Source organism: Marmota monax, unplaced genomic scaffold, assembly GCF_021218885.2.
Source record: "Marmota monax isolate L192 unplaced genomic scaffold, Marmota_monax_Labrador192_F-V1.1 WCK01_AAM20220418_F8-fsc00091, whole genome shotgun sequence".
Taxonomy (NCBI): domain Eukaryota; kingdom Metazoa; phylum Chordata; class Mammalia; order Rodentia; family Sciuridae; genus Marmota; species Marmota monax.
Genome location: NW_026692434.1, coordinates 361,849 through 506,027, shown reverse-complemented (window position 1 = coordinate 506,027; position 144,179 = coordinate 361,849). Strand labels below are relative to the sequence as shown.

The 144,179-nt window shown below is 34.0% G+C and overlaps 1 pseudogene; it reads right to left on the bottom strand.

The window, feature by feature from the left end:
- Window positions 1–62,575: 62,575 nt before the first annotated feature.
- LOC124091819 (dynein regulatory complex protein 8-like) lies at window positions 62,576–119,873 on the bottom strand (annotated as a pseudogene).
- Window positions 119,874–144,179: the final 24,306 nt, after the last annotated feature.

The window sequence follows — 144,179 nt, the reverse complement described above, 5'->3', positions numbered from 1 at the left end:
AGTATAAATCTAAAATACTAAATTACTCAATTTATTATTAAATTATTTAAGTGTTTTAGTATTTAAAAACTGAATTAAGATTTTTTTAGATAATAATATTTAGAGGAAAATTTAGAAAGTCAAGATGGTATACTTTGGTTAGGAAAAGAAATAAAAGTATAAATATCCAATCTGAACAAAAATAAAAATGAAATTCCAACAATAACTTTTACAAAATGTATAGGATTATGAATTTAAATTTTAACAGATTTTACTGCTTTTTTGTTATATTTGTTGCAGATATTGGCTTGAGTCAACTATTACTTCATTTAAAACCACAGCACAACATTAATATCCCCACAGGAAGAATATTATTCATAATATTGATTTCTATCTTGCAACAAACCTCAACATCAAGTGTATTTTCCATTTGTTTTCTAAGTTATATTAATTGCTCTATTTATTGTGGGGAAAGGTGGCCATTATAAAGTACTCTGGTGACCTAACAGTTCATATAGATTTTCTAATAAGGATATTTAGCTGCAAATGAAAATATAATATGCTGCAATTTTTCAGTGAATCAAGAGATTCTGTAGATTTTTGTAAGTAACCATAAGTAAGTTTATTCTATGTGAAAATGTCTAAAATTCTTCCAATGATGAAGGTTTAAAAAAATCATACAAAATTTTGGGAGTAGTGATTAAATTATTGATTTAATACAAGTATGTTTCATACTTGTAGTCATGAAAGTTATAAGTATATCTATGTACATTTTAGACAACTTAGTACATACTAAAATACTAAAAAATTATAAATCAAGACCAATAAATTAGGTCTACACTTCTATTGTATGTTCTAAATTTCTTAATATGTTCACCACATATATAGTAAGTCTTAGGCAACTAATCCTCCAAATGTGATCCAGCAACCAGCAATATCAGCACCACTGGGGAGAAGGTTACTCATTCAAATTCTCAGGCTCCACCCCAGATTTACTTATTTAGAATCTGTGAAGGTTTGAACTTAGCAAGGTGTAGTTTTACAAGCCTTCATGGTGATTTGTTGCATGCTAAATTCTGAGAACAAACACAGTTTCCACTACCTGTGTTGGCATTAGTTTAAATTAACTCTGGTAAGAAATAGAGATCAGATTTTTTTTCCCCCAATCAAGGTAGGAAGCTAGTGTGTCTTCAGTTCTTTCAGAGAATCTGAGAATTAAATAACATGATGAAATCTCATGTTCTGACTTGAGCAAAGACAACAGAATCCCAGGATGCAATAATGCCAGGTGGTATCTCAAAAGGATATGTCCCACAAAATAAGTATTCTTAGTATATATTTTCTGGTCAACATAATTATAGCTACATAATTTATTAATATGTAACCTTAGCACATCCCGGTTCTCTCAAAGTCAAGGTTCACTTTAACTTTGAGTGGTTCTGAAAATATGAACAACAAAACTCACAAAATTGGACCTACAAACAGACATACAAGCATGTCAAACATGCCAAACACACATGGCTTATCAATAGATCCTCATGGATTTGGATTTTATTTTTCCCAGCTTGTAGAAACTTTTATTGTCCCTTTACTTTCAGGTTTCTCTCCAGCTTTTACCTCTTCATGATGTCAGTCTGCTGTACTAGTTCAGTGTCCTCTACAGTCCTTGAAAACACAAATGCAATGTATAGACGAAACCATTTCCTGCACCGTAGGCACTCACAATAGGAATCTTCCTGTATCTAACACAGGCCATACAGAGACATATGTTAATATCAGGTACAGAAGTCTCCAAATGAATTTGAGACCTTATCTCATCAATTAGTTCGATTCCAAGTCTCCTTTAAATTCAAATTTATAAAGACCCAATTGTTACATTTAACACAAACTAGTCTTTAGCATTCTAATATTTCATGAGGTCTTTTCTGTTTTCCTTAAATTCAATTTCTTAACCAATTAATAATACTTTTTATCATATCTTAGCCAGCAGTTTCTAGAAATGACATGCAGACCAGTAAAATTTTGACTTTTCTGACAGTTTCTACCTTCCTCTTATTTTTGAGTTTTGTTAAAATCCATTCATATCCTCCAAAGAGTCATTTCCTATCTTCTTTTCTTTAACCAAAATCTGAAAGTGAATTAAGTCAATGTGATAAACTATGTGTAGCCTCTATGTATGGCCAGAGAAAATAAAAGACTCATTTGAGGCTTTATTCTCTCTGACACAAAGTTCATTATGCTTATTTCAAAGATGTTAATATCAGATGTTTAAAATTCCTGTCTTATGACTCCTGGGATTCTAAACAAGGTAAGGAAATAGACTGGCATGTTTACATTTTAATCTAAAAGTTATCTTGCAGTAATAGGTTTTTCTTTTAAGATATTAAAATGCACTGAGAAGCATGCCTGCAGAGACCACATCTTGCACAGAATGAGCCAAATCATCCCATTACATTCAATTATGTATAGTAAGAAAGATAAACATAATAAATGAGCCTGTGGAATATGGAAACAGTTTCAAAGGGAAAAAAATAGGAATGAGAAAACTGCTGAATGACAAGAAAGCACTTCACAAAAGATTAAAATGATATGTCTCTTAGACATTAATCAAGTTGTAATAATGTTATTATTCAAAGAGTAACATTAATAGAGAAGGAACCAACCTTCAACTTTCTCCAAGTGAGATAGCTCTTTCCTTGTTAGCATTTAAAAATCATTTTCATAACCTTAAGTGTCATATCACTTATTGACCTTTCTTCTGTGTAGTTTCTCTTAACCTAGTAATGCTTAGTTTTATTAGTTTTAGTACAAATTAAATAATATGTATTTAAAACAAAAGCAATAAAAATAAAAAAATAAAAAACTATTGTAAAGAATTTCATTTGTAGTTACCTTAAAGATACATTGTGGTCATTTTAGGGAAAGATTAGACAATGCCTCTTGATTAGTCATCAATCATTGTCCAGCCTGTTGTCTGTTATACAGTAACTGAAGCATGTCCTCGAAAGTTCTGTTTTTGTCCCTTGATCTATAGGTGTTTTAGTTTCCAAGAATTCCAAAATCCTTGGACCTTATTTAAGGTTTTGTTGACAATGATAATATGCTTAACACATCAGACAAATTCATTTGTGTTAATTTCATCCCTGAATGATCACATTATAGCACATGTATAGCTAATGGTCCTTTAGTTTTCATATTTTGTGTCTAATAAAATAGATGACATTTGAAGTGGGCCTGGTGGCACATGACTATAATTCCAGAAACTCTGGAGCCTGAAGCCACAGTACTGCAAGTTTGAGAAGAGACTCAGCAACTTATCAAGGCTCTAAGCAATTTAGTGGGACTCTTTGTCAAAAATAAAAATAAATAGGGGCTGGGGATGTGGCTCAAGTGATAGTAAGCTCGCCTGGCATGTGGGCGGTGCTGGGTTCGATCCTCAGCACCACATACAAATAAAGATGTTGTGTCTACTGAAAACTAAAAAAATAAATAAATATTTAAAAAATTCTCTCTCTCTCTCTCTCTCTCTCTCTCTCTCTCTCTCTCTCTCAGAATAAATAAATAAATAAATAAATAAATAAATAGGACTGGGGATGTCACTCACTGTTTAGTAAAGTGCCCCTGGGTTAAATCCCTGATACCAAAAAAAAAAAAAAGAAATAATTGCCTTTACAATTTCAATGGTCAGTTCTGTGAAAGAAATTCCAAAGTTCCTGTCGTCCAATTCATCTCCTATTCTTTTTTTTTCAATAAAATATCTCCAATTTCCTTCACAAATAATTGGTTTGCAAGCAAGAATGCATTAAAAACTGAGTAACTGTTGTACTTGTTATCAGTTTTTATTATTTCTTTATTTCTAGAATTTCTAGTATATTTAGAGTACCAACTTTAAAATAGTAAGACTATCATGTTCCCATTGTTTTGTTTTCTTTTTCCATCAATATGTTTTCAGTCTTTTTGCAATGTTTCTTTCTTATATAGTTCTTTCTTCATAGCTAAATTTAAAACAACAGAGCACAGCCATATGCCTAAAGTTAGGCCTGAGACTTCTTAACATATCCTCACTCTTATTTTATCTGCAGTCACCACCACCACAATGCTTAGGTAACCCCATTATTGTCTTGTTTTCATTATCTCCTGTGTTACCCTTTTACTCTTTCTATATCCATCCAAATGAATTGAGTGTATACTATGGTCCCTGATCTCTTGATGTCTTTTGTTGTTCATGCCTATGTGTTTTATTACCATTTCCACTGTAACCTTCATACTATATCCATATTCTCTTTCTCTCACAAAGACGCTTTCAGTTTTAGTCTGACTAAGCTCATTCCAGAGATAAAAGTGTTATGCTGCTTTATGTCCTTGTGTACACAATGTCCACACATTTTCCTTAATTGAAGTTTCTTTTGTGTTCATTCTCATTTCAATTTTAGAAATGATTTGTCCTATAGAAATAGAAAATGAGGCACATGTAAGAATTACATATGTGATTTATGATTTTAAATTACAGCTAAAACATAAAAATGAATAGGTAACATTTATTTTAATCACATCATTTATTTATCCAATATATCAAGGTATTACCCAACAGCTACATTAAAGTGCTCAAGTAGAGGAATGGGGCTTGCAGATCCCATGTTAGGCAAAACAGCTCTAATACTTGGTATTCTCAGTATCTTTCATCATGAAATCTATTTCACCATGATTATTCCTGCTTTTTAAATTTCTCCTAGCAATGTTTGTATAACTAAAGAAATAGTAGGCTAAACATAGCATTTGCTGGAATTCTGTTCCTCTGTTTCTAATTGACTATTTAAATATTTGAATCTCCATGTTCTCAGTTTATTTTCATCCAATATGTATGTGTACAGTTAAAAAGTTAGTGCTATTTTCAGGACATATAATAAACCCAAGAAACCCTGTCCTAAATCCATTTTGCTCCTGAGTCACACTCACTAGGCTGAGCCCCACCTACACTCCAGCAGTTGTTTTTTCTCACATCTACTTCGCTATCTTAAATAGCATAATATACTACTTTGTATAAAAGTTCCATTCCATCTATTATCTATTGATTTCTAAACAAAGTCAATGATGGTACTGCTGTTCTTTCTTCCCTCCCTCCCTCCCTCCCTCCTTTCCTCCTTCCTTCCTCCTTCCCTCCTTCCTTCCTTCCTTCCTTCCTTCATTCCTCCTTTTCTTTTCTTGGAAGGAGCCATGGGGGTGGTTCTTGCTATAGTGCATGAGCTGACCTTAAACACCAAGCCCAAAAGATTCTTCCACTTCAGGCTCCCTGCAGACTGTGACTACAGGCATATGCCCAGCTGATGTTACATTTTAAATGCCTTCCTCCTCCACTTCCACACTTCCAAATATTCTCTCTGACTTCCTGATTGCCCAAATTTCTGTTATATTTATATTTCAGTGTTTAGTTATATCAATACCTTACTTAGACCAAGGAACTATTGTTTGTAAGTGAAAGCATGCAGGTGTTTTTGTGAACACCTTACTTATTGCTTCCAGCGCTACCATTTACTCAGTTTCTCCAAACAGGGTTGATGAAAGGATTGGAAAAAAGATAAACAAACAGAAATACAGACAGCAGGAACTGCTAGTTCAGTCAAACTCTGATGGAGGATAACTGACAATGAATAGGCTCCAAACGTTTATTATATAGGTTTTTACATCAAATTCATTGTGAGAAAGTTACTTTAAAACAGAACCAAGGTCCCAAGTTTGAACAGCCCAATTACAGACCTCAACTTGCGCCCATAATTCTCCAGCCGGTGGCGACTGGTGCCAGAACCTTAGGTCATGAACTGATAAACTTCATGGCTACCATGAAATTTCTCTTTAAATAGGGTGTCATGAGTGGTTTTCTTGGTGCCTTTACACATAGAGATTCCCAAGAGAGGTGTCAGCCTCTGTCTCTGGGCAACTCAAAGCAGTGATTCATTCAAAACTCCTGACACTCACTGTTTCCTCTAGAAGAAATAATTTTTGTTTGAATTTTGTGTTTACATTTGAGAATTTTTTTAGCTTGTTAGTTGGACACTGAACCATATTACTTTTACTTTATGTGGCAAACACATCAGATAATATAATTATTCCTTTTTGTCTTTTTGGAGATATTTATTGTCCTGGAGCATTCTCTCCTTTTGCTTCAATATGAATTGGAGAGTCTCAAAATCAACTACACAGACCTTAGTTGAAGTGCTTTAAATCTCTATCATTTGTTGATTCTACTATATTAAATAGATTTATGGACACTGTGTGGACACTATATTTATTTATTATATTATTTAGAAAAGGAACATGCTCCAACCAGTGTTTCAAACTTGAGTGTTTTGGTAATACATTGCTTTTGAGAACTTGCCCACCTGGGGAGAAAAAAAAAAAAAAAAAAAAAAAATATATATATATATATATATATATATATATATATTTTTTTTTTTTTTTTTTCAAAATAAACATTGTAAAATGCATATATGTATATACCAAAGATAATTAATGTGCCGCAGTCTGGCTGCAGCAAAATAACCGGGGGGTGACGAACAACTTGTGTACATTGATACAGCAGGAGTGGGAGCCCTTTATTGTAGGACAACAGAGGTATTTATACATTCCACACAGCTTATCTTGATTAACATAAACTAGATACAGCAGTCAACCAATAAGGAATCTCCACACTTAATGGCTCACTGGCTCCACCTCACAAACCACTCCCCCTGGCAAAATGCCAGTTGCCATCCTGACTTGTTTACAGACTCTAGCATTAATGGATCCTGTCCTTTACCCAGTACCCATCTCAAAATGTCAGATTACAATTCTTATCTTCTGGATGAGAGGAGTTAAATAAAGAGGAAGATAAAGCTGGCTATGTAGGGTCAAAAGGCAACATTTTCTCTGGTGGAAGGGAGACACTTGGTGGCCTTTTATATTTTTCTTCTGTACCATTTGGGGAATAAATGAAACTGAAACTTAAAAAGAAAGAAAGAACAAAAGAAAGAGAGAAAAATAACCTGCATTTTTTGGAATCTCTCCTCAGTCTTGACAATCTAATTAGCCAGTGGCCCCAGAAACATCCTGACTAACCTTTCTAACTAGCATAATCAAATACCACTAGGTGACTCTGAATGGAAAGTGGGCTTGGAAAGATAAACACAAATCCCAGAAATTCTATGCAGAGTTAGTTTTTTTGGAGATGAATCAGCGAACACCTTTTCTAATAAATATAAATACAGTTGAAGTTGTTGTTTCAGATGAGTTGGATAAGTTGTCTTCAAATTTCACTTCATAGCATTCAAATTTTATTTTTTTTCTCCTAACTTTAATAAATCTTGCCTAATCTTATTCTTCCCTAATGTCTGTGAGTCTAAAAACCTCTTGCCTTAAGCTTTTGCAGAAAATAGAGTTCTGTCCTCCAGTTTGTGTGTGAGACAGATGGTTTCCTGCCTGCTTATTTTGGAGAGAGAGGTGAGAGTCTAAATAATCTTTGCATTTTATTTTCATAAAAATCTCCTGCTTTCATTGCTATTTTACACAATTCAACTATCAGATAATTCTGTTTCATGACACTTTCAAAATATATTTGATTTCAGTTGGCTTTCTTCAACTTGGCACATTCTCCTACTGGCATACAGACTTCAGCATCCCCTACTTTGATAGCTTTAGCATTTATTTTTCTGAATTTCATCTTCAAAATTGTGTTGACTTTTCTAGTCTTCAATACTCACTTCATATGCTTCGTGCATTTCATCTTTATCTATTTATACAATTTTATCCTATTATTATGACATCATATGAACTTTTCAAGAAAACAGAAATGAATTATTTCAATCCTTCATGTGTAACCAGGAGTCTTAGTTTTCTCAATTTTAAGATGACAGATACTTATTAAGATTGGGAAAATTCTAGATAATACTAATAAGTAATATGTGCAAATTTCTTAATTCTGTTTTGTCATCCAGCCTAAAACATCCTTTCCTTAGTTTTGTTATATATACAATGTGCTAAATTAGTTTTCTTGTCAGGGACCTTATCCCCTCTCTATTTTGTTTGTAATAATTTTACAGAGACCAATAATAGCTGAATATACATGGAAAATGTTCAACAAATTGTTATTAAAAATATTTGCACTAGAAATTCAAAATTGTTCAAGGTATTATCAAGAAAATGTATCTTCTTTTTGCAAGGATACAAAAAGGATAGTTTATCTATATAGTGAAATAAAATTCTTTTGTCTCATTTAAGTATAAAATGTAGTCCAGTAAAGATTATTTTAACCAACTGTTATTCAGTTAGTTTCCAATTTATTAATTTCACAAACTAAGCAAAAAATTAACATCAGTGCCTTGAATATTTTAACAACTTTCTTCCAAAAGAAAAATAAAAATGCATGTGTGTGTATGTATAATTTATGTCTTCGGGACTGATCTCATTTTTTTTTTTTTGCTTTTATTCTAATGCCATATGAACAAAATGTTGAGATATATATATACACACACACACACATATATACATAAATGTTTTACTATTAACTACAAAATCATATTTTTCATTTTTAAAATCTTAATTTTACAAAATAATATTTAATATTTTAGGTTATTATAAGACAAGAGAATATCAATTTTGTTTTTTATAAGTGATATTCATATAAATTATTTACATTTAACAACGAACCAGGAAAAATCCAAAAAGTGTGCACTGCTGTTTTTATACTAATGGGCATTATAGTTTTAAACTCTTTAAAGGATCAATAAGCTGTTTAATTTCCTTTTATCTAATTTCTGAGAAGTAAAAATGAAATTCATCAAAGCTAATTATCATCTTCTCCCATTTAATGGAGGGACAGGACTTTTCAAATGATAAAGCGCAGATCTTTTTTTTTTTTTTTTTTTAAATAAAAAAGCACATTGAGCAGGGCACAGTGACCCACTCCTATAATCCCAGCAACTCTGGGGGCTGTGGCAGGAGGATCAGGAGTTCAAAATAACCTAAACAGATTAGGAAGGCATTAGCAATTTAGCAAGACCCTGTCTCTAAAAGGACTGGGGATGTGGCTCAGTGGATAAGCATACCTGGGTTCAATTCCTGGTACAAAACAAAAATAGATTGAACTCATTGATACTGCTATGTGATTATACTTCCAGAAACCATTATATCTCAAAAGATCTTTTGGTGTTGTTAGGGCAATGTAAGTTTTCCAGTTTGTTTTTCATCTTATCAGCAATAAAGTATGCTACAATTTCCAAAAATTACATTGTAGTTCTTGCTGAATTTGATTTTCTATGTTTATAAATTTGGAGCAATAATTTAAGAAGAGAGACACCATTGATATTCCACATGAAGGATTAGCTTATACAATACAACACAAAGTCTTTTAAGATCTGTTTCATTATTCTGACTTGTACATCATAATTCTGGCAATCTGTCTATAAATGTAACCTATGTTTTATTTTCATAAATCAACTGTTATTTTCCCATAATATAATAAATAAAATTGAACTGAGTGTGGTGGCACAAATCTATAATCCTAGCTACTTTGAACAGTGTAGGAGGATTAAGAGATTTAAGGTGACTTGATAGACATACAAGACCAAAAGAGAATAGAAGAGAAGAGAAGAGAATTAAGAAAGAAAAAACAGAAATGGGAAAAGAGAAGAAAAGAAAGAGAAAAATTAAGGGATAGGGGTACAAGCTGGTAAAACTACTACATCAAAAGGCTGATTTAGGAGAATTGCAAATTTAAGGCCTGCCTGGGAAATTTATCAAGACCCTGTATCAAAATATAAATAAATAGAGCTGGGATATAGATGAGTACTAGAATGCTTCTCTAACATGTGTGAGACCCTGGGTTTGACTCCCAACACTGCAAAAACAAAAAGAGAAAAAAAAAGTCCAGAAAGAAGAAACTTTTCGATTCCAAGTTCTCAATTTATCTCCTATTCCTATATAATGGAATTTTATTTATTTGTATAATTTTATATTATAGCACTTTTTCTCCAGAATATTGTCCACTTTTGAAAGTCTTTTATCTGCTACTTCCCTATTCTGTTCCATTGGTCTACATTTCTCTCCTTGTACTATTGTGTTTTAATAACATAATTATACATTTATTTTATTGGATTTGTTGTTATAGTTGTAAACATGCCCATAATGTTGCAATGTAATTTGCTCAATTTCATCCCCTAGTAGTTCTTTCCTTCTCCTTCCCCTGCCACAGCTTCCTTCCTCTACAGAGGTCTCTTCTATTTTTTGTGAAAATAAATACCTTTTTTTCTCTCCTCCAGCTTTCACCTGTGAGAGAAAATATACAACTCTTGACTTTTTGAGTTTGGCTCACATTTTGAAATAAGGCAATGTAATGCACCCAGTTGTGTTCTTTCTAAACATTGCTTTGGCTATTTTGGGGTCTTTTGTAACTCAATGTGAACTTAACTATTTTTTTTTGTGTGTGTGTGTGTATTTTTGTTAAAAATGTCATTGGGATTGTGATAAATTTCACTGAATCTGTAGATTACTTTGGATAATATAGACATTTAAACAGTAGTAAATCTTCTAATCCAGGAACATGGGGTATCTTTTGACTTATTTGTATCTTCCTCAATTTATTTCTTTTTTTTTTTATTTTATTTTTTTTTATTGTTGGTTGTTCAAAACATTACATAGTTCTTGATATATCATCTTTCACACTTTGCTTCAAGTGGGTTATGAACTCCCATTTTTAGCCCATATACAGCTTGCAGAATCACATCAATTACACATCCATTGATTTACATATTGCCATACTAGTGACTGTCATGTTCTGCTACCTTTCCTATCCTCTACTATCCCCCCTCCCCTCCCCTCCCCACCCCTCTTCTCTCTCTACCCCCTCTATTGACCTTCATTTCTCCCCCTTGTATTATTTTTCCCTTTCCCCTCATTTCCTCTTGTATGTTCTTTTGTATAACCCTGAGGGTCTCCTTCCATTTCCATGCAATTTCCCTTTTCTCTCCCTTTCCCTCCCACCTCTCATCTCTGTTTAATGTTAATCTTCTTCTCATGCTCTTCGTCCCTACTCTGTTCTTAGTTACTCTCCTTATATCAAAGGAGACATTTGGCATTTGCTTTTTAGGGATTGACTAGCTTCACTTAGCATAATCTGCTCTAGTGCCATCCATTTCCCTGTAAATTCTATGATTTTGTCATTTTTTAATGCAGAGTAATACTCCATTGTGTATAAATGCCACATTTTTTTAATCCATTCGTCTATTGAAGGGCATCTGGGTTGGTTCCAAAGTCTTGCTATTGTGAATTGAGCTGCTATGAACATCGATGTAGCAGTGTCCCTGTAGCATGCTCTTTTTAGGTCTTTAGGGAATAGACCAAGAAGGGGAATAGCTGGGTCAAATGGTGGCTCCATTCCCAGCTTTCCAAGAAATCTCCATACTGCTTTCCAAATTGGCTGCACCAATTTGCAGTCCCACCAGCAATGTACAAGTGTACCCTTTTCCCCACATCCTCGCCAGCACTTGTTGTTGTTTGACTTCATAATGGCTGCCAATCTTACTGGAGTGAGACCTAGAACAGCAAAAACAATGCTAAGCAGGAAGTGTGAATCAGGCGGTATATCGATACCAGACTTCAAACTATACTACAGAGCAATAGTAACAAAAACAGCATGGTACTGGTACCAAAACAGGCGGGTGGACCAATGGTACAGAATAGAGGACACAGAAACCAATCCACAAAACTACAACTATCTTATATTTGATAAAGGGGCTAAAAGCATGCAATGGAGGAAGGATAGCATCTTCAACAAATGGTGCTGGGAAAACTGGAAATCCATATGCAACAAAATGAAACTGAATCCCTTTCTCTCGCCATGCACAAAAGTTAATTCAAAATGGATCAAGGAGCTTGATATCAAATCAGAGACACGCCGTCTGATAGAAGAAAAAGTTGGCTACGATCTACATACTGTGGGGTCGGGCTCCAAATTCCTCAATAGGACACCCATAGCACAAAAGTTAATAACTAGAATCAACAAATGGGACTTACTCAAACTAAAAAGTTTTTTCTCAGCTAAAGAAACAATAAGAGAGGTAAATAGAGAGCCTACATCCTGGGAACAAATCTTTACTCCTCACACTTCAGACAGAGCCCTAATATCCAGAGTATACAAAGAACTCCAAAAATTAGACAATAAGATAACTAACAACCCAATCAACAAATGGGCCAAGGACCTGAACAGACACTTCTCAGAGGAGGACATACAATCAATCAACAAGTACATGAAAAAATGCTCACCATCTCTAGCAGTCAGAGAAATGCAAATCAAAACCACCCTAAGATTCCTCAATTTATTTCAACAATGTTCTGTACTTTTCAGTGTGCATATTATTCTCATTCCTGCTGTGTTTATTTATAAGCATTTTATTCTTTTGATACTATTGTAAATAGGTTTATTTTCTTAATTTCTTTTCTTTTGTGTAGTTCACGGGTAGAAAAAAGAAGAGCAAATTACTTTTGTATGTTTAATTTTGGGGCTGAAATTGTGGATTAGTTCTGTCAGTTTTTTTTTTCCGTGTGTGTGTATATGTGTGTGTGTTTGGTGTCTTTAGATTTTTTTTTTAATTTTTGTATAAAATATTGTATTATCTGAATAAAAGATGATTTTATTTCCTTCTTTCCAAATTGGAGCCCTTTTACTTGCATTTCTTGTCTAATTACAATAGTTAGTATTTTCAGCACTATGTTGAATAGAGGAAGCATGAAAGATCACCCTGGTATTGTTCCTGGTTGTAGAAGAAAAGCTGTTAATTTTTCATTCTAATAATGTTAGCTGTGGAATTGACCTCTATATAATTTATAATCTTGTGGTTCATTCCTTTTAATTTTACTTTATTGAGTGTTTTAATTTTGAAAGTGTGTTGGTTCTTTCAGTTTCTTTTCCTTACACATAATGAGATAATCATATGAGTTTCCTCTGTTCTGTCAATGTACTGCATCACATTTGGTGATTTTTTTTAAATATACAATCATTGGTATAAATTTTGATTGATCATTATCTATAATATTTTGATGTTCTGTTGAATTGGAGTATCCCAAATATTTGAGGAAATTTTTTTGTGTCTATGTTCATTCGAGATATTGGCCTATGCTTTTCTTTTATTATAGTAGTCGTTTTTGCTTTAGTATCAGAGTACAGATTTCATAAAATGACTTTGAAAGTATTCCATATTTTCAATTATTTGGAAAAACTTTAGGAATGGCATGAATTCATCTTTAATTCTGATAGAATTCAATAAGATAAAAATTCTTTCCCCATTTTTTTTGTTGTTGTTGTTGAGAATGTTTGCATTACAAATTATTATCCCTACTCATTATTCATCATTTTATATGGTCAATTTGTCTTTAAGCGTATTAAAATACACAATAGAAAAGCAATTGTTTCTACAATAACTAAATACCCATATGCAAAAAAAAAAAAAAACATATGAAGCCTTATCATATAATCATATAATAGTATATTATTTAGCCTTAAAATAAAGAAAATCACATGAATGAACCTGGAACACCTTGTCACATGAATGAACCTGGAACACCTTGTCACATAAATGAACCTGGAACACCTTGTGTGAAATGAAACAAGCCAGTCACAAAAGAAGGACTACTACATAATTCTGCATATATGAACTGTTGAGAGAATAAACTTCATTGAACAGAAAGTATCATGGTACAAGCTGGGGCTATAGAGAATGAGGAAATGGGTAATTTTTGCTTAACAGATATAAAGTTTCAGTGATGCATGATGAATAAGCTCTAATAATCTGCTGCATAATAGTTTCTACAGCTAAAATATGATATTTTGCACTTCAAACTACTAAGAGAATAGATCACATCTTAATTGCTCTTATGACTCCCCCCAAATCATGTACACACACACACACACAAAGTCAAGAACATTTTTAGAGGTGACTGATGTGTTTAGTACTCTGATTATAGCTTTGGTGTTATGCTTGTACACATTTGTCCAAACTCAACAAAATATAAACATTAAGTATGTGTACTTTTATGTAAGAATTATAAACATATAAAGATTGGAATAATAAAAATAAAAATATTTGGTTTGCTGGGCATAGTGTTACATGCTTTTAATCCCAGCTACTAAAGAGATTGAAGATGAAACATTAGAAGTTCAAGGAGAGTCTAGACAACTAAGGCAGACCTGTCTCAAAATAATAATAACAACAACAAGGATGACTGTGGATGTAGCTTTCTGGTAGAATACTAGCATGTTCCAGAACTTGTGTTCCATTGTTAGTATCACTGGGAAAACAAAAAAGAAATGTAAAAAGGTGTTTTGTCTTGTTTTTAAATCTCCCTTATTTTCCCCTTAATTTTTTGGTTCCACTTAGTGTGCCCTGATGCTGTTCTATAGACAATTTTGAAAATTCATTTTAAAATAGAGCAATATTCAACTTTCTCAAAAATAAGAGAGTGGTTCCATTCACTGGAACTCTTACTTATTTGAAATACAAAAACTATGTTTAATTCATTCATTTGGGGCTTTTAAAAAAGTTTTTAATAAAACTGCTGTTTTTATATGCATACCAAGTATATAGAACTTTTGGATCTAACTACATTATTGTTTGTACTACTATCATTTTCTTAATTTTCAGTTAGTGATCCAAAGAGAGGTTGGAATTCCTATTAGGTAATTCAGATTACATTGCATTATTAATATCAAAGAAAAAAATTAAAATCTTTTTTTTTCTGGAAATCTTTGTTATGATGGGAGGATATAGTTAGTGATATCCATCATGTTCACAGCACTGAAAAATATTCCATTTTGGATGAACATAACTATAAACCATCATACTTTATAAGTGGACAACTAACCTGCTTAATATCCTTTGAGTTCCAAGGATTCAGTATTTCTTGAAACCAAAATGACATCTAGTCACTCCAGTTTAGTGAGTGGAAAGACAAACAAACAAACAAACAAAACCTCCTTTTTTTTCTTAAATTAGTTTGTTAGAATTATGTCCATTGAAACTGTGGGAGTCCAGGATGGCTATTATGATTCATGTTCTCTTTGTATTTCAGTTACTAAACATCTTTCTGTGATTGTTTCTTTATTGTAATAGCTATGTAACTCATTTGCAATCAAATTTGATTCTATCTTGAGAATGTTTCATCTCATTTAGACAAATTTAAATGTTTAGCAAAAACATTCCTGTTTCCTTTATTTTGAAATCTTTAGCTGGCTCCTCATTATTGCCACCAGGCATTCCTATGCATTGTTTCTCATGATCTGCCAATCTTATTTTTTATGTATACTTTCATAGAGAATGACACAAATCTTCTATCCATCTTTTGTGGAAATTCTCTAAACACTTTATGGAATCTATCTTATTCTTATAATATTTTTGAAGATAAAATTTCAACTTGTTCCTATGTATCAAGATATCTTAGACCCCAACTATATGCATTGCCTTTTTGGAGTTATATTTCTGATCAGCAGCTTCTCCTTTAAAATATTATATGAAATTTTACAAAGGTAAGTAATTTAAGTGGAATATGAAAAAACAGTGTTATATATAAGTAGTATCTATTAACTTTGCATGTATCTGTCAAACAAAATATCTCTTATTAAGAATAGTCTTGATGTTGGATGTATGTTCAGATATTCACATAGTTAGACTTGAAATATACTTGTAAATACTTAATATAGGTTGGATAGGTTGAATAATATAGAGGCAGTATGTTTTCATGAAAATAAAATAATGCACTTTTCAATTAATTCATAAAGTATACTATATGTAAGATATCTCTTTTTCTCTATGTATAGATACATATGTTTATATAAACATATAAGTGGATATACAAAATGTATACACATACATCACAATTTATACATGTATACATCATATGAACAATGACACTTATCTCAAAAGCTGTCAAATCAAAAATTGGTCTGATGATTCCTTCATAAACAAAATGGGTAAGCATATAATTTTTGAAGAATAAAAATATGCATGTCTGGCAATATGTAAACCATTTAGTGCTGGTATTATAAAAGTCTAGAAGCCCATGACTCTAATGTTTTGTAAAATGGCTGGTTTCCAACCCCAACCACCCACAGATTTAACATGGTCCACCTTTATCAACATAGGCACCTTTCCCAGGTAGGATCACTGTGTCTTCTTAAGCTGCTATGGCTCCAGCAATAACCTGAGGTTTTTACCTTCCAATGTATGACTTTTATTTCTGAACATTAAATTTTAAATAAGTCTTGATTGGGTTTTAAATCACATTGTAAGTGGAATTGCAATGGAGTGTATTTGAATGAAGTTTTAGAAATAATCATTTTCCTCCAAATATACATCTAATAAAAATCATGTAATAAATTCTTTCCTTGTCTTACTGACATGGTTGTCTTCCAGAAGACTGGAAGTACAACTTGAAATTTCAATTTTTACTTATTTTTAACATAAAGTAGTCCTACCTCCTACAGAATAGTGATGAGTAATCTGGGGAGAAAAGTACAAACATTCTGAGCATGATCAGAAGCACATTCTACTATGCAGAAAATAATATTTTAAAAGTTGTAAAAATATAAGGGAGTAATTCAGTGGTAATAGAATATAACATAGAAGATATTAGGAGATGGGATGCAACATGGTAGAATGATCACTAATTTTAGACATGTCAATTACCAATAATACAATTTTTATTGTATCTGAAAAATAAAGATAATAATAGTACATATTCCAAGAGCTTTCTGAAACTTTTAAGTGAAATAAAATACATAAAGGGCTTAGAACAGTACATGAAAAAGGGTCTTATCAAGGAATTCTAAGCATTCATGAATTCAATAAATGGTAAGTAAAGAAGAAGGAGCACTATAAAAACAACATAGTTGTCTAAATATTTCTTTAATGAGAATTCATGTGTATTTTATTCTATACAAAAAATATTCTTACCTATAAACAAATGAATAAATAATAGGACTAAAATAGTCTTAGTGTATCTATTATAAAATTAATTTTGAATTTACATGTGAAAACTATAAGAATATTCATGATTATTTCTATATTCAATGTTTTAGGCAAATCATAGAGAAACAAATGGAATAGTACATATAATGTGTTTGATTTTATTTTTTTTTTAGCAGTGAGAAAAATTTGCCAGCTGCAAAGCTTTAGTGATCGACAGTGAAGGAACTTTTCTCCTTTAATAAATGACAAAAAACATTAAATGAATAAATGAATTGAAATCTCTAGACACTAATGATTATAAAAATATTTTTACAGTTTAAAGTGTGATTGTGCGATCATTTTTGAGTTTTGATGAAGTATTGTAAATAATACTTTAACATAAAGTAGTCCCACCTCCTACAGAATAGCGATGAATAATCTGGGGAAAAAAGTACAAACATTCTGAGCAATTTAAAAATGTTAAAATTAAAATTTAAAAATGAGTAAGTGTCAGTATGCCTTTTATAAATGAGATAATATATATTTTGGAATCTACAGACAATTTGTACTAATATTTTTCTTTGGCAAATTTGAGTAGTGATTATAAGCCAGAAGACTTTAAAAAAAACATTGTAGTTGACAAGAGTGCAAAAATATTTCCAAGCAGTCTTTCAAACTCCTTTTCTGTAAGACTGGTCAAGATACCATATTTTCTCAACTTACAAGTTTTGTCACAAAGCAAATAAAATATTTTATTAAATGCTACTTCACTTTTCTTTTAATTGTAGTGTTTTATAAATCCATGACTTTGTGATTTTTCCCTGGTATGAGCAAAATCTCTCAAATATTTCAAATAAAATTCTGGCCTGCGGATGGCAGTGAGATGATAGAATAGAAGCTCCTGACTTTACATCCCTCTACAAATGAACCAAATAAACATGTACCCATGGATCAATTGTCTCTAAAAGAAGCTCAGAACTGGTTGAGAGATTTTGACACACAAAACAATAAGAGAATATCCATATAAAAACAGGCAAGAAAAGCCACAATTCACTCCATTACAAATCCCAACCAAGGTACACTGCCTTATAATCAGGAAGGAACCTCCAACTCCCAGCTTCTTCCTTAGATCCAAAGAGTTTGGGTCCTAAAAAATATTGCATGACAACTTTTGTTGTTCTCTCTAAGATGATATGGGCCTTACATCATGAAAACTCTGGAAGACTGAGATTTGATGGCTTCCCCTGACCCGACTTCAAGACTCAAAAGAGTCTGTACTTGCCAAGTTTCCTTGACTATAGAGAAAATATCAGTGGTTTTAAGCAGGCATGCAAACATACCCCTAAGTATGAGTGCAGAGAATCAGCCATATTTCTTCATGGACAGGAATTGATTGTGAAATTTTCTAGCTGCTCCTGAGGGTAGGGTTTCTCACCAGGCCACATCTGAGAGATTATCAAGTCAGAGAAACAGTAGACCCCAGGAAGTCTGAATGGAAGAGTGAGCAATGCCTATATTGCTTTCCCCCCCTTTAGCAAAAAGTTTAATTCTGAAGGTTCTCCCAGAAAACACATTGTGTATACATTGAATGAACCAATTTTACAGCTCCTACCCAAGGGACTGAATTCCTAATAACCTAGCTCTAGTATGTAAAAGAAGTCCTGCATTCAGGACCTTATGATGAAAGTGGCTATCTCAGGTGTGTCCCATTCAAAACCACAGAGAACAAAGAATGGTTTGTTAATGGGCATTCATCTGACAGCTATGTGGCTGTATGAGATTGTGGTTCCTGAATGTAGAATACATATCTAATATTCCAACTTTTCCAGCTACTTCTTGAGGGATTAGATTCTGTTTCACCTAACTATGAAGCACGGAGCATACATGTCACATCCTAATCTGCTTTGGTGCAATGAAGAAGAAACACAGCAATTTAGACATATTTGAGAGGCACTCACTATGTTGAGTTTGAGGCTCCAACATGAGGCCAATGTAAATGAGAAGGTTGTTTATCCTATCTAATGAAATTAAGGAAAAACATGGAAATACATTTCAGACAAAAAGTTGAGTAATATGCCTATAAAACAACCCAAGAAATAGTGATATGAGATTTATTTAAAGAAATATATTCTTTTGAATATAACTGAGGAATTAACAATGACACTGAAATTTTCAATAAAAGGGATCAATAGCAGATTAGATTAAATGGAAGAAAATATCAGCAAACTTGAAGTCGGGTCAGGGGAAGCCATCAAATCTCAGGAGAAAAAGGATAAAATTATCAGCAGATGTGTTATAGAGACAAACCTTGAAGAACCCAAGGACATAGGATGATGATATATTCAAAGTGCTAAAAAAAATTACCAACTAAAAAAAAAAAGTTTAGCAGAATTGTCCTATGAAGAAGAAGGGTAGAAACACCACACTAACATAAGAAAGTACAACAATCATTATCAAAGATAAATATATAGATAAAAAGAAATATTTTATTACTAATATACTGGTGGGTAAATTGATGGTAGGCATACTATGAAAGTTAAAAGATAAAGTATTAAGAACTACTAAAATTAAAATATATTAGTGAATATATGGCATCATCTTTGTAAATTATGATATCAATAACAAACACAGTAGAAGAGGGAAACACAAGATCAGAGTGTTCTTCCATGCAAGGGAAGCTAAGTAAGTTGTTATCAAAAAACTGACAGCAATAACCATAGCAAATCATATGTAAGCTCCCTGGTAATCACAAAATACTTATAAAAGGAAGATGATGTTTCAAAATTATCAAGGTCCACACTTTTGTGTGAATGTATTTTTATTTTTCTCTGATCAATAGCCAGAAATGGAATCACTTGAATCATAGGACATCAATAAAAAAATTGCTCTGGATACAGCTAAATGGAAAGAAGGGATTCATTCAAGAATCTTTCACTGAAGAAGAGAGTTTGAAATCAACTCAGCTAAAACCAACGTCAAGAGAATTTTCAAGTGCTGGTATATTCTAGGAATATGCTAGTAGAAAACTTTAGGCTTCAGGGAAGAGGTTGTTCATGTGATCAGAGGACAGGGCTAATGGAGACTCATAAAGACCAGATTGGGGTATGGTTTTGTTTGATGGCTACATTTCAAGGAAATGTCACATGAGTACTGGAGAAAGACATTATCTGGCTCTTAAAACTGGCTAGATACGATTTGTATCTCAAAGAAGTGAGGACATAATTTACAAGTGAAAGTTTTCTAAAGTACACACTCTTTAAAAGGGAAAATTAAAAGTCTTATCAGAGAGAAAAGAAAAACTTGCCTAATGTCTAAGCAGGCTGAGGAGACTATTAGAGTCACTTTGGTCCATATAATTTTATGTTTAACTTTACAAGACACAGTCAAATTGCTTCCAACTTAGTTTAACCACTTTTTTCATTTCCACTCTGTTAGGTCAAAAACTAGAAAAAACTCATCAGCAGGTGGAAGAGTTAACAAATTGTGGGCTACCAAATAATGTTCAAAAATTGAAATGACATCTGGTATATTAAAAAACATAGTGGATTATCACCAACATAGTGATTGAAAGAAGCAAGGAAAGAGTGTGTCTGTGTGTGTGTGTGTAATCAGACTATAAAAGCATAATTAAAAGCACTAAATCTATATATAAATTTGGGAAGTATTTCCATCTTAATAACAGTCTGATAGATGAATGTACCATGTTTCCATTTATTTATAACCTTAACTTCATTAAACAATAGTGTGTAGTTTTCAGAGCATAAATTTTGAAGTTATTGCAGTAAATTTATCCTTAAGTACTTTGTTGTTTTTTTAACTTTTTTTTTGGGGGGGGGTGTACCAGGAATAGAACCCAGGGACACTTAACCCCTGAGTCACGTCTACAGCTTTTTTTTCTGTTTTATTTGGAGACAAATTTCACTAAGTTCTGAGGGTCTTGCTAAGTTGCTGAGGCTAGTTTTGAACTTGTGATTCTCCTCCCTCAACCTCCCAAGCTACTGGGATTATAAGCATGCATCACAGTACCCAGCCTTTTGATGCGATTTTAAATAAAAATTTTGATTTAATTTCTGGAGTGCTTCTTGCTAGTTGCCAAGACCTCTCCGGTCCCTATTTAGGTGCCATCTGCCAAGGCCCCATCTCTATTCTGCTTTGGGCAGAATAGATACCATATAGATATCAAGAGATACCAGACACAAACAAATATGCATAGGGAGAAAAAGCAGGACTAGGTGAGTAGCCAAGCCTTGGTGAGGCTTGACTGACTCCAGAGCTAGCTCAGCAAGTTTATTATATAGTTTCATCATCAAAAGGTTAATTGTGGGAAACTTTCAGCAAAGCAAGCAATCTGAAGAAGACAGGACTGGAGAGACATTAGGGTCTTATGGTTTTGCTCAGAATTCTCTATCCCTGGGTGAAGGTGTTGAACTCAAAGTCTTGACATATAGAGTCAGATACCTTTACAAGTAGCTACACCTGGATGGCATTACAATAGCAAATGGGGCTTCTTGAATTGTACCTTCACAGAGGGACCTCCAAGTGCAAATGCAGCCATGAGAATCAGACAGGCCGTGATATACATCACTGCTCTCCACAGCTATGGTATAGAAATATAATCAATTTTTATATTGATTTGTATCCCTAAATTTTGCTGAGCTCATTTGTAATTTCTAATAGCTTTTTATTTTTTTATTTTATTTCTTTTTATTGGTTGTTCAAAACATTACAAAGCTCTTGACATATCATATTTCATACATTTGATTCAGGTGGGTTTTGAACTCCCAATTTTACTCCAAATACAGATTGCAGAATCACGTCGGTTACACATCTACATTTTTACATAATGTCCTATTAGTAACTGTTGTATTCTGCTACCTTTCCTATCCTCTACTATCTCCCCTCCCCTCCCCTCCCATCTTCTCTCTCTACCCCATCTACTGTAATTCATTTCTCTCCTTGTTTAATTTCCCATTCCCCTCACAACCTCTTATATGTAATTTTGTATAACAATGAGGATCTCCCTCCATTACCATGCAATTTCCCTTTTCTCTCCCTTTCCCTCCCACCTCATGTATCTGTTTAATGTTAATCTTTTCTTCCTGCTCTTCCTCCCTGCTTTGTTCTTAGTTGCTCTCATTATATCAAAGAAGACATTTGGTATTTGTTTTTTAGGGATTGGCTACCTTCACTAAGCATAATCTGCTCTAGTGCCATCCATTTCCCTGCAAATTCCATGATTTTGTCATTTTTTAGTGCTTTATAATACTCCATTGTGTATAAATGCCACATTTTTTTTATCCATTCATCTATTGAAGGGCATCTGGGTTGGTTCCACAGTCTAGCAATTGTGAATTGTGCTGCTATGAACATCGATGTAGCAGTATCCCTGTAGTACGCTCTTTTAAGGTCTTCAGGGAATAGTCCGAGAAGGGCAATAGCTGGGTCAAATGGTGGTTCCATTCCCAGCTTTCCCAGGAATCTCCATACTGCTTTCCAAATTGGCCGCACCAGTTTGCAGTCCCACCCGCAATGTACAAGAGTACCCTTTTCCCCACATCCTCTCCAGCACTTGTTGTTGTTTGACTTCATAATGGCTGCCAATCTTACTGGAGTGAGATGGTATCTTAGGGTGGTTTTGATTTGCATTTCTCTGACTGCTAGTGATGGTGAGCATTTTTTCATGTACTTGTTGATTGATTGTATGTCCTCCTCTGAGAAGTGTCTGTTCAGGTCTTTGGCCCATTTGTTGATTGGGTTATTTGTTTTCTTATTGTTTAATTTTTTGAGTTCTTTGTATACTCTGGATATTAGGGCTCTATCTGAAGTGTGAGGAGTAAAGATTTGTTCCCAGGATGTAGGCTCCCTATTTACCTCTCTTATTGTTTCTCTTGCTGAGAAAAAACTTTTCAGTTTAAGTAAGTCCCATTTGTTGATTCTTGTTATTAACTTTTGTGCTATGGGTGTCCTATTAAGGAATTTGGAGCCCGACCCCACAATATGTAGATCGGAGCCAACATTTTCTTCTATCAGACGTAGAGTCTCTGATTTGATATCTAGCTCCTTGATCCACTTTGAGTTAACTTTTGTGCATGGCGAGTGGAGGGGATTCAGTTTCATTTTGTTGCATATGGATTTCCAGTTTTCCCAACACCATTTTTGAAGATGCTATCCTTCCTCCATTGCATGCTTTTAGCTCCTTTATCAAATATAAGATAGTTGTAGCTTTGTGGATTACTCTTTGTGTCCTCCATTCTGTACCATTGGTCCACCCGCCTGTTTTGGTACCAGTACTGTTGCTGTTTTTGTTACTATTGCTCTGTAATATAGTTTTAAATCCGGTATCGCTATACCACCTGATTCACACTTCCTGCTTAGAATTGCTTTTGTTATTCTGGGTCTTTTATTTTTCCATATGAATTTCATGATTGCTTTCTCTATTTCTACAAGAAATGCCATTGGGATTTTGATTGGCATTGCATTAAACCTATAGAGAACTTTTGGTAATATCGCCATTTTGATGATGTTAGTTCTGCCTATCCATGAACAGGGTTTATTTTTCCATCTTCTAAGATCTTCTTCTACTTCTCTTTTTAGGGTTTTGTAGTTTTCATTGTATAAATCCTTCACCTCTTTTATTAGGTTGATTCCCAAGTATTTTATTTTATTTGAGGATATTGTGAATGGAGTGTTTTTCCTCATTTCCGTTTCAGAAGTTTTGTCGCTGATATACAGAAATGCCTTTGATTTATGCGTGTTGATTTTATATCCTGCCACTTTGCTGAATTCATTTATTAGTTCTAGTAGTTTTTTTGTAGACCCTTTTCGATCTTCTAGGTATAGAATCATGTCACCTGCAAATAGTGATAATTTAAGTTCTTCCTTTCCTATTTTTATGCCTTTAATTTCTTTCGTCTGTCTAATTGCTCTGGCCAGTGTTTCGAGAACTATATTGAATAGAAGTGGTGATAGAGTGCATCCCTGTCTTGTTCCAGATTTTAGGGGGAATGCCTTCAATTTTTCTCATTGAGAATGATGCTAGCCTGAGGCTTAGCATAGATAGCTTTTACTATGTCGAGGTAAGTTCCTGTTATTCCTAGTTTTTCTAATGTTTTGAACATAATGGGATGCTGTACTTTGTCCAATGCTTTTTCTGCGTCTATTGAGATGATCATATGGTTCTTATCTTTAAGTCTATTGATGTGGTGAATAACATTTATTGATTTCCGTATATTGAACCATCCTGCATCCCAGGGATGAATCCTACTTGATCATGGTGCACAATTTTTTTGATGTGCCTTTGTATCCAATTCGCCAGAATTTTATTGAGGATTTTTGCATCTAGGTTCATCAGAGATATTGGTCTGTAGTTTTCTTTCTTTGAGGTGTCTTTGTCTGGTTTCGGAATCAGGGTGATGTTGGCCTCATAGAATGAATTTGGCAGAGCTCCCTCTTTTTCTATTTCCTGAAATAGCTTGAAAAGCATTGGTATTAATTCTTCCTTAAAGGTTTTGTAAAACTCCGCTGTATACCCATCCGGTCCTGGGCTTTTCTTGGTTGGAAGTCTTTTGATTGCTTCTTCTATTTCATCTATTGATATTGGTCTCTTTAAGTTGTGAGTATCCTCCTGACTCAGTCTGGGCAAATCATATGACTTAAGGAATTTATCGATGTCTTCACTATCTTCTATTTTATTGGAATATAGGTTTTCAAAATAATTTCTAATTGTCTCCTGTATTTCTGTAGCATCTGTTGTGATATTGCCTTTTTCATCCCATATGTTAGTAATTTGAGTTCTCTCTCTTCTTCTCTTCATTAGCATGGCTAAGGGTCTGTCAATCTTATTTATTTTTTCAAAGAAACTTTTGCAATCAGATGTGTCTCCTGGAGGCAGCATATTGTTGGATTTGTTTTTTTTTTTTCATCCATGTTACCAGCCTATGTCACTTTATGGGAGAGTTTAAGCCATTAATGTTTAGAGTTACTATTGATATACGGTTTGTACTTCCAGCCATGTTTGATTATTTATCTTCTTTTTTTTTATTTAATTTAGTTTGTTTCTCCATGGTTAGCTTTCCCCCTGCCCTCTGTTTTTATAGAGGCACTTCCCACTGATGGTTTTGGTTATTGTTTTTCATTTCTTCCTCATGTAGTGTTTTGCTCAAGATGCTTTGAAATGCTGGTTTTCTGGCTGCAAATTCTTTTACCTTTTGTTTATCATGAAAGATTTTTATTTCGTTGTCGTACCTGAAGCTTAATTTTGCTGGATACAGAATTCTTGGTTGGCATCCATTGTCTTTCAGTGTTTGAAATACGTTGTTCCAGGATCTTCTCGCTTTCAGCATCTGTGATGAAAAATCCGTTGTTAACCTTATTGGTTTACCACAGAATGTAATCTGCCTCCTTTCTCTTGTAGATTTTAATATTTTCTCTTTGTTCTGTATATTGGATATCTTCATAACAATGTGTCTTGGCTTTGGTCTACTGTGATTTTGTGTGCTCGGTGTCCTGTATGCATCTAAAATTTGTATATCCGTTCCCTTTTTTATTTCTGGAAAGTTTTCTGTAATTATTTCATTCAGCAGGCTACTCATTCCCTTGGTTTGAATCTCTGTACCTTCTTCTATCCCGATGATTCGTAGGTTTGGTTTTTTTATGTTATCCCATATCTCTTGGATGTTTCTCTCGTGATTTTTAACCAGCCTTTCTGAGTTGGCTAGGCTCTTTTCAAGATGATATATTTTGTCTTCATTATCTGACGTTCTGGCTTCTACTTGCTCCACTCTGTTAGTGATACTCTCAATTGAGTTTTTAATTTGGTTTATCGTTTCCTTCATTTCTAGAATTATTGTTTGATTTTTTTTTGTACTCTCTATCTCCTGATAAAGATGCTTAACTTCTTCTTTTATCTGTTTATGTAATTGACTTTCAAAGTGTTCTTTCACTGTTTGAATTTGCCGTCTTGTACCCTCTTTAAGGTTCCATTCCATCTGTCTAAGGTGTTCCTTGAGTTCTTTATATGACCATTTTTCTGCTGACTCTAGGTCCTCCTGAATATTTAGGCTGTCCTTCATTGTTTGTACCCCTTTTCTTCCTTGCTTTTTTATGCTGCTCATGTTACTTCTTGTTCTGCTTGACTGCTGAGTTACTGTTTACTCTTATAAATTTATTTGATGCTTGGGAGGAAAGATATTAGAAGGGAAGGGAAGAAGTCACTAAAGAGAATGAGAGTAGGCAGGTAGAATTCAAGGAAGGGGGAATAAGAAAATTGAAAAGAAATGAAAAGACAAAAGAAACAAAAACAAAACACACACAAAAAAGTTAGAAAATAAAGAAAGAAAGAAAAGAAAAAAAATTTTTTTTACAAAAATAATAATGATAATAAAAATAATGAAAATTAAAATTAAAAATATTATAATAATAATAAAAAAATTAAAAAAAAATTTAGAAACATTTAAAAAAGTTAAAGAACAACAACAATAAAAAATTGAAAATGGAAGGAAAAAAATGATAATAATAATAATAATAAATGCAGTCATAGAGTTCGATTAATTTCTCTTTCAGTAGGTGAAGCTGTGCCCACTGGGTCAAGCTTCTCCTCTCACTAAGTGGGAACCAATCACTGTGTAGCAGCTCTTCCTCACAGACTGGGCGGGTCTCCAATCCTGAGTGCCTAGGGCCTTCTCTTGTGTTTCCTCAAGCCAGGCCGTGCTCACCTGTGACGCTCACCACAATATTGGCTACACGCCATGTCTGCTGCTCCTGGGAGCCCTGTTGCGCTGGTTTCAATGCAGTTATCTCCTCCGCCCGTGACGTCAGTTCTCTGCCAAGGTGGTATCACATGTAAATGGTGACCGTTCGTTCCCTTTGCCGGGTGACCAGTGCAACGGGTGGGTCCTGACTGTCTCTCCCAATGCCCGTTTCAATCCTGTGGCCAATGCCTATGAAGGCTCGGTTGGTTTTTACCTCTGAAAGTTGCTAAGGGCCAACCAGTTATTTCAGTGGGATTGTTAGTGCTGAGTCACGAGAAGCAGGCGAACCGGAGCTTGGATGCAGCCGATCCGGGCTCGGTGTGTGTGTTCTGAGGGGCCCAGACTTTCCACCCCAGATCCACGTCAGCTCAGCATTGCCTAGTGATCCTGGGAAAACAGCATTTATACAGTTTACAGCTCCCTATGCCCATGCAGTTGAAGAGGTCAGAGACTTGATCTCTCCCCGCCCGCTGCCATGTTAGATCTCCTCAATGATATTCATGTTGCCCTTACAGCTTCCTGGCATAAGCAAGTTCTTGGGATTATACAAACTGCTGCTTCTGTTTCCAGTCCAGATTTCTAGAAATTAAACCCTGCTGCTGTCGCCTCTTCCCCGGGGCCACACTCAGGGGCGCCACGCTCGTCCGCGACCGTAGCTGGGCCAAAGAACCGGTGCCCAGCCCCCAGGGCCCAAGCGTCTGCCGCCGCAGCTCTCCGGCTCCCTCCTCTGAAGCACGGGTCCCCTTGCAGGGGCATGCAGAACAACCCCAGAGCAGGCTCTGCCCGAGGGTGCAGAGGCGAACAGGCGACCCAGGCGCTCAAGGCTGCGGTCCAGCCTTTGGAGGACAGGGCTTGGCACGCAGCCCAGCTCCAACCTCTAGGTGCGGCTGCCGGACAATGTAGCCATAGCCATCAAGACAGCCGGTAGAAAGCAAATGGCGGCTCCCGCGGAGTGTATTTTCGGCACAGAAACCGCAGCCCAGTCAAGGATCCCAATCCACAAACTCTCCCTGTATAAAAAATATTCAAAAAAAAAAAAAAAGGCAGGGCGCACTGAGCTTTCTTTGCCTCGGGTACTTACAATCCACTGCTGATTACACATTCACCTTTTCTGCCAGGAGCGAAGCGAAAGAGGAAGCAGATGGGAGCAAAGCGCCCGTGGCTTTGGGCGGCAAAGCGTCCGGGAGCCAAGCATCTCTTTTTCGATCTCTTTGTTCTTCCTGCTGCTTGGCAAAGTGGTCCGCTACAGATTAATGGTGAAAGGGGTTCTTACATGCTGTGTGAAATCTCGATTAAAGCCGCTGCTCTGAGCACCACGCTCAGCACTTCAGCAAGCCCCGTGCGCAGCGGCCATCTTCCTTCTAATAGCTTTTTAGTAGATGGTTTAATATTTTTTATATATAGAATCATGTAACATGCAAGTAGAGATAATTTTTCTTTATTTTTCCAAATCTGGATATCATTATTTCATTTCATGCCTTATTTCCCTAACTAAAATTGCCAGTTAAATGTTGAATAAAAATTGTGAAATCGAGATTTAAAAGATTTAAAAGACTGTGTTTTCTCAAATGTACATTCTTAGCACCTTTGTCAATAATCAGTTCACTGTATAAGTCTGGGTTTATTTCTAGGATCCTCATCCTGTTTCTTTCATCCACGGGTCTGTTTTTATGCCAATACCATGCTGTTTTCATTACTACAGCTTTGTAGCATGTTTTAAAGACAGGTAGAATCATGGCCTTCATACTTTATCCTTTGTGCTTAAAATGGCTTTGGTGATTTAGGTATTTTGTGGTTTTATATAAATTTCATAATTGTATTTTTCTAATTCTGCTAAGAATGCAGATAGTATTTTGATAGGAGTTATGCTGGTTCACTGTGAGTATGGGCATTTTAACAGTATTAATTTTTCCAATCCAGGAACACACATTAAAAAAAAAAAAAGAAAGAAAGATCCCTTATACGCTGGGTCTAGGAAAGAAAGTAAGGGACTTTTGGGGGGGTGTGTGGGGGTGATACAATTGTTCATATATCAAGCGTGGTAGTAATTTGTTTGTTGTATGAACTTATCAGAACTCACCAAAATGTGTATTTACGTTGAGTACATTTAACTTTAATTAATAACTTCCATGAAACGCATTTAAACTTTTTAAAAATTTATTTTATATCATTTTATTTTAATTTAGTACTGGGGATTGAACCCAGTGTTGCTTGATTACTGAGCCACATCCCCAGCCCTTTTAATATTCTACTTTGAGACACTTTTTCCTTGAGCTACTTAGAGCCTTGCTAAATTGCTGAAGCTGGCTTTTAAACTGGTGATCCTTTTTGCCTCAGCCTCCCTAGCTGCTGGATTATAGGTGTGTGCCACTGCACCCAGTCTGTTTTAAAGTTTTAAGACACAATAGTTTTACTAAACTGTTAGGTAGAAGAGACATCACATGTCAATTACTTTCCATTTTTATTGTAAAGTGCTAATAATTATGACCTTGTTTTTTTAAAGAGTCTGAAAAAAAAAGAAAAGAAACTAAAATGGTAGAAATGTCTCATCAAAATTTATGTTTATTTATTTATGTTATTTTGTTATAATTATTAACAAAGATGCCTAAGATGTTCATGAGTGATAGCATAATACTTCCTGAACTAATTAGTATTTAATTATTTTCCCAGTGTTCCTGTTGCTTTAGTTAGATTTTTGGTCACTGTGACCAAAATGCCTAAGAACAACAACTGAGAGAAGGAAAGGTCAATATGGGGCTCATGGTTTCAAGAGATTTCAGTCCATAGATGCAACCTTCATTTTTCTCTGTTCACTTTGAGGCAGCACATTATGCAGGAAGGGCCCAGTAGAGGAAAACTGCTCAGCTCATGGCCAGGTCAGACAAAAAGAAACAGAGATGCAGAGAGAAACACAGAGAAATGAAGAGACAGAGGAAGGGGACTCAGGAAGAAGAGCCCTTCCAGGACACATCTTCAATGACTCACCTCCTCCAGCCTTCCTGCATGCCTACAGTTACAATCCAGCCCATTCAACCATTCAAAATTGTAGGGCTTTTTATGTTATATCTCTGACAATGCAATCATTTGGCCTTTGAATATTCCTGCATTAATTAATGGGAACTTTTTGGTGATACCTCATATCCAAACCATAACACCTATAAATAACTTTTTTTTAACTTCTATGTACATAAAACATCACAATATTCAAATATTCTAGAGAAAGTTTGTTTTAGGGCAAGATGCTTTTTCTCACTTAAGTGGGAAATTTAATTAGACTTGCTTTTACCTGTACTATGATTACATACATTTTCAAGCTTCCCTTATTATTCTGATGAAATTAAAAAAAAAATTGCCCCTACTTTTTCATCTAGTAAACTTAAAAATGTTATTTTTTTCAGATTTGTATAAAAAGACAAATGAAACCTGGTTTCTTTGAGAACAGTTACCAGTCCATTTGATCAATGAACAAACACATAGAGATAACATATTATGATTTCTGTTATGAACTTTCTGTTATGTTATTTCTGTTATTTATGTCATGAGATGCTATGGTAAGATGAAATGTTCATAAGAAGGGTTGAAATTAACTGACTAATCATGTAGTCACAAAATGATGATAGATAGGAATAGCAGTTTGCTATAGAGCTTGGTCTTTGTTACTGACTTCACTAAACATCTCAGTGGTGTTCCTATCATTAGTTTCTTTTTCCTAAGTCCTTCCAGTTTTGTCTTCTTACATCTACATTGTACATCTACATTTCCCAAAGCCCATCACAATTACATGGTAGTGATAGGAAAGTACAGGATAGAGGAGAAAAAGGAAGGAGAAAAGAAAGAAGGCAAGATATGTGACCCTAAGTGTTATCCAGCTTTTTCTCTGTTTTAATCACTTCCCCAAATTCTTTTTTGTGTTATAGATTCGATATTAAGTGCATTCCAAAAGCTCATTGTGAGGCAATGCAAGAAGGTTTAGAAGTAAAATGATTGGGTTTTGAGAGCCTTAACCCAATCAGTGAATTAATCCCCTCTTAGGGATTAACTGAGTGGTAACTGAATACTGGTAGGATATAGCTGGAGAAGGTGGGTCCCTGGGGTATGCCTTTAGAGTATTTATTTTGTATCTGGCGAGTGCCACCTCTCTGTTTCCTGACCATTGTGTCCTGAGCCACTTTCCTCCACCATAGTTTTCCACCATGATATTCTGACTTATCTCAGGTCCAGAGGAGTGGAGTCAGCCATCTATGGACTGAGACCCCTGAAACTGTAAGCCCCAAATAAACTTTCACTCCCAAAATTGCTTTAGTCAGGTTTTTTTTTTTTTTTTTTTTTTTGATCAAAGCAATGAAAAAACTAACGGAAACATCAGGTCTTGCTGGAAAGCCCCACTGCCTGCAATGGGCTCTTTTATTGACTTGCCTTTTATCTTTCTTGATACAGACGCCAAGTTCTTTACAATTGCAGGGAACACAAGGTGAAGTTCAAAAAAAAAAAAGTTGACAAATGTACTTTCTTTTTTGTGCAGCTATAAAGCAATTTGCCATGGTTTATTAAGATTTAATTATTTTACATATGCCCACAAATTTTTATATTTATAGAAAGAGGACTATAACTACATGCTGCATAAGATACATCACTGGTGGTTTATGAGCTCATGCATGTGAGAAAATGGCCTCTGCGTATTCTGGAAAAAGATGCTAAGATGAATTTTGAGACACACAAAGTGAAAGAAAAAGCAGAAAACAATTTGGGCAAAGAAAAAAATCAAACTTCAGTTCAGTCCTCAGAAAACGAGGAAGCTGGTAGAGACTGGTGACTGACCTTCAGAATGTTCCATAGGACTGAATAGCACAGTCCTTCCATTCATGCCTTACTTACCACATGCAGCTGTCCAAGCAAGGGTGAGAGTGTTTTCTTTTCTTTTCTTTTTGTATTTTTTTATTTGTTTTATTTAGTTACATATGACAGTACAATGACCTTGACATATCATACACATCAATGTTTATAGCAGCACAATTCACAATAGCTAGACTGTGGAGCCAACCTAGATGCCCGTCAATGGATGAATGGATTTTTAAAAAATGTGGCATATATATACAATGGAATATTACTCAGCACTAAAAAAATAATATCATGGAATTTGCAGGGAAATGGATGGCATTAGAGCAGATTATGCTAAGTGAAGTTAGCCAATCCCACAAAAACAAATGCCAAATATCTTCTCTGATATAAGGGGGGTGACTCAAAATGGGGTAGGGAGGAAGAGCAGGAGAAGAAGATTACCTCTATATAGAGAGTGTTTTCTATAGTCATTTTCCATCCAAAACAACCCATAAATTGCTTGTCCCATACTGTGCCACTCATCAAAGTTCTCAAATGTGCATTAAGTCTTCTCTTGAAGAGAGATCTGTGTACCGTGTATTCAGGTGTTCCACCTCTTGGCTTTGAGTCCTGGACATGTTTTATACATTTTATGATATTATAAATCTTTGAAATTTCTCTTTTCTTCAGTTCATTCCTCTTTAAAATGAAATAACAATCATGTTAACTTGTGAGGACCAGTTTTCTGTTTCAGTTTGACTATGTTATGGTGCCCAATTATTTGGCCAGATACTACTGTAGATATTGTCATGAGCCTATGTAGCCAATGTGTTTAACATCTAAATTGGTAGACTTTGACTGTGCTCCATATGAGAGCAGATCTTAACCAGTTTTGATGTGAATTTAAGAAAAAGACTGAGGTTCCCAAAGAAGAATCCATCTGTCTTTGTACTGTCTTTAGATCAACAGTGCAATTTTCAAACTCTGGGGAAATTCCCAGCCTGATGCTAAGCCATGGAGATTATAGCCTGACCCACAATCAAATGAAGCAGCTCCATAAAATAAATCTCTATATACTTCTGTCTGTATGTATATTAAAATATAGATATGTGTGCTTACATACATATATATACACACACACACACACAATACACAACACACATACACAACCATGTGTTCTTAACAATAGGGATATATTCTGTGAAATGACTCATTAGTTGACTTCATCATTTTGCAAACATCATAGAGTATACTCATACAGAAAAGATGGCTCTGAGACCACTACAATATATGATTTTATGGGCCCACCAGCACCTACACAGTCTATTATTGGTTGAAATGTTGTCCTGTAGCACATGACTGTTTCATTTCTTCTTAGAGAACACTCATTAATATATTAACTCACAGAACTGTCATGTGACTTAAATATTTTGGGCACAGTGCCTGAAAAACTGTAAGAAGAAAATAAATATTGTCTCTTACTTTTTACCACAAAGTTTCTATTCATTGCTAGCTTATGCATCAGGAATATTTTATCTTAACTACAAAAACAATGAAATATATATTTTAAGATGAAGCCAAGAATAATTTGGTTCTTACACCGCTTCTTATTTTGATTTGAACTGCACATATTCAAATTATGATTATGATTATGATGATGATGATGATGATGATGATGATTATTTGTGTGTGTGTGTGTGTGTGTGTGTTATATATCAGGATTGAACACCAGGGGTAATTTATCACTGAGCTGTAGCCTCAGCCTTTTCATCATTTTTATTTTGAGATGGGATCTCACAAAGTTGTCTCAGCTGTCCTCAAACTTGCTGAGGCTGACCCTGGACTTGCACTCCTGTTTGCATTCCTGCCTTGGCCTTCCACGTTGCTGGGATGATAATCATGTGCCATTAAATCCAGCTTTGCATATTTTAAATAATTTAGCTAGTGATTAAATATACTCTGAAATAGAATATTATTATTTTTCATTGTAGTCACCTAGACACTTTGTTTCTCCCAGCAAGTCTCTGAAAGTTTATCATGCAGATTGTAGTATAATAGTAACCACTTTTTAGTACTAGAAGACTGTAAAATCCACTGTATGGTGTTTCAATGCATGAAGGTGCTTTCTCAGTGTTTTATGTAGCATAATCCATTTACTAAAACTTGCAGTGCCCCTTGTTTTATGAGGTTCTGCAAAGATGACAGATGGTCCTTAATGTTTCACCCTGGGATTTCTCTCTCAAATAAAGTTGTCTATATAGGAAACTATGAATATAGATTCGATTGTTTAAAGGATGAAATTCATCCAATTATAACACTATTTATTATGAAGTTCACAAAATTTTTCACTAAAACAAAATATATTGGAGTACAATGACTAACTCAAACTGTCTCTTAATTGTTATGCAAAACTGTTTATGAATGCACGGGTCTTAAATGTTTGAGACTAACTGTGTAGGGATAATATGGAGAGATTATTTACATATAGATTTCTCCATTTTACCCATACTTTCTCATCACAAGCTGTAGGATTAAAACCCCCAAATCTTCATTTTAATATTGCGTTAGATTCCTCATATCTTTATAGCTTAAGATTCACTATAATATGTAGTTGTAAAAGGAGTCTCACAATTAGGAAATTATTCAGAATCAACTGCACACTTAGAAATAACTGAGTAAAACAATTGCTGAACATAAATGTCCAATTGTCAGCTGTTTTTAACATGAAACATGTTAGTTACATATTTTTGTATTTTATGTAGATCAGGTCAGAAAGAAAATAATTTATCTTAGAATAAGAATCAAGTCTATATCAACTTACTACACTTATATCAATATATTTCGACTGCACACAAATTTAAATCAGCAATAAAATGCACTTTCCCTTGGAATTCATTGAAAGATGTGATAATTTTTGAGACTCGATAAAACAAATGTTAGAAATTTGGTCAGTTTGATATGATCATATACATTCCCCAAAGCATTTTAACTTCTTGTATCGTATCAGTTACATTTAAATTACTTCCCTGGGGCTGAGGCTATGGCTCAGCAGTAGCACACTTGCCTGGAATTTGTGAGGCACTGGGTTCAATACTCAGCAACACATACAAATAAATAAAAAATAAAAGTCTATCAACAACTAAAAAAAATTTTTTTAAGTTATTTCCTGATATATACCTGAAGAACTTCAAAGCAACAGACAGATGATTCAATTTCCAATTCAAGTTATGGAAAAGGAGATTTGAACCCATTCTTAATACATATAATTAAAGAACTAAACTCCATTTCAGTTTATCAAAGGTTTATTGAATACATACTATGTACTAGCTATTTATTAATATCAGTCACTTAAATTAATGTAACCTTCCTCCACAAGAGATACAAAAATGTAATTAATTTACTTTTATTTTATAAAGTATTTCAATTTGTCCTGAATTTTATAAAAAATTGCTCACCTACAGATAGCAAGGACTCCACCTTAAGTTTGCATTGTTGATGTAACTAATTATAACAAATAGCTTAAAACAACACAGATTTATCATCCTACAGCTCTAGTATTCAAAAGCCAAAATCAATTTCCTTGGGCAGAAGGTTAGTATGTTGGTAAAGCAGCACTGCTTCTAGAAACTTTAGGAGAGAATTAGTTTCCTTCATTTCTACCCTACCCTACTCCCACCTCTGATTGTGCAGCTGTTCCTGAGCTCTTGACTCCTTTCCTTATCATCAAATCCAATGTCTTTTGCAGAGTACTGATGGTATTTTGTCTGTATAATTAAATCTATATTTACCTCCCTCTTTTTTTATTTATTATTTTTTCCCTTTCACACTGGGGATTGAACAAAGGGGCATTTTAACCCTAAAGCACATCCCTAGTCCTTATTTATTTATCTTGAGACAGAGTCCTGCTAACTTATTGAGATTGTCCTTGAACTTGTGATCCTCCTGCCTCAGCTTCTGCAGTGGTTGGGATTATAGGCATGTGCCACCATGCACAGCTTGCCTTCCTCTTTAAAGAGTAACCTCTCTTACAAATCATCCTTAATTTAATCACATCTGTAAAGTTCACTTTGTCACATATGGTAATATTCACAGACACCAAGGATTAAAACTTGTCATGTATTGGGTCCCTTTCCAGCCTAAAGATGCCCCCAATTATGTCTCAAATCAAAACAGAGGCGTATTTTTCCTTCCTGTAAGGGAAAGTCTAGAAGAGGAAGTAAGATTTAGAATGATAGCATTCCAGTTTTGCCAGAGACCCAGAGTCCTTTTAGCTCTCTTCTATACCATCCCTTGTGTGTGATCTTCTCCAAAGGAATGTAAGAGATTACATTCATCCAAAGGAATGTAATGTTCATCTTACATTCTAGTTTTTATGCCTATATTTTATAGATTAAGAAGAAGGAAGAAAAGAATATCAAAGAAATATAAATCTTCTCTCTTCTTCTCTTTGGAGGGCTTCTCCAGAAATCCCACCCCTAAATTTCAGGGCTCTTCTCAATTTCTAGAATAGAGTCATATGCTCTTATCTAGCTATGTAGGAGACTTAGACTTAAATCATTTAGCAAAATACATTGTTAAATCATTTAGCAAAATACATTGGGTTTGGGAAGGATAATGTGGGAAATGGGTACCAAGATCTGCAGTTAAAATTCAAAACTTTTATTAGAATTATTTGGTATATCTAAAAAAAATGAATACATTATAAAGTTAGTAATTATATCAAGTCTTAGTAAGACCATTGCTTACATAGTAAAATACAAAGTTTTGCTTTTAAATTATTCCATCTTTAAAAGTAGTATTCCATCCTTTCAATTGGTCTTAAAAAAGAAATATGATATATGTGGCAGCTATGCTGTATAAAAAATACACAGAAGTTGTCACCATGTCATGGAATACAATCCACAAACACTAAAATTAGAATGCAAGTGCTGGGAATGAAAATACTGAAGGAAGTACACATGAAGATGACTCATTTTCCTTTCTGTGAAGGAGGAGAGAATTATTCCATCAGAACTTCCTGCAGAAATTTGAAAGAGTCTATCATAGTTGACTTTTCCTACTAATTAGTAGGTAGCTAAGATGTAGGTAACAAATTCAAGCATGGGTATGAACAGATATTTCCATCATATTTGAAGATTTTTTTTCCACTCCAGAATGGAAACATGATCATAAATGGTATTCAAAAGAGACAGTACAGGAAGGAAGATAAAAATCTCCAGTAAATATTTTTTAAGTAATATTGTTTTAGATGTACTGAAACTGTTCTGCTCTATTACCCATATCACCAATGCTATATATCTTGAGTTTGGAAAAAACAAGTATAAAATATATATATATATATATATATATATATATATATATATATATATATATATATATATATATATATATATTTAGCTTTCTTAGCTATTTACACTGAGAACTGTATCTACACAGAATTGCTTCCCCGTGGCACAAACCACATTGTTTGGCTTTGAGGCTTCATACATCAGAAGGAACTTTGAAGTGTTCAGCTAAGTGTCCTGTACTCAGCAACATGACAGGACTGTCTGCAACTGTCTGCGAGTACATTTTCATCTCACTCACTGCTCCCTTTCAGGTGCCTTTGTGACATCTGTCCCTCTGACTCTCCTTAAATGTTGATGTTTGTCAGTTATTTTCCATTCCCTCTATTTGATCTCTGTGGGAGATTTCATTGTCTTGCTTATGACTTTTAAATCTGTATCTCCAGCCCCAGCTCCCTGCTGTAAGCTCCTGTCCTGTAGGTTTAAATGTCTATTGATGTTTTCCAAGAAAATGCCCCATGGGTACCTCTAACAGAGCCTGTTTAAAGCAAAACTCTCTTTGGCCCTCCTACAAATCTCCCTTTCTCTATTGTTTCTTCTATTATTAAAAGGCACCATCATCCTCTCAATAGCAGATGCAGGAAATAAGACACTATTGTATGTTTACTTTTTTGTGTTTCCTCACTTTGACACCTCTGCTATATCCAACACCATGTCTAAAATATATCTAGAGTCTTTCTACTTTATGAATAGGAATCCACCATGAATACTCAAAAAGTGACCACAGTGATTCTTAGTCTGAACTAAACCACTGCTAGTCAACTGTCCTAAAAGTCCTTTTATATTGACACAGCATCAAAGCAATATATTTTGGGAGAGAGGGGAGTACCGGGGATTGAACTAAGGGACTATTGACCACTTAGCCACATCCACAGGCCTATTTTGTATTTTATTTAGAGACATGGTCTCAAAGAGTTGCTTAGTGTCTTGCTTTTGCTCAGGCTCCTTTGAACTTTCGATCTTCCTGCCTCAGCCTCTTGAGCCACTGGGATTACAGGCGTGTGCCAAGATGGCCAACTTGACAATGAATCTTTCCAGCCCCATGCCCACACTGCAGAATATCTTCTGAAAGTTTGCATCTGATTCTCCTTATTTCCTCACAAGGAACTTTGGATAAAGCCCAGTTCCCTTGGGAAGACTAGAAAATTTCTCCATAATTCAGTTTCTCCTTTTCTTTTCATGCATATATCTTTTTTCCTACACTTGGCTTCAGGTATTTTAAAGAAAATTATTAATTTTTAAATTCTTGAATATGCCAGATACTCTTACAGTTTCATTGTGTAAACTGTATAATATCTATGTTTTCTAACTGAACATTCCTTTAATTCAATTGCTTACTTGTGTGTTTGGTCTCAGTTTTAATGTTTCAAGTCTTTCTAATTTCTTTAATCTGGGATAAAGTACAAATACATACACAAACACACACATGCAACCCACTACCTAATCTACTCTAGCAATATTCCCTTAACTTTTCTGATCTTTTCTTAGACATTAAGCTTTAAATGTTATCTGGATGCTTGCATAATTGAATACATAATAAACTTATTCCTACCTCTCATATTTTTAAGTGATGACTAATGTCTGTGCTAATCTGTGTAGAGATAATTTTAAAAAGTGATGTCCAGTACCTGAGTGCTGAGAGGATTGATCACACGGGGAAATAATATGAAAGGTCTCTAACTCTCCTCCTCATTTTCTTTCTCAAAACTTGTTTAAAAAGACAAAATTATGGTTTGAAACTCCTTAGATGAGTGGTTTCTTTGATTCAAGGAGAACTCAGAATGACCTTGAATGTACTCTTTCTTTTTTGAAATATTCCATATGAGGTAGAAATGTTCCCAGTTTAATAAGTTCATCTATTTAAATATATTTGGAAACTTATTTTCTTTTTATGACTGTCCAAAGGGATTTTTAAATTGCCTTTGATCCTCTTTAATATGTTTTCCTGATTCTGTACCCAATAGCTATCATTATTTTGCGCATTGTGTTATATTTAGAATATTTTTCATTTTTACTATATTTGGCATTTATAGCTTTTTAAATAGAGGTATTTTATTGATGTGTAAGTACTTATTAGGTCAGAAAGAAATGACTTCTGTAATACAGATTTAATAGATGACAGGCACTGAATTCCAAAAATCAGATTAGATGAGTCTACTTCAAGAAACCTGAATCAAGGAAAACATTGAGACCTATTGTCCTAAGTCTTTAATAACCATAATGGCATCAATAATAGTAGTAAAATTCTCTACCATATGTCTTTTGTATACTGTTTACTAAGAAAGCCCAAAGTATAGCAAAATGTGAAAATAATCAAAATAGTTTTTTTTTTTTTTTTTTTTCCCAACAGATACCAGAAACGTGGTGGACCCACTGGAGAAGGTCAGCAAGGACAGAAGGATCCTTATGAAATGTTCAATTTGTGATTACAAATATGTATAAACATGATTATGGTTTGAATGTGAGGTGTCCCCAAAAACTCATGTGTGAAACAGTACAAGAAGGTTCAGAGGAGAAATGATTGGATTGTGAGAGTCTAAACCCAATCAGTGGATTATCTATGATGGGATTAATTGAAGTGGTAGGGTGTGGCTAGAGGAAGTGGGAATTGGGGTGGGGCTATGGGGTATATATTTGTATCTGGTGAGTGGAGTCACTCTCCCTGCTTCCTGATCACCTTTATGTGAGCTGCTTCCCTGTGCCACACTCTACCACCATGATGTTCAGCTTCACCTCAAGCCCTGAGGATAGAGCTGACCATCTATGAACTACGACTTCTGAAACTGTGAGCCCTCAAATAAACTTTTCCTCCTCTGTAATTGTTTTGGTCAGTTTTTTAGCCATATCAGAAAAAAGAAAAACTTACTAAACACATGACATGAATAGTGTAGGCAAAAATGCAACTTCAATAATGATCTGTGCAAATATGTCCTGAAATCTTCCTGTTTTTCACCTTCTAAACAAAGATTCAGAAAAGATTTCATGTACTAAAGGTAATCAGGCAGGACAGTAATAGTAACTCAGAAAGCTAAATGGAGGTTTTTTGTTTGTTTGTTTGTTTTTGTTTTTTAACTTACCCCATATTCACTGATTCAGTATCTCTACTGAAGGGTATCATAAGGAGCAAAATCATCACATTCATAATTTTTTTCACTCAAGAAAAATTAATGCTACAAAAGCTAATGGAAAAAAGTTTAATGAAATTAAATGTTTATATAGTGTTCTTACAAACTATATATTTGATTACACACCAAGAAAAAAAGAAAGAAACAGTAACTGCACAGTGCAGAGTCATCAGAGGCCTCTTTAGTGAAGTGATCAATGTTAACATCACCAGTCATGGGGAGAATTAAATTGTGCATCACGTAATGTATGCAATGAGAAGAAATACATCATTACTCTATGATATTTTTGCCAAAAATACATTACCAGAGGTGAATCATGAAGAAACATTAAACAAATTTAAAAGGAAGCCCATTCTTCAAAATAACTGCTGGTAATTTCAAATTTCAAGGTCACGAATATCAGTACAAAACTGTGGCATTGGTCCAGATTGAAGCAAATTAGACAAATAACTGAAAAGTAAAGATCATTTTGGAGATAGTCATCTTCCTAAGAAGGATATTATTGAAATAACTGATGAATCAAGAACTTTGACTATTCATTAAAAGATCATGCTTTGTATTGATATTTTTTGATTACATAAAACAATATTTTTTTCTTTGTAGAATATATTCACTAAAGATTGCAGAATGATGAGATTTCATATCAGCAATTTAATGTCAAGTGTCTTAAACAGAATGGGCTCTATATTCTTGCTACTTTAAATTTGTAATACATTTGCTTTTGGCTTTGATTTCTACTTCAATCTCTTCAATTCCATATATTCTTTTTTTTAAATGTTTTTCTTTTTTAAAATTTTTCTTATTAGTTATACATGACAGTAGAATGTGCATTGCTATAGGATACACATAAAAGAGTGACTTCCCATTCTTCTGGTTGTACCTGATGTGGAATTACATTGGTCATATATTCATATATGCATATAGCAAAATAAAGTCAAATTTATTCTGTCTTTGTTATTTTCATTTCGTGAATTGAGCTGCTATAAACATTGATGTGACTGTGTCACTGTTGTATGCTGATTTTAAGTCCTTTGTTTATAAATCTAGGAGTGGGAAGAATGGATCAAATGATGGTTCCAGTCCAAATTTTCTTAGGAATTTGCACAGTGCTTTTCATAGTAGTTGCACCAATTTGCAGTCCCACCAACAATGTATAAGTGTACTTTCCCCCCCCACATCCCTGCCAACATTTATTGTTACTTGTATTTTTTTTTAAAGAGAGAAAGAGAGAGAGAGAGAGAGAGAGAGAGAGAGAGAGAGAGAGAGAGAGAGAGAATTTTTTAATATTTCTTTTTTAGTTTTTGGTGGGCATAACACCTTTATTTTATTTTTATGTGGTGCTAAGGATGGAACCCAGAGCCCCGCGAATGCCAGGTGAGTGTGCTATCGCTTGAGCATATCCCCAGCCCATTACTTGTATTCTTGATAATTGCCATTCTTTCTGGAGTGAAATGGAATCCCAGGGTAGTTTTAATCTTTATTTCTCTAACTGTTAGAGATGTTGAACACTGTATTATATATTTGTTGATTGATCATATTTCTTTTTCTGTGGAGTACCTGTTGAATTCATCTGCCCATTTATTGATTAGGTTATTTGGGGGATTTTTTTTTTTTTGGTGTTAAATTTGTTTGAGTTCTTTATATATCCTGAAAATTAATGCTTTATCTAAGATACAGGTGGCAAAGGTTTTCTCCCATTCTGTAGGCTCTTTGTTCACATTCTTAATCGTTTCATTTGTGAAGAAGATTTTTAGTTTGAGTCCATCCTATTTGTTCATTCTTGTTTTCCTTCTTGTAGTTTAAGAGTCTTGTTAATGATGTTCCCAAGCCAAAGTCATGGAGAGCTGAACCTACTTTTTCTTCTAGTAGGTGCAGTATATATATATATATATATATATATATATATATATATATATATATATATATAATTTTTCCCATATCTATTTACAAATTGTCTCTTTTCTGTTTTCTAGAAATGTTATGTAAAAATTATGCAATGACATCACATTAGTAAAAAACGAAGTTTTCTAGATTGCTCACACACACAAATGATAATTTTTATTTTAGTACAAATATCATGTTTCCTTATATTCATTATGGACTCTCTATTTTATTAATTAATGCTTATTTAGTAATTATTATTTTTATGAATTAACATGTTAACAATCTCAGATTTTGCTATACACAAATAATCACCGGTATGATTTAAAATATAGTTTGCACTGTGTTTCAGGTTACGTGTGGCTGCTGATCAATGAAATAAGATTTAAGAAATTAAATTATATTAAATTAAATTATATGCCTGTGTAATTTTTTAAAAAAAAATTAGAGTTAGAATAGTTCACCTCAAAGTTTATTCCCCATTAGATTCACCTGGACAGATTTATAAATATTCACATACCACCAATGTACCTAAGAGTGTAATTTAATTATCCTGGTGATACATGATTCTACCATTTTTCAAGCATTCAAGGAGATGAATACCATCAGAGTTGAGAAGTGTTAGGACAGATGATAATGACTGTCATGCAATTTATTACTTTCTGTTCTAGTATCTAATTGTAACCATACTCAATTAAGAAGTTAGCAATGGATCCCCTATTCTTGATGAATCAATAGCATATATTATATAAGGTAATTAACATTAATATAAAAAATAAATATAATATGTTATATGAAACATTGCAAAAGAAATTGTTGACATTTTGTATTTTAGGCATGCAAATTGTACCTACCAATTTCTGAATAAAATTTATAAAACATGGAAACAATCATTCTGTTATATATATAATTATTTATTTTCATCATAACCCACAAACCAAAAGGGTAGATAATATTCCACAGAATTTAGGAATTATTACTTACTGACATAGTTGCTCAATAAATTTCTCCTTGATTTATTTTTTAAAAAGTGATCATTTTTGTCTCATCACATTTAAGTTTCTGCTTTCACAAATATTATTTCACCTTCCCATATCTGTCTGTACCTCATTTTGTAGTCCCTTTGATTCACTGAAATATATACTTAAGCCCAGAGCCTGGGATACATTCCTAGCTATACCTTCTATCTTACGTCAAGTGCCTGTTAAGTCAAAGTGAATGAATGAATGGGAAACTAAAATTATTGTAAGTGATTTTGTCATGCTCATATAGTTATTTAAATTATAGTATGGATTTTTCCACACATGATATTATTTCAGCTGATCTATATAGCATTTTACATTTTTTTCAAAGTCTGTTAAAATAAACTTTCAGGATATTCATCTAGAAAGATAGAAAAACAAAGTTATTGAGATTATTACCAATAAATTGTAGTAGGATGTTGTCTTTATACTGAAAACTATCAACATATGACCTTTTTTGTAATAAGGGAATCTATATGCTTGCAATAATGCTTACATGATTTTTTTTTACATCAAGTTGCACTATATTTATTAGGTGAAAAACATCATTCTACTAAATAGGTATCATTTGTATCTCTATAAATACAGATTGGCAAATATGAGTTATTTGTGCAATCTCTTTCTAACATACACTTTGCATCTTATGTTATTTCTTTGGCTTCCTTCTGATGTTAGTGTCTTGCTCATCTTTCTTTTTCCTACAGGTGGCTGACTTGGTCAATTACCCTGCATTACGGGCTTTGGTTTTATGTCTTTCCTTGTCCTTGGCATTCTCTGTGCCTCTTAATGATAGTGAGGATAATCCTCTCTTCAGTGGGCTCCTATGGGACCTCAGCATCAAGGCTCTCAATAAAAATCTGAACAGTTCAACAATTTTTATTGAGTCTTGATTGAACAGCCCTTAGGGAGCTAAGCACAGAAAACGAAGAGATGGAGAAAAGTTGAGAAGGGCTGAAATAACCCTTAAGGACATCCAGCACCAGTCCAACCGAACTGGCAATGCCTACAATTTAATGGCTTGGCATTGTGCTCATCACCTAGTGCCAAATAATGAGGCACAGAGAACAGAAATAAAAGTGGCATTGAAATTATATTTCTCTTTTCATTTGGAAACTCCTGAAATTACAGCACCATTGTAAATGATGAATGGCAATATAATTTTTAAGTAGAATCTTAACATTTAAATTTTTTAAAGAAACATGGTACATAGTAGAGACTGAAAAATCTATTGACACTGTTAGAGTTCCTTCACCACCACTGGACCTTTCTTAGACTTTCCGGCTCTTTTCTTAAAGCATTCGTAGTCCCTGTATCAAACTGAGTCAAAAAAAGAGAGTGGGAATCCCATAGAGGGGTTTCACTTGTAGGAAATGAAAGTATAAATACATCTCCAAAAGAAAGATTATGTCAGTGACTAAGTTTCCTGCATTTTGAAATTGTAGCATGTAGAAAAAGAACTTTATAAATCTGTTTGTAGATCTGTGATCTACTCAGTCATTGTAGCTCAATTTGTGTATTTAACATATATAAACTGGTACAAAAGACAAGAAAGCCCAGTCAAATTATGCCTTTTTATCATCATATTTGAGTCTGTGCTCACTCTTTTATATAAGGGAAATTAGAAGACACATATATGAACTAAATTGGGAAGTACAGGATGATCCAGTGGATGCCCTTCAGAAAACACCATTGCATTAGTAGTGTAACAGAAATAACCCTTTGATGTGTCAGATACAAGTTAACCATGTTGTTTTCAATCAATTTTGTATCCAGCAGAGGATAATGACTATTTATTTAAAGACACACTTGGGAGACTTGGTACTTTCTCCTGCCTCCCAGGAAGAAGCAGTTGCCAACTGATTTGAAGCAATAAAGCATAACTATTGTCTTGCTGTGATTCCCTGGTTTTGGGGTGTCAGAAGGTACTACAACAAATATCGAGCTGATTTTGACTGAATTGTGAGGTCACTCACACAGCTTTTGTGCAAGGAGTGCAACAGAATGCACAAGGTCCTAAATGTAGGGACCTAAGTCTTTCCAATGTGTGCAGAGGATGTATCAGTTGCCTGTCCTAGATGATGTGTGTATACATAGATAAGAAAACCAGTGCAATATTTTTGGATAATAAAGGGCAAATTGATAAACCAAAGGTCCAAAAGTTGGCTTCTTCATTTACTTATATTTACATAGCATTTTAAAATTACCAATTGAAAGAAAAATTCACTTATCATCTGCTTATTTCTTAATATACACATTAAAAGATACAGGTTTACATATAAAGAAATTAATGAATAATAAGAAGATATTTTATTTCTTTCACTTTTTCAAATTTTTTTTTTCATTTAGAGACAGAAAAAAGTTGAATTTTCTTGCCTAAGTTCTTAAACAACACTTAGATGTTTTTTTTTTTTCTCAAATCTTTACTGAATTAATCAAAGGGCATTCCAAGTCTGGGACAGATAACTGAGCAGAAAATTAAGAAACTAAAACACCAGATATGTATTGTGCTATAGGGTAACATCTTGGGCTCCTCGTTATCCAGATTTTCAATGGTGTCAAATATCCATTTATCTTTATTTCTAACCCATGCCACAATGACACGAAGTCTGACATTTTCTTTATTTTTTTTTTCCTTTCCTATATTACTTTTCTTGGATTTCTAAAGGATATAATCAAGATTATAAATTTAAAGTGCAGTTAACTATGCATGTGATTAAACAGAATAAGTTATTGCATTTCTACTTAAATTGGAAAATATTATTACAAAGAATTCATCTAATTCAAGTAGTTTTCCATGGGAAACATATTGGACTATATTGATTTAAGAAACTTTGTAACTAATTTCACATGGGTTCAAAATTATGGAGATTTATATGAGATCAAAATCCAATTCATTTTATGGATGGAAGGCCAAGCAAACTGAAATAAATGAAAATATGTTACAAGCAGTTCACACTTTACATACCTTTTCCCATTTCATCTTATTTTATAGATATCTAACTTTCATCTTCTCATCTTCTAACAAATTACAATCATGAATCTTGTCTAAGATACAAATTATAGTTTCTATGTTAGTATCCCCCAAAGTTATATACAAAGATGTGGGACTTTCAAAATAATATTCTATTTCTGAATTCAGTTTTCAAAAAAAATAAAATTATTATAGATAAGCATTAATATCATTTTATATGTATATCATGCCTATAAGTTGATTAATTTTATCACACAGTAGTAGAATTCACATTATTATTAAAGTTTACTCTAATGATTTATGTTATTTGAAAGGAGATTTATTTTATTTCAAAAATGACACAATAACAGAAATTAAATTTTATCCATTTTTTTATCATTTAATTTTTCAGCTAATTATTTTCAAGGGAGAGTTACACAGTCTTTTTGCTAAGATATAGAAATGTAAAACAGTAAAAAAGCAGTCAAATTTTTGTCCTATGGAATCTTCCTTTTTTTAAAAAAAAGAAAACATAAAAATGAAAAGATAAATTTTGATGTTACTGATGCAATATTAGAAATAATTAGAAGAAAATGATAGATATGGAGAGCAACTGGAAAATCCTATGATTGAAAATGCACTTTATTTATTTAGGCTACTTGAGGACTATTGAAATATAAAAAATAGAGACAAAGAGCCCAGTGAGAAAGGAGATGATGTAATTCAGAGATGGTTCTCAAGGCAACTGCAGAAAGAAAGTGAGGCCTAATAAAACAACTCAAGTTTTTATTATGCACCATAAAATTCTTGGTACTAGTCATGTATCACTAAACACACACCAAAAATTCCATTTTATGATTATGATTAGTGGTAAAGAGCTTATGATTAGTGGGAAAGATGGAAAACAATAATTAAATATAAACATAAATAAATAAGCAAACTAAAATACATGTTTCATTGATTCTATAGTTTGGATATGGAATGTCCACCAAAGGCCAGTGTATTAAAGACTTAGTCCTCAGCCTGTCGTTATTGGGAAGTGATAGAAATTCTAATCAGGTGGTCCTGTGGGTCACAGAGGCTTGTTAAAAGAGATGAAGACCTCAGCTCTTATTATTTTTTTCTTTCTCTTTTGCTCCCTGACCATGAAGTGAAAAATCTTGTTGCACCATGACTTTCTGCCACAATGTGCTGCCTTGTGAAAGATCCAGAGCAATGAGTCCAATTGGTCATTGAGTGAAACTTTCACATTAAGTGAGCAAAACTTAACCTTTTAACTTTATAAGTTCATTATCTCAGTTACTTTTTGTAGTAACAGAAATCTCACAAATGCAAATGATAAAAGTCAGAAAGACATTAGAAAAGGAGATTAAAATTAGAATACCATGGTCAAGAGAGGTGTTGTATTTGAGTACAGACAAAAATGTGAGGGAGTAAGTCCTGCAGACTTGTAAAGGGAAAGCATTCTAGACTGATGAAATAAGAGTTTAAAGACCTAGAGATAGTGTTATATACAATCGGTTTGAGGAAAAGTGGATATCGAGCAAGCAGGACAAGTCTGATTAAATCAAGAGGGATAAATACAGTCAGAGATGTCACAAAGAGAGATTAGTTGAAGTGCTTAAGTTTTGTTCCTTATGATAGACTAAGTAGAGGGGTTTAAGTAAAGGATTCAGTTATGTGTGTTTTAAGAGGATCATTCTAGCTACTGAATTAAAAATAAGTTATAAAGGAAAAGAGTGAAAAATAGAAGCTATTATTATAATCTTGCCACAAAAATTGTTGTGTTTTGTACTACATTTATGTCTGTGGAGATAGTGGTAATTTTAGTGGAATTAAAATTAAATAAATAAATAAAGTTGACCTTACTTCCTGAATAATTACATATAGGCCTTAAGATGAAATTCCTTTTAACATATATAAAATGAAAAATAATGCATGGATGTATGTATAGACATACATTTTTAAAGTCTTTTTATATATTTAGTATAGAGTTATATTCAGTAAAATAAAAGGACAGTATAAATATTAAATTATGATATGCACATTATACATGATTAAAAGAAATGAACATGCCCCAGATTTCATACATTGTAGCAGTGAAGTGGGATAAAATGGGATTTTATTTGGATTGAGACTTAGCATTTCCCAGACAGGCTAATAACTGGGTGTTGACAAAAAACATTATTTAAAAAAAATAATGATAATAATAACTTTTTATATATCTTGTTTTATTTTATACTCGTTTATTTCTTCTGTTTTCTCAAATATCAGTATTTTAGGCTGCAGATTAGTGTTTGTAGTTTATAGAAAACACTCATTCTTTTTAAACACTAGTTCATTAAATATTCATTACCAGAATTATGATTGACTCGGTAATCAAAGCGCTCAAGACTAGTGAAATTTTTCCAATTACACCAAGTAGTTTGTTGGGCTTTTGTTGCTGTTATTGTTTTTCTTTTGGTTTTGCTTTATTTTGTTTTTAATTGATACAATGTATGTGTACAATGTGTACATATCCATGGGGTGTAGAGTGTGATGTTTCCATATATGGATGCATTGTGTAATAACAAAATGAAAGTATTGAGTATGCAAATGACCTCAAACATTTATCATTTCTTTATTGTTACAACACTCAAGACACTCTGTTCTTGTTATTTTTTTTTAATTTTTAAATACATAATACAATATTTTTAACTATAGGCACCCTACTCCCTACTATGCAAAAGTACAATAGCACTTTTTCCTCCTATTGAAGTAAAATTTTGTACCCACTGACCATTCTCTATCCATTCTCCCCTTTCCACTATTCTTTTTCTTCTCCCAAGAATTATTTATTTATTTATATATGACAATGGAATACATTACAATTCTTATTACACATATAGAGCACAATTTTTCATATCTCTGGTTATGTATACATAGTATATTCATACCAATTCTTCATACCTCTACTTTGGATAATAATGATCATCACATTACACCATCATTAATAACCCTATGCTCCTCTCTTCCCCTCCAACCCCTCTGCCCTATCTAGAGCTCATCTATTCCTCTCATGCTCCCCCTCTTTAACCCACTATGAAGCAGCCTCCTTATATCAAAGAAAACATTGGGCATTTGGTTTTTTGGGAATGGCTAACTTCACTCAGCATTATCTTCCCCAACTCCATGCCATGATTTTATTCTCTTTTATTGCTGAGTAATATTTCATTGTGTATATATGCCACATTTTTTTTATCCATTCATCCACTGAAAGGCATCTTGTTGGCTCCATAGTATAGCTATTGTGAATTGTGCTGCTATAAACATTGATGTGGCTGTGTCCCTGTAGTATACTGTTTTTAAGACCTTTGGGTATAGACTGAGGAGAGGGATAACGGGGTAAAATGGTGGTTCCATTTCCAATTTTCCAAGAAATCTCCATACTGCTTTCCATATTGTCTGCACCTATTTGCAGTCCCACCAGCAGTATATGAGTGTACCTTTTCCCTGACATCTTCACCAATACTTCTTGTTTGTCCTTAAGATAGCTGCCATTCTGACTAGAGTGAGATGAAGTCTTAGAGTGGTTTTGATTTTCATTTCTCTAATTACTAGTGATGATGAACATTTTTTTCACATGGAATTATTTACATCAGTGAAATCAGACTTGGTCCTGGTCAAATCAGGAGCTGCATACTGTAGCTCCAAAGTACTGTACACTTTTTTTCCCTTCCACCATTATTGATCATAGCCTGTCATCTCAACAACTCAAGTGTCAACATTACCTGGCTTATTCAAAATGAAATGAGTTAATAAACCAATTTAAGACAATAAATAGCAGACTGCAACAAGACTTATGCAATGCTGCCTAAAGAAATAGAGATGAATGTATGGAAATTAGATAAAATTGCTGGAGAAGAAAGGGTGTAAGTTTTTTTTTTAGAGAAACAGAGAGAGAGAATTTTTTTTAATATTTATTTTTTAGTTTTCGGCAGACACAACATCTTTATTTGTATGTGGTGCTGAGGATCGAACCCAGGCCACACAAGTGCCAGGAGAGAGCACTACTGCTTGAGCCACATCCCCAGCCCAAGGGTGTAAGTTTTTGACAGAGAGAGAGACAGAGATAGATTGAGAGAGGATTTCAAAATAACATCTGACATATCTAGGTGTTCTGTGACTCTTTGATTTATTGTTATGTTTTGTATGTTAAAAGTTCTTTGAATGCCCATGTTTTAAAGTCTTAATCTTCAGCCTGTGGTGCTATTAGAAGGAGGTGGAATTTTTAGGGGTATGGCCAACAAGGAAGTTAGGTCATTAAGGAAGTGACTGAAAGGGATTAGAACATGGTCACTTCCTGTTTCTGTGTTTTGTTTCCTGGTTTAAAGTGAAAAAAAACTTCCTCTGTCAGGTACTTCTATGATACCTTGGCACCAAAAGCCAAATTACCATATATTAAAACCTTTATACCACAAGACTAAATGAATCTTTCATCCTTTTAAGTTGTTTATGTCAGTATTTTGTCAAAGTGGTGGAAAGTTTATTAACATATTTATATACTAGAATGTATCTCAGAAATAGAATATATATAGCAGGACTTGAGATTGTAAGACTTTCAAATATTTTAAAGGAAATTAAATATGGATAAATATTTATTTTTAAAAATTTGAATAATATATTTTATTCTAAATAAAATCTTTTACTTATAAAATTTCAGGAAGTGAAAAATTAAGCATTCACATTCTGAGATAATCATTTGGTCTTTTGTGACTTTTTGCATATCTTTCAATATCTATCTTTCTATCTACTTATTTATTTCCACAAATTCAGATAAAGATATTTGAATTTTTTTCTTTTCTTTTTTCCTTTATATCAGGTGTGTGTGTGTGTGTGTGTGTGTGTTTTGCACTCTACTACTGAGTTACACAACCTCCCTCCCAGTTAGTTTCTCATTATGGAAATATAACTATTTCTATATCAGTAATTTTCTAGTATATTCAGTGTATTTTATTTTATAACACACTCTGATTTTTTCATTTTGATGGAAAGTTATTTTTCTCAGTGTTTATCTAGTACAAATAATTATTTAATACATGTATGAAAATAGATTTTTATATTTTTGACTTCACTTAATTTTTAAAAGAATTAATGTTTTGAGTCCTTGTATATATATATTCCACAACTGAGAAGGAAAATGTCCTGCCCTCAATCACCACTCCCCTTTTTTAATGTTTCAAGAGTCAAATCTTGAGCAACATATTCAACAAATATTACCTTCCCCCATGAACAGGATATTCAGAAACAAAGTAGCCATCATCATTGTTTTTAATTAAAATAGGATTAAAAATATTTCTATGATATGTTGAAATATTTATTAGAAATTATCTAATTTTTCACTTATTACTCAATTGGCCTTTTTTAATAATATTATTTTTATATTTAAGGAATATCTAATGATATCTTAAGCAATTATTATTTATTTCAGATTACAAATATCTGATTAGAGTAAGTTAAATAATTTTGACATACACATTCTCTCATGCACTTAAAAGTACAGAATCATGCTTAATTCTTATGAGTTTGGGGATCAAGATAAAAAATAATGAAAACAAGAACAGATTTTTTCTAAGGTTGTATGTTTTGTTTCTCTTTGTTGTGCTACCGTTTCTTTATGAAAAGAGCTTTTGCATTTTTTGAAGTGCAGAGAACTACCAAGAAATATTGATAATCATTCTGTTGTGATTTCAACAACAAACTCTGAGATTACCTTAGTTTGAGTCCACTGCTAGTTCTTCTGTGAGTATCTTGGGTTTCCAGGATAAATTGTCCTGATGATCCTTCAGTATAGATCAATGTTAATAAGACTTTATTTTGGGAAAAAAAATGTTTTTATATGGTCTGTTTTGCAAATTGCAAGTATTTTTCTCAATTTTTATTTATTTCTTGGATTTTCATGTTGTGTTTTTACTTTCATTTTGAATTCACAATTGCTTCCTATTGCCAATTCAAATTCTACTCTCTAGTAGAATCTATTAAATTTTTATTTTTTAGCTTCAGACCTATATTCTTTGCTTAAAAACTTATTTACACCAAAATATATTTCAAAGTCATTTAATTTTTTTCCCATAAATTTAAAAATATCTCATCATCATCTTTCCTTTTAATCTAATGAAACTATTTAAACTATGAAGTAACAGAAACTTCATTGCCAATCCTGGGGTACAGATATATCCAAGATTGAGGGTAAAATTCAACAAAAATCTTGCCCAAAGAAAATATCAAGTTAATGACTTTTGGAAGAAGTGACTTTCATTTTCAAATTTTCAGTTTAGCTATTGTTAAAACTATTTGTAGAAATAGTGAAAAGAGAGGACATGGACTAACAACATTATGGATTATTTGCCCCCTAACTCTATGTTTGTCAAATATTTTTTATCTTTTTCCTTTTGTTTTGACCTGTAGAATTTAAATTATAGAAGTTTCATATAAATAAGAAGGTTCTACTTTTGTTCCTCTCTCTTGAATTACAAGGATGAACCAATGGAGATTTTGTAAGCCTCTGGGAGAAAACTTATCCACTGAAAAGGAAGAAATGAAGACCAACAAATTTTCAGTAAGGTGAAAAAAAAGCAGAATCATCTGAAGGGAGAGCCAATTGTGAATGCAGCATTGAGCCCTGTTTGTCCTATCACAGCATGCCCTTCCTCTTGGATTCACTAACACTTACTGAGTATTATGTGTTATTATGCATGCAACTGTCACATGGGTCAAAGTTGTGCTTCAAGAAGGTGTACCTAAGGTCAGTATGTAAAATGAATTGAAGGAAATGATTGAGATAGAAACTGCATAATGCAGTCAATCCATTGTGGTAATTTCAATGTGAGGTAAAAATATGGATATAGAAAAATTATTTATAAATTCAGTTTTTAAAATATTAAAACAATTAAAATATTATTATCAATACAATCAGACCTTAGTCAAAAAGTATATTTTTCAGTCTAAGGCCCTATATCCAGAAGAGCATATCAGAAAAAATACCTTTAAATATGTTATATGGAATTGATCTATAGCAACAGTTCACCCAAAACCCCATCAATCTTAAAAAAACTGAGAGAAATTTATTTAGAAATCCTAAGTATGTGGAGGTTAAACAATAGTTGTGTTGGCTGTGGTCTTCTCCAGAAAAAGGTATAACAAACCTCATTCTTCAATCTATGCACAGATAATTGAAAATAAGTGGATATGGTATCCTTGAAGAACCCTTGGCTATTTCTTAGAAGATAAATGGAGCAGGAGCACTGAAGTCACCTCATCTTTCATTGTATGTGTAGGCATCATTATTGTTTAATTCTGTATTGTGAGAGCTACTCCCAAGTAATATGCCACAAATCTCTTTCTCCTTCAGGAGGATTAATCTCCTTGAAATAAAACTTGCAGTGAACCATGGCAAAAGATGTTTTCTGTAGTAAATTAACACAAAGCCATTTTTCCTTTACACAGTTATAATTATTCAAGAAATGGTTAATGCTCTCTGCTCTTTCCATCAAAGAAAAAATAAAGACGTTGAAATTACTTGTGTCAAAAATATGTGCGTTTAATGTAGTGCTTGCGATATGTGGCTGGGCATTGTCTCAATGGTTCTATGCTAAAAGTGTTTTCCAAGTGTGAGGCTCTGAATAGGTTGTGCAGCAGGAAATCAGATGAAGTGCGGAAGGAACAGTCATCTTTGTTACTGTGTAGATTCCTTGTGCCAGGTAGTTTAAGTGGAAGAACTTGATCTGAGAGCCAAATAGTTTGTGACACTCTGCCATTTACTTGCTGTGTCTACCTCCCTTCCAAGTCTCTCTTTACTACAATCCCAGTTCTCTCCCTTTTTATTTCTTACTCCATACTTTCTATTTGACATCATTGTTGAGAAAATAGACTCTGGCTAGATGACCTAGGATAGAATCTTAGCTTCTACTTCAATAAGTGGGTTTCCTAAGGTAATTAGATAAGTTCACTAACTGTCCTTTCTTCTTTAAATCGGTATTATTTCAGAGTATAAATTGGTATCATTTGGGAGTATTGATTGATATTATTTAAGAGCTTAGACTTTTGGAAGTTCTACTAAAATATTGTCGTTTTTGTTAAGCTCCATTTCTCACTGGTAACAAATTTTTCTTTCCTTGTTATATTATAATAATATTACTACAACAAAATTCAACCTCTGTATATTAAGCAAGTAGCATTAGGATTATCTGGTGATAACTTGTGTTTATTTAGTTGCATTTTTTGTGCACACTAAATAATATGTTCTACCACTGAGTCCCACCCCAGTCCCACTCAAGTCCTGTGCAGGTTGTGGGAATGGGGTTCCTCTCAGTGGAATGGGTTGGCTGAGAGAGAAAAGCTAAGAGAAATAAAATGGCAGAAAATAAAAACACAGAACACAGGATGGGCAAGCAGATCAGATGGATTGAGCTTCCAGACTTTAGCCAAAATGGAGTTCATACCTGTTTTATTTATGTTGGGAAACATCAAAGGCCTTCCATAGAATGTTCCTCACCAAAAATGGTTGAAGGTGCGCTGTCAAGTTCCCAGTGGGTTATGCCTATCCCCTCAGCTACTATGAGGGATGTTCCTAGCAGAGTAAAGATAAAGGTCAGGTGCATTGGGCAATCTATTGCCTTGGGAGTGCCATGGAGAGTTCCCAAGGCCAAACCTAAATCTCCCTGGCTTCCATGCCGAGAAAAGATCCTCATGTAAATCACAGATGGCTTCCTGAACCCCAGTTCCCTAGAATCAGGATTATGATTACTTATAGAGGAGTAAAATTGTCAAGGTAAAGATATCATCAATGATGATTTTAATGGAATGGTAGTTCTATTCTTAGATGATTTGATTTCTGGAAATGATTTTTAAAGTTCTTTTTATTCTATAGAATTTAGGAAAGTACTTTTCATTACTATAAAACTGCTTTAGAAGCTGTGTGGAAGCCAAGCCATTTTTTTCTCTACAAAATTTGATGTGAGAATTCCCAAATATTTATTTTGCTTCTGGGTAATCATCTTTATTCACATAGTACAAAAGTGAGAAAGTCTATAGAGGAGACACACTGAAAAGAAAGAGCAGATAAGCAAGGTTATGTTCTAAAATTCAGTCACAAGTGATTGTATATAATTACTTTCTTTTCATTCTCTAGTTCACTGCTTTATATAAAACATCTGTGTTCTTCTTCTCTACTTACAATTGTTTATTTCTTAAGCAGTTTTGTTTTCCTTATATGTTTTGCCTTTCATTCAACAATATAGTATGACAGATGTATTGTAAAAATTATTTTAATAAAAAGAAGTATGGTTGATAAAAAATAAGTTCATAAAAGTAGATTCACCATTATAAATCTTGTCATGTATATATGAGATAGAAACAAATTTGGGTCATTATCATCAAAAATTTCACTGCTGTTTTTACTCTTGTCAAATAATCCAATCAATAAATGAGAAAAGAACAAAACATACACTTCCAAAAGAAAGTACAGATGTCTAACAAATATATAAAAAATGTTGAACTTTTTTTTTGGTGTGTGTATATGTGTATGGTGCTGGGGATTGAACACAGGGCCTTGAACATTCTTAACAATCAGTGAAATGAAAATCAAAACTACACTAACACTGCAGTCCATTACAGTCAGCATGGTAATGTCAAAAGCACAAACGAAAATAAATGCTGGCTAGAATGTGGGGGGAAAGTGAAACCACTGTATAACCCACCTATCCCACACCTTGGTATTTATCCTAAAGAACTAATATCACTATATATATTTTATGTTCATTATATATATATATATATATATATATATATATATAATGTGTGTATATATATATATATATAATGTATATATGTATATAATACAGATTATATACATATATTATATTATGCATATATTATGTATATATCTATATATTATGTATATATATTATATATCATATACAATATATATCCATTTATAAAAAATATATATCCATTTATAAAACTATTAAAAAAATAGAAGACTTGTGGATTAGAGAAAGGGGAACAGGGGAAAGAAGAAGAAGAGGAGGGACAAAGGAAGTTCTAGGGCGTAAGGTTAAGCAAATTATACTCCATACATATGTGATTACATCAAAATGAACCCCAACATTATGTATGACTATAATGTAGTAATTTATACATTATAAAAATTATAAAAACATATAATTATAAATGTTATAAAATTATAAAAGTAATGAATTATCAAATGAATTTGGATATCTTTTATGAATAATATACAGAAACAAATTTTAAGGTCATCTGACATATATGGTTTCTTGCAAATAGAAACAGCATATTAATCACACACTAATATTTCATATGTGTTGTGTGTGCTTCATACACTGCACTTTCACAGTGAGGACTAGTATGAGCATTTCTGAGTTTACTTAGTACATAATTAGGGTAGGTGAAAGAAATTGCAGGGACAGTATATGGAAGCACATAATGACCTAACACCTTTATGTTCTTTCTTTAATGCTTCCTCAAAAATGTACCAGATTCTTCAGCTGAAAGCATTGAAGAATCTTGAAAATAAAAAAAAAAAATTAAACAAAATGAAGAAAAGTATAATCAAATAATGCAGTATTTATCAACATTCATTTCACAATATAAGCATTTTGCTTTGTATTTCAGAGACAGAATATATTTGACCAGAGATAAAATTGTGACAATGGCTACTGAAGCATTAACTAAAGGTGTTTTTTTTTCTTGTTTTCATTTTAATGGTTTGTCCTTTCACTAAAAAAAAAAAAAGTGACATTTCCATCAAAGTACATAGTCTACTCAGCATACTGAAAATAGTTTCAGTTTCTTTACATTTTGTTTTGGTTTGTTTCTGTTGATAAAGGGAAACATTTTTATTTCATATAAGTTCAGAATATTAACATTTTCCCAGGGGAAAATGACTAACCATCTGAAACTGACATCATAGGTTCCATATAAAATTTATGAATATGACATTTTAGTTATTCCCTTTACATAATATCATTTTTTTAACTGCAGAATGGGAAGTTGAGCTTGCAAATGATTTTTGTTGAACAAAAAGTTAAAATAGTAACAATAGAAACCACCAATAAGTTAGGTTTTTTCTTTTGGCAAAAGCCTAGTGTGAAGTTAATAGAGTGAACATTTTTATGACATCTTGACAGCTACCTATGTAGTTCAGACTTTATTCCTTAAAAACACATTGTGGGCAGAAAATTGTGTAATATTAGATAAGCTCTAAGTGCTTGTCAACATACTTTTAAAAAATTTTCTAGTTATCTCTTAAACCTATAGCTCATTATTACAGGTATATTTTAAAAATGTATTTTTAAATAATAGTGAAAATATAACATGATTTTGGATATTTGTTTTTGTCAAAATATTAGCTGCTAATAAATTCATCATAGGCTTAATTAAATTTGTTTCCAAATCTCTCATAGAATGACTAGAACACTCTATTATCATAAATGTTTATTTCTAGAATAGATATTTAATAAGTTTGTGATCTCTACAATTATTTTAATTATTCACAGGCATTAATCTTAATCTGTATCATCATCAAATGAAAATGATAAGACATTTCAAGTGAAATTTAAAAGGATTGTTCATGAACTTTTATTTTATGTATTTTACTCATGTACAAAAACCACAAGCCTTTAAGTATATCTATGTGGAATTATTATAACCTGAAAACAACTATAACTTTTACCTGGAGCAAAGAGTTTAAAGATTTTGTAGCACAAATAAGTCAGACACAGAAAGACAAATACCTTGAGTTTTTTCTCATATGTGCAGGTTAAAAAGATGAGGCGATCTGAATGTAAAGTAGTGGTCAGTAGAAGCTGGACTTATAGTAGAAAGGAAAGAGGTGGGATGGGCAATGAATTACAAAACATAGTAGATAGCAGTGGTAAGTTCTAGTGCTCTACAGCACAGTGGGTGACTATAATAGTTTACTAACAGTAAACTATTGCATATTTTGTGGAAAACTAAAGAAGGAAACTTGAGAGTTCCAAATAGAAAATAATGATAGGAGATGAAAATGTTACTCTGCTTCAATCATTATATATCATAGCTATGTATTGAAATATCTCACTATACCTCATAAGTATGTACAATTATGTTAATCAAATATTTTATAAATGCTTAAGGAGGTAGAACTGATAACTACCTAATTTTTTCATGACATGCTGCACAGTAGATATTATTTTTTAAAATATAAAAGATTTTGTAACAGAGATGGAGACAGTTGGTCAGAGAACACCTGTTGTAACAAAAATTGACTATTGAAATTCTTAAGATGATACAGGAAACTGAAGTTATAGTTGGCACAAAATATCGATCTATACAGGATGAGGAAGTATTTGAGTCTTGATTTAGTACGTACTGCTTGGGTAATATGAACTTAACAAGTGTATTATGTTTTTACAATAGGAGGTAAAGGAATTCTAAGATTCAGTAGGAAATTTTACTTCTTTGAGTAGTCTTTCTCAGACTTTCTTTTCATCAAGCATTTTTTTCAAGGCTAACATGCCTAAGCCAAAAGTCAGAGTACAGATTTTCACTGCTTTCTGATATTTCTAAGTCTGAAAAAACGTGATGTCCAAAATTAGGAAATAGTTGAGTCTTGAGTAGGTTTTTCTATTCTTTCTTTTTCTTTTCTTTTCTCTTCTTTCTTTTTTCTTTTTTTTTAATTTTTTTATTGTGGGTTGTTCAAAACATTACAAATTTCTTGACATATCATATCTTTTTTCTTTCTTTCTTTCTTTCTTTCTTTCTTTCTTTCTTTCTTTCATTTTCTTTTCTTTTTTTTTTTGCTTTATTGTGGTACTGAGGGTTCAATCAAGGAGTGCTCTACCACTAAATTATATTCCTGTTCATTTTATTTTATTTGAGACAGGATATCATTAAGTGTCCCAGACTAGTCTTCAATTTGTGATCCTCCTGTTATAGTCTCCTGAGTCATTAGGGTTACAAAAATATGCCATCATTCTGTGGGAGGTCATTATTTTCTTGTGTAATTTTATTATGCGGACTTCAAACATATATTGAGTTATCTCATTTATTAAAGCAAAGCAGAATACAATATAGGCCTAGAATTCCAAGGAAACAAGAGTTGCCAAAATTTTCTAAATTGCTTTTATTAACCTGTCACCTATATTATGTGTTCTTAACTGCTTGTCATTATCCAAGAAGTTCCTACTAAATCAACTCATCCTTAATTTTCAAAAACTGTTTTTCCTAAGAATGAAAATATAATTACTACCAATGAAAAGATCCATAGTTTAACTTTGACATATGTGTTTAAGGTGGAGTGGAAGAAAAGATCTTCAATTTTTGATCATTATAAGGATATAAGATAAAGAATTGGGAATATTTTTTGCAATTAGTACTTTCAAATTAAAGTAAATGAGAAAAAGAAAAGTTGAAAGGATATATAATAGATCAACAAGTTTTAAAATATTAAAATGATTATATGTTGAAAACGTTTAATAAACAAGTAGAGAAGAAAATGGATTTCTGGTGGATGCAAATGAGTGGTATTTATAGAATAAGCAAAGTGTTGGAGAAAGTGAGAATGAAAGATATCTACAGCCCCAGGGGAGAGATTCAAGTTCTCTAAGATCACCATAGGCATAGTTAAGGAAAGAGAAGAAGATGAACAGACATGAGCACTCTATAAGTTTGTTTTGAAGATGAGGAAAAGAGGAGGATCCTGCTGGATCAAATAATTATAAATGCTGTATTATCCTTTGAAAATAAATAAGTGAAGCTATGAAGTATTGTGAAAGAATTGTTGAGCAATGTGGAGCTCTCATTTGTACATTGTAATCATTAATGTGTAGTAAAAACTCTCTTTTGTCTCATTACTTTACTGTCTGTTTGCTGTAGACACCTAGAAGGAAAAGGTTGAGATCCTTTCAGTGTTTAAGTAAGGGCAGATGAAAGGAAAAAAAGGCAATACAATGGGTTTGTGAATAAGACACATTAAAAATTGTATTAAATTATAAGGTGGATTAAATCTTAGTAAAGTGTAATGATAAAGTGTTAAAGTCAGTAGGTTAGTTGTCATAGTGAGTTTGATAATGTACCCCCAAAATTCATGTCTACTTAGACACTTAGAACATAATCTTATATAGAAATGTGTCCTAGTTGATGAAACTAGTTGAAAGGAGGTCATATAGCAGGTGAATTATGTCCTGTCTTATTGGTACTAGGAAGGCCATAGAGTTATGGAAGAACATGTGAAGATGAATGTACAAATTGCAATTATGCTACCATGGGCAGAGAAATTCAAAGTACCAATATATTTTGGAAAAGGCAATTAAGGTTGTTTCCTAGACCATTTTGTGACATTATGACTTTTCTAGCACCTTGATTTCAGACTTCTGGTCTCCAGAATATTGAGAAAATAAATTTCTGTTGTTTTAAGCCACGTACTACATGGTAATTTGTTATAGGACCCCTAGGTAACTAATACAGTTGTTTTGATGAGGTTGATGATTTTGGCATTTGCATTAATTACTTAAGTCAGTAAATGAGTCATAAGCTTTTAAAATTACTTTATAATGTGTATTATAAATGTGAGTTTGGAGCAATACAGTTTCTTAAAATGCCAACGTCCACTGTGTGATGTTGAATATGTGGCCAAGGAACAGGTCAGAGAATGACAGGTATGTGAAAAAGTGGGTGATGAATAAACATGAGTTACTCTGGAGAATTTGACTATCAGACAGAGGATAAACTATTTCAATATTGAAGAGGTATAATTTTAAGTTCAATAAAAGGAAGTCAGCAAAGGGAACCATTTTATTCTTGGAAGAAGAAGAAAATATTTTAAAATGGCATTTCTCTCTTTCTTTTTTATGGAAAAAGAAAATGGTAGAACAGAATCTCATATATTTATGTCATTGTGCTGCTCTGCTACAGGCCGGCTACAACAAACTAACCGGGGGGTGACGAACAACTTGTGTACATTGATACGGCAGGAGTGGGAGCCATTTATTGTAGGACTGGAGGGGTATATATACATTCCACGCAGCTTATTTTAATTAACATAAACTGGATACAGCAGTCAACCAATAAGGAATCTCCACACTTAATGGCTCGCTGATGTTACTTCACAAACCACTCCCTCTGGCAAAATGCCAGGCGCCATCCTGACTTGTTTACAGACCCTAACATCATTAGATTCATTTTTTTTTCCTTTCATTTAATCTACTGTTAAATAACAGCTAATGCACTACTCCAAACATAAGGTTCTGTAGGAATTTTTACAATTATTTTTTTCTTTACTGTGGTTCTTGTCCTCATGTCTATTAATGTGGTAGATTTACATTTATCAATTGGCATATGTTGAACCAACCTTGCATCTTTGGAATGAAACCAAATTGATCATGGTGCAATATCTTTTTAATATGTTTTGCATGCAGTTTGACAATATTTTATTCAAAAATTTTGCATCTGTGATCATTAAGGATATCAACCTGAAGTTTTCTTTCCTTGATGGGTCTCTGTCTGGTTTTGTCATCAAGGTGATGTTGGTTTCATAGACTGACTATCTCAATAGATGCAGAAAAAGCATTTAACAACGTGCAACACCCACTTATGTTTCAAACAGAGGAGAAAATAGAGATAGAAGGAACTTACTTACAGCTATATATGACAATGCCAAAATCACACTGAATGGAGAAAAACTGAAAGCATTTCCCTCTAAGATATGAACAAGTCAAGAATGCATATTCTCATCACTCTTATTCAACACAGTCCTCAAAACTCTAGCCAGAGAATTCAGGCCAGAGAAGAAAGTCAAGAAAATACAAAAAAAAAAAAAAAGAGCTTAAATTATCTCCATTTGCTGATACATGCATAATCCTATATTTATTTATTTTAAGTTTTTATTTGTTCTTTTCAGTTATAGAAAATGGTAGAATGTATTTTGACATATCATATGTACATAGAGTATAACTTACTGTTTTTTTGGTTGTACATGATGTGGAGTTACAGTGGTCATGTATTCATATAAGAACATAGGAAAGTTATGTTCAGTTCATTCTACTGTCTTTCTTATTCCCACCTATTCTCCCTTGCTTTCATTCTTCTTTGTCTAATCCAATAAACTTCTTGTTTTTTTGTTTTTTTTTCAGATTACTGAAGTGTTTATTGTTCTTTAAAAAGAAGCCTTCATCACACTGACACTCATTTTCAATTTGTGGTCATTCTGCCCTCTCTCAAGATCTTTACGTGGCAAATCTTGGCTCATTATAGTTATTATTAATTTTCTCAGTTTAGTTAATTAAAAGGTAACATGTTTATTGTATAAAATAAACAATAATCTATTTTAATGTTAAATATTTTTAAGATTAGTTTTTAAGTAATTAGCTGTATGTCATCCCATAAGTCTGTTTAAAATTGTTACAATCATCCAGGTGAGCAGGGCACACCTATGATCCCAGCTACTCAGGAGTCTGAGGCAGAACAATTTCAAGTTTGAGACCAGCCTGTTGGTGAAAAATATAAAAAGAGTTAGGGATGAAGCTCAGTGGATTCCATTCCCAGCACTAAAAAAGAATTTTTGTTATGATCATCTTTAGAAAACAAAATATGTTGAAATAATCATGTCACAGGCATTGATATCAGATAAATGAATTACAAAATAAAATGCAAAATTAACAAGGACAAGACATTTTCAATTAGAAATTAAGAGTTTAAGACATTTAATTTTCATCTATCACCATCATTGTTATATACTCCCTGTAATTAATTGAATTTGAGTCTGGATCCATTGCAACAGGCAACATTTCTTCCATTTCTTCTTGGGAGAAAGGCTCACCTTCTTCAGTCATATATATGATGAGTTCTTCCTTAGTAAGAAACCCACATTTAGCAGAATCTAAAACCTCAAAAGCTCGAAGAAGGACATCTTCTGGAAGTGGTCTATACCTTCTTTCCAGTGTACTTTGGTCATCACTGGAGGAAATTTTTCATATCTAATATATCCAGTGGGTTCTTCTTCTTCTACAAATCTCTTTGAAAGGAGAAGACTAACAGATATCCACTAAACTTCACATCCCTCCTCTGCAAGCAGATCATGTAGCTCTCCTTCACTAGGGCAGCATCCTAATGACCTGATAATTGTCCCAATTTCTCTCACATCCACTGTATTATTCCACTCATGGTCAAACACTTCAAATGCTTCTTTGATTTTTTTGTGAAATTCTGCTAGTGCTAACTCTGTAATCCCAGCATCTGGGGAGACTGAGGCAGGAGGATCACGAGTTCAAAGCCAGCCTTAGCAATTTAGCAAGGCCCTAAGCAACTCAATGAGACCCTTCCTTGTCTTTATCTTCCACCATCTTGGTGCAGAGCTGGTCCCCTGGGAGATGCCTGTCATTAGCCTGGGTCGCCCCCAATGAACTTCTATTCTTCCCTTCCCCCACACTCCACTTATTGTGAGTGAGCATTCACATATCAGAGAGAATATTTGGGCTTGGAATATTTGGGATTGTCTTATTTTGCTCAGCATGATAGTCTCCACTTCCAACCATTTACCAGCAAATGCCATAATCTCATTCTTCTTTACCACTGTGTAACATTGCCTTGTGTACATGTACCACATTTTCTTCATTCATTCATCTGTTGAAGGGCATATAGATCAATTTCATAGCTTAGCTATTGTTAATTGAGCTTCTACATAGCTTACTATTGTGAATTTAGCTTCTATAAACACTAATTTGGCAGCATCAGTATAGTATGCTGATTTTAAGTCCTTGGAGCATATACTCAGAACTGGGTAGCTGGGTCAAACAGTGATTTCATTTCAAGATTTCAAGATTTCCGAGGAATCTCCATACTGCTTTCGAGAGTGATTGCATCAATTTGAAGTTCCACCAGCAATGTATGAGTGTGCGTTAGATTTGTTTTTTTTTTTTTGAATTCTTGATAATTGCCATTCTTACTGGAGTGAGATAGAATCTCTGTGTAGTTTTTATTTGCAGTTCTCTAAATACTAGAGATGTTGAACATTTTTTTTCATATATTTTTGTCCAGTCATATTTCTTTGTGAAGTGCCTGTGCAGTTCCTATGCCCATTTATTAATTGGGTTATTTGCTTCTTTGGTGTTACATTTTTTGAGTTTTTTATATATCCTGGATATTAAGACTCTGAGGGGGGTAGCAAAGATTTTCTCCAATTCTGTAGGCTCTCTGTTCACATTCGTGTTTCCTTTGTTTTCTTTTCTGTGAAGTAGCTTTTTATTTTGATAGAATCACTTCAATTGATTCTGGATTTTGCATCTTGTGTTTTAGAAGTCTTGTTGAGGAATTTGGTTCCTAAGCCGACATGATATAGATTTGGGCCTATTTTTACTTCTAGTAAGTGCAGGCTCTCTGGTCTAATAATGCCTAGGACCTTGATCCACTTTAAGTTGAGTTCTGTGCAGAATGAGATATAGAGTTTTAGTTTCATTTTGCTACATTCGAATTTTCAGTTTTCCTAGCATCATTTGTTGAAGAGGTATCTTTTCTCCAATGTGTGTTTCTGGCACCTTTGTCTAGTATGAAATAATTGTATTTATATGGGTTTATCTCTGTGCTTTCTATTTTATACCATTGGTCTTCACATCTGTTTTAGTGCCGATACCATGCTGCTTTTGTTACTCTATAGCTCTGTAGAATAATTTAAGTTCTGGTATTGTGATACCTCCTGCATCACTTTTCTCACTAAGGATTGCTTTGGTTATTTTCAGCTTCTTATTTTTGCAAGTAGTTGTTATGATTGCTTTTTCTATTTCTATGAAAAATGTCATAGGAATTGCATTAAATCTGTATAGCAATTTTGGTACTATGACCATTTTGGCAATATTAATTCTGCCTATTCAAGAATATGGGAGATTATTTTATATTTAGAAGACAAAAACACCTTATCAGGAGACTTCTAGAGCTGATAAACAATTTTAGTAAAGTAGCAAGACACAAGATCCATACATATAAATTAATTGCTTTCCTATACTCTAGAAAAAACCTTCTGAAAAAAAAATAAGAAAAGTACTTCATTCACAATAACTTCAAAAAATAGTTGGGAATTAATTTAATGAAACATATCAATGACTTCTACAAGAAAACTATAGAACACTGCAGAACAAAATTGAAAAAGACCTTAGAAAATGGAAAGACATCACATATTTGTACATAGGCAGAATCAATATTATTGAAATGACCATACTACCAAAAGCATTATACAGATTCAATACAATTACCATGAAATTACCAAGACATTCATCACAGAATATTAAAAGGAAATTCTGAAATTTATTAAAAAATAAGAGACAGAATAGCTAAAGTAATCAGGAGCAAAAATAGAAACACTGGAGATGTCACAATACCAGACCTCAAAATACACCACAGATTTCTAGTAACAAACAGCATGTTACAGGCAACAAAACAGACACTAAGACCAATGGAATAGAATAGAACACACAGAAATAAACCCACATTAATACAATTATCTGATTCTAGACAAAGATGCCAAAAACATTGGTTGGAGAAAAAATATAGACTTTTTTAGTAAATGATGCTGAGAAAACTGGGAAAATACATGTAGAAGAATAAAACTTGACCTCTAGTTCTCACCTTCCACAAAATTCAACGGCAAATATGTTAAATACCTATGAATTAGGACGAAAGTCTGCCACTACTAGAAAAATATATTGTCTGACACACTAGTGGGTTGGCCTAGGAACTGATTTCTTTAGAAGACTCCAAAAGTGTAAGAAATAAAACCAAAAATTAGTAAGTAGGATTGCATCATATTAACAAGCTTCTTCACAGAAAAAGAAAAAAATTAATTACAGAAAGAGAGAACCTACAGAACCACAGAAGTTCTTTGCCACCTGTTCCTCAGATAGGGAATATTTAGAATATATTCATAATTCAAATAACTTGACACCCAAATAACAAATAACCCAATTAATAAATGGGCAAAAAAAAAACTAAACAGATACTGCTCAAAAAAAGAAATACGATTGGTCAATGATTACTCAAAAACATGCTCAGCATCTCTAGCAATTGAGCAAATGAAAATCAAAACTACTTAGAGATGTCATCTCACACTACTCAGAAGAGCTATTATCAAAGACTCAAATACTAATAAGTGTTGGTGAGGATATGGGGGAAAATGTACACTCACACATTGTTGGTAAAACTGCAGATTAGTGTAATCATTCTGGAAATTAGTATGGAGATTACTCAAAAAAAAGGGGGGATAGCAATGGGACCACCATGAGATTCAGCTATCCTATTACTCAGTATGTATCCAAAAGATGTAAAATCATCACACTAGAGTGACACAGACACATAGTTATGTATAGGGTCAAAATTCACAATAGCCAAGCTATGGAACCAAACTAGGTACCCTTTCAACAGCTGAATGGATAAAGAAAATGTGGTATTTATACACAGTTGACTATCACACGGACACAAAAAGAAAAAAATCATGACATTTGTAGGTATCTGCATTGAACTTGAGACTATCATGATAAATGAAATAAGCCAGACTCAGAAAAGTAAAGGTTGAATGTTGTCTCTAATATATGGAAGTAAGTCCAATATAAGGAGGGAAAAAGAGAGAGAGAGAGAGAGAGAGAGAGAGAGAGAGAGAGAGAGAGAGAGAAGAGACAGAATGGGAAAAGGGTAAGAAGATGGCATCAAAAAAGAAGGAAGTCTGGTTGCCTAAATGAAGGGGAATGAGGGAGAGGGAAAATGGACAAGAGAAGGGAAGACCAGAGGAATGAACCTAACCTATCTTTCTTATATACATACATTATTATACCACAGCAAATCTCAACATCATGCATATCCACAAGAAACTAACTAAAATGAAAAAAAAGGGAAAGTAAGTAACAGAAAGAATAGTAGAGTAGCGGGAAGGAAACAGGGATAGGGAACAAGGGAGAGAAAGGAAAAATACTGGAAACCAAGTTTGAGCAAATTATATTCCATGATTTTTAAATTATGTCAAAATGAATCTGCATGCTATGTATAAACAAATATGTATAATAATAAAAAGGTTGGAGAATGAAAACAAAAAAAGAAGCACTGGGAACAGAAGTGGAATGAATTATATCCCATGCATGTATGTATGATTATGTCAAAATAAACCTCAGTATAATGTGGAAATATATTAATAAAAACACTTTTAAAAAGAAAAAAAATCTCTTTTGAGAAGCATTATATTCTTTCTTAAAAATTTTAAATTTGTTTTAATTAGTTATACATGACAGTAGAATACATTTATGCACTTTGATATAATTTCTCTTTCTTGTGAGTGTACAGATTGTAGAATCACATTGGTCATGCAGTCACATATATACATAAAGTAATAATGTAGGTTTTATATTACTATTTTTCCTATCCTCACATCTCTTCCTCTAGCCTCTCCCTTTCTTCTACCTAATCTAAGGTAACACTATTCTTTTCTAGTTCCCACCACACCTTATTGTGAATTAGCATCCCCATTTTAGAGAAAATATCAGGTCTTTGTTTTGGGGGGATTGGCTTATTTTGCTTAGCGTTATATTCTCTAATTCCATCCATTTACTGGCAAATGCCATAATTTCATTCTTCTTTAAAGCTGAGTAATATTCCATTGGGGAAAAAAAAAATATATATATATATATATATATATCACATTTTCTTTATCTGTTCATCTATTGAAGGACACTTAGGTTGGCTCCATAGTTTAGCTATTGTGAATTGATCTGCTATGAACATTGACATGGCTGCATTGCTGTAGTATGTTGATTTTAAGTCATTTGAGTATAAACCAAGGTGTGGGATAGCTGTGCCATTCCCAGTTTTCTGAGGAATCTCCAAACTGCTTTCCATAGTAATTGCACCAAGTTTCAGTCCCACCAGCAATGGGTGAGTGTACCTTTTTCCCCACATTCTCACCAACATTTATTGTTTCCTGTGGGATTGCCATTCTGACAGGAGTGAGAAGAAATCTTAGTTTAGGTTTGATTTGAATTTCTCTAATTGCTAGAGATACTGAACATTTTTTTCATGTTTATTGAAGGATTGTATTTCTTCTTCTATTAAGTGTCTCTTCAGTGATTTAGCCAATTTATTGATTGGGTTATTTGTTATCTTATTGTTTCTCAACCCTTTCTAACCCAGGTTTTAGTTAGGTAAATTACGTCAGGTAGCTTGCTTTTCATTATTGGATAAAAACATTGTTGCAGCTGGGTGTCCTGGCACACGCCTCTAATCCCAGCAGCTCAGGAGGCTGAGACAGGAGGATCCTGATTTCAAAGTCAGCCTCAGCAACACTGAGGTGCTAAGCAACTCAGTGAGACCCTGTATCTAAATAAAATACAAAATAGTGCTGGGGATGTGACTCAGTGGCTGAGTGCCCTGAGTTCAATCCCCAGTATACCTTCCACTGCCAAAAAAAAAAAACAAAAAAAAAAACAAAAAAACATTGCTGCATTAAATTTTAAATTTCAAATATAATGATGTCCCCTATATATGTTCAAATAGTATCATTCCTCTGTATCAAATATTTAATTTTTTTGAAAATATCTGCACACCAAAACTGTACAGTTACTCAGTACTTTAAAAGACTCTGTGTTCATTATCAAATTATTTATTCTTCTTCCTTCATTGGGAATCCTTATATTATTTTTGTTATGTGATGTAATTTGACCAAAGATTTATCAATTATAATTAAATTATAAATGAAAATTTAGCTAGGAGTTGGGTGCGGTGGTGCAGGCCTGTAATTCTAGCAGTTCAAGAGGCTGAGGTGGCCTCAGCAATTTAGCAAGGACCTAAGCAATTTAGCGAGACCCTGTCTCAAATAAAATATAAAAAGAGCTGAGGATGTGGCTCAGTGATTAAGCATTCCTGGATTCAATCTCTGGTATCAAAATAAGAAAAGAAGAAAAACAAAAATAGGTAATAATAATCCCTGTCATAACAATATACCCACAGAGATAGAACGATACATAGATATAATAATTATAAACAAATGTTAGCTTTATAATAATGTGTGCTTTGAGAGATGTAGAATCAAAGGAAAGGTGTGATTCAAGTCCTCCCCATGCTCATGAGAGCAAATCCTGAAAAAGGAGGAGCCCCTCAAGGTTTATTTTTTCCCATAGACCAGAGGGATATACACTCAAAAATATAAATTAAATTGAATTGAAGGGGGGAAATAACTAATATTTCTTGATTATTAATAACAAAAGTTATTATTAATTCATGAATTAATATTTATTAGCTCTTAGCATAAATTATACATAAAAACTTTTAGAACATATCTTTATTTTCTTTTATCATCTCTTTTTGAAAATTCAAATTAAGTTTTTAATTAGTGTATAAAATCATAAAATTGTACATATTAATTGGGTACTATGTAATGTTTCAATACATATATGCATCACTTAATATTTAAGTCAATTAGGCAAATGTGTCTCCTCAAACATTTATTATTTCTTCACGGAGAAAACATCCAGTATACTTTCTTTTAGGAATTGGAAAATATTCATTTTGTTATTTTTTGTCACTTTACTGTGTAGTAGCACCCCAGAACTTCCTGCTGCTATCAGATCATTACTTAGCACCAACCTCTCTCCATCCTTCCCCCTCTTCCTTTAAGCCTTTGATTATCACCAATGTGCTCTCAACTATTATGACATCAACTTTTCATACTTTCCCCATAAAACTATGATAATGTAGTACTTGTCTTTCTTTACATAGCTTAATTCACTTACTCATAATTATACACTGAAACTCTTTTTCCCAGGTATATATTTCACTGTGTGCATTAAATAATATAAATAATATTCTATTAATTTAGCTCTGTATTTTTTCAGATAGTTAATCATATTCATTGATTTAAAAAAAAAACTTTTACTATTTCTTGTTAAGGGCTAGATAAAGAGAAAGGTCTAAATGGAACATTTATTTTTACCTGTTTTGAAAATCAATTTGTGTAACTGATGTGATTCTGCAATCTGTATACGGGGTAAAAATGGGAGTTCATAACCCACTTGAATCAAAGTGTGAAATATGATATATCAAGAACTATGTAATGTTTTGAACAACCAACAATAAAAATTAAAAAAAAAGAAAATCAATTTGTACCTTAATGGACTTGGAAATATCTATAATCTCCTATTGGATATCACCCTAGTTATTGACATCATACCCTTATGACATACAAGAGTGTAAAACCAGACTACAAGCAAGAACTACCTTATTTAAGCATTGGGGACTTATGAGAAATAGAGTTACCCCTTTTCTGAATAGATTAAAAAATGAAGCTTCAGCTTTTCCTGAGAAAAGCCATATGTATCTTAAGTTTCAGAATGTATAATAATCAAATTACAGTAAAAAGAATAAGAAAACCTATAAATAATGATGAAAATTCTGCAATTAAAACTGCTTGTTTAAGCTAGATAACTTCTCAGGCAGTGTTTTGAAAAGTATGTTATAATTGCTATAAATGTTGTAAGAATATCTTCTTAGATGAAATATGTTTTAAAATATTGAGTTGGAAAGAGTTAAACAAATTTATCCTTTTACTAATTATAATGTTAGAACTAGAATACACATTATTTAATGCTCAACGACAATACAAGAATTTCTTCAATAATGTTGGTTTATTTTATAAAATTTTTGTTTTAAGATAATTATAAATGAACATTCAAATATGAAAATAGTATAGACAGAATTCCACATACACTTTATTCAGTCTTCTTCAAGGGGGTAACATCCTAGAGAGGCATAGCATGGTATCACAAACAGAAATTGTCACAATAGATTTATTTTTAAAGCTGTCTCTGAGACTTTTACACTCCATTGACTCTTGGAGAGAAACCCAGTGTTGCTCTGGGAAAGAGGCAGTATTATGAAACATGCTCCTATCCATTTGCCTGTACAACATTTTATTATTAATATTTTTCTCTAATAATCAAAGTCACAAGCTATCCACTATAAAGAATATGTTCTAGAAAAAATGTCCCTACATATACAGTAATGAGTTGTATCTGTAAGTTCAAATTTCAGAGATGATCAAATACAGGTGACAGTTTTAGCTTTCCAGATGAAATTGGAAGACATTGTAGAAATGCAAAAATTCTATCTACACACAAATGAAATTCAGAAAATGTAAAAATAACTTATGAATAAGTTTAAAAAGAAATATGTGATTATATTGAGTAAATAATACACAATCATATATATAGATATTTATGTGAAAATTAATATTAATGTGCATATATTCATTAAAAATCAGTGTATCTGCTGATTATATGTATTATAATGTTCTCTAAGGCAAAAAACTGATACTTTTCCATTCTATAACAACTTCAATATATTATTCTTTGATTACTGGAATTCAAATTGATATGTTTATTTATATTTGATTACATATTTAACAAACATATTTTGAGTACTATGATGTATTAGCATCTTTGTAAGAAGCTAATAAAGAAACAATGCATAAGCTTAATCTTTGCTCTCAAATTCTCACAGGCTAAATAAAGTGTCAATTAAAACATGTTTTTAACAATTTCAGAGATACAAGTCAAATGATTATCCTTTCCATAAATAATTGTGTCTTGTTATCTGGAATTATTATTTAACTATTTGCCAGAAGCAATTGTATTTAGTAATATCAATGATATCAGGTATTATCTACTTATTTTATAGAAAGAAACTGACTGAAGTAAGCAAATATTCAGAACTAACAAAACATATAATATTTCCATATTTTTCCATAGAGAAATTGAGTGACAAATTTATTGATATGCTGCTGGATATATCAACAACCAAATAGTCCTCATGTTCTCCATAGTACCCTGAAGATTATTCAGAGACATCAGCCATCATGGATAAGTGTAAGTGAATTTTGTTCCTAATGTGAGGATATCCCTTTTCATCATACTCTTGTTGGTATTTCATTCACACAGTACAAAATGCACCATATTGAAGTGCATAATATAGGGATTATTTTCCAATACTATCCCTTATCTAATTTTGAAATATTTTGTCACCTCCAAAAGAAAATTAAAACTACAATTCACCAGCTTGCACCTGTCTGTAAACTGCTTTCTACCTATATGTGTTTGTTTTTCTGGATGTTTAATATAAATAGAGTAGGGACTTATTGTATGTTTATGCTCAGCATCAATAACAATAACATACTATATATTTCAGATAGCTAGAGGAAAAAATTGTGTATGCTTTCAACCAAAAAGTAATAATAAATATTTGAGAAGATAAATACGCTTAACCTGAGTTACACATCACACATCATATACATGCAATCAAATAATACTTCATAAGTGTGTACAATTTTTAAGTTTTGGCATTACTTAAGATTCATTTAAATTATAAATATTCAATGATAAATAAATAAATAGAATATTATTATATATTGAATTATTGTGTAACCAGCATCTTCTATTTGGCTTATCATTTTCAAATTTCATCCATGTAGTAGCATATGCCACCACTTTCTTTCTGTTTGTTTTAGTCAGTTTTTTCTCTGATATGACTGAAAGACTTTTGTAATATTTAAGTTCAATTGTCAGCTTTATTGAAGTATGAGATGTTGATGATTAAGAGGCTTCTGGGTGTGTCAATGAGGGTGTGTCTAGGAATGACTGTCATGTGAGATGGCCAGCTGAAGTGGAAACCCTCCTCAAGCACGGGCAGCACTGTCCAATAGGATGGTGGCTTGGATGTAATAAAAGCTGGAAGAACAAAGAAACAGCAGCAGATGCAAGCTCAAATTTTCTTGAACAGGTCTTTGATAGCTGCCAGGATCATTTGATGACATTTGACTCTTGCTTTCTCAATCTTGCAAACAGATTTTGCTAGTGATTCGCCAGAAGCATTCAGTTTTGGACTAGGTAGCATTCTAGATCCGTCTTGTTCTGGGGTTTCAGCCTCTTGGATTACATAACTACTGGTTTTTCCAGCTCTCCAGTATTCAGATGGCCACTGTGTACTATCCAACTTCTGGTCATGTAAGCCAACCTGATAAATCCACTTTTTATAATTATACTTTCTGTTGATTCTTTTCCTCCAGAGAACCCTAATACAACCTGAGAAGAATAATTTTATTTTATTTTATTTTATTTTTTATTTTATTTTTTTTTCTTTTCCTGAACTTCCAGTCTAGAACTTTTTAAGGTCTTTTTTTTTTAATTTTTTTTATTGGTTGTTCAAAACATTATAAAGCTCTTGACATATCATATTTCATACATTAGATTCAAGTTGGTTATGAACTCCCAATTTTACCCCAAATACAGATTGCAGAATCACATCGGTTACACATCCACATTTTTACATAATGCCCTATTAGTAACTGTTGTATTCTGCTACCTTTCCTATCCTCTACCATCCCCCCTCCCTCCCCTCCCATCTTCTCTCTCTACCCCATCCACTGTAATTCATATCTCTCCTTGTTTATTTTCCCATTCCCCTCACAACCTCTTATATGTAATTTTGTATAACAATGAGGGTCTCCCTCCATTACCATGCAATTTCCCTTTTCTCTCCCTTTCCATCCCACCTCATGTATCTGTTTAATGTTAATCTTTTCTTCCTGCTCTTCCTCCCTGCTCTGTTCTTAGTTGCTCTCATTATATCAAAGAAGACATTTGGTATTTGTTTTTTAGGGATTGGCTAGCTTCACTAAGCATAATCTGCTCTAGTGCCATCCATTTCCCTGCAAATTCTATGATTTTGTCATTTTTTAGTGCTGCGTAATACTCCATGGTGTATAAATGCCACATTTTTTTTATCCATTCATCTATTGAAGGGCATCTGGGTTGGTTCCACAGTCTAGCAATTGTGAATTGTGCTGCTATGAACATCAATGTAGCAGTATCCCTGTAGTACGCTCTTTAAAGGTCTTCAGGGAAAAGTCCAAGAAGGGCAATAGCTGGGTCAAATGGTGGTTCCATTCCCAGCTTTCCCAGGAGTCTCCATACTGTTTTGCAGATTGGCCGCACCAGTTTGCAGTCCCACCAGCAATGTACAAGAGTACCCTTTTCCCCACATCCTCTCCAGCACTTGTTGTTGTTTGACTTCATAATGGCTGCCAATCTTACTGGAGTGAGATGGTATCTTAGGGTGGTTTTGATTTGCATTTCTCTGACTGCTAGAGATGGTGAGCATTTTTTCATGTACTTGTTGATTGATTGTATGTCCTCCTCTGAGAAGTGTCTGTTCAGGTCTTTGGCCCATTTGTTGATTGGGTTATTTGTTTTCTTACTGTTTAATTTTTTGAGTTCTTTGTATACTCTGGATATTAAGGCTCTATCTGAAGTGTGAGGAGTAAAAATTTGTTCCCATGATGTAGGCTCCCTATTTACCTCTTTTATTGTTTCTCTTGCTGAGAGAAAACTTTTCAGTTTAAGTAAGGCCCATTTGTTGATTTTTGTTATCAACTTTTGTGCTATGGGTGTCCTATTAAGGAATTTGGAGCCCGACCCTACAATATGTAGATCGGAGCCAACTTTTTCTTCTATCAGACGCAGAGTCTCTGATTTGATATCTAGCTCCTTGATCCACTTTGAGTTAACTTTTGTGCATGGCGAGAGGAGGGAATTCAGTTTCATTTTGTTGCATATGGATTTCCAGTTTTCCCAGCACCATTTGTTGAAGATGCTATCCTCCCTCCATTGCATGCTTTTAGCTCCTTTATCAAATATAAGATAGTTGTAGCTTTGTGGATTAGTCTCTGTGTCCTCTATTCTGTACCATTGGTCCACCCTCCTGTTTTGGTACCAGTACCATGCTGTTTTTGTTACTATTGCTCTGTAATATAGTTTTAAGTCTGGTATAGCTATACCACCTGATTCGCACTTCCTGCTTAGAATTGCTTTTGCTATTCTGGGTCTTTTATTTTTCCATATGAATTTCATGATTGCTTTATCCATTTCTACAAGAAATGCCTTTGGGATTTTGATTGGCATTGCATTAAACCTATAGAGAACTTTTGGTAATATCGCCATTTTGATGATGTTAGTTCTGCCTATCCATGAACAGGGTATATTTTTCCATCTTCTAAGATCTTCTTCTACTTCTCTTTTTAGGGTTTTGTAGTTTTCATTATATAAATCTTTCACCTCTTTTGTTAGGTTGATTCCCAAGTATTTTATTTTTTTTGAGGATATTGTGAATGGAGTGTTTTTCCTCATTTCCGTTTCAGAAGTTTTGTCGCTGATATACAGAAATGCCTTTGATTTATGCATGTTGATTTTATATCCTGCCACTTTGCTGAATTCATTTATTAGTTCTAGTAGTTTTTTTGTAGACCCTTTTGGGTCTTCTAGGTATAGAATCATGTCATCGGCAAATAGTGATAATTTAAGTTCTTCTTTTCCTATTTTGATGCCTTTAATTTCTTTCGTCTGTCTAATTGCTCTGGCCAGTGTTTCGAGAACTATATTGAATAGAAGTGGTGATAGAGGGCATCCCTGTCTTGTTCCAGATTTTAGGGGGAATGCCTTCAATTTTTCTCCATTGAGAATGATGCTAGCCTGAGGCTTAGCATAGATAGCTTTTACAATGTCGAGGTAAGTTCCTGTTATCCCTAGTTTTTCTAATGTTTTGAACATAAAGGGATGCTGTACTTTGTCGAATGCTTTTTCTGCGTCTATTGAGATGATCATATGGTTCTTATTTTTAAGTCTATTGATGTGGTGAATAACATTTATTGATTTCCGTATATTGAACCATCCTTGCATCCCAGGGATGAATCCTACTTGATCATGGTGCACAATTTTTTTGATGTGCCTTTGTATCCTAGTGGCCAGAATTTTATTGAGGATTTTTGCATCTATGTTCATCAGAGATATTGGTCTGTAGTTTTCTTTCTTTGAGGTGTCTTTGGTTTCAGAATCAGGGTGATGTTGGCCTCATAGAATGAATTTGGCAGAGCTCCTTCTTTTTCTATTTCCTGAAATAACTTGAAAAGTATTGGTATTAATTCTTCCTTAAAGGTTTTGTAAAACTCCGCTGTATACCCATCCGGTCCTGGGCTTTTCTTGGTTGGAAGTCTTTTGATTGCTTCTTCTATTTCATCTATTGATATTGGTCTCTTTAAGTTGTGAGTATCCTCCTGACTCAGTCTGGGCAAATCATATGACTTAAGGAATTTATCAATGTCTTCACTATCTTCTATTTTATTGGAATATAGGTTTTCAAAATAATTTCTAATTGTCTTCTGTATTTCTGTAGTGTCTGTTGTGATATTGCCTTTTTCATCCCGTATGTTAGTGATTTGAGTTCTCTCTCTTTTTCTCTTCGTTAGCATGGCTAAGGGTCTGTCGATCTTATTTATTTTTTCAAAGAACCAACTTTTAGTTTTGTTAATTTTTTCAATAGTTTCTTTTGTTTCAATTTCATTGATTTCCGCTCTGATTTTAATTATTTCTTGCCTTCTGCTACATTTGCTGTTGTTTTGCTCTTCCTTTTCTAGGGCTTTGAGATGAAGTGTGAGCTCATTTATTTGTTGGTTTTTCCTTTTTTTGAGGAATGACCTCCAAGCAATGAATTTCCCTCTTAAAACTGCTTTCATTGTGTCCCATAGATTCAGATATGTTGTGTCTGTATTTTCATTTATCTCTAAGAATGTTTTGATTTCTTCCTTTATGTCTTCTGTAACCCATTGATCATTCAGTAACATATTGTTCATTTTCCATGTGATGTAGGATTTTTCCTTCCGTCTTTTATCATTGATTTCCAGTTTCATTCCATTATGATCAGATAAAATGCATGGTATTATCTCCACCCCTGTATATTTACTGAGGGTTGCCCTATGGCATAATATATGGTCTATTTTTGAGGAGGATCCATGTGCTGTGAGAAATAAGTATATCCACTTGATGATGGTTGATATATTCTATATATGTCAGTTAAGTCTAGGTTGTTGATTGTGATATTGAGTTCTATAGTTTCTTTATTCAGCTTTTGTTTGGAGGATCTGTCCAATTGTGAGAGAGGTGTGTTGAAGTCACCCATAATTATTGTGTTGTGGTCTATTTGATTCTTGAACTTGAGGAGAATTTGTTTTATGAACGTCACAGCACCATTATTTGGTGCATAAATATTGATAATTGTTATGTCTTGTTGGTGAATGGTTCCTTTTAACAGTATATAATGTCCTTCCTTATCCCTTTTGATTAATTTAGTCTTGAAGTCAATTTTATTCGATATGAGGATGGCCACCCCTGCTTGCTTACGAGGACCGTGTGCATGGTATATTTTTTCCCAATCTTTCACCTTCAGACTGTGTATGTCTTTTGCAATCAGATGTGTCTCCTGGAGGCAGCATATTGTTGGATTTGTTTTTTTAATCCATGTTACCAGCCTATGTCGCTTTATTGGAGAGTTTAAGCCATTAATGTTTAGAGTTACTATTGATATATGGTTTGTACTTCCAGCCATGTTTGATTATTTATCTTCTTTTTTTTTTTTAATTTAGTTTGTTTCTCCATGGTTAGCTTTCCCCCCGCCCTCTGTCTTTATAGAGGCACTTCCCACTGATGGTTTTGGTTATTGTTTTTCATTTCTTCCTCGTGTAGTGTTTTGCTCAAGATGCTTTGCAATGCTGGTTTTCTGGCTGCAAATTCTTTTACCTTTTGTTTATCATGAAAGATTTTTATTTCGTTATCGTACCTGAAGCTTAATTTTGCTGGATACAGAATTCTTGGTTGGCATCCATTGTCTTTCAGTGTTTGAAATACGTTGTTCCAGGATCTTCTCGCTTTCAGCGTCTGTGATGAAAAATCCGTTGTTAACCTTATTGGTTTACCCCTGAATGTAATCTGCCTCCTTTCTCTTGTAGATTTTAGTATTTTCTCTTTGTTCTGTATATTGGATATCTTCATAACAATGTGTCTTGGCGTTGGTCTACTGTGATTTTGTGTGCTCGGTGTCCTGTATGCATCTACAATTTGTATATCCGTTTCCTTTTTTATTTCTGGAAAGTTTTCTGTAATTATTTCTTTCAGCAGGTTACTCATTCCCTTGGTTTGAATCTCTGTACCTTCTTCTATCCCGATGACTTGTAGGTTTGGTTTCTTTATGTTATCCCATATCTCTTGGATGTTTTTCTCGTGGTTTTTAACCAGCCTTTCTGAGTTGGCTAGGCTCTTTTCAAGATGATATATTATGTCTTCATTATCTGATGTTCTGGCTTCTACTTGCTCCACTCTGTTAGTGATACTCTCAATTGAGTTTTTAATTTGGTTTATCGTTTCCTTCATTTCTAGAATTATTGTTTGGTTTTTTTTTATAATCTCAATCTCCTGATAAAGATGCTTAGCTTCTTCTTTTATCTGTTTATGTAATTCATTTTCAAAGTGTTCTTTCACTGTTTGGATTTGCTGTCTCGTATCTTCTTTAAGGTTCCATTCCATCTGTCTAAGGTATTCCTTGAGTTCTTTATATGACCATTTTTCTGCTGACTCTAGGTCCTCCTGAATATTTAGGCTGTCCTTCATTGTTTGTACTCCTTTTCTTCCTTGCTTTTTTATGCTGCTCATGTTACTTCTTGTTCTGCTTGACTGCTGAGTTACTGTTTACTCTTATAAATTTATTTGATGCTTGGGAGGAAAGATATTAGAAGGGAAGGGAAGAAGTCACTAAAGAGAATGAGAGTAGGCAGGTAGAATTCAAGGAAGGGGGAATAAGAAGATTGAAAAGAAATGAAAAGACAAAAGAAACAAGAATAACAAAGATTAGATAATAAAGAAAGAAAGAAAAGACGAAAAAAAATTAACAAAAATAATAGTGATAATAAAAAATGAAAATTAAAATTAAAAAAAATAATAATAATAAAATAAAAAAAATTAAAAAAATAGAAACATTGAAAAAAATTAAAGAACAACAACAAATAAAAATTGAAAATGAAAGAAAAAGAAAAAAAAAAGAAAAAAAATGATAATAATAATAATAATAAATGCAGTCCTAGAGTTCTATTAACTTCTCTTCCAGTAGGTGGAGCTGTGCCCACTGGGCCAAGCTTCTCCTCTCAATAGGTGGGAACCATTCACTGTGCAGCAGCTCTTTCTCCTAGACTGGGCGGGTCTCCAATCCTGAGTGTCTAGGGCCTTGTCTTGTGTTTCCTCAAGCCAGGCCGTGCTCACCTGTGGCGCTCACCACAATACTGGCTACACGCCAGGTCTGCTGCTCCTGGGAGCCCTGTTTTCATGAACACCTGGGCTCACTCTCCCTGTTTGCCTCCCTCAGACCCTAAGTTTGTAGAGCTTGGGGCTGAGATCCCCCAGCGAATTTGCTTGCCCTCCTGTAGCCACGCCCCCGGTAGCTGGTGCAAGAGACCTCAGTTGTCAGCACTGGTGGGAGCGGTAGCCGGGAGTTCCGCGCCGCGAGTCCCGCGCCACTCCTGATTCCCTCGGTCTGGTTATTGCGTTCACAGGAGAGCTGGGAGTGGCCCTTAAGTTTTCCCCGCTGTGTGGAGAGAGATGGCTAGGGGATTACACACCTGTCGCGCTGGTTTCAATGCAGTTATCTCCTCCGCCCGTGACGCCATTTCTCTGCCATGGTGATATCCCATGCAAATGGTGACCGTTTGTTCCCTTTGCCGGATGACCAATGCAACGGGTGGGTCCTGACTGTCTCTCCCAATCCCCGTTTCAGTCCTGTGGCCACTGCCTATGAAGGCTCGGTTGGCTTTTACCTCTGTAAGTTCCTAAGGGCCGGCCAATTATTTCAGCGGGATCGTTAGTGCTGAGTCACACGAAGCAGGCGAACCGGAGCTTAATTGCCTCCGATTCGGGCTCTGTGTGTGTGTTCTGAGGGGCCCAGCCTGTACACCCCAGATCCACGTCAGCTCAGCATTGCCTAGTGATCCTGAGCAAACAGCATTTAGACAGTTTACGGCTCCCTATGCCTGCGCAGTTGAAGATGTCAGAGACTTGATCTCTCTGCGCCTGCCACCATGTTACATCTCCTCAGTAATATTCATGTTGCCCTTACAGCTTCCTGGTATAAGCAAGTTCTTGGGATTATACAAACTGCTGCTTCTGTTTCCAGTCCAGATTTCTAGAAATGAAACTCTGGGCCGCGCTGACGAGCGTCCGCGCTTGTCTGCGACCATAGCAGAGCAGCCCTGGCCTCCGCAGCTCTTCAGCCCGGTGCCAGGCCCCAGGGGCCCAAGCGGCTGCCGCCGCGGCTCTCCGTCCCCCTCCTCTGGAGCACGGGTCCCCTGGCAGGGGGGTGCAGAACGACCCCAGAGCAGGCTCTGCCCGAAGGTGCAGCGGCGAACAGGCCACAGAGAAGCTAGAGGCTGCAGTCCAGCCTTCGGAGGACAGGGCTCGGCACGCAGCCCACCTCCAACCTCTAGGTGCGGCTGCCGGACAGTGTATACAGAGCCATCAAGACAGCAAGCAGAAAGCAAATGGCGGCTCCCGCGGAGTGGATTTTCGGCACAGAAACCACAGCCCCGCCAGCAATCCCAATCCACAAACTCTCCCTGTATAAAAAATATTCAAGAAAAAAAAAAAAAAGGCAGGGCGCACTGAGCTTTCTTTGCCTCGGGTACTTACAATCCACTGCTGATTACACATTCAGCTTCTCCGCCCAGAGCGAAGCGAAAGAATAATTTTAGATGAGGAAATATTTTTGGTGGGGAATATGGCTTCAGGTGTCTCAGTCCATAGACAGCTGTTTCCATTTTTCTGTCTCTGCTTCTTTCATTTCACTAAACATACTATCTTTCAGATTCACACATACTTCCACAAATGATAGAATATAATTATTTTATGACTGAATAACATTCTATTCTGTATAGTACCACTTTTTTTTTCATTCATTCGTAAGCTAATGTGCACACATGTTGATTCCACATCTTAGCTAGTATAAATGCTGCTCCAAGAAACATAGGAATACAAATGTCTTTTTCACATACAAATTTCATTTCCTTTGAATATATACCCCATGGTGGGATTTCTGGTTTAGATGAAAGTTCTATTTCTAATATTTTGAGGAGCCCCATATTGGTTTTTATAATAACTAACTGGAATGAGGTGATGTATCATGGAATCTTCCATTTTCATTTCCCTGCTTATTTGAGCACTTTTTCATTTATCTGTTGACCATTTGTATGTCATCCTTTGAGAGCTGTCTACTCCAAACTTTTGTTCATTTTGTTATCTGATTGTTTTTTTTTTTTTTTTTGTAGTATAATTCTATGAGTTCTTTATACATTCTGGTTATTGATCCTTATGGCTACTGGGAGTATTCTGTGGTTCCATATAAAATTCAGGAGTTTGTTTTTTCTTTTCCTTTTCTATGAAGAGTGTTATTGGTATTTTGACAGGAATTATATTAAATCCATAAATTACTTTGGGTCATATAGCCATTTTAGCAATACACATCCAAACTTTTCAGATATTATCTTCAACAACTTTCATCAATATTTCATAATTTTCATTGTAGAGATTTTTCACCTCCTTGGTTAAATGTATTCCTAGTTATTTTAACTTTGCAGGTATTATAAATAGAAGTTCTCTTCTAATTTATTTTTCAGATATTTCTCTATTATCCAATTATTTTTGTGTTGATTTTGTATCCAGAATCATTTTAAATAGTTCCAACAGTTGAGTGTATGTGCATGTGCATGTATTGTGTAGTCTTTAGGATTTTTATGTCATCTGCAATCAGGGCCAAAATGCCTTTCTTTCAATTTTCATAACACTTTGTGTTTCAGACAAGCTTGTTTATTTAATGACAAGCACATCTCTAGAGACTAGTAAGTAATTAAAAACAATGCAGTGTAACCCACACTAAAGAAGAAAATGTCAACTGGAATATGGAAGTGATTTCCTATTGTTATACAATATAAATGCCACAATTTAGGAAGTATGATTTTATTTATTTATTTATTTTTAATTTTTTATTGTTGGTTGTTCAAAACATTACATAGTTCTTGATATATCATATTTCACACTTTAATTCAAGTGGGTTATGAACTCCCATTTTTACCCCATATACAGATTGCAGAATTACATCAGTTACACATCCATTGATTTACATATTGCCATACTAGTGTCTGTTGTGTTCTGCTGCCTTTCCTATCCTCTACTATCCCCCCTCCCCTCCCCTCCCCTCCCCTCCCCTCTTCTCCCTCTACCCCTCTACTGTCATTCATTTCTCCCCCTTGTATTATTTTTCCCTTTCCCCTCACTTCATCTTGTATGTAATTTTGTATAACCCTGAGGGTCTCCTTCCATTTCCATGCAATTTCCCTTCTATCTCCCTTTCCCTCCCATCTCTCATCCCTGTTTAATGTTAATCTTCTTCTCATGCTCTTCGTCCCTACTCTGCTCTTGGTTATTCTCCTTATATCAAAGAAGACATTTGGCATTTGGTTTTTAGGGATTGGCTAGCTTCACTTAGCATAATCTGCTCTAATGCCATCCATTTCCCTGCAAATTCTATGATTTTGTCATTTTTTGATGCAGAGTCATACTCCATTGTGTATAAATGCCACATTTTTTTTATCCATTCGTCTATTGAAGGGCATCTAGGTTGGTTCCACAGTCTTGCTATTGTGAATTGTGCTGCTATGAACATCGATGTAGCAGTGTCCCTGTAGCATGCTCTTTTTAGGTCTTTAGGGAATAGACCGAGAAGGGGAATACCTGGGTCAAATGGTGGTTCCATTCCCAGCTTTCCAAGAAATCTCCATACTGCTTTCCAAATTGGCTGAACCAATTTGCAGTCCCACCAGCAATGTACAAGTGTACCCTTTTCATCACATCCTCGCCAGCACTTATTGTTGTTTGACTTCCTAATGGCTGCCAATCTTACTGGAGTGAGATGGTATCTTAGGGTGGTTTTGATTTGCATTTCTCTGACTGCTAGAGATGGTGAGCATTTTTTCATGTACTTGTTGATTGATTATATGTCCTCCTAGAAGTGTCTATTCAGGTCCTTGGCCCATTTGTTGATTGGGTTATTTGTTATCTTATTGTCTAATTTTTTGAGTTCTTTGTATACTCTTGATATTAGGGCTCTATCTGAAGTGTGAGGAGTAAAGATTTGTTCCCAGGATGTAGGCTCCCTATTTACCTCTCTTATTGTTTCTTTTGCTGAGAAAAAACTTTTTAGTTTGAGTAAGTCCCATTTGTTGATTCTAGTTATTAACTTTTGTGCTATGGGTGTCCTATTGAGGAATTTGGAGCATGACACCACAGTATGTAGATCGTAGCCAACTTTTTCTTCTATCAGACGGCGTGTCTCTGATTTGATATCAAGCTCCTTGGTCCATTTTGAATTAACTTTTGTGCATGGCGAGAGAAAGGGATTCAGTTTCATTTTGTTGCATATGGATTTCCAGTTTTCCCAGCACCATTTGTTGAAGATGCTATCCTTCCTCCATTGCATGCTTTTAGCCCCTTTATCAAATATAAGGTAGCTGTAGTTTTGTGGATTGGTTTCTGTGTCCTCTATTCTGTACCATTGGTCCACCCGCCTGTTTTGGTACCAGTACCATGCTGTTTTTGTTACTATTGCTCTGTAGTATAGTTTGAAGTCTGGTATCGCTATACCACCTGATTCACATTTCCTGCTTAGCATTGTTTTTGCTATTCTGGGTCTTTTATTTTTCCATATGAATTTCATGATTGCTTTATCCATTTCTACAAGAAATGCCGTTGGGATTTTGATTGGCATTGCATTAAACCTATAGAGAACTTTTGGTAATATCGCCATTTTGATGATGTTAGTTCTGCCTATCCATGAACAGGGTATATTTTTCCATCTTCTAAGATCTTCTATTTCTCTCTTTAGGGTTCTGTAGTTTTCATTGTATAAGTCTTTCACCTCTTTTGTTATGTTGATTCCCAAGTGTTTTATTTTATTTTTTTTTTTTTGAGGATATTGTGAATGGAGTGGTTGTCCTCATTTCCATTTCAGAGGATTTGTCGCTGATATACAGGAATGCCTTTGATTTATGCGTGTTGATTTTATATCCTGCCTCTTTGCTGAATTCATTTATTAGCTCTAATAGTTTCTTTGTAAACCCTTTTGGGTCTGCTAGGTATAGAATCATGTCACCTGCAAATAGTGATAATTTAAGTTCTTCTTTTCCTATTTTTAGGCCTTTAATTTCTTTGTCTAATTGCTCTGGCCAGTGTTTCGAGAACTATGTTGAACAGAAGTGGTGAGAGAGGGCATCCCTGTCTTGTTCCAGATTTTAGAGGGCATGCCTTCAATTTTTCTCCATTCAGAATGATGCTAACCTGAGGCTTAGCATAGATAGCTTTTACAATATTGAGGTATGTTCCTGTTATCCCTAGTTTTTCTAGAGTTTTGAACATAAAGGGATGCTGTACTTTGTGGAATGCTTTTTCTGCATCTATCGAGATGATCATATGGTTCTTATCTTTAAGTCTATTGATGTGTTGAATAACATTTATTGATTTCCGTATACTGAACCAGCCTTGCATCCCAGGGATGAATCCTACTTGATCATGGTGCACAATTTTTTTGACATGTTTTTGTATCCGATTCACCAGAATTTTATTGAGGATCTTTGCATCTAGGTTCATTAGAGATATTGGTCTGTAGTTTTCTTTCTTTGAAGTGTCTTTGTCTGGTTTAGGTATCAGGGTGATGTTGGCTTCGTAGAATGAATTTGGAAGTTCTCCCTCTTTTTCTATTTCCTGAAGTAGCTTGAAAAGTATTGGTATTAGTTCCTCTTTAAAGGTTTTGTAAAACTCCTCTGTATACCCATCCGGTCCTGGGCGTTTCTTAGTTGACAGTCTTTTGATGGTTTCCTCTATTTCCTCAATTGATATTGGTCTGTTTAGGTTGTCTATATCCTCCTGACTCAATCTGGGCAGATCATATGACTTAAGAAATTTATCGATGCCTTCACTATCTTCTAATTTATTGGAGTATAAGGATTCAAAATAATTTTTGATTATCTTCTGTATTTCTGAAGTATCTGTTGTGATATTGCCTTTTTCATCCCGTATGCTAGTAATTTGAGTTCTCTCTCTTCTTCTCTTCGCTAGCATGGCTAAGCGTCTGTCAATTTTATTTATTTTTTCAAAGAACTAACTTTTAGTTTTGTCAATTTTTTCAATTGTTTTTTTTGTTTCGATTTCATTAATTTCAGCTCTGATTTTAATTATTTCTTGCCTTCTACTTCTTTTGCTGTTGTTTTGCTCTTCTTTTTCTAGGATTTTGAGATGAAGTATGAGATCATTTATTTGTTGGTTTTTTTTCTTTTTTTAAGGAATGAACTCCAAGCAATGAATTTTCCTCTTAGAACTGCTTTCAATGTGTCCCATAGATTCCAATATGTTGTGTCTGTGTTTTCATTTATCTCTAAGAATTTTTTAATTTCCTCCTTGATGTCTTCTATAACCCATTGATCATTCAGTAACCTATTGTTCATTCTCCAAGTGATGCATGCTTTTTCCTTCCTTCTTTTATCGTTGATTTTCAGTTTCATTCCATTATGATCAGATAAGATGCATGGTATTATCTCTACTCCTTTATATTGTCTAAGAGTTGCCCTGCGACATAATATATGATCTATTTTTGAGAAGGATCCATGTGTTGCTAAGAAAAAAGTGTAACTGCTTGATGTTGGGTGGTATATTCTATATATGTCAATTAAGTCTAGGTTATTAATTGTGTTATTGAGTTCTATTGTTTCCTTATTCAACTTTTGTTTGGAAGATCTGTCCAGTGGTGAGAGAGGTGTGTTGAAGTCTCCCATGATTATTGTATGGTGGTCTATTAGACTCTTGAACTTGAGAAGAGTTTGTTTGATGAACATAGCTGCACCATTGTTTGGGGCATACATATTTATGATTGTTATGTCTTGTTGTGTATGGTCCCTTGAGCAGTATGTAGTGTCCCTCTTTATCCCTTTTGATTAACTTTGGCTTGAAATCTATTTTATTTGATATGAGTATGGACACTCCTGCTTGTTTCCAAAGTCCATATGAGTGATATGATTTTTCCCAACCTTTCACCTTCAGCCTATGTATGTCTTTTCCTATCAAATGCGTCTCCTGTAGGCAGCATATTGTTGGGTCTTGTTTTGTGATCCATTCTACTAGCCTGTGTCTCTTAATTGGTGAGTTTAAGCCATTAACATTTAGGGTTATTATTGAGATATGGGTTGTTCTTCCAGCCATATTTGTTTATTTATGTTACTAAATATGGTTTGTTTTCCTCTTTGATTATTTCCCCCCTTTTTACTGTCCTACCTCCCACTGTTGGTTTTCATTGTTATTTTCCATTTCCTCTTCCTGTAATGTTTTGCCAAGGATGTTTTGAAGAGATGGTTTTCTAGCTGCAAATTCTTTTAAATTTTGTTTATCGTGGAAGTTTTTAATTTCATCTTCCATCCTGAAGCTTAATTTCACTGGATACACAATTCTTGGTTGGAACCCATTTTCTTTCAGTGTTTGAAATATGTTATTCCAGGATCTTCTAGCTTTCAGAGTCTGTGTTGAAAGATCAGCTGTTATCCCGATTGGCTTACCCCTAAATATTATCTGCTTCCTTTCTCTTGTAGCTTTTAAAATTCTCTCCTTATTCTGTATGTTGGGCATCTTCATTATAATGTGTCTAGGTGTGGATCTCTTATGATTTTGCACATTCGGTGTCCTGTAGGCTTCTAGGATTTGGGATTCTGTCTCATTCTTCAAGTCTGGGAAGTTTTCTCATATTATTTCACTGAATAGATTGCTCATTCCTTTGGTTTGGACCTCTATACCTTCCTGTATCCCAATGACTCTTAAGTTTGGTCTCTTAATGTTATCCCATATTTCTTGGATGTTCTGCTCATGGTTTCTTAACAGTCTCGCTGAGCTGTCTATGTTCTTTTCAAGTTGAAATACTTTGTCTTCATTGTCTGATGTTCTATCTTCTAAGTGTTCTACTCTGCTGGTAGTATTCTCAATTGAGTTTTTAAGTTGGTTTATTGCTTCCTGCATTTCTAGGATTTCTGTTTGTTTGTTTTTTATAACCTCTATCTCCCTGTATAGTTGATCCTTTGCTTCCTGGATTTGTTTGTGTAATTCATTGTCGAAGTGATCTTTCATTGTCTGATTTTGCTGTCTAATGTCTTCCTTGATACTCCAGATCATCTGAAGCATGTATATCCTGAATTCTTTATCTGACATTCCATCTGCTGCAGCTGTTACCTCTTCTAAAGTTGAGTTGTCCTGCATTGCTTGTGGTCCTTTCTTTCCTTGTCTTTTCATACTGCTTGCGTTTCTTTCTGCTTGGTGAAACTGTTGTGTTTTTGAAAAATTTCCCCCTGTATATTTATATTGCTCTTGTATAGTTGAAAAGTCTCCCTTGCAGGGTCGGGTGACGGTCTGCCTACCTTGCAAGCACGGGCGGCGGCTCTGCTCTGCCCCTCCTCCAATTGGTGTGAGGTGTCTACCATGCCCTTGGACCCCTGGGCCTATTCTGCCACTCGGTCGCAGGTCTGCCTACCTTGCAGGCGAGGAAGTATGATTTTATAGATTTCTTTTTTATATAATTTCGGGAGCTCATAATACTAAAGGAGTACCATTACCTTTTAGTGGAAATTCCACTTTTTGTTTGCCCAAGTTAGATTAAGGTTAACCATATTTATAAGACAGAAAGAATGAAATGAGATACTCTTCCAATTACTTCTAGTAAAATTTTCATAAAGTATGCGCTTGAGAGATTTTTTTGTAAAAATTGATCATAAAATTCATGTTATTCAATCTTATCTGATAATAAGAATTGCCCTATTATTTCTCTTACAATATACAGATTTAGTGATTTACTCTTTTACTCCTTTTCACTAAGCAAATATAAAATTTCCTAATATAATCAATAACACAAATAATGATTCTTGCCTTCATCAAATGTACATGTATAGAGAGAAAATTCAGAAAATAAGCAAATACTACTTTAGAGAGATACTTTTAAGAAATAGTGACAGCATAAATAACAAAGTTTCTTGGAGGAAGATATATTTAAACTGATCACATAAAGATGATAAAGGACCAACAATGAAAAGAGCCAGGGGAAAACTCTCCCTGGCAGAAGGGAATTCCAATGACACCATATGAGGATGAGATTGGCGTGTTGTTAATACAAAAATGTTTCCTGTGTTTCAAGAGTGGTAGAAAAGTGCAGCACAGCACAGAATGGAGATGAAGAAGCAGGAGGGAGCCATGCAGGTATTATATGAAGCATGGGTTTCCTTATAAGTACACATGGAAGCACTGAAGTATTTCAGACAAGAGGCACAATAATCCAACAATTTTGTAGAAGGTCATTCTTCCTGCCATCTGATGCATACTTCATATAATGTGAAGTGTTAAGTGACTTTTAGAGTTTTCCAAGTAGAAGGTGCATAACAGGGATATGAACGTAGCATTTGGGCTAAAGAATGATAAATGTTCACCTCTATTTAAAACTCTTAGAGACAATTCCTCCAAAGTTTTTCTGTTCATTTAAGAGAAAATGGATTGCCTAATTCCTGGAGAATGAGGTTTTTTGTTTCAAAAAATTCTCAAAATCCTAGTAACAAACAATAATAAACTTTTCTTATTTTCTTACTGATATGCAGATAAACTATGGCTTTATTGGATTTCAAAGGTCATGGCTTCAGAATTTGTGTGTTAGTCAGACTTGCTCAATCTTTTCCCAGTATCTTTGAAAGAATCAACTACACAAGAATTTCTTCTCATAGCTGATAAGAGAAATCTCAGAAGATAAACCAAACAATATTTGTTTAAATCTTTCTTTGGAATTTCCACCTTGATCCTTTAAGTCACATATTTTTCCAAAGGAACTCAAATGGACCAGTGAACACCAAATGTGTCCACTTACTTTAAGTGGAAAGAGTACAAGGACACAGCTAAGAATAGGTATTCATAACCAAAAGATTTGACGAGAACAACTAGAGGAGGAAAAGTTTTATTTGGCTCATAGTTTCAGATGTCTCAGTCCAGAGACAGCTGACTCTATAGCTCTTCTTAAGTCCAACTTGAAGCATCATGGCAGAATGGTGTGAAAGAGAAAAACAATATAGAATATGGTAATCTGGAAGCAGGAGAGCAGCTTTGCTCACCAGAGACAAAATATAAACCCCAAAGGTAGAACCTCAGTGACCTATGTCCTCAAGCCACACACTACAATTATCACACAGTTAATCTATCAATGGATTAATACACTGATTAAGTTAAGCTTTTTATAACCCAATTATTTCATCTCTAATCATTTGTGTAATATTTTACACATGAACTTTCAGGGGACACTTCATATCTAACCATAACATATCCCAAATACACAGAAAAAACAAAGAAGTTAGAAAAATATCTTAAATTATCACAATTGGTATTCTTAAATTTTACCTACTATTTCTATATTTATGTCCATAGCTATAAAAATACTTATTCTTTAATTTTATAGATGCTTTAATACTTAAGGAATTATAAATAGCAACATATTTTCTGTGAAAAAAAAAGGAAAAAAGGATTATCTTATTTAACCCCTTCTTTGGTGCTTCATTAGTAACATTAAATTACTTTGCATTCTGGCTCAGAATGAAGATCAAGAAATATAAGGGGGCTATGCAGTTGTCCCTTTCAGTCGTGTCTCCACAATGTCCAAATGTTTATCTAGTTCTCATTAACACAAGAAAATTTGTGTTTCTCAAAATACATCATGAACTTTCAACCTGCCATGCATTTATTCTCCTCTTTTATTTTAGCTAAAATATTCCACTTTCACGTGTCATTCTGATATCTTTTTTTTTCTTTTTCAGTTTCATATTCAAATGTCTAGCTTACTATAATGCCTTCTGTGATCCTGCAGGCAGATCTAATAGTTCCTTCATCTGTGTATCACTATATCCTCTTAGGGTCATTTGTGATATAGTCACTGGGAATGGTTATTTCTTTTCTTCCATCAGACTTGACTGCCCAAAAGACAGAATTTGGTGGCATTAAGCAAGACGTATCCAGAAATTTTTCCTTTCTCACTTTCTAAATAAAACAAAAACTACTATTTTAGAAGCAAAATTCTTAAATAGATAAAATGAGATGTGTAAAAATTGTTGAAGTGCTGAGGAAGACTATATCTCTGGAATTAACTTTCAAAATAGAACAGATCTATCTGGCTAGAGGCTCTACTCCTTCTATTCTATAAGGAAAGGAGGGACATTTAGGAAGTTGCCACAGGAACCATTAGTTTAAACTCTGTGTGCTTAATGGCCCTTGAATCATGGGCCCAAAGCTGAAGGAAGACATTATTGATTCTCCCCTGAATGTCTACATGCTGGAGCTCAGATTAGGATGGTGGAACAGAAAAGCCCACATTTTTGCAACTTTGCTTGATAGAAAAAAAAATGATAAAAATCAGCAGAAATGTTGTTTTCATCTAAGTTTTATTTTCAAACCTATATCAGCACGTTTAGTTATAAAATTCAATTGACATTCACATAACTAATCTAAAAGGAGTCAGAAAGATGAAGTTGTTAACTGTGAGAATTGATGCTGGATGCCAAATACACTATGCATCTGGAACTTTAGTCCACTTCTTAATCTCTCCTCATTGTAAGAACAGGCAATAATCTAAAGAATGGACTAGCTCAGACCCTACAAACATTGTTCATGTTTAAAGGCTCCTGTAGAGTGTAGACACTAAAGTGGTGAGGACATAAAACATCACACTCCTGGTTTCTTGCGTCCTCTTCCTTTGGCAGAGTGTGAAGCAGCAGCTGAAAAGCTGAACATTTGCTCGAAGTACTTGCCTCTTGAGCTAATTTCAAATTCTGTGCTATAAGCAAAGCATCCCAGAAGCCTGTACATAATGTGTCTTACATATAAGCAGCACATCTGAACCTGGCTTTATGAGTGTGTGAGAGTAAAATCCAAAATGAAGCAAAACAAAGCATGTATAAACAAACACAGCAATTTACTCAAAGGGGAATTGAGTACCGGTAAGTTATTACTTCTTTAATTTTAGGATTTACATACTTTGAGGTCAGGAACCAAAGTGAGATTACGAGTCTTCAAAGTAGAGATTATCCACAATGATAGGCACCTGATAAGCCTTCAATTTTTTATTAAATTTTTGCAAATATGATGCTCAAGAAAATTAATTTAACAAAGGAAAGGTGCAGCAGCATCATAGTGTCAAAGTAATAATCATTGACAATCAGGTTCATGTACGTTCAAAGTTAGGTTTTGCCCTTACCAAGTCTGTAACCTTGGACAGTTACTTAAATATTTTTTATTTCAAATATATTACCTATTTTATAGGATATTTGTAAAGTGTAAATGGAAGAAAGTTTCTAAGAAAATATATTCATAACCAAAAAATCAATAAATATTTTTTTTTCTTTTCTTGTCTTCCTTCTCTTTGATATTCACACCACCTAGCTTAAGACAAGTTCAGTGCAAGTTCCATTATGTTGTTATGCTCAGAACTGAACACGAGGTTCCAGGTGTTATCTGACCAACACATCTATAAAGAAGGCCATTGCAATAATTTTAATTAGAACTATCAAACTAATCATTATGTTGTTTGATAATCAATTTATGTTCTTATTTTTTTTTTCCATTTAATCAATCCCTGAGGTTTGTTTGTATTTGATGTTTTAGAAACATGTCTATACTGTACTGGAAATAAAGACTGTTCATTCAGCTATATTATATGTCATCTATGCAGTTTGGACGATCGCCTCAGCCTGTCAAAATTTTCTTTTATGCTGATTCTCTATTTCTATATACTTATTATATTTTTAACCTACATGTCACTCATAAATCATTTTATATATTATGATTATCTTCAGCAAGTTCTATCTAAAAATTGCTGGTTAAGAAGACACTGAAGCAGGAACTTGGACTGTCCAGTAGAGTTCATTTTCCAGATTGACGACAACCTTATCCGTAATGATTACCCTTTTCATCCTCTTTTCAATTCCCTTATTTATGTTCATTCACTTCAAATCCTTCAAACTATTTCACAAGGATGTCATAGTATATTTTGCTGTATAATTTGGAGACATACAGATTCACTTAACATAAAATCTAACCAATTTTACACTTGAGGGAAGAAAAAAAACTAACAACTTAGCACAGTATTCAGAATACTGATTTGATTTTGTTATTCAGAGTTGTGTTCTCTTAATTGAGTAGAATATAGAACTATGTTCTCACTCTAAGGGTGTAAAAATTAAATTTTCCATTTTTCCACCTGTTGCTCTTCCTTATACTGTTGAATTATTTAACAGTTACCTTTTAAGTAAAGTATAATTCTGGGAATTATTGATGTGACATTCATTTTTTATCTCCTTGAGACCTAGCACCATATTTTATTCATTTTTGTTTCTATCTTCATCATAATGTGGAATATAGTATGTGTTCAATACAACTTTTAGAATTATAAATATTGAATTTAGTATAAATCAATTAAATATAATCATGTAGCACCACTTTTATTGTTACTTATAATTTTTGAAGATGATTCAGCTACACTGAACTTTGAATGCCTTAAATTCTGCTTGTGTGTTTAAATTTAAAAGTAAAATACTTGATAATAGTAGCTTGCTATCAATAGTTAATCACATATAATAGAATAAAATATCAGTACCAATACAAAGCAAAATATAACCTCCCTAAACAATTTCATTTACTCATTCATTTATTTATTTGAAACAGTATTTCACTATTTTGCTCAGTCTAATAAATTTGTAGACTCAAGTGATCCTCCCCCGTCAACCTCACAAATACCTAGGATTACAGTCATGCCATGGCACCTGTCTCTAATCATTTTTAGACTAAATTAACTATGTAGTATAAACTCAGATCACAAAACAAATCCACACATACATGACATATATGATGAACATTTCAGTAAAGTAATCATAAGAGTTTAAAGGTCTGAATACAGGAAAAGGTAAAGAGAAAAGATGGATTGTTCCCTTCTCATACATGCCAAGTCTGGCCCTAAGGCTCATAACAAAACCTAAAGGAGAAAGAGTTAAAAGTAGAACATGAAGTGGCTTTTATCACATTGCACCCTTTTGATTGTTGTGCTCCATTGCCATATGTTGGAGTATAATCTTTGGTCTACTTTTCAGCAAGCCCTGCAGAGCTCTGACATATTGAACGTGCCAAAAAAAGTGCAGCAACAATCTGGTACTTTTAGAAGAATTAGAGTTATGTGTGTGGAGAAGCACCAAGTTTATACATCCATTAGCTTTTAAAAAATCAACAGAATTTGCAGTGAAAGGGTCAGACTTCCTGGACAACAGAATGAAATGAAGAATCAGAGCAAGAGATTAAAACCATGTTTTGCACCATTCTGCAACTGGAACAGGACATTTTATTTGTGTGTACACATAAGACAACTTTTAAGAATGTTCAAGAATAATTAGGTGAGGTTCAAGAGTGCATTCTGGAAGTAACACGAAAGCAGCCGCAACCAGGAACCAGCAGCATTTTTAATATTGGTATTAATATGGTGTACTATTTATTCAGAGGTAATCAAAAGCAGGGGGAACAAGGGTCCAGAAATGTTTATAAGCTATTATTTAAACTAAAATACATGTGGTCTTTCGTTCTTTGTCCTTTTAGGTTATGTTATCTCACCCAGCTTCTATTGTAAATAAAATATTTAATGAATTTTGAATAAAGAGAATGCAAAGTGACACTAATTTTTTTTACCTCCTTGAGATCAGGGATCATATTTTACTCACCCTTGCTTCAGTATTTGCCATAAAGTACAATAAACTATGTATTAAATAAGATGTTTTACAATTATAAATATTGAATTTTGAGAAAAATAATTTTAAATAACTAAGTCATATGCCTTGCTTAAATTTGAACAATAATTATATTCACAATTAACAAGTCCATCCTTTTTAAACATTTTAATCTTTATTTTTTTCTGAGTCACTTTCCATAGAAAATCAGACAGAATACTTATCCTGAAGGAAATGAAAGAATAGAAATTTAAACTTTTATATCTTGACTCAATACATTTGGAAATAATAAACTTATATAGTCAAAATTCAATTAGAAAAAAAATTAATGGAAACTGAGTTGCCAATAATATACCCCTCAAATATAAGCTTTAACATTTATAACTCATAAATTAGTTCTTCATCCTATCAAAGTAAATGTCAGTCAATTATACTGAATTAAAAATATGTACAAAATTATTACAGATTATTAAAAGCAAAAGGCCCAGCTATTCTTACTGATTATATCCTATGTTTAATATTGATATTTAATAGTGAAAACCAGATTGTATTCTATTAGTGAATTTTTTTATGAACTTAATAATATCATTCCAGGTGACTGAAAATAAGTAATTCCTCATGTGTCCATACATTTTTTATTTCCCTACTGAGGTCTACATTGCCTTTTTGTTTTGTTTTGTTTTGTTTTTCTGTAGCAAAAACAGAACAAAATATAGTTTTAATATTGACTTTTAAATTTTTCTTCAATTTCTTATAAAAGTCACACAGGATGAAATTTGCTAATCAGTGTTTCTCTAATTTGGAAAAAATATAATGAGTTTTAAATAACATTTCAAAATATTCACTAATATTCCTAGATGAAAAAAATAAATAAATAATCTACAAAATTCTAAAAGCTACTCTCAAGCCAGAAAGAACTTAGAAGATCTGATAATGAGTTTGGTTAATCAGATGTTGAACTTGATGAGGCCACAATGAAAGGAACTAGAAAAGAAGAAAGTATTGTTTAAAATTCAGCTTCTTAAAATGTACAAAATCATACAAGGGAAAATCATATAAATATCAGAATCTGATAAAAGGTTTCTGAGTGATATTTGGGAAAAGTCACAAAAATGTTTGAATCAGGTATGGCCTTGAGACAAAAGGTCTTCTTTTGTCTCATTATACTTTACCAGTATTGTCCCACATATACTATACAGTTTATACATGTAGTATATACTATACTTCAATATGACACAAATCTATTTTTTTTTTTAATTTTTATTGTTGGTTGTTCAAAACATTACATAGTTCTTGACAAATCATATTTCACACTTTGATTCAAGTGGGTTATGAACTCCCATTTTTACCCCTTATACAGATTTCAGCATCACATTGGTTACACATCCACTGTTTTACATATTGCTATACTAGTGTCTGTTGTATTCTGCTGCATTTCCTATCTTCTACTATCCCCCATCCCCTCCCCTCCCATCTTCTCTCTCTACCCCATCTACTGTAATTCATTTCTCCCCCTTGTTTTTTTCCCCTTTCCCCTCACTTCCTCTTGTATGTAATTTTGTATAACCATGAGGGTCTCCTTCCATTTCCATGCAATTTCCCTTCTCTTTCCTTTTCCCTCCCACCTCTCACCCCTGTTTAATGTTAATCTTCTTCTCATGCTCTTCCTCCCAACTCTGTTCTTAGTTACTCTCCTTATATCAAAGAAAACATTTGGCATTTGTTTTTTTAGGGATTGGCTAGCTTCACTTAGCATAATCTGTTCTAATGCCATCCATTTCCCTGCAAATTCTATGATTTTGTCATTTTTTAATGCAGAGTAATACTCCAATGTGTATAACTGCCACATTTTTTTTATCCATTCGTCTATTGAAGGGCATCTAGGTTGGTTCCACAGTCTTGCTATTGTGAATTGTGCTGCTATGAACATTGATGTAGCAGTGTCCCTGTAGCATGCTCTTTTTAGGTCTTTAGGGAATAGACCGAGAAGGGGAATAGCTGGGTCAAATGGTGGTTCCATTCCCAGCTTTCCAAGAAATCTCCATACTGCTTTCCAAATTCGCTGCACGAATTTGCAGTCCCACCAGCAATGTACAAGTGTACCCTTTTCCCCACATCCTCGCCAGCACTTGTTGTTGTTTGACTTCATAATGGCTGCCAATCTTACTGGAGTGAGATGGTATCTTAGGGTGTTTGATTTGCATTTCTCTGACTGCTAGAGATGGTGAGCATTTTTTCATGTACTTGTTGATTGATTGTATGTCCTCCTCTGAGAAGTGTCTGTTCATGTCCTTGGCCCATTTGTTGATTGGGTTATTTTTTTTCTTATTGTTTAATTTTTTGAGTTCTTTGTATACTCTGGATATGAGGGCTCTATCTGAAGTGTGAGGAGTAAAGATTTGTTCCCAGGATGTACGCTACCTATTTACCTCTCTTATTGTTTCTTTTGCTGAGAAAAAACTTTTTAGTTTGAGTAAGTCCCATTTGTTGATTCTAGTTATTAACTCTTGTGCTATGGGTGTCCTATTGAGGAATTTGGAGCCCGACCTCACAGTATGTAGATTGTAGCCAACTCTTTCTTCTACTAGATGCCGTGTCTCTGATTTGATATCAAGCTCCTTGATCCACTTTGAGTTAACTTTTGTGCATGGCGAGAGAAAGGGATTTAGTTTCATTTTGTTGCATATGTATTTCCAGTTTTCCCAGCACCATTTGTTGAAGATGCTATCCTTCCTCCATTGCATGCTTTTAGCCCCTTTATCAAATATAAGATAGTTGTAGTTTTGTGGATTGGTTTCTGTGTCCTCTATTCTGTACCATTGGTCCACCCGCCTGTTTTGGTACCAGTACCATGCTGTTTTTGTTACTATTGCTCTGTAGTATAGTTTGAGGTCTGGTATCGCTATACCGCCTGATTCACACTTCCTGCTTAGAGCTGTTTTTGCTATTCTGGGTCTTTTATTTTTCCATATGAATTTCATAATTGCTTTATCTATTTCTACAAGAAATGTCTTTGGGATTTTGATTGGCATTGCATTAAACCTATAGAGAACTTTTGGTAATATCGCCATTTTGATGATGTTAGTTCTGCCTATCCATGAACAGGGTATATTTTTCCATCTTCTAAGATCTTCTTCTGTTTCTTTAGGGTTCTGTAGTTTTCATTGTATAAGTCTTTCACCTCTTTTGTTAGGTTGATTCCCAAGTATTTTATTTTTTTTTGAGGATATTGTGAATGGAGTGGTTGTCCTCATTTCCATTTCAGAGGATTTGTCGCTGATATACAGGAATGCCTTTGATTTATGCGTGTTGATTTTATATCGTGCCACTTTGCTGAATTCATTTATTAGCTCTAATAGTTTCTTTGTAGACCCTTCTGGGTCTGCTAGGTATAGAATCATGTCACCTGCAAATAGTGATAATTTAAGTTCTTCTTTTCCTATTTTTATGCCTTTAATTTCTTTCGTCTGTCTAATTGCTCTGGCCAGTGTTTCGAGAACTATGTTGAACAGAAGTGGTGAGAGAGGGCATCCCTGTCTTGTTCTAGATTTTAGAGGGCATGCCTTCAATTTTTCTCCATTCAGAATGATGCTAGCCTGAGGCTTAGCATAGATTGCTTTTACAATATTGAGGTATGTTCCTGTTATCCCTATTTTTTCTAGAGTTTTGAACATAAAGAGATGCTGTACTTTGTCGAATGCTTTTTCTGCATCTATTGAGATGATCATTTGGTTCTCATTTTTAAGTCTATTGATGTGGTGAATAACATTTATTGATTTCCGTATATTGAACCAGCTTTGCATCTCAGGGATGAATCCTACTTGGTCATGGTGCAAATTTTTTTGATATGTTTTTGTATCCGATTCACCAGAATTTTATTGAGGATTTTTGCATCTAGGTTCATTAGAGATATTGGTCTGTAGTTTTCTTTCTTTGAAGTGTCTTTTTCTGGTTTAGGAATCAGGGTGATGTTGGTCTCGTAGAATGAATTTGGAAGTTCTCCCTCTTTTTCTATTTCCTGAAATAGCTTGAAAAGTATTGGTGTTAGTTCCTCCTTAAAAGTTTTGTAAAACTCTGCTGTATACCCATCCGGTCCTGGGCTTTTCTTAGTTGGTAGTCTTTTGATGGTTTCTTCTATTTCCTCAATTGATATTTGTCTGTTTAGGTTGTCTACATCCTCCTGACTCAATCTGGGAAGATCATATGACTTAAGAAATTTATCGATGCCTTCACTATCTTCTAATTTATTGGAGTATAAGGATTCAAAATAATTTTTTATTATCTTCTGTATTTCTGAAGTGTCTGTTGTGATATTGCCTTTTTCATCCCGTATGCTAGTAATTTGAGTTCTCTCTCTTCTTCTCTTTTTTTAGCATGGCTAAGGGTCTGTCGATTTTATTTATTTTTTCAAAGAACCAACTTTTAGTTTTATCAATTTTTTCAATTGTTTCCTTTGTTTCGATTTCATTAATTTCAGCTCTGATTTTAATTATTTCTTGCCTTCTACTTCTTTTGCTGTTGTTTTGCTCTTCTTTTTCAAGGATTTTGAGATGAAGTATGAGATCATTTATTTGTTGTTTTTTTCTTTTTTTAAGGAATGAACTCCAAGCAATGTATTTTCCTCTTAGAACTGCTTTCAATGTGTCCCATAGATTCCAATATGTTGTGTCTGTATTTTCATTTATCTCTAAGAATTTTTTAATTTCCTCCTTGTTGTCTTCTATAACCCATTGATCATTCAGTAACCTATTGTTCATTCTCCAAGTGATGCATGCTTTTTCCTTCCTTCTTTTATCGTTGATTTTCAGTTTCATTCCATTATGATCAGATAAGATGCATGGTATTATCTCTACTCCTTTATATTGTCTAAGAGTTGCCCTGTGACATAATATATGATCTATTTTTGAGAAGGATCTATGTGCTGCTGAGAAAAAAGTGTAACTGCTTGATGTTGGGTGGTATATTCTATATATGTCAATTAAGTCTAGGTTATTAATTGTGTTATTGAGTTCTATAGTTTCCTTATTCAACTTTTGTTTGGAAGATCTGTCCAGTGGTGAGAGAGGTGTGTTGAAGTCTCCCATGATTATTGTATGGTGGTCTATTAGACTCTTGAACTTGAGAAGAGTTTGTTTGATGAACATAGCTGCACCATTGTTTGGGGCATATATATTTATGATTGTTATGTCTTGTTGTGTATGGTTCCCTTGAGCAGTATGTAGTGTCCCTCTTTATCCCTTTTGATTAACTTTGGTTTGAAATCTATTTTATTTGATATGAGTATGGACACTCCTGCTTGTTTCTGAAGTCCATATGAAGTCCACTGGGCCTGTTCTGCCGGTGGGTCGCAGGTCCGCCTACCTTGCAGGTGTGGTTGGCAGCTCTGCCCCTCCGCGGGCCACTGGGCCTGTTCTGTTGGTGGTCACAGTTCCGCCTACCTTGCAGTCGCGGGGGGAGGGGGCGGCTCTGCCCCTCAGCAGGTCATTGGGCCTGTTCTGCCAGTTTTCGCAGGTCCGCCTACCTTGCAGGCGTGGTTGGCAGCTCTGCCCCTCTGCAGGCTGCTAGGCCTGTTCTGCAAGTGGTCACAGTTCCGCCTACCTTGCAGGCTTGGAGGGAGGAGGCCGAGACACAAATCTAAGGAGAATTTGATGAAAGGTAAAAAGGATTTCTCTGCATGGAAATCCAGTAAGTCAAATATTCCTCTCCCTTGTTGTAAGTGTCAGTAATTCATTGCTTACACAATTTGATCAGTGAAAAACTAATAGTGAAGTTTTTTCAGAAATATTGTTTGCAAAATCAAAAGAAGAGGTGTGAATTTAGCAAATTCCACCTCACTTTGTTTCATTTTAACAGTGTTTCAGAACAAGTAAGGCTATCATAAGGCCTTCCCAGATTCAGTGGGCCACAATTTCTCCTTAGTGCTATTGATGACCTTCCAGGAAGATCACCTGGAACCAATAACATTCCTGTAGGCTGTGGTAGAGCTGGCATCATACATGTGTGACCTACACAGTTGTACAGGGCTTTATTACTCTCGAAGGGCCCCTGACATGTTTTTTTTCTCTGCTGAGAAACTTTTAATATCTTTTTCCTGAGGACCCACATTTTCATTTTTCATAGATCACAACAATAAATGTATTTAGAAAAAAAAGGTGAAATAAATCTTTCTGAAAAAGAAAACAAAATATCCACTTGGGTCAATATAAGGAAGTGAAAGTAAATTTTAAATATAAACTAAAATATGACATAAATACTTATATTGTCATTGTCTTCGTTCTCTTGGTATTCAAGGTGACATGTGCCAATCTAAAAGAAATATTTTACAAATGATTCCCTTATGGTAACAGTATGCAGGCAAAATTAATAAGCAAAATCAAGTGAGTAAAATTATGTGATGAACAAGTTCTACCGTGCCTCCAGCTGTATCATTTAAGAAACATTTATTAACAGTTAAATGCTTTTGCATTTTAGGTCCATTATTATCCTCTTACTCAATCTTTCTTTGTATATCAGGTTCAATTTCTAAATGCATCATTGATCTTTGATTCTATATAAGGACTTAGGTATGAGAAATAAAGAATAACAGTCTTCACAAAGGTGATCCTTAGGAAAATCTTTAAAAACCAGAAGACTGTTATCTTTTGCATTGTTGAGCCTATACAAAATGTTCCCTGTACAATAGGTTGATAAATGTCCTTTCTGTCTACCTCACTTAAAGCACACACATCTTTTTTTTTTCTAGTGCCAAAAATACTGGTACATTATTCATTAAAGATTAATGATTTTTTTTTGTTGTTTATTTTATCACGAAGTAAGTTGTAACTTTGAAAGGAGGCTGTACTAGAAATCATGAATAATAGATTCTAGTGCCAGTCAACACAAAGTAAATTTCCACTTGGATAAACCCCTTAATTTTTATGGGTTTTGATTTTAACTTAAGCTGGGAAAATATATCTATTCTAATATGTTTTTGTGATTTCTATGATCAGAATTCCTGGTAATGTTTTCTTCAATAAACACAAAATAGAAATAGAATGAATATTAAAGAAAATAGAAACTAACAAAATCTAGGTTTTATTTGGAGTCACTCTCACATTTATTCTTTAGATGGTTGGAAACTTCTATTTAGAGTAAGAGTGACAGAGATACTTCTTCAGGTAACATCCAGGATAAATTTTGCCAAACCCTGGTTATTTACATAATGCATAAGGATGAAAAGTGCAGGCATCACAGAACTTGCCTCCCATGTCCCAAAGCTGATCCTCAAGAGAATGTTTAAAAACCAGAAGCAAAACTCCAGCTCTACACACATAGGCTTCCAATTGAAGAAATCTAGCTAGAAACCTGATAGGAAGTGGATTCTAGTGTTAATGTCTGTAAACAAGTCTGGATGGCGCCTGGCATTTTGCCAGAGGGAGTGGTTTGTGAAGTAATGCCAGCTAGCCATTAAGTGTGGAGATTTCTTATTGGTTGACTGCTGTATGTAGTCTATGCTAATTAAGATAAGCTGTGTGGAATGTATAAATACCTCTGTTGTCCTACAATAAACGGCTCCCATTCCTGCTGTATCAATCTACACAAGTTGCTTGTCACCCCCCGCCCCCCATTTATTTTGCTGCAGCCAGACTGCGGCATTCTAGAAAAACTAATTTTCATTCTCCAGCTTCTGAGATGCAGGACAGAATTTAGCGGGGGGGGGGGGGGGGGGGGGGGGCGGAATATTCAACACAACTCATAGCTTTGGATATTCACAGTTCTTGCCTTCCTTTTTGTTCATATTTCTCTTTCCAGCTGCCATAAAAACAGCACCATCGTGCCTCTGCCTAAATTATACATTTATCCTTCTTCTAAATAAAGACTTTCTGATCCTCCAAAAAATAGAAGACCTGAAATTCTCACATCTGAGTGATATTTATTCTTTTTCTTACCAATTTCATTTTTTAATTTGATATTCTGTAATTTAAGTTCTGAAAAGGAAGGTATAATCATCACCAATGTAACATTGATGCAAAGAACATAGAAAAAGTAAAATTATCATGAAATATATACGTAACAAAGAAAGGATAATATCCAGTCACTATAGTTCTTGTTTCTGCTAGTGGATATGAGTCAGTTTTTGGTACAAGAAATGTTCTTCCACTGTCAATTTTATATTTCCTTCAGTTTCAATTAACACATCAATTGGACATGGTTCTTCAGCCTATGTGATAACAAAAATTTGTTCCTGAAACTTTGGAACCATAAATAGTCTTGTTGGTATTGTGTTGCTGTGACATTCCATTAACATGTGCCTAAGTGCTGAGAGCCATAGCCAAGTCGGAATGACGCATGGCATTTTTGCCAGAGGAGTGGTTGAGAGGTGACAATAGCAAGCCATTGAGATGATAATCCTTATGTTAAGCTGTGCATTCAATTGCATATTAGACCCCTGCTGTTCGCCTCAGCTTGCTACTTTGGAGGCCTGCTACTTTGGAGGCCTGCTACTTTGGAGTTCTCATGGGGATTCCCAGAGAGTTCCCATTGGTTGGGGAAGTGCCAGAGGAGGGATTTCCGGTTGGTGTGTGGTGTGTCCCGGGAGAAGGCCGAGTGGGTGGCGTTTGCAGAAAACCGCTTGTGCAGTGCCAGTAAGTGATGAAATAAAGTAGCTGCTGTTTGAACCTACAAGGCTTTGTGGCGGCTCCGTTATTCATGCCCAGCCAGACTGAGGCACCTAAGGACATAGAAGTAATGGTTGCTTGACAAGTGAGTCCTCCAGATTTCACAAATACTCCACCTTAGATGTATGTTGTTTCACTGCAGGTGGGGAACCATATTCATATTATGAATTGGTGCTTACTCTCTGATGAGAATACTTCAATGTAAACAACATACCATGAAGGGATGGCTGGATCATGAGAGAATACTACCATAGCAGGACAATGTTTATCTTTTATGTTCAAAAGTTGGGAATATAGCACTGGAAGAAGTCTTATTAGATATGCTAAAGGGAAATTCATGTTTGTTGAGCCTATACAAAACATTAATATCTTAATTCTTTATTAATTAGCTAATTAATGGATTCATGAGCCCATTGGTCAATCACTAGCATAGCAGGAACATAAGGCAGACTGACATCTGCAATACTGGTCATTTTTTTTACCTGACTATTGTAAACTTCATTTATTAGAGAAGGACTTAATTAATATTCACTTGTATGACAGTTTCTGACATGTTGTGTCCCATCTTTCCAAAATTCTTTGTCACTAATCCCATAATCCAGCTTTTCCTGTCCCACACTATAGCCATAAATTCCCATTAAAACATAATGATAACTTGATATCCAATAGTGTCACCTGCTATAGACACTTTATCTCAGGAAAATGCCAAAGATGATTTACATAAATATTTTGCCATTGCATACAATGGGCTTCCAGTGTTCCATTTTCCATTAGCAGTGTTATCAGTGCATTATTCAAATCTAACCATTTTTAACTACTTTCAGTATTCAACACTGCACTAGTTGATTAACAAAACAGAAGAAATTATCTTAGTTTGTTTTCTGTAACAAAATACTTTAGATTGGGTACTTTATAAAGAGTAGACATTTATTTCTTATGGTTTCAAAGGCTGGAGACAAGATCACAGTGCCAAAAGATTGGTGTCTGCTAAGCAATGCTCACTTAGAAATAATCATAAAATGAATAAACAAATTAAGAAAAATGTAAATATATCAAAATCACAAGGTAGCATATATACTTAGAATCAAATTACTAACTGAACTTGTAGATTTAAGAGAATATGAAAAACAGAGGTAAGCAAAGCATTAATTCTATTGTTTAGTCTTTAGAAAAATAAAGAACTCTAATAAACAGAGTTAATTATCATAATGTAATTGTAGAATAATGAAAATAAAAGCAAAATTAAAGGACTTGAATACTATCTGCACATTCATTTTTCAGATGAATAAAGTAAGGAAAATAACTTAATTAAATTTTCCTTGCTTTATGTAACTTTGTCAAAATAACACTACTATAAATGGCTGCATTACTATTTGCTTCATAACCAATTCAAAATATATATTCAATTCATTATATTATGTTTATCATTATGTTGTTTTCCATTTATACTGAGGAATAATTATAAATAAAATGAACATATATTTAAAATATACACTGTGAGTTTTCAATATACACATATGTTCTGAAATAATTTCTGCAATCAAACTGATGAACATTTCTATCACCTCATATAGTTACACTTTTTTGGTTGAATGCAAGAATACCTAACATATTCTCCTTTAGAAAATTTCAAATACTGTACAATACTGTTTTAGTCAGCTTTTTTTGCTGCTATGACTAAAAGAACAAGGACAATTTTAGAGGAAAAAAATTATGTTGGGGCTCCTGGTTTCAGAGGTTTCAGTCTGCATATAGCTAGATCCATTCCTTATGGGTCTAGGTGAGGCAGAATATCATGGCAGAAAAGTATGGTGAAGGAAAGTGGCTCAAAACTTGATCAGAAAGCACAGAGAAAGAGAGAGAAATTGAAACTCATCTCACCACAGACAAAATATATAACCTAAAGGCATTCCCCCAATGCCTTTCTCTCCAGCCACATACTACCTGCCTTCAGGTGCCACTTAGGTTATATTCACTAAGGGATTAATTCACTGATTAGATTAGGAATTTTTATAATTCAATAAATTCACCTCTGAATGTTCTTGTATTGTCTTACACATGAGCTTTGGGGGACATCTAATATCTAAAACATACCATTCTGTCACTGGTCCCCAAAAGCTCAAGATAATCTCACAATATCCATTTATAAGAGTACCCATAGTCTCAAAAGGTCAAGCATTACCCAAAACTTCAACTCCAAAGTCTTCTTGGAGACTCATGACAAACTTGTATCATGAGCTCCTGTCAAAATCAAAAGTAATTTGCAAGTAGCCAACATATAAAGATACAGAGTAAACATTTCCCTTCAGAAAAATAGGGGCATAGAAATAAGGGATGGGACCAAAACAAGACTGAAGTTCAAGTGGGCAAAAAAGTCCTGTGGTTCTGTGTCCAGCATCTGGAATATAGGGAATTTTGATGGACTCTCAAAAATCTTTTATAGTTCCACCCAATGGCTTTGCTGGTTGCAGCCCACATGTCCTCTCTGTTAGCTTGTGTCTGCTCAATTCCTGTAGCTTTCCTTGGGCAGATGTTACATGGTTTTAACATTTCTTAATCTTGGGGGTCTCCACTGCAGCTTAGGCTTCATCCTTCTTATGATCGAATTCAGGACCCCAAAAGACCACCAGAGACCAAGATCCATGTAAGCAGCAAAGAGGTATTTATTGTGAGCTAGCTCGGTCCTCCCCCACACAGCAACTGGTGGCGCTGAGAGGTCCGGAGCCCAGGGTTTGCAGCAGTTTTATACAATCTTTGGGGAAGGCAGGGACTTCTCATGCATCATAGCATCTCTTAGCAAATCATCACACACCACAGGAAAATCATAGAACAACTCTAAAACATGATTAGCACATTCCCTGGCGGGAACAAGTTGGGTAAGTGTGATTGGTTAGTATAAGAGCAGGATTCATTTGAACTGATTGGTTTAAGCCACGAGGGGAGTACCTGTTGAACTATATGGCTTCCCAACATATTATCAGCCACCATAAACTACTGGGAGGGTCATATGGCATCCCGGGTATTTTCCCTGTCTCATGCTGATTGGTGGTTGCTAGGGGGTTGCTATGGGTCCTCACCAGCCTAACTGAGTCAGGGACACCTGGTGCCATAGATCTCTCCTGTTATTTTCAGACAAATAACTCAACAGGGTGGGTATGTGCCTTGGAGCTCTCTGTGGGTTTTTCCAAGGACAAGGGTCACACTCCCTTCCTTGGACAGGCTTTAAGGTAGAAGCGTTTTTCAAAAATGGAGTCCCATCAGTTTCTCAATCTTCACATCTTTAGGAAGTGCCCTCTCAGAGACTGTCCACAGGGACATCAAACCTGCTGCACTTTTCCTGGCCTCCCAGGCCTTCCTTTGAAATCCTGGTGGAACTCTCTATGACCTCCTAATTTATCACCCTGCAATCCTACAGAAACAGCACCATGTGGTTGCTGCCAAGGTCTACCAACATCTCAAACAGTAGCCAAGTATCCAGGAAAAAACAGTACACAGTACAGGCAGAGTGTCCTACTGATCTCTTATTAAAAAAAAAAAAAAGTTGTTTTTTTTTTTTTTTTTTTTCTTACTCCCTTGTGCCTGAGATGGGTGTGATCTTGCCAATTCCTGAGATGCCTTCAAGCCATCTTTTATATTGTCTCTGGGCAAAGTCCACAGCATTTCTTCAGTGGCTGTAATGTCTTTAACAATTGCACCTTCCTTACCAGAGTTTTTACTCACACCTTTCAAGTTCACCCCCCAAATCTATCTGCTCTGTTTTATGCTTCTTATAATCACAATAAACTTGGCTAAAAGCTGCCACTGATATCTGTGACACTGCTGACTACTATGCTGTACTATGCTGTCTGAAAATATTTTCCACCCAATTAAGAAGTCCATCACATTTCAATTCAGCCTCACAGAAAGCCTCAGAACACAGGCAGAAATGCACACAACCCCTTAGCACAAATGTGACATGAAAGGCCTATAGTCAAAGTTCCAATAGAATCTTCCTCCTCTGAAACCTCATGACAGCCTTAACTTTTTGCCCAGTCCTGTCAGAATTCTGGTTTTCTTAGCTTCCACAAAAATTGCCATTTAAGCTCTGCTCACAACAATCTAAAACATTTCCGGTTTTCATGATTAACCATCCCAAAAGTTCTCCCACAAATTCCAAAACTATTCTGAACCTTATGGTCAGGTTCCTGATATCAATGACCCCACTCCTTGTTCCAATTTCTCTTTTGGATAGCTTTTCACTGCTGCAACTAAAAAATCCAATAAGAACAATTTTAGAGGAAAAAGGAGTTTATTGGGGGCTCATGGTTTGAGCGGCCTCAGTCCATAGACAGCCAGCTCTACTCCTTGGGGCTATAGTTGAGGCAGAACATCATGGAAGAAAAGTATGGTGGAGGAAAGTGGCTCAGGACTTGATCAGGAAGAAGACAGAGATTCTCTTCATCACAGACAAAATATGTACCTCAAATACATGTTCCAATGCCCATCTTTTCCAGCCATACCCCACTTGCATACAGTTATCATCCATTTAATCCCTATCAGAGGATTAGTTCTCTAACTAAGTTAAGGCCCTCATAACCCTTGAGTTTTCTCATATTGTCTCACATATAAGTTTTATGGGAACATCTTATAATTGAACATAATAACCACTGTATTACTTTCCACTTTTATAAAACATCAGATTCCACATATAGGAGAACACATAGTACTTTGTAATTTTGTACCTGAATAATTTCACTTAACTTTATAATCTTTGGTTCTATCAATGCTATTGCAGATGTCAGGATTTCATTTATTTTATGGCTATATAATATTCCATTTCATATATATTATGATATATTTTATATACATATGCATGGATGTATATACATTATATATATGTGTATATATATATATACACACACACACATATATGTCACAATTTACTTATTCATTAGATGATGGACACTTAAATTTATTATGATTCTTTGATATTGTGGAACAGGGCTTCAATAAATATGAGAATATTGATACATGTTTGACATTCTGATTTCTTCTCTTTTGGCTATTGTCATGATTTGGGTATGAGATGTCCCCCCAAAACTCATGTTAATGTTGAAATATTCAGAGGTGAAAAGGTTAGATTGTGAGAGTTGTAACCTAAACAGTCCATCCTAGTTTGAAAGGACTGACTGGGTGGTATCTGTAGGCAAATGGAGGTTACCTGGAGGAGGTGAGTCACTGAGAATATTTTCTGGAAGGGTACATCTTCCCCCCTGCCCTTCCTTCCTCCCTGCTTCCTGACCCAGCCATGAGCTAAGCAGCTTTCGTTACCTGGGCTTTCCCCCAAGATGCACTGCCTTACCTGAGCACAGAGCAATGAAGTCAACTTACTAAGGACTGAGACCTCTGAAACTGTGAGTGATAAATAATTTTTTCCTCCTCTAAGTTGTTCATGTCCAATATTTTGGTTAGAGTGACAAAAAAAGCTGACTAAGAATGAAAGAAGCCAATGGCATGATTTCTGGATAATGTCTTTCTCTTTCATTTTGAAGAACTCTCTTTTTTGAGTTTTTGTTTATCTGAAAATGTCTTTATCTCATCTTCATTTCTGAAAAAAATAGCTTTGCTGGATACAATATATTCAGTTGACATTTTTATTGCCCTAATTATTGTGAAACTCTCAAGCTACCCTCTCTTAGCCTACAAATTTTTGCTGAGAATCTACAGCCAGGCAAACTCGACATTCTTGTACTATTTGTTCTTTTCTTTTGTTGCCTTGAAAATCTTTTCTTTATCTTTTATATTTGAGAAATGATTATAACAGGTCTTAGGATATAATTGGTTGAGTTAGGTACAAATGGTAATCATCAAACTTCCTGCCTTAGATATTTGATTCTTTCTCCAGATTTTGAAAGTTTACTACTATTGTTTTTATGAAAAACTTTCTAATCCTTGGTGCCCTGAAGATTCTCTTAATCCCCAATAACCTGAATATTTACTTTTATATACTGTCCAAAAATCTCATAAATTGCCAAAAATTCTCTTTATACTTTTTTCTTCAACTATGTACTTTCAAATACTTGTCTTTGTGCTTACAGATTCTATCTTCAGTTTGATTTATCCTGCTATTGATGCCTACTATTATATTTTACATTTTTCTTAGTATATTTTTCAGCTTAATGATTTCTGTCAGTTTGATATTTTATTCCCTTTTTTCTTTTGTAGTGCTGGGGATTGACCCCATGTTCTCATGCATGCTAGGCAAATGCTGCACCACTGAACTTTTTCCAAAGCCCAGTTCATTTTACTACTAATTTGATTTATTTAGTAAATTTCTTTGTTAGAGTATTGAGTTATTTCTTTCTGTTTTCTACAATCTTGTTAAATTTTCCTAAAACATTGTTTTAATTTCTCCATCTATTACCTCTTACTGATTATTTCTTGGTCATTTTCTGGTACCTTATTCTGACTATTATATGAGGTCATGGTTTCCTGAAAACTCTGGATGATTGTTGGCATGCAGTATTATCTGGACATTGAAGAGTTATATATTTATTCCAGTTTCCATAGAATTAGATATTTATTCCAGTTTCCTTATTATGGTTTAATCTGTGCCTATTAATCCACAAACTGTAAGTAGGCTGATAATTTTATCTCCACCTATAATCACTTCTATGTTCAAGCACTGAATGTGCCCATTTCAGGTTTGTGTGAAGTCAGTATTAGCATATTTTTGTATTTCATCACTAGAAGGTGATCTAAGCCTCTAGCTTGTCTCAAAAACCACAGCTGGTTTCTTGTCCAGAATGAACAGAGGAAGTACTTTGAGCGTCTCTTTGGGATGGGAGAAGCACATGTGTATTATTCACAATCACTGGCCTATGGTGTCAGCTCTGGGAAGAATCATAATGAATGGACTTCTATCCCATGCCTGTGACTACCAACACTACCAAGCTATGTCATAGCCTAAGCCCAGCACAACTCATCAATACCAGTACAGCATTTGGGTAGGATCAAGGTCCACACAGCTATATGCTTCTTACTGTTGATCGGTAATTATGTCCTAATACTACTGCACTCACTCACAGATGATGCTAGCCAGGAGAGAAGTCTGATAACATAGAACCATACATCTTCCACTTATACTAAGGATGTTCCAGATTCTCTGTCTGGAGGGAGACCTGAAGATGGGAATTGGGATTAATCAAATGTTAAATTTCACCATCTCAACAATAAATTATAGGTCAAAGTCCTGTGCTTATTACCCTGTCCTTATGGAGTTTTAACTGCACATTGTGCTAACTGTGGTTTAAATAATGTTGTTGTAGACAGGTGCTAGGCCACCTAAACTTATGCAAAGGTGTATATACCCACACAATATCAGTGGCACCCCAAGGATAGTACTATAGCTAATAGTGATGCATGTAGAAACACAGATTTTTCCCACCAATCCTGGTAGAAAGATGATATGCCTGATGGTAAAGCAGGTCCAGAGCTTCATCTGTGAGCACAGGCCTGGCAACAGCTGTGTTGCCCAACATCTGAAAATGGGTCCTGAAGATGCTACTCATTTGTCAGTAAAGATGCTAGACTATCTTACTCCTGAGTCTCACAGCCACAAGGATCTGCACATTCTCAAGAATGCTCCAGGCCCTCTTTGGGGTTACATCTAAAGAAGGTCAAAACTCGAGTTTGTACACTGTGCAAAGAGATCTCTGTCTGATGTCAAAATAGGTGGAGAATCACCTCTGTGATTATGGCCTGAGCATAGTAATGTTTATCTCTGCCTAGTTTTTACTCTCATCGTGGTGGGCCTGGTGATATTCTTCATAGAAAGACATACTAGTTTTTGTTCTAAGCTCTCCAGTGGTTAGAACCTTGCTTCCATGTTTGGGAGTGGCGTGATGGAGGCCTTCTCTTTACCTCTTCACCAACCCAGTTCCAGAGGCTCAATCCATGGATATTGACTTGGGGATGGATTCTGAGTGTCTGTTAGCACTGAGCTTCATCCTAGTATTCATGGTACTTGTTTCAGGATTGTGGCCTAGATTTAATTCCTGCTCCTTCACCCAAAAATGATTTTCTCCATACTGTGTTATTTGCAGTTTGGGGAGTTGTAGTTTGAGTGATGCTTTTCTGATTGCCTTCTTTAATACGTCTTTTTTTGTGTTGTTATAAGAATCAGGCACTATGGGCATCCTGTGATCTCCTTATTTCTTGAGCAGATAGTTTTGTTAGAAGAGGTTGTGCTTAGCTCTTGTGTTCCTGCTAGAGAAGATTTCATGCAAGACATGAAGTGTAGTCAAAAGATAGCAAAATGTATTAGAAGACAAAAAAAGGTCAAAAACAGAATCTACTAAGGAGAAAGTAGGTTTTCTCAGCAACTATTCCCTTTTTGTACCCCAGCCTTTATTGGGGTGAAGAGGCAGTTTTCATTAGGATGGAAATTTATAATTACAATAAGATTAAATATTATGTCAAGGACCTAAAGGAAACTTTTGATCATCCTGGCATGCACCAATAAATTTTTTCTGAAACTTTTCATTGATTTTGGGACTGTTGAGTTTCCAGTCTCTGGTCAGAGCCATCTACCTATCTTCCACTTAATATGAGAAGGAAACTGAAGTAGACAAATTTATGTATAATATGTTGTTTGTTATAGGTTATTATCTTAAATCAGAGCATGGCCCGGATGACTTCCTTAAAAACCTGTTGCTAGTTATCATTTGGGCTCAGTAATTTCTTCTTTGCCATGTTCCCACTGCTCATGTCTACCTGTTGCCTATCAGTTTGGTACATGAATCAGTGCTAAACTATATATATGTATGGGAAGATGAACACTTAAGGATCTTACTCAGCAGTTATGTTAGTACATAGATTAATATATGTTTAAGTACAAGTTCGAATATGTTACAAACCTAGTGAATGTGAGAAGTTATTGAACTCATTATATAAAATTTTGAATTTAAACTTGAATTTCTCATCTCTCTACTAAAAATAAACCTATATTAAGTAACTACATATATAGTTTGTCAAATTATATGTCATTTATCCTCTAAAGTTTTCAAGTTTTAATGCAATTTCACACATGCTCTGCATTCAGTGGGTCTCACTGTTGCTTATATAGTTTAAATTGCATTAATACAAGGAAGAAAAACTTTCATCACATAAAATCTGCTTCTCTTACAAAGCAAGCTCTCAGTTATAATGCTAGACATGTTATTAATCATTTTGTCCATTAAATAATAAATATTTGTCAAAGTTGTAGTGAAGACTCAAAATCTGAGAAACAATACTTGCTGAAAAAAGAAATTTTATAAATATCTGACAAAGTTTTCTATGTACATATATAAATACACCACAATGAATCTCTATATGATGTATAATCACAAGACTGGAATCCTAATTTGAAAAAGATATACTCTGTGTTTTTAATAAATATGTCAAAATATACTCTACTATCATGTATATCTAAAAAGAACAAATAAAAATTTTAAAAACGCCTTCACGATATAAACAAAGGAACATAAAACTCAAATATTTCTTTATAAACCATGATAATAATTAATTATTTAATCACAATCTTTTCTTTCTGTTTATGAGTTTACTTAATAGAAACCACATCTGGGAGCAACTCTTATCTATTTGTGTTTACAGTAATACATGGTTAACTTTGATCTGTGAACCAGGAACTCTCAACTAATATAGGAGATGAAGACAAAGTTTTTTCCCTAGAACAGAACTCAAATCTCTACCTGAGACAATTGTGTAATGATCTTCCCTTTGTAAATCATGAAATAGGCTAGCATGACAGGACAGGTTTCTTATTTGTTCTCTCTAAGGAATCATAAAAAATTAACCTCAAATCCATTCCAAAGGTGTTTTAAGGAAAATTTTCATGTATTTTGCTATGAATAAATATTACTATGAATAAATATTACAAATAAATATTCACAATATATTTTAGCACTGTGAACATCAAAGACTCAATGAAGATAGATCCATTAAAAGCGTATAGAATACACACTAATAGACTTAAAACCTCCCAAAACTTTAAAGAGAAAAATATATTTTTAGAAGGTATGAAATAAATACATAAAATTTCAAGAAGTAAAATATGGACTTTTCTCCAAAGTAAATAGTTGGCCTAAACCCGTAGATTGGATACAGCCAAAGAATGAATATCAAACTGTATGAAAAGGTTTTGAAAAAAATCTTCCAACCATGGGAGATAAAAAGGTAAAACTTTTGGAAATTAATGAAATGAATCATAGATTGAGAATCTCTGACATATTTGTAATCAGTTGCCTGAGTGAAGGAAATAGAGAATCTGGCTATAACAACTGAGATGATAGGGGGAAAATAGAGGGTAAGTAGCACCAGTGTATACTGTATGCTTCCCAAGATTGAATTAAATCTACTGCTGGTTAGCTTCATGATGAAAAAGGGGAGGAGAGGAGAAGTCCTAGATTCCAACTCAGAGAAATAGCAATCAGCTGAAGAATAGCAATAGTGGATTTTTTGAATAATAAAAGAGGTAGGAAAAGAAGACAGAAATAAATTGCATCATCATTAGGCACATGGCTACTACCATGGGGGAGGGCATACCTCCCTCCAGAGAGCTGACCAAAAAAAAAAAAAAAAATTCATAAAGATTTCAAAAATACAGTCTTCATTATTGGACAGTTTGCACAGAAAGGAGATTTAACTATAACCTAAGGAACTGCCCTGACTCAAGAGCAGCACTGTACCTTACACTAGATTCAATGAGGACTAGGAAAAGGGAACCACTTTAAAAGAAAGGGATACCATTCTCCAGCCTGTCGGTCCAGAGAATCAGAATGAAATTAATGATTGTGTATTTTTCTTGTTTTAAAACTGAACAAAAACTTCTCTTTTTTTATAGTCTCCAGTACATCCTTGTTACTTCACTTGCTACTAAAATAATTAATTCTAAACTTTGATTCAGTCCATGCCCTCAAGTTTTTAAGACATTTTTCTTGAATTTCTTGAATATGTATTATAAAAATACTTACTATTTTGAGATATTGGAAAATACTCTTAAATTTTATCATAGGCCAGTAGTCAGCATCCTTTACATATGTGCCAAAGAATAAACCAATAGTCTTTCTAGAAAACTTACAGGTCCCCTCCTGCCTTTGTCAGTGACTCTCCCTAACTGCCATTTGAACCCCAAACCCTTGTTCTCTGTGCACCAGCATTACAAGACCTGTGTCCCACTGCTAAATCTGTTCTAATTGCTTACTCTCTGTGGCCAGATAGGTAATAATGCAGTGTATTCAGATATCAAGCATTTTCTCCAAAGGGTGTGGACAGAGTACATAATACCTGAAATGGCTGTAATTGCTGTTTCAGTGGTTGTTCATTTGTTTGTTTGCTGTTTCCGTGATTGTTTGCTTATCTTGCTTTGAGGAAACTTCGATGTTCTGGAAGTAAAGTCTTCACCATGTAAATAAGGCTTTATGAATTCCTGGGAGGAATTGGAAGATTTAGCAAGAAGCATGTGGTTGGCCCATTTTGATATCGCTTGTTTTCTATTATAAGTCTTACTTACTTGATACCCTGTTTCTTGGTTTGTCATTTTTATACAGTTCTTATTATTAATTAAATAGAAGGATTGAATAGACAAAATTTCAAGCCACAGTATTGGTTCATTTAGCACAGATGTATAGTAAATAATATTTCCATGAATTGGAGTGAAAAACAGAATTGAGTTTCAATCTATTCATGATATTTTTCCAATTATTGAGTGAGGTAATAAATCTTCCAGATGACCCCACATGCTAAATCTATTGTCTATAAATATGAAATTTTATGTGGTCTGTCTTTGGAGAATGAAAACAGAACAAGTGATGAAAAGGAACATTTTAAAATAACAAAATTCTTAAAAAATGTGTCAAATTCTTGACAGTCTTGGAAAAAAAATCACATGAAGAAGATTGCTTAGGTCAATGAGAAATACCCTTGACAGGTTAAAAATGTACCAATAAATTAACTGTATACTTTCAAATAAAACAATAGTTCATAAACCTTACTACAGTGTATACCAAATTGTTATCTATTAATTTTATTTAGATTTTCAGTTATTTATTTGCTGAAAGCAGTAAAACATGCTTAAATATATTTAAGATATATAAGTTACATTGGAAACAGCATTACTTTTCAATTAGAACCACATCAAAATTTACCACATAGGATCACGAATTTTCTCATTCTTATTCTTTTGTAGTATATCAATCAAGATATGAATGAAGTTTGTACTCCTGGAATAGCAGTCTCATGAACAAGGGTAAAAGGGTTCAAATAGCAGTCTCATATACAAAATTATATTATTTCCCCCTTCCTATTCACAAAACTGCTACTAAAGTTTTCCAGTTTGAGGAAATATGACCTCGTCTAAATTTCTTTGACTGTTAGTTGTCAAATAAAACTTTACATTTATAAGATATATCTAATAAACACACGCAAAACGTGGAAGCACATTAAAATGTTAATTGAATGCTTTTATAGGTTTTATTGTCTAATTATACAGTCAGAAAGCTCATGGCTCATTTTTAGTCTTAGAGGGAAAAGAAGCAGCAAACTAAGAAGCATATAAAGCTGTAATAATAAATGATGATAATGCTTTCAAGAAAGTACTTCTGAGGTCAACCTTTCACATAAGATGAAACTTTGATCCAATAATTGGTTCATTTTTTAAAGCATATATAGTTTCTGAGAATAAAAAGTTTGATCAAATTTCATTAAAAAGATGCATGTTAATGCATCTAAAATGAGAAACAATGAATATTATACTTGTCAAAGTTCATAATTAATAAAAACATCCATTTCCTCACTGGTAATTTTGTTGACACTTTTTAGTTTTTACTGACATTGGAAGAATTTTCAGCATCGATGATTTTTGAAAAACAAGGAAAAAATCTAACCCAGAAAAGAAAATAGCAACTAAAACTCAGAATATATTTCTCAACTTACACTGTAGAAGGAAAACAGATGGTTGAAAATTAAGGCCTTATTCATATCTGTTCACTGGAAATGCTTAAAGCAAATTCTGAGTAAATGTACTAACATTCACGTCCTTCAATGTAATAACAGCTTTAGGAAAGTGATTCTGAGCACCTGAGGGAGGAGAATCAAAGAGCCTCTTGATTTTCAGTTATTGCACAGTAGAGAATGACCACAGATGGAAAAAGAGAAGCATGTCTCTCCTGCAGGGTAAAGAATGAAAGAGCCAGAGAATTTATTAATCTTTCGCAAAACCAATAGGTAGCACTTAAATTTGGCCAGCATGAGTCACCTAAAAGTAGGAAATAAATTGTTTACTTAATAAAAAATGCCCACACTTGCAAAAGCATGTGTGCATATGCAAGCACACATACACAGAAACACACACACACACATAATCACACACATACACCCAAACCTAGCAAGATTGAAAGCTTAAAGTTTTAACATCCCATGTTTTGGTGAAATTTATTTTTGTTGAATTAAAAAAATATATTGAATAAAGGATAATATTTATACAAATAGAAAATAAAATATTTATGATACAAAATGTCATCCAGATTTCCTTTTAGAGATATTATGTTTTGCAATCTGTACCTCATTTCCCAAATACAAGGAGGCTGAAAAATTTTTGTTGAAATCAACATGTGTTGTATCCTGTGTTCCCATAGCACCACCGTAATAGGAATGTTCAACAAAGACATTGTTGGACAATTTCAACCCAAGGCATGGCAAGATTTTGGTTTTTACAAAGCTGTGAAAATACTGAGAAAATTTATCTGTAATATTCCCACATCCCATCCCACTGGTACCTGAGATAGCCAAACTGTGTCCTTAAACATGCTTCTTGACACAGTGCCCTGTGTTGATTTTGAGTCTTTCCAAGGACATATAAGAATTTTTGACCCTGACATCAAATAACTAGTTACATTGGGTGGTGGTGCTAATTTCAGCAACTATCTTCTCAGAAGTTGGTGTCTTCCCAGATGCTGCACAGGCCTCCAAAGCCCTCATAGCTCAAGGTCTTCCCAGATCAAGAGTTCTCTATAGAAGGATGACAGTTTAGAAAGTCCTTTCAGTCAAGGGTCTTAGACTTTGGTGTCAATAGCTCTCTCTGACTCTCTAAGGTATCTGTAAATCCTTTCTCAGAATAACGTTAAAAAAATAATGGTATCTGTAAGGGGGCAGGGGATTAGCAAGGATGGTGGAATGTGATAGACATCATTTTCCAAAGTACATGTATGAAGACACGAATTGGTGTCAACATACTTTGTATACAGAGATATGAAAAATTGTGCTGTATGTGTGTAATAAGAATTGTAATGCATTCTGCTGTTACTTATTTTTTTAAAAAATCAATAAAAAAGAAAATAAGAAAAAAATATAAAAAGAAAAAGAAAATAAATCATATTATACTGCATTATGCATTTATAATGATATATAATTCATGCACAAGAAATGTTGATAGAGAAGTGCATCTAATAACTATGCTTATTTGATAGAATTATAATCATAAAGATTGGGTTATTGGCAACAGGTTTAAATAATATAAAACATTTAATTTTCTCTCAGAAACAATGTCTCCAAACTTAATTCTCTTGAGCTTTATTTCTACATAAATAATTAAAAGAAATCATAAAATGAAATTAGGGCTAAGTGATAAAAATAGTGTAATATTTTCCATTTAATTTCACAGAACCTCTAGATTCTCCTCTGTAGTCCTAAAGTTTAATAATATCCTCTTTAGGCCAGGTGTGGTGGTATAGACCTATAATCACAGCAACTCTGGAAACTGAGGGAAGAGGATCACAAGTCTGAGGCTAGCCTCAGCAACTTTGGGAGACTTTGTTTCTAAGTAAATATATAAATAAGGAGAATTGAGGATGTAGCTCAGATTGAACAACCGGGATTATTCCCCAGTACCAAAACATAGATAAAAAAGAATCTCCTATTTATAAGATTCTTTTGGGATCTTTACGAAATGTGAGAATCTGAAACCTATTATTGTATTGCTTCATCTTATCACTTTGACAACACACACAAGGTATCATAAAACCAATCTTTCTGATTAATCAGTAAAAAAGAGAAAATTATAATGAAGACAAAAGCAATGCAATGCAACACACTATGATTTTGACATGTGCGCACACATACACACATACAGATTCAAATAACCTACTCATCCTTCTCCCTTCAGAAAGCAATTCTTCTCTTGAATAGCATTAAGATTTGAAGTATGCCAGACCCAAGGAAACAAAATAACATCTTAGAAATGGACAAGGAAACAAGCAGTGTTAAATAATTCTCATGCAACACAACACTACTGTTTGTTCTACACAAAGTAAACCAAGCACAATATCTTAGTCTTTAGTCACTTTCTTTTATTTTCTATAGAATAATTATTTTTTCACCTTCCAGAAATCATCAGAAGTCCCATGTCTTCCCAAATGTTAAAAGTAACTATTCCTCATTGTTATTCATAGTACCAAGAGGAATAATTGACTTGTGTCAGATTCCTCTGGGCATTTCTCCTGCATAGACTGCAGCTTACCTTGATCTTCTGGGAACTTTCCATCAATATCATCTTCCCATAGCTTTCACATACAGTGTTGTAAGCCATACTTTGGCCTCTGCTACTAGAATCCTAGTTACCTACGCCAAAATTGTCTCTTTTAACACACATATCTGTCTGACCACAGAGGTTCCAAGAGTGGAGTACATTAACTGTCATTGAGAATTGGTCATTAAGAGGTCCCAGGCCTGGAATCAGGGAGGCCCTAATCAGATGGTAAGCTCCTCAATATAGATCAATTCCCTGAAGATTTAGTATCATCCAGTAATAGCATGGCCCATGCAAGTCAGTTTGTGGCCTGCATCATAAACATGGAGATAACATTGAACTTTCAGAACTATCATTACCAGCTTGGTGTCCTATTTCTTCCAACAAAATTCATCTTTGTTTCCTTTCAATAGAGGCAGTCCTATGGATCATCAGTACTTGATTTTAGATTTGCCCTTTCCAGGAGGAAGTCTCCACATTCATACTTCTAACCTAATGAAATTTGACTCTAATTTTCTGTTTAATTTAGTATGCCCTGAGAGCGTGTCTACTGTTCTCTGGATTGAGTTTGGGGTGAAGTGGACGTGGAAGTGGTGCTATGGGTTGTAGTTGGACAGAAATGAGGATGTAAGATTGTTCATGTTAAGGTTACTTGCCACCACCAAGAATAAATGTAAAAAAATTAAGAATTGAGGTTTACACCATATTATGTCTAATCACATATTGGCTCATCTCTTATTATATTCATTTTTCTGAGATCATCACACAACAAACAACAGGCAACTTTTTAAAAGAATGTTTTAAGTTTTTTTTTTCAACAAGCAATGGAATTTTTGTCTAAAGATGAATGCAAAAACAAAATATGCATTATAATTAACTGCCACTGAATGAAAAAAATGGATTGAATATAAAAGTACTAAATGTATTTAAAAAGTAAAGTAAGTGGAGAATCAGGGTATTGATTGTTCTACAGAAAGTAAGCCAAACAGAACACCTTAGTCTTTAGCAGTTTTCTTTTATTTTCTCTATAGAACAAATCTTTTTTTCACCTTCTAGACTTTAATTACTTTTGATTTACTCAAATATAAGGAAATTCAACTCTGCATATGATTGTCATTAACTGTAGTGCAAACTAAGAAGAGGAGAGATTCAGGTCTATCAAAACTTGGTGTTCGATTGTAATAGAAAACCCAGGATATGTGTAAAATGCATATAATCTAACCTATTAAAGAGGCATAAAATACTCTGCTTTTTTTGTTTGATAAAAGCAGAGCTGATGTATATGTAAAATCTTTTTTTTTTCAAATTTAACTGATTTTTCTAATATTGAAAATAACTTGGAATTAGAAAGAGGAAGGGAAGTTCAACAGAGCACTATTTGCAGGCAAATGTGGGCAGTTCTGAGGTGATTATTAATCAGACTTCATAAATCATGGTGTCCAAGAAAATGTCCAACTAATGGCAGAATTAAGTGGAAATAGATCCCTAAAGATCAAAGACATGTCCTCTTCCAATTACTCCCCTCAGTTTTTAATTGTTTCACAAACCAGTATATAACAAAAGTCAGAAAATGATGTACCAAAAAGGCTACAATTTATTGCTATTTAAATTCTTCAAAATGATACACTAAATTATGTCAATGTTGCTGCAAAAGTTTCATTGGAAATTTGGTTTCTTGGTGAATTCAGAGTGAATACATTAAGAACAATTTATCAGTCAATGCACATTTAAAGGTACAGAAAACAGTGGAGTTTACTGATGTAAAATGAAAAAAATATATTTTATTTGCAGTAGCAGAACAATCAATAAAAGACATTCACTAATATTAAACAATTTCATCAGTGATATTAACTGAAAAACTATATAAATGTATTTTTTTTTCAAAATACACTTGTGATGTTTTACAAAGAAGTCTCCAAAAGGTGCTATGCAGGAACTAAGCACGTAAAAATGGTATGATTTGATAGAAGCTGATACGTACCTGGTGTCTTTTCATTCCCATCTCGCTTCTTGCCTCCCATTTTTTTCTTATTTTCATTGTTCCTCTCTTACTATCTCCCCATTAATTCTCCTTTTCTTTTTAATTTAGAATTCATTAATTAACTTTTATTAGACTAATTTTAGTATTCTGGGCTAATGATCAAGAATAATGTAAAGTTTTTCTTTTCTATTTTTGAGTGACTCATTATTGTGGATGGAGACATACAGAAGATTATTTAAACTATTTTTCTACATAATAGTTATCTCTAAGTAGCTATGGGACACAGAAAATGGAAAAAAATAATAAAGTCAAAAGGATCCATTGAAGGGTTAAATCAGTTTATGATCAAAATCTGGCTCAGGATACCTACAGATTGACAGAGTTTGAAGCAAGATGGCATATATTCAGAGAATCACAGGAGTTCAGCATGGTGAAATGTTGGAGGATCAGGAATTGATGACAACAAAGCTGATATGGGAAAGAGAGGTTGGATAAGATCTGGAAGAGAATTGAATAACTAGAAGAGTTTTAAAGAGAGAAATGCATTCAGTAATTAATATAGGTAAATGACCTTATTAGAAGTTTAATTTAATAAAAATGAGTATGAGTCCCTGTTAGGTCTATCTCCATTCTTTCCTTTCATAACATGTTAAGTTTTCAATATACATCTGCTTATTAAATGATGGCCTGTAAACTCAAGAGATTGTAAATAAGTCTTTATTATGATCACTTGAATGCCAGTGCCAATCACTTTACAAAGAAATCTCTAAAAGGTGCTATACCAGAACTAAGCACGTAAAAATGGTATGATTTGACAGAAGCTGATACATCCCATCTCTCTTCTTGCCTCCCAATTTTTCCCTTATTTTCATTTATTCATCTATTGGACAGATGAGTAAACTGAGCCTCAGAGAGGTTATATTCATTTATTGGACATTTACCTTGCCCAACAAGGTAAATGTCCAATAATTATCCAGTAAAGAAAACATAATAAAATAAACAGATTAGTCTCAGCTTATGAGAAATCTATGAGCATTCATCATAGTAACTATAATTATATATGTTATACCTAAAGTTTTGACCACATGACTCATAAGAGTAACGGAAGGCAGAATTATTAATATATTCCACTCCCAAGATCCCTGTCCCCCAGATTTATTCAAAAGCTGATGTAGATAATTGTGTACAAGAATTAAGAATTAGTTAAGATAATTGTGTAGATATAATTAAGGCAACTAATCTGCTACCTTAAATAAGAAGTTAGGGCTAGGGTTGTGGCTCAGTGGTAGAGTGCTTGCCTGGCCTGTGTGAGGCACTGGGTTCAATCTTCAGCACTGCATATATAAATTAAATAAAGGTATTGTGTCCATCTACAACTAAAAACAAAATATAAATAGAGAGATAATTCTGCATTATCCAAGGAGCCAAATGTAATCCATGCACTCCTATAACAGAAGAGGAAAGAAGATAAGTCCATCAGAGACATGTGTCAAAAGGAGAAATCTGAATGAAGGACACCCTGATTAACAGTTACTGGAGGGAAGCCACATATAGAGCATGGGAAAAAATGTATTTACCCTCTAAGAGCAACAACTGACCTCTGTTCTGCAGCCTTCAAAGGAATGAAAACTTGGGTCCTACAATTTCAAGAAACTAAATTTGGCCATCATCCTGATTGATCATGGAAAGAGATCCATCTCATTAGTCCCCAGAAAGAAACACAGGCTGCCAACATCCTTATTTGGGTCATAAAAAATCCATAGTAAACGATCCATATATGTGGTGCTACGTCCAGACTAGTAAAAACTCAGAAACTGAGATGATAGATGAATATTGCTTTATGGTGCTAAGTTTGTAATGATTTGTTAGTAAAGAAATGATTGGTTTAGAAAACTAAAACAATGTTACAGAAAAGTAAACTGTAAAGTCTCAGATATGTAAATTTTACTTTTCTTCTATATACATTAGATAAAAGTGACAGGAAAAAATATTTAGCTGATTGACAACCATACTGTCAGGATTTAGAGATCATTACTAGTGTCCTATTTTGGCATCTCGAGAACCATACTCTATCATGGATTTACAAGTGACTTAACTATAGAAAAAAAAGGCAACAGAAACTACTTCATTTGGAGAACAGGGTGAAAAGAGTGGCTGGATTTGCTCCAGTTCTGTCAGTGAAATACAAGAGCCTATGTATGAAACAAGGATTAGCATGGAACGCAAGCACAGTCTGATTTTGGAAATTATTGATCCATGGCAATTAATAAGGTTGTCAAAAATTTCAGAGAATAAATTGTGACAAAGAATTTATCAGTTGTGTTTGCTGTTTCCTTCTCACCCCCCAAAATTCAGTCCAAATCATTTAAAGGATCTTCTCTAGATAAGAGACTGTGATTGTTCATTTGTTCAGGACAACAATATATTGTTGTAGAAAAAGAAAAATTACTTAAAACATCCATGAAGATCTAAATTATTTTTATAATAATGCTATTCAAATATAAAAAGGCATAAAACTGGGATTTAGCTCCTAATCATTAACATGTAAAAATTATGAAACTTAATCCAATTTATCAAAATGAACATGATAATATAAAATCCCAAATGTAAGTGGATGGCAGTACACTGATACATCCAATGCTGCTGATTTCCAGAATGAGACAATTTATCGCAAGATGTATTTGGTATCCATTTCAGTCTCACAGGACTTTTGGAATTTGCCCTGACAGTATGCCATGCATTACCGTGTGTTGACTCATTCTCCTACAGCTTTTTCTAAATCATTGCAAAAGCTACATGCACCTTCACTTAGCTGAAATGCATTATTTACAAATTAGCATGTCATATTTTTATACTATCTATCAGTATTGAATGTAGTCTACTTTATAGAAAGAATGTTAGGAAAGACACAGGCATAGGTACTTACATTGATTTTAGAACATTGTCAGAATGAGAAAAAGAACAAAATGTTTGGTGGTGCTCTGGGGAGCAACACCTTTTCCCATGTTCCACAATGGATAAAGTTTCTCTTTCGATTTTCAAAGTACAGATTGCTCCAGAACAAAATTAAACTGACGACAATCCATGTGATACTTTACTCAGCAGAGAGGATACAGAGAAATGGGCACCAGAACTGGTCCAAAAACTAATGGACCTATGGATTAGATGATCTACAATAATCAGAGAAAAGGAAGTACATGAAATTGCTTTCTCTGGAAAATACATTTGAAGGCAGAAAAGGTACTTATGCAAAGGCTCTTATTTAATGTAAATGAGCAAAGGAGATGAAAGAAAACTGAAATTAATAGAGAATGAAGACAGGTGAATTTTTAAAGTGGCAAAGTGTAGGTGAAAAGCGGGTGCTAATAAAGAAGTGTAGATAAAGAAAGTGAAAACTGAATACGAAAATTAAATTCAGAGTAGGTGTCTTGGAATTGGATGGTTATGTAAAAAGCAATAGCAAAACATTGGCTAGATTTTAATATTCAGACAGCATCAAAATAGCTTTAACTTACATTTTTCATGAAAGTTGGAGTTTGAATTCAGTGTCTTCTATACTTTGGCTCCAATAGTTGTGGGATTTAAAATTTCCATTTCATTTGCAGGTTTTTTAATGTTGACTACAAAAATATGTTCTCAAACAAAACTTAGACCTTCTAAAAGAATTAAATATATTTCATACAGTCTCCAGATCATTTTAGCACTCCTCAAAAAGAAAAAAATTAAAGGAAGAAATTACACTGTTACCAATGTCCTGCTCCTGAAAATGCTTTGTGATGAGAAAATATTTTGATATTAAGTATTATGCATTCCATTTTCTCCTCAGTAAAATAAACATTTAGCCAAATAGAGACAGTAATGTTTGTAAAGAACTTCAGACAGGCCAATATTTTTTTCAGAAGTAACTTTATGATGTATTCATAAATAATGGATCTATAATTTGCAAATATAATCCTGAAGCACATTTCTAACATGCTTGGAAAAAAATTTCTATGCCTTAAAACATGTGTTGTGAAGTTTATTAATAGTACATAAGCTGTGACTACTTTATAGATGGCACTTACTAGAGATATTTCATTCTTAATTTGCATTCATACAAGAAACTAGCAGTTTATATATAAGAAATATGTGGTTTAGTAAGTCATCTTATATCTTATGTTGGTTTAAAACTGTCATTGATAGCAGTTTTATTCTTCAAGAAACAACAATATCAGAGAAGTAGGTAGGTAGATAGGTGAAAATAAATTAGACAAATTGAGATTAACATACACAGCTCAAATTTAGTAATAACATATACTGCAGTCAATTATGTTAGGAATTTACACCCAAGTAGACATTTAGATTAGACATTGTTTTGTTAAAGTAGTTATGTTTACTAAACTATAATGCCCTTAATTTCCTATAAAACAAGTGCTTTACATATTTATAGCTTGGTAAAGCCTCAGAAGTATAGTAGATGCTCAGGAAATACATTTTTAAAAATTGACATAATTAAATAAAATTGTATTTGTCAACTTTTAGTCACTATGACTAAAATACCTGACATAAAGAGCTTGGAGGACTAAAGATTGATTGATGAATTGGATTGAACTCAGGGGCACTTAACCAATGAGACACATTTTTAATATTTTACTTAGAGACAGGGTTTCACTGAGTTGCTTGGGGCCTTGCTAAATTGCTGAGGATGCTTTGAACTGGCAATCCTTCTGCCTCAGTCTCCCAAGCAGCTGGGATTACACACTTGCACCATGAAACCCAACTAAAGATTTATTTTGACTGGCAGTTTCAGAGGTTTCAGTTCATGGTTAGCTGCTTCCAATGCTTTGGGCTTGAGGATGCTTTTTGGCTTTGAGGATGAATATCATGGCAAAAGGGCATGACAGAACAAATTTCTTTACCTCATGGGAATTGGGAAGGAGAGAGAGAGAGAGAGAGAGAGAGAGAGAGAGAGAGAGAGAGAGAGAGAGAGAACCAGAGACAAGTTATAGCCCTTAAGGCACAATTCCCAAGTGACCTATTCCCTCCAATTATACCCCACCTGCATACTGTTTCTTTCTTTTTTTTTTTTTTTTTGCAATTGGGCCCTTTTTTATAATTTTTATTGTTGGCTGTTCAAAACATTACATAGTTCTTGATATATCATATTTCACATTTTGATTCAAGTGTGTTATGAACTCCTATTTTTACCCCATATACAGATTGCAGCATCACATCAGTTACACATCCACTGATTTACATATTGCCATACTAGTGTCTGTTGTATTCTGCTGCCTTTCCTATCCTCCACTACACCCCTCCCCTCCCCTCCCCTCCCCTCTTCCCTCTCTACCCCATCTATTGTAATTCATTTCTCCCCCTTGTTTTTTTCCCTTTCCCCTCACTTCCTCTTGTATGTAATTTTGTATAACCCTGAGGGTCTCCTTCCATTTCCATGCAATTTCCCTTCTCTCTCCCTTTCCCTCCCACCTCTCATCCCTGTTTAATGTTAATCTTCTTCTCATGCTCTTCGTCCCTACTCTGTTCTTAGTTACTCTCCTTATATCAAAGAAGACATTTGGCATTTGTTTTTTAGGGATTGGCTAGCTTCACTTAGCAAAATCTGCTCTAATGCCATCCATTTCCCTGCAAATTCTATGATTTTGTCATTTTTTAATGCAGAGTAACACTCCATTGTGTATAAATGCCACATTTTTTTATCCATTCGTCTATTGAAGGGCATCTAGGTTGGTTCCACAGTCTTGCTATTGTGAATTCTGCTGCTATGAACATCGATGTAGCAGTGTCCCTGTAGCATGCTCTTTTTAGGTCTTTAGGGAATAGACCAAGAAGGGGAATAGCTGGGTCAAATGGTGGCTCCATTCCCAGCTTTCCAAGAAATCTCCTTACCGCTTTCCAAATTGGCCACACCAATTTGCAGTCCCACCAGCAATGTACAAGTGTACCCTTTCCCCACATCCTCGCCAGCACTTGTTGTTGTTTGACTTCATAATGGCTGCCAATCTTACTGGAGTGAGATGGTATCTTAGGGTGGTTTTGATTTGCATTTCTCTGACTGCTAGAGATGGTGAGCATTTTTTCATGTACTTGTTGATTGATTGTATGTCCTCCTCTGAGAAGAGTCTGTTCAGGTCCTTGGCCCATTTGTTGATTGGGTTGTTTGTTTTCTTATTGTTTAATTTTTTGAGTTCTTTGTATACTCTGGATATTAGAGCTTTATCTGAAGTGTGAGGAGTAAAGATTTGTTCCCAGGATGTAGGCTTCCTATTTACCTCTCTTATTGTTTCTTTTGCTGAGAAAAAACTTTTTAGTTTGAGTAAGTCCCATTTGTTGATTCTAGTTATTAACTATTGTGCTATGGGTGTCCTATTGAGGAATTTGGAGCCCAACCCCACAGTATGTAGATCGTAGACATCTTTTGCTTCTATCAGACGCTGTGTCTCTGATTTGATATCAAGCTCCTTGATCCATTTTGAGTTAACTTTTGTGCATGGCGAGAGAAAGAGATTCAGTTTCATTTTGTTGCATATGGATTTCCAGTTTTCCCAGCACCATTTGTTGAAGATGCTATCCTTCCTCCATTGCATGCTTTTAGCCCCTTTATCAAATATAAGATAGTTGTAATATTGTGGATTGGTTTCTGTGTCCTCTATCCTGTACCATTGGTCCACCCACCTGTTTTGGTACCAGTACCATGCTGTTTTTGTTACTATTGCTCTGTACTATAGTTTGAAGTTTGGTGTCGCTATACCGCCTGATTCACACTTCCTGCTTAGAGTTGTTTTTGCTATTCTGGGTCTTTTATTTTTCCATATGGATTTCATGATTGCTTTATCTATTTCTACAAGAAATGCCGTTGGGATTTGATTGGCATTGCATTAAACCTATAGAGAACTTTTGGTAATATCGCCATTTTGATGATGTTAGTTCTGCCTATCCATGACAGGGTATATTTTTCCATCTTCTAAGATCTTCTTCTATTTCTCTCTTTAGGGTTCTGTAGTTTTCATTGTATAAGTCTTTCCCCTCTTTTGTTAGGTTGATTCCCAAGTATTTTATTTTATTTTTTTTTGAGGATATTGTGAATGGAGTGGTTTTCCTCATTTCCATTTCAGAAGTTTTGTTGCTGATATACAGGAATGCCTTTGATTTATGCGTGTTGATTTTATATCCTGCCACTTTGCTGAATTCATTTATTAGCTCTAATAGTTTCTTTGTAGACCCTTTTGGGTCTGCTAGGTATAGAATCATGTCACCTGCAAATAGTGATAATTTAAGTTCTTCTTTTCCTATTTTTATGCCTTTAATTACTTTCATCTGTCTAATTGCTCTGGCCAGTGTTTCAAGAACTATGTTGAACAGAAGTGGTTAGAGAGGGCATCCTTGTCTTGTTCCAGATTTTAGAGGGAATGCCTTCAATTTTTCTCCATTCAGAATGATGCTAGCCTGAGGCTTAGCATAGATAGCTTTTACAATATTGAGGTATGTTCCTGTTATCCCTAGTTTTTCAAGAGTTTTGAACATAAAGGGATGCTGTACTTTGTCGAATGCTTTTTCTGCATCTATGGAGATGATCATATGGTTTTTATCTTTAAGTCTATTGATGTGGTGAATAACATTTATTGATTTTTGTATATTGAACCAGCCTTGCATCCCAGGGATGAATCCTACTTGATCATGGTGCACAATTTTTTTGATATGTTTTTGTATCCGAGTCGCCAGAATTTTATTGAGGATTTTTGCATCTAGATTCATTAGAGATATTGGTTTGTAATTTTCTTTCTTTGAATTGTCTTTGTCTGGTTTAGGAATCAGGGTGATGTTGGCCTCGTAGAATGAATTTGGAAGTTCTCCCTCTTTTTCTATTTCCTGGAATAACTTGAAAAGTATTGGTATTAGTTCTTCTTTAAAGGTTTTGTAAAACTCTGCTGTATACCCATCCAGTCCTGGGCTTTTCTTAGTTGGTAGTCTTTTAATGGCTTCTTCTATTTCCTCAATTGACATGGTCTGTTTAGGTTGTCTATATCCTCCTGACTCAATCTGGGTAGATCATATGACTTAAGAAATTTATCAATGCCTTCACTATCTTCTATTTTATTGGAGTATAAGGATTCAAAATAATTTCTAATTATCTTCTGTATTTCTGAAGTGTCTGTTGTGATATTGCCTTTTTCATCCCGTATGCTAGTAATTTGAGTTCTCTTTCTTCTTCTCTTCCTTAGCTTGGCTAAGGGTCTGTTGATCTTATTTATTTTTTCAAAGAACCAACTTTTAGTTTTGTCAATTTTTTCAATTGTTTCTTTTGTTTCGATTTCATTAATTTCAGCTCTGATTTTAATTATTTCTTGCCTTCTATTTCTTTTGCTGTTGTTTTGCTCTTCTTTTTCTAGGATTTTGAGATGAAGTGTGAGATCATTTATTTGTTGGTTTTTCCTTTTTTAAGGAATGAACTCCAGGCAATGAATTTTCCTCTTAGAACTGCTTTCATTGTGTCCCATAGATTCCGATATGTTGTGTCTGTGTTTTCATTTATCTCTAAGAATTTTTTAATTTTCTCCTTGATGTCTTCTATAACCCATTGATCATTCAGTAACCTATTGTTCATTCTCCAAGTGATGCATGCTTTTTCCTTCCTTCTTTTATCGTTGATTTCCAGTTTCATTCCATTATGATCAGATAAGATGCATGGCATTATCTCTACTCCTTTATAATGTCTAAGACATAATATATGATCTATTTTTGAGAAGGATCCATGTGCTGCTGAGAAAAACGTGTAACTGCTTGATGTTGGGTGATATATTCTAAATATGTCAATTAAGTCTAGGTTATTAATTGTATTATTGAGTTCTATAGTTTCTTTATTCAACTTTTGTTTGGAAGATCTGTCCAGTGGTGAGAGAGGTGTGTTGAAGTCTCCCATAATTATTGTATGGTGGTCTATTAGACTCTTGATCTTGAGAAGAGTTTGTTTGATGAACATAGCTGCACCATTGTTTGGAGCATATATATTTATGATTGTTATGTCTTGTTGGTGTATGGTTCCCTTGAGCAGTATGTAGTGTCCCTCTTTATCCCTTTTGATTAACTTTGACTTGAAATCTATTTTATTTGATATGAGTATGGACACTCCTGCTTGTTTCCGAAGTCCATATGAGTGATATGATTTTTCCCAACCTTTCACCTTCAGTCTATGTATGTCTTTTCATATCAAATGCATCTCCTGTAGGCAGCATATTGTTGGATCTTTTTTTTTTTTTTTTGATCCACTCTACTAGCCTGTGTCTCTTAATTGGTGAGTTTAAGCCATTAACATTTAGGGTTATTATTGAGATATGGATTGTTCTTCCAGCCATATTTGTTTATTTATGTTACTGAAAATGGTTTATTTTTCCTCTTTGATTATGTTTTCCCTTTGATGTACTACCTCCCACTGTTGGTTTTCATTTTTATTTTCCATTTCGTCTTCCTGTAATGTTTGGCCGAGGATGTTTTGAAGAGATGGTTTTCTAGCTGCAAATTCTTTTAGCTTTTGTTTATCGTGGAAGGTTTTAATTTCATCTTCCATCCTGAAGCTTAATTTCGCTGGATACACAATTCTTGGTTGGAACCCATTTTCTTTCAGCCTTTGAAATATGTTGTTCCAGGATCTTCTAGCTTTCAGAGTCTGTGTTGAAAGATCAGCTATTATTCTGATTGGTTTACCCCTAAATGTAATCTGCTTCCTTTCTCTTGAAGCTTTTAAAATTCTCTCCTTATTCTGTATGTTGGGTATCTTCATTATAATGTGCCTAGGTGTGGATCTCTTATGATTTTGCACATTCAGCATCCTGTAGGCTTCTAGGATTTGGGATTCAGTCTCATTCTTCAAGTCTGGGAAGTTTTCTCATATTATTTTGTTGAACAGATTGCTCATTCCTTTGGTTTGGACTTCTATACCTTCCTGTATCCCAATGACTCTTAAATTTGGTCTCTTTATGTTATCCCATATTTCTTGGATGTTCTGCTCATGGTTTCTGAAGAGTCTCACTCTGCTGTCTATGTTTTTTTTCAAGTTGAAATACTTTGTCTTCATTGTCTGATGTTCTATCTTGTAAATGTTCTACTCTGCTGTATTCTCGTTTGAGTTTTTAAGTTGGTTTATTGCTTCCTGCATTTCTAGGATTTTTGTTTGTTTGTATTTTATAACCTCTATCTCCCTGTATAGTTGATCCTTTGCTTCTTGGATTTGTTTATGTAATTCATTGTCGAAGTGATCTTTCATTGTCTGATTTTGCTGTCTAATGTCTTCCTTGAGACTCCAGATCATCTGAAGCATGTAAATCCTGAATTCTTTATCTGACATTCCATCTGCTGCAGCTATTACCTCTTCTAAAGTTGAGTTGACCTGCATTGCTTGTGGTCCTTTCTTTCCTTGTCTTTTCATACTGCTTGCGTTTCTTTCTGCTTGGTGAAACTGTTGTGTTATTGAATTTTCCCCCTATATATTTATATTGCTCTTGTATAGTTGCAAAGTCTCCCTTGCAGGGGCAGGCAGCGACTGTGCTCCTCCTCCAATTGGGGTGATCTGTCTATCATTCCGGCGGGCCGCTGGGCCCCTTCTCCAGGTCACGTGGTCTGCCTACCTTGCAGGCGTGGGCGGCGGCTGTGCCCCTCCTCCAATTGGGGTGATCTTTCAACTAGGCTGGCGGGTCGCTGGGCCCCTTCTCCTGGATGCGCGGTCTGCCTACCTTGCGGGCGGCTGCTGGGCCCTTCCTCCAATTTGGGTGATGTGTCTACCACGCTGGCAGGCCGCTGGGCCTGTTCTGCCGTTCCTGCATACTGTTTCTAACAACTCTCAGACCTTTGAGCTTTCAAAAGATTAATCCACTGATGAGGTCAGAGTCCTCATGTTCCAATTATTCCATAAAAGCCCCATCTCTGAATATTGCTATATTAGAATCCAAGCATTAAACACATGAGTGTTTGGGGAACACTTCATATTCAAAACATAACAATATTCTAATATTTAAGTCTCTCGACTTATATTATCCTTGCAAATGCACAAACCATTCATTTTTAACTAGCTACAATAGAGCCTAAATACCTGGTAAATGAATGTTTGTTGAATCAACAAACAGTTAAGTATAAAATAATTCACATTTTTAAGTCAAGTTTCCTTAAATGTGTGTAAATTCAATGTAATTGATACTTCCTTATATGGCATATATATTTATAGAGTTAATTATAAATCATTGAATAAGTATACTTGGTATTTTATCAAATGAGAAAATATCTTACAAGTATACCAATTATTAAATTTTAGCCATAATTACTATATATTATTCAGTATAACTTATCACTTTAATAAGAATACATTTTTAGTAGAATATTTGATTCCTTGTGCAAACATATTCAGACATATACCTACAACCAATTTTTCAGGTAAAGACATTTTGAGACTGAAGACATTTTGAGACTGAAGCTTTTATATATATATATATATATATATATATATATATATATATATATATATATATATATTATATATATAAATCTTTAACAGATGCATATCATTAGATACACATACACATTATTTTATGAAATAATTATTACCAAACTATTTGTTAAATAAATTGCTAGATTATGGTAGATATGAAAATGACAGTTTTGGGGTATGGACAAAGGATCCAATTTATGGATTACTTTAAAGAATGTGTTTTCAATGAGTCTGTAAATTCACTTGTTAGCAAGCAAAAATAATGTAAATATCAGATACAATGACAGAATTCAGGGATATTGTGGAAAATGATATACATTGTTTTAGTAAAGGAACTCACAGATAGAGCTATTTCAAATTTTCTTCTTGTATTTTATGTAAGTAGACAAGAGTACACATGTGCATATTATGTAGGCTTGGCACAATCATTCATTAGCTTTAAACTCTCTTCCTTTCTTTCTCTCTTGAGAGGACTGTTTAATATAATTGAATGAAAATTGAATTTATATCATTCATAATATATTTATAAAATATGGTAAAATTACTAAAAAACTAAAAACTAGGTATTTTCAGCATCTAATGTAAATATGAACATACACACATCTCTTCTACATATGTTTATTTAGCAAAATGTGTCTATTTTTTTGCTAATCATTGGATTTTGGACCAGGGGAAGGCCATTAACTTCATCTAGGCCAACTGTATAATTTTAGAAATAAGAAAACCAAGGCTTAAAATGCTAGTCTCAAATTTACAGCTTTGTCTTGTGGAATTACATTTCAAGCAATTTGGAACAAGATAAAGAAGTTATATTTATCAATTTTGTTCATGACAGAAACCGGAGAAAGACATAATATGATGGATGACAAAATTAAGATTCAGAAAGTCCTTGACAGAATAGACTGATGTATAGAATTCAAGAGGATCATGTTTAACAAGGAAAAATGTAAAGGAATTCATTTAAATTAAAAAATATCTGTAGGTAGAAAAATTGATTAAAAACTTTCTTCACTATAGTACTTGTCAAAAGACTTTAAATTTTTTTTTTTTGCTGAATATGAACAAGTAAAGTTATATGACTTTTAGATGGTGTATATATTCATGGCAATGCAGTGTCCAATATCCGGAAGGTAATCGTGGATCACCAACTTGTGTAGACCTTTAGATACTATGCATCTCTTGACCCCATCGCATTAGAGAAAGTCTGATATATTGTCTACCTTTTTTAGCTGGGTATCAAAAATGATGAAAAACCAATTAACTTTCGGATATTTACATAATTAAAAGAATAATACACAGTTCTCCTTGCAAACATGCATTGTAGAGCTAACAGGAAGTATATTGTCAGATAATAAAGGAGATTCATATGCAAAAAACCTTAAATGCTGTCTCTGTTTTAAAAAGAAAGGAAAACAGAAGAGATTAATTAAAAATTTGGTCATAGAGTGTGTAATAAAATTAATTCTAATTAGAAATCAGATGGCTGGAGTTAATATTCAGCTTTCTTTCTTTGTTTATTTATTTATTATTATTTAAGTAGTAGATGGACACAATATCTTTATTTTATTTATTTATTTTAATGTGGTGCTGAGAATCAAACCCAGGGCCTCATATGTACTAGGCATGTGCTAGGCAAGCACTCTACTGCTGTGGTACAAGCTAGGCCTATGTTTCAGCTTTTGATTATTGAATGTGACACCTTAGAAAAGCCACAATATCTTTTAACCACATTTCAATCTATAAACAGAGGAAAGTAATAGCCAACATGTATATTTTATAGATTGAGATGAATGTAAAATGAAATTATAGATAGAGGTTTTTTGTAAATAATACCAATAAATAAAACATTTGTAAAGGGGAAATGAATATTTCTTTCTTTCTGAGTTTTGTTTTGTTTTTTATTTCTTTAATTTTTTGTGGTGGTGCTGGAGATCCAGTTCAGGTCCTCCTAACATGCTATGCAAGTGCTCTACTACTAAAATCCAGTAGAATAGCTCTCTTTAACACAATACCATTATGGTGTCCCTAAGCATTAAAGCAGAACCCAGTAGCAAGGTGTCCAGGGTGCTCTAAGTGAGAATATTCAAAGAATGAGATGTATTGGGGGTATCTGAGATCACTGCCAATTATCAGATTCATGTTTTCTAAAGGGAAATAAGTACACAGTTCATAGAATATTTCAAGATAGTTTATTTTGACTTAATAGCTTTTGAAAAAAGTGATCTTAATCCTGGACAGTCACCCAAAATTTTGTCAATTAAATTTGTTTTTTCACAGTTTATTTTAATAACTGAACAGTTCTTATTATAATTTTATATTTATTTGTAAGAGCTGGTACCAATGTAAATTCAGTTGCTAATTGAGGTAATAATATGTCTATGGAGAGAAACATTATTTCTTAGAAATTGATTACCTTTAGCTGTCACAAACATGTACATTAATCATAGTCTGTCATATTTTTTGATTAATTAATTTATTTTAAGTAGGTCTATATGACAGCAGAATGCATTTTGATTCATTATATACAATTACAGCACAACTTTTCATTTCTCTGATTATATATGATGTAGCATTGCACCATATGTGCAGTCATATATGTACCTAGGGTAATGATATGGATCTCATTCTACCATCTTTCTGGCCCCATTCCCCCTCCCCACCCTTTTCTCCCTTTTGCCCAATCAAAGTTCCTCCATTTTCCCCCTGCTCCCACTGATTATGGATCAGTATCCACTTATCAGAGAACATTTGGCCTTTTGTTTTTTGAGATTGGCTTAATTCACTTATTTTGAAATCTCCAACTCTATCCATTTATATTCAAATGCCATAATTGTATTATCTTTTAATGCTGAGTAATAGTCCACAGTACTTTAATCCATTCATCTATTAGAGGACATCTATGTTGCTTCCACAGTTTAGCCATTGTGAATTGAGCTGCTATAAACACTAATGTGACTGCATTACTATAGTATGCTGATTTTAAGTTCTTTGGGTATATTTTGAGGAGTGGGATAGCTGGGTCAAATGGTGATTCCATTCCGAGTTTTCTGAGGATTTTCCATTCTGCTTTCCAGATTGATTGCACAAATCTGCAGCCCGACCAGAAATGTATAAGTGTATCTTTTCCCCCACATCATCACCAACATATATTATTGTCTGTATTCTTGATAACTGCCATTCTGACTGGCATAAGATGAAATCTTAGAGTAGTTTTGATTTGCATTTCTCTAATTACTAGAGATGTTAAACACTTTTTTCATATATTTGTTGATTGAAAGTTTATCTTCTTCTGAGAATTGTCTGTTCAGGTCTTTAGCCCATTTATTGATTGTGTTTGTTTGTTTTTTTGGTGTTAAGTTTTTGAGTTCTTTATATATCCTGCCGATTAGTGCTCTCTCTGATGTGCATGTGACAAAAATTTGCTTCCAAATGTAGGCTCTCTCTTCAACTCTTTGGGGTTGTTTCTTTTGCTGATAAGAAGCTTTTTAGTTTGAGTCCATCCTATTTATTAATTCTTAATTTTATTGTTTGCACTTTAGGAGTCTTGTTAAGGAAGTTGGGGCCTAATCAGATGTGATGAAGATTTAGGTCTACTTTTTCCTCTATTAATTCCAAGGTCTCTGGACTAATTCCTAGCTCCTTGATCCACTTTGAGTTGGATTTTGTGCATGGTGAGAGATTTTCACTTTGCTGCCTATGAATTTCCAGTTCTACCAGCACCATTTGTTAAAGGGGCTATCTTTTCTCCAATGTTTGTTTTTGATGTCTTTGTCTAGTATGAGACAACTGTATTTATGTGGGCTTTTCTTTGTCTTCTATTCTGTATCATTGGTCTGCATGTCTATTTTGATGCCAATACCATGTGGGTTTTGTTACTATAGCTTAGTAATATAGTTTTAAGGTCTGATATTGTGATGCCTCCTGCTTCAATCATCTTGCTAAGGATTTCTTTAGCTATTCTAGGTCTCTAAATTTTCCAAATGAATTTCATGATTGCTTTTTCTATTTTCTATATATTTCTATAAGGAATGTTGATGGTATTTTAAATGGAATTGCATTGAATCTGTATGGTACTTTGGGTAGTACGGCCATTTGGGCTACATTAATTTTGTCTACTCAGGAGCATGGGAGATCTTTCTATCTTCTAAGGTTTTGTTCAATTTCTTTCTTTAGTTTTCTGTGACTTTCATTGTAGAAGTCTTCACCTGTACAATTTACATTGTTAAAGCTATCTTTCTAAACCCAAAGCCAATATCAGTTTAAATGAAGAAAAAATGAAAGCATTCCCTCTAAAAACTGGAACAAGACAGGGATGGCCTTTTTCACTACTTCTACTCAACATAGTCCTTGAAACTCTTGCCAAAGCAATTACACAGAAGAAAGAATTAAAAGGATCCAAATAAAGAAGATCTCAAACTATCATTATTTGCTGAGGACAGGATTCTATACTTAGAGAATCCAAAAAAGTCCACAAGAAAATTTCTAGAATTAATAAATGAATTCAGCAAAGTAGCAGGATATAAAATTAATACCATAAATCAAATGCATTTCTATATATCAATGATGAATCCTCTGAAAGAGAAATTAGGAAAACTACCCCATTCACAATTGCCTCAAAAAAAAAAAAATCTGGGAATCAAATTAGTTTGTCATATTTGGCCTTGGCAGTTATAACTGGAAGGGGTCAGTCATCTTTTCCACACAGTGGTAAACAGACACAAAAGTTTCTCATAATTTTTTTGTGGGACTTTAAACACTTCAAGTGTCTGAATTATTTATTGTTGTTGTGTTTTAAAAAATTAATGTGCTTTTTAACTGAGATGTTATAGACTTAATAATTCCTTGAAAGACATAATGCATATCTCAGTTAAAATATTGAACATTTATATTTATTAATCATAATTTACCAAATTTTTAGAGAAATTGAATATTAAACCATACAGATAATAAATAAAATATAAATTAAAAAATTAAAAAATGAAACAGCCTTAGTATTTATTCAGTTTACCATAAAAAGAATTACATTGATTCTTCTTTTCCAGCATATCTTCTATAACAGACAGCAACAATTGCTGTTATTGTTTATTTAAAAAAAATAACAATTCCACAATTATTACAGACCAAATATTTTGCTGCTTCAAAATTTGTATGTTGAAGCTTTAATTTCTAGTAAGATGGTCTCTGGAGATGGGACTTTGGGAAGGCAATTAAATTTAGTCCAACCTTGACAATTTAGGGAGACAACTGTGTCTCAATTTTCTCAAAAAATAAAAAGGGCTGCAGATTTAGCTCAGGAGTAGAGCAACCTTGGGTTCAATCCCCAGTACAAATGCACCCCATACCCCATACCCCCTAAGTCCTCCCCCTTTCCTGGCAAAATAAAAAAAAAAATAGACCTGAGAGTTTTTATTTCTTTTTTCCTTTCTCCACTCCAACTTTTCAGGATAAAGGATATGGCTATTTGCAATCCCAGAAGAGGTTCTTCACCATGAATCCAATAGTCCTGCATCTTGAGATTGGATTTCACAGCCTCCAAAATGGTGAGAAGTAAATGTCTATTTTTAACCAATCCATTTATGGTTATTTGTTATAGCACAGAAATTACAGTAGATGGGGTAGAGAGAGAAGAGGGGAGGGGAGAGGAGGGGAGGGGGGGATAGTAGAGGATAGGAAAGGCAGCAGAATACAACACACACTAGTATGGCAATATGTAAATCAGTGGATGTGTAACCGATGTGATTCTGCAATCTGTATACGGGGTAAAAATGGGAGTTCAAAACCCACTTAAATCAAAATGTAAAATATGATATATCAAGAACTATGTAATGTTTTGAACAACCAACAATAAAAATTATTAAAAAAGAGAAATACTTACATGTTTTCAAAAATATAATTTTAAAAAGTTTTTAATCACAAAATTTTAATAAAATATCGGTGAGCGAAAAAAAACCAAACAACTGATTGGTGAAAATCGGTGTAAATCTATCTGTTTTTTATAACCAAATTAGTAACATAATTTAAGATTTATTAGAAGTCTCATTTATGTCACCCCCCAACACACACTTTTTTTAGTAGTTCTTGAGATCCAACCCAGGGCTTTGTGAATGCTAATCAAGCATTCTACACCTCCAATCTCTCCCTATCTTTTTGTCTTTTTAATGATGAAGATTGAATTTTCATAAAAAGTATACTATTACACTGAGATGACCTAGTGTGCCTCCAATTTCTTTGACACTATATGATATTCCTTTTCTCTTTTTCTTCCTTCCATCCTCTGTCACTCCCTCATCTCTTCCTTTTATCTTTCTCTCTCTTGTCTCTCTCCCCTTCTGCCTTCTTTCTTTTCTTTTCTTTCTCTCTCTCTCTCTCCCTTCCTTCCTTCCTTCCTTCCTTCCTTCCTTCCTTTCCTTTTTTGATCTTGGACAGCTGAATATATAAAAGACAGTCATCCTGAGCCTCTCCATTACACTGATTCAAACGTGTTGCCTCTCAGTCAGTTCAGAGGAGCTCACTAACCATTAATAATTCATTGCCTTTATCTGTTGGCCTTCCTCTGAAATAATTCAAATTTAACCTTATAAATATAATAACATTATTCTAAAATATCTCATAAATGTGTTTTGACTTGTATGACATAACTTTGCAATAAATAAAAAAAGTTTACAAATAAACATCCTGCAACTAATAGTTATTTAATAACTATTGCTTTGTGAATTAGCAGCAATTTTCTGATAATTTCCCCTAATGTTTTTACTCAGTGATTTGAATTTTTTCTAAGTATGCATTGTAATACTTGCTCAATACATGATGGGTGTTATTGTTATGCTGGAATTCAGGAGCCCCCAAAGACTACCAGAGACCAAGATCTATGTAAGCAGCAAAGAGGTGTTTATTGCGAGCTAGCTCTGTCCTCCATGTGCACACAGCAACTGGTGATGCCGAGAGGCTCTAAGCCCAGGGTTTGCAGCAATTTTATACACTCTTTGGGTAAGGCAGCGACCCCAGATGCATCATAGCATCTCTTAGCAAATCATCACACACTGCAGGAAAATCAAACAACAACTCTAAAACATGATTAGCACATTCACTGGCGGGAACAAGTTGGGTAGGGGTGATTGGTTAGTGCAAGAGGGGGATTCTTTTAAACTGATTGGTTTAGGCATGAGGGGTGTACGCTAAACTACATGGTTTCCCAACATGTTATCAACCACCATAAACTACTGGGAAGGTCATCTGACATCCCACGTATTTTCCTGGCCTCTTGCTGATTGGTGGCTGCTAGGGGGTTGCTATGGGTCCCCACCTAGCCTGACTGAATCAGGGACACTTGGCTCAGCAGATCTTTCCTGTTATTTGTAGATAAACAAGGGTATGTGCCTAGGAGTGCTCTGTGGGTCTTTCCAAGGACAAAGGTCACGCCCCTTTCCTTGTATAGGCTTTGCTCTGAGGTAGAGGCTGGTTTTTCATTATATTTCCAACTTAGAATGAGTAGAAAAATAGTTGACAGGATCTGTGAAAAATTATAACTTTAGAAAACTTAGGAATTTCAACTAAAATGAAATCAATTATGTTTTGGGGTTGTTTTGTTTTTGCTATGCTGGGGATTAAACCTGGAGCCTCCCGCTTACTGGACAAGTACTCTAATACTAATCTACACCCCCAGCCCAATATTTGCCATTTTTAACAAAAGATATTACTCCAGACATATATATCATCCACTTCAAAATTTAAAATATCCAAGTAAACTCCCAAATCTTAAAAAATATTCTTAATTATGTGATTAATATTTATTTCTACATAAAATGTTCACATGGTAAACAAGGTCTCCCAAAGTTTTCTAGGCTATACTTGAACTTGCAATCCCCCATCTTAGTAGCCCAAACAACTAGGATTACAGGGCTATACCAGAGAATCCTGTCATTATGTAGTAGGCATTGTCAAACTCCTTGTCTGTGTGATAGTTTCTTAGATGTTCTGTTTTTATGACCTTAATAGTTTTTGGGATAAAGTACTGCTCAGGTCCTTTACAGATTATATTAAATATGAATTTTTGTGAAGTCTTTCCATGATTTGACTAGGGTTGTGGGTTTATGGAGGAAGACAACAGAAAGAGCATAACTTTCTAATCCCATCACATCAAAACACAAGATGATGCTGATCCCTGAAGGAAAGAAAAGGCAAAAGAGAATTAGACTGATCAAAATATGTTATGTTCATATGCAGATATGGCTTAATGAATTCCATTATTATGTATGTACATCAATAAAAAATTAACCTTTAATAGAACCTTACCAAAATTTACAGAACAAGTTATTTTTATTTATTTATTTATTTGTAATACAAAGTCAGGATTTTAGGCTTGGAGACTTCTGTTGCACTGTTCTTTGCCTTCCCTGAATAGCCAAGTTCCCTGTCAGCATGTGAATAATTCAAATATCCAAAAATTTACCCATATGATTTACATTGCTCCTTCAATTTGTATTATATCAGACTCAATGGAGAGCTTTTAAAGGATGAGGTTTAAGAGTGATCAAATTCATACTTTGCCCACATAATAGTAAATTAATTTACTTTTTGTATCTTCTTTCACTATACATAAAATAAAGTCCAAATAGTAACAAAAAGTAGTTGAAAGAATGTAAGGCATCGGTATACAGAAAGCAGTGTCTAATGTTTTTAGTGTTTACTTAGTACATAAGAAAAACCCAATGTATTTTAAATTTAGACTACAAATATCAGTCTTAATACAACTGGGGAAAAAAATGTTATTTAAACAAGACACAATGGAATGACTCAAGCATCACAAGCCTTGCAGTTTAACTCTACCCTACCCCAAGGAATTACTCTTGAGTTGTGTAAATGCTGAAGGTGCTAAAAAATAATTGACTCTATTCCACACTTACATAGTATTTCGATTGAGTAGTGAAATTTTATCCATGGCTTACGTCTGATTTCATTCCCCATAAGCAATGCCATCCTTAGGGATATAGAAGGCAGTATGAATTGAAACACTTATACTCGATCATGTGTTTAGCTTTGTGAGTTGGTATATGTAGTTAATGATAGAGTTTATCATAAATAAAGGTCTTGTTTGATCACCATGTATCATTCTAATAATCATTTAATGCATAAAATGGTTAGCAATAACAAATCTTAAGTTATAAAGTAGAAAAAGATAAAATCATGATGTTCAAGCTTGGAAATAAATCTACAACCTCAATCTATATGCTGAAGTGTACCAGATTTGATGATTGAATCATTGATGCTGCTCTTGGTCCGGGAAAATGATTCTACCATAAGAATGGAGAATGTATGTTAAGTTTCAAAGATGTTCAAAATTATCGATTATATTTTTATAAAATATTTACCAGCTTCTAAAACATAGTATTTGAATGCGGATCTTGTGATATATTTATAAAGTATAAGCATAGATAGAAAAAAAATCAATTAAACTATAAAAATTTTTGAAAACCTTCAATTAAAAAGTGGGACTTATGTAATAAAACAAAAAGGAAAGGAAATAAAGACTTGAGATAAAGCTTTTATTTCAAACTTTGGGACTATTCAGCCCCCCACATACAAAATAAAATGCACAGACCAGGGAATTTTTGTTTTCATTCTGAACCCATTCTTGCCTTGAGTTTTGGATATTTATGCTGATAAGTTCCTAAAAATGTGAATTATTACTTCCTCATATTTTATATTTCACAATACTTGGCAAAATAATTTGTGCATAGAAATTGCTTAGCAATTTGGTTCAATTGCATTCAAAGATTTTTGACCAGTTATGATACTAATATCTGTTAATTTATCAAATTTATTTTTTGAAAATCATAATTCTACAACTTCTGGTAATCTCAGTGCTTTCATGTGAATAAAAACACGAATTAGCATACCTGCTCCTGGATATCACAAGTTTTTGTGAATATATAATGAGTTCAGCAGCCCGATTAACCTGCCAAAAAAACATTGAAGAGGAATCTTTCATTTTCCATTTACAAGTCCAATTTCTTCCAACTGTTATGATTTGAAGATTGCTGAATATATACATGAAAACACTGCAGAAATTAAAGCCTAAATTGTTTTTATTTTCAACATTATTCTCAGGTATTCAGCTACTTAATGTGTGCTTTGAGTATATTAATTTCTTAAATTTATTAATAGAATTTTATAAATTATGATGCTAATTTTTATAGCATTATGAATATCATAAAGCATATGATGATGTCCTTATAGATTTTAATTAATTAATTAATTAATTAATTAATATTAATATGGAAGGAAATCAGTGTTCGTGGCAATTTTTCCTGGAAACATTATGGATACACATTGCTAATGGGAGATTCTTCCTAGAAAACAGGAAATAATAAAGGGACATATTTACTCAAAGGAGTTTTACTTTTATTTCTACAAGCAAAATATAAACACAAACTAATGGCTAAACCAGCCTAACTTTTTCTTTCTTTGGAGAATTAAGAATCTGGATTTATTTATTTTTTTCTATGATTTGTCTCTTGAATTAAAATTCTCTAATTATCTAAATTGTCATTATCAAATAGAATGTTAATGTTTCCCTACTGGGTTTGTTCAATTTAGAGAATCATGATTAAAGGAATCATTAATTTTCTAACTTTAGCAAATATATTGCTGTTATTGGCTCAAACCAGATTCTTAAAATGAATTAAATGATATATGAACATTAGAACCACATACAAAACTTCATGAGCTCTCTTTTAATTAAAAAAAAAAAACATAAGGAACAGATAAAAAATGTCTATTCCTAAAATAATAATTATATAGCATTTAAATAACTATGATTATACCTGCTTGGAAGATGCTTAAAATTCAAAAATTCAAACAGATTTTGAGGGTCCCTGTAGCCTACTGTGAAACTCTTGTTTCAGAACTTAGCAGATTAATCATACAAAATATATATTGCAAAGAGAGAGAGAGACAGAGAGAGAGAGAGAGAGAGAGAGAGAGAGAGACAAAAAAGACTTCTTAAATATTGGATGAAAAATGTGTATCAATAAGATTGTTAGCTAGTACTATTAGATAAGCATTTGCATCCTTTTGTGCAGTCTTGCTAAGGCTATTGTGGCAAAGAAGAAAAAAAGTAAATTTAAATTTTAATATTTAATAAACTGAACAGTAGATAATATTAAAGATGTAACATTATGAATCACATATTTTTAATTTTTATGAGATAATCAATTGCCATATAATATCTGCTGTGTCATATAGACAATGAAAGATCAAAAACACCATTGACTTTGCCCATATTATGCAAGTTGCACAGTCTGATTATATTCAGCAAAAGGCTGACATAACTACACTTAACAATCTTTATTTTTAGTTTTGCATTCTTGGAGGTAAAAAGTAAACAGTTTGTCCCTCTAAAAGAAATTAACATCTTACTTTAAGTCAAGGCTCTTTATGTTTCCCTATAAGTTAATCTACAAGAATGCAGAAAGATTGATTAATGATTAAAACCAAAAAATAGAACACACACACACACACACACACACACAAAGCAGACAAATTACAAAACAGCAAACCAGAGAAAATGAGTTTGGATTAACTCCAAAGACTAAGACTGAAATTACATTACACGATTAATTTGCACACTTCATAAATGTCATTGCCTCTCAGAGGGGAAGTACTTTAAAGTGCTCTATGCTGAAATTAGAACAAAAAAATTCAAGCAAATAGAGCTAATGCTATGTGTTGTTTTCTGAGTGATTATTAAAAATAATAAAAATAATAAAATACAAAAGATTATGATTCCTTTGATAAATTGTGCATACCTATTCCCACAGAACTTTGCTCTTTGTTCTTTAAATGTGAAATGGAACTTCCTTATGCCAATACATCTTGTGACAAATTAGACAGTTTTTCTGTGAACTTACCTTTGCTAAAGCTCTTAATGCCACCTTCCCCATAGGAGACACCATTCACACTAAAGTTAATCAAAGACGAAGCTGGGATATGGAATACATTTTACATTACAGAAAACTAGACTTGAGAAAATGATGGGAGATTTATTTAGACTTAGAATCTCTGGAACTCTGTTCTCATATCTGCACACTGCCTTTAGTGAACCAGCAGGTCCTAGAATTCATGCATTTGAGTCCAACACAATTTCTTTCCATTACCATTTTATCCGAGTAATTTTTTTTATTTTATTTTGCATTTTTCAAAATATACCTTCCCATTTAAACTAAGAAGTGTTCATGAGGAATTAACCATTTCTATAAATAATCATTGTGAATATTAGTTGTGAATAAAATAAATTCTACTTTAGAGAAAGAATATATATGATATGCTTCATTAATTTTCATAATGAAAATTTTGACATCTCAGTTGTATACTTCTTACAAGTTTAAGATAATTTAAAGTATCAAGACTTCCTTGAAATATTAAATATATTTTTAAATCTATAAATCTACATTTAATCTTTTATATAAGGACTAGTATACTGTTTATTTCCTTTCCAAAATGCCAATAGTAAATACTTTAGTCTTTGCTAGCCATATGGTCTCTGTCACAAATACTCAACTCTGCTATTGTGGAGCAAATAGCCATAGTTTAAAAGTAAATGAGTGGGAGGAACTAACTTTGGCCCAAGGACTGTACATTTGTGCCAAACTCTGCCTTAAATCATGAGTGTAGATGAGACATACATTTTAAGAGCAACCCCACCCAAAATATTGCCTTAGCATAATAGTATTCTTAAATAATTTTAGCCAAGTAAATAGCTATGATTATAGCTATTTGAAGCAGCATTCTTTTCTGTGGAAATGTGTATAATATGCTTTGCATATATTTTTTTTAAGTGAGAACTTTGTTTAAATTTAAGTGGTTTATTGTTTC